Consider the following 102,554-nt stretch of genomic DNA (forward strand, 5'->3'; position numbering starts at 1 on the left):
GGTGTTACAGTCAGAATCAGTGGTTTGGAGACGACACTCATCTCTTTATGGGAAGAACTACAAAGTCACATGGCAGAGGGCAGAGATATAGGGAGGGATGGAGATAGGGGGCATTAATACAATCTACCAGCTCTCAAATATCAAGCCATCCTAGGTTAGGTAATTTTTCTTCACACCTCCAAGCACAGGCCAATGCTCTAAAGCATGGTCTCTCCTTCTCATAGGTATCAGAGCACATGCGTGTAGCACGAACGGGTTCTGACGGCACTTCCTTTGCTGCTAACTTCAGCACAAGGCCACACTTTGGCCTGCTGCAGCAGGGTAAACAGAGAATGAGGGTGACAAGCCGGCACTGGCTCCAACCTCCTGGCTCTGTATCTAGCTGCGCCCGCCCTAATGGCTTCTTAGAATGTGATTCACTGCTCTAGGAAGAGAAAAGTCATTGACAGTGCAATTTAGATTGGGAAAATTGCTCTGAGAAAAAAATTAGAGAGCAACAGACCAAACACTCTGGCTTGAAGGGAGTTTTATACCAAAAATCCAGGGAAAGTGAACAAAGCAGGAAAAGTGATGTGGCGAAACGGAAGGGTAGGTGGGCACCCTACGGAGGCAGAAGCGAGAGGCGGGGGAGTGATCTAAAACCAGGAAGAACAATGAACAATACAAAGAAAGTCCGAACTAATTACAGAGGAGAAATATGGAAAAGCAACCAGCCTCACAGTTTCTGTGATTTGTTTTGATTTCTGGAAGGGCTCAAGAAGTAAGACTTCCACATGTAATACCAAGTTTTTAAGGAAAACGTCTCCAAGAGATTTCTTGCACACCCTACTCTTTCCATTGCCAGAATAAATACACTAGGAAGCTGATCACCTATGACATGAAATCCAAGCAAACTGAACAAACTCAGGGAAACCTGAGAAGATCCAATTTCCCACTCAGATAACTTTGTGATCATCAGTTCTCTGTCTGGTTTAGATTAGAAGCTCACTATACAGAGACCTTCATAATTACACAAATAACAATATTCACATGTGAATATGCTACGAATGTTAAATTAAATAATAATAGTAATGTCACTAGCCACAAAGTTGTACTAACTAAGGCCACACACGTGTGCATCTGTGGGTTAGGAGAATAGCTCAGTGCCCTTAGCTGCTCAATGAAAGCCTTACCTAGCCTCTCCCCCAGGAGTGTTTGGACTTTCTCTAATTTTCTCTCATTCAGCTTGTTAAACCATCCTAAATCTTTTTTTCTTGGCCCATTTCCTCACCTGGGAAAGAAGGAAATAAAAATACATGACTATCAGGCTTCCCTGGTGGCGCAGTGGTTGAGAGTCCGCCTGCCGATGCAGGGGACACGGGTTCGTGCCCCGGTCCGGGAAGATCCCACATGCCGCGAAGTGGCTGCGCCCGTGAGCCATGGCCGCTGAGCCTGCACGTCCGGAGCCTGTGCTCCGCAACGGGAGAGGCCGCAACAGTGAGAGGCCCGCGTACCGCAAAAACAACAAAAATACATGACCGTCAAGGTCCACTTCAGCACACATAGGTAATGCTGTGATTTTTCTCCACCGCCATCCCAGCTCATTCCACTGTACATTGAAAGAATGAAATCAGTGTGGCATTAATCTTTGTCCAGGTATTTAGTAGCAGAAGTCAGTTGACACACATATCTAAAATAAAAACCATGATTGACATAAAAAAAATAATAAAATTAAATTAAAACCTCCATGGTGTGGTACAGCATGAAAAATCTCTTCAGCTTAAGCTGTCCCAGTTACAAACTGTGTACCCTTGGGCAAGTTACCACATCTCTTTATGCCTAGCTTTCCTCGTCTGCAACATGGAAGAAAGAAGAAAACCTACTAGTATTGGGTGTTATGAGGTGTGAAGACTGAATGAGGTCATACACAAGGCATTAATGAGGGACTTGATCCGTAGACAGCACTCCATACATTTTTTTATTATTATTGGTAAATGTGATTTTGGCACCCCTTGGGATGGCTGATGTTCTTTCACTAAGGTGTGAATGCTGAGAAAAGTTGTTTATAAATGAAAGATCTTGTTTAAAAAAACAAAATTTTTTCATCCTTGTTGACTTGCTAACGTGAAATAAGACTTACGCATGCAACACAGGAAGTAGCAGCCTGGGTTGAGGCATAAATGTAGCCTGGGTTTCTTCTTATTTTCTTTCATTTTGGTTTATCTGTTTCTATGCATTTAGTTTGGTTCATCCTACTTCTCTACTTTCTACCAGTGAGACAGTGGTTCTCAATGGTGACTGCACTCTAGAATCATTTGGGAGCTTTGAAAATCTCTGTACCCGAATTATCTACGCTGTTAGAAGTCAGGATGGTGGCTGGGGTGTGGGAGGAAAGGGGAGCGGCTAAAAGGAAGCATGATGCCAACTTCTAGGGTGCTCGTGAAGCTCTGATTCTTGAGCTGGGTGGTGGTTACACAGCTACCTTCAGTTTTTAAAAATTAATTGTGATGTATACTTAGGTATGTTCACGTTTCTATGTGTATGATATACTTCAGTAAAAAGTTAAACACAAATCCCTATGCTGAAGTCGCACTGAAGAACAATTAAATCAAAATCTTTATGGGTGGGACCCTGGTGTCATCATTTTTGTAAAGCTTCCCTGGTGATTGCAACTTGTAGCCAAGGTTGAGAGCTGCTACAGAGGTTCTTCTGACCACAGTGGGCCCAGATCTCAGAAGTGGCATTCAAGCCAATTGCAGCAAGCCCTTTGGAGCAGCCAGGAGTCAGTGGGACTGACCTGGTATTTGTTTAGGCAGGTCCCAAATCCAGGTGGTATTACTGGGGCAAGAGCTTTGGACCTGGATAGAAATCTAGGTTTAATATCCAGCTGTCATTCTGGACATTGAGAGACTTTGGGCTAGTCACATAGATAACATCACAGAATTGCTGCTTCCTCATCTGTTAACTGGAGCTCACGCTAGGACTCCTCCTTACCTTGGGTGGCTGTTCCTTCCCATACATCAAGGGCTCCTTAAGTGAGCTATTATTATAAGATGTTGCGAATTTGCTAGCGACCCACAAGAAGCCACTTTGTCTTTGCCTCAGAGATCCTGTAGAGCTGCTCGGCAGTATTTTTACGTTGTCACTGTTATTGCTCCTACCACTCAAGAGGGTGAGTGCACCCTCTTGTACTGGACCAATAAGGAAGGAAGAGGTACTGGTTTAGGTTTTTGTTGTAATCAATGACTTGTTCATTGCACATTGATTTGCAACCGCACAGACTCAAGAGCACGTAGATGGGATAGCGGCTATTGCGTGGCTGCCTCTGCCCCTGCGTGGCTGCCTCTGGGTATTCCCTTTGGTGGGGCTTAACTAAGTCAACCCAGTGTTCCATCCCTTGAGAGAAGACCCTAATTTCTCTTGTCTGCACCTTCTTCTTACCTCACCAGAGAAAACATACAGATGGCAAATAAGCATATAAAAAGATGCTTCATGTCATATGTCACTAGGGAATTGCAAATTAAACCAACAATGAGCAATTGCAAATTAAAACGACAATTAAGACAAAATTAAAACTACATGCCTATTAGAATGGCCAAAATCCAAACACTGACAACACCAAATGTTGGCTAGGATGTAGATCAACAGAAACTCTCATTCATTGCTGGTGGGAATAGAAAATGGTACAGCTACTTTGGAAGACAGTCTGGAAGTTCCTTACAAAAGTAAACAGACTCTTACCATACATTCCAGCACTCCTTGGCATTTACCCAAAGGAGTTGAAAACTTTTGTCACACAAAACCCAAACACAGACATTTTTAGCAGCTTTATTCATAATCACCAAAACTTGGAAACCACCAAAATGTCCTTCAGTAGGTGAAGGGATAAATAAACTCTGGTATATCTAGACAATGGAATATTATTCAATGCTAAAAAGAAAAGAGATATCAAATCATGAACAGACATGGAGGAACCATAAAATGCATACTACTAAGGGAAAGAAGCCAATCTTAAAAGGCTACTTATTCTGTGATTCCAACGAAATGACAGCCTGGAAAAAGGCAAAACTGGGGATTAATGGTTGCTAGGGGTTGGGAGAAGGAAGGGATTAATAGGTGGAGCATAGAGGATTTTTAGGGCAGTGAAAAGATTTCTCATGATACTATAATGGTGGTTACATGTTATTATACACTTGTCAAAACTCATAGAATACAGTACCAACAGTGGACCCTAATACAATCCACGGTCATTGGTGATAATGATGTGTCAATGTAGGTCCATTTATTGTAACAAATGTACCACTCTGATGTGGGATGTTGATGATGGGGAAGGCTGTGCATGTGTGAGGGCAGGGGGAGTATATGAGAAGTCTCTGTACTTTCTACTCATTTTGCTAATGTTTTGTTATTTCTTCTAAAAAAAAAGAGGATATTAAAAAAAAAGAAATGAATTATCAAGCCATGAAAAGACACGAAGGAACCTTAAGTGCATATTGCTAAATAAAATAAGCCAATCTGAAAAGGCTACATACTGAATGACTCCAACTATATGACATTCTGGGCAAGAAAGTAAAAAGATGTGATAGTCAGGGGTCAAGTGTCAAGGCAGGGTGAGGAAGTGATGGTTAGGTGAAACACAGGAGATTTTTAAGGCAGTGAAACTATTCTGTAGGACACCGTATCGATGGATACATAACATTATTTGTCAAAACCTACAGAACTGTTTAACACAAAGAGCGAATCCTAATGCAAACTATGGACTTTAGTTAATAATGGTATATGAATATTGGTTCATCAATTGTAATAAATTGTAACCGCACTAAGGCAAGATGTTAATAATAGGAGAAACTGTGAGTGGGAAAAGGAGAGGATATATGGAAACTCTCTGTACTATCTGCTAAATTTTCTTTTTTCATTTTATTTTACTTTATTTCTGGCTGTGTTGGGTCTTCGCTGCAGCAGGCAGGCTTTCTCTAGCTGTGGTGAGCGGGCCCACTCTTCGTTGTGGCGTGCGGGTTTCTCACTGTGGTGGCTTCTCTTGTTCCGGAGCATGGGCTCTAGGCACGCAGGCTTCAGTAGCTGTGGCATGCGGGCTCAGTAGTTGTGGCTCACGGGCTGTAGAGCGCAAGCTCAGTAGTTGTGACACATGGGCTTAGTTGCTCTGTGGCACGTGGGATCTTCCCGGACCAGGGATCGAACCTGTGTCCCCTGCATTGGCAGGCGGGTTCTTAACCACTGTGCCACCAGGGAAGCCCTATCTGCTCAATTTTCTGTAAACCTAAAACTGCTTTAAAAAATTGTTTATTAATTTTTTAAGAAGTGCAACCGATGGCTTGACCAGTTCTGTATATACCACTTTCTTAGGCAGTAAATTATCTTTGCAGAGCGCCTTTGGGCAACAAGCAATGATGCAGCACAGCCCACATAGACAGAAGGGTTTTGAAGCCAACAAGCCTTCAAACTCATCCCCCCACTAGAGTGTGAGCAGGAATGACAGAAGCGGGAACAGAATGTGGTGTGTGGAACCCTGGGTCCCCCTTTTAGCTACAACCAAGAAGTCACTGAGCACAGGAAGGCAACCTTGCAGGGGTAGCACTGCTCTAAGAAACAAGCGACACTTCTGACTTGTTTTACCCAAATAACTTAAATAAGCAAATAATAACCAAGTGATTCATCCTACATGATCTTCGGTTTTCCCATTGATACAACTGACGGTATTATGCATTACAGATGCTGCTGTGTTGTTTTCAAGTCTTCCCTGAAAGCCTTAACAAAAACGTCAAAACATACTCGCATATGATACTGATGATAAGGAAGTGGATATGTATGATCACATATGAGATATCTTATTAAGGAAAGTGTGGGAGGGTTCTTCTTTAGAATATTTTCAAAAAGCTCTTCTAAACACTAGATACGTTTTTTATTACTTTTACTGCTGTTAGTCTCCTACCTGTTAACCTGAAGTTTTGTCTAAGGACCGCAGGGGTTTTCTTAACCTTACAAGTAAGTTTCTGTTAAATAGAACCTTGTCACGCCACTTGTCACTACTGATAGAATTTGTTAACCCAGCAGTGAAAGCAATCTCTCCTCTCAATGCATGGTAGCACCTCAATAGTGGAGATTCTGTAATGAATTTTAAAATCAGAGATGAGAAGCATTTCCCCCACCCACCTGGCATTGGAAAGAGAAAATTCAGTAAGACAAAACAGGATGCAGAGATTAAGAAGTGGGTTAGAGTCTACGAAGTTCTAAGAATCACAACTGTTGAAGAAATATTAAGCAGACCAGACAATAAGTGAAATGAGTCCAGGTTGAGTGAGACTGAATGCTTTCCCCAAGTCCCACATGGTAACTGCTTTTTTTCTTCTGTATAGAGATAAAGAATTGGGAAGAGATTTCAGATTTCTAGAGATTCACTTGAATAGTTCCTACTGCATTGCTCACTGGGACAATATTCTTTCTCTTCCCCAAGGTGGCCATATGCAGCAGCAGTTCACCCCATCCATTCACTCGCATCACTTAGAATGGAGTTGTCCCCATTCAAACATCGAGCAATGGCACCGTGAGAATTGATAGGCCCATGAAAGCAAGGCTGATGGGAGCCCTGGGGTGCACCCCCAAACTAAAAGGACTCAGGTTGCAAGATCTGTCACTTAAGAGTCACAGCAGGATATATTTTTGGTAATTGAAACCTAATTTGGATTGTGTTTTTGGAAAATGATAACATTTGTTTCCTAAAAACTAGAAAATTTTTTAGCAGGGAGTGGTGGTTCTCTCCAACTCCACTTTGAAGCTAAAATGGCAAACTGTTTAGAGTACAAACTTTTTCTTCCCATGGATTTATGTAGTAGATGTTTCAAAATGACTGGCAAATACATAGAATTCATACAAAGTTAGAGGCAAAAGGGTGCTCCAGAACCCTCTGGTTGAATCTCCTCACTCCATAGTTGAGGAAAATGCAGTCCAGAGAGGATAAGTGCTATGCTCAAGGGCACATAGCTGGCTCACAAGATGAGACTTGAATCTGGATTGCCCATGTACTGGCCAATGCTCTTCCCTCTCTACTGTGCTCTACTTCCCAGCACCACAAGAGGACACCTATTGCGTCTTGCAGAATCTAGACTATTTTTTGAAAGCTTGGAACTAAACTTGTGACTAATTAGAATACAGTGTTCCACCACCTTTAAGTCACCAGCTAAAATCCACTGTTCCCCGTCGCAGCACGCCCGAGGCCTTCTGGGTAACCAAAGAAAGATTATTGTCTCAACTCAGTTCTCTGTGTCTAGGTACCCACAAAATGGAAATCACTTTACTTGAAGAAGAGCAAGAGGACAAGATGAGATGAAAAGGAAGCATGTTTAAAATGGATAAAAGGAGGCACTTTTTTCCCACTACATACAATTGAACTGGGGAACTCACTGCAGCAGGATATTAAGATCAATGGTGAAGATTTGTGTTTTAAAAGATTAGACATTTCACATGCATATCATCAACAGCGACACTCAATAGGATGAAAGTAAGATGGATGAAAGTTCTCAAGCTTCAGTGCATAAGTTGATCACCAACTGGGTCAGGTGAAAAGAAAAAAAGTTGTCTACCGGGTTAAAATTTCACAGAAAGGCAGATCTGGGGGGTTCCAGTCATTGCTGCTGTGTGACAAATCACTCCAAAGTAGTGGTGTGAACCAACAGGCATTTTATTATTCACATGGATACTGTGCATTGGAATCTGGAGAGGGCACAGCAGGGATGGCTTGCCTATGATTCATGACAGCTGGGGTAGACCTGAACAACTAGGGGTGACTTGAGGTTGGGGGCTGGAATCATCTGGAAGCTTCTTTACCTAACCTGGGATGACTTGAAGGCTCACTCAGCTGGGACTGTCAAGTGGAGCATCTATATGTAGGTGTCCCAAGAAAAAGCACTTCCAAAAAAACAAGTGTCCCAAGAGACCCAGGTAGAAACTACATGGCCTTTTATGACCTATCCATGGAAGTTTTAAAGCATCACTTCCAACACAGTCTATGGGTAAAAACCATCACAAGCCCACTGAGATTCAAGAGGAGGAGACTTAGGACCTCCTACATCCCTCCCCTATGGGGAATGGCAAGATCACGTTGCAGAAAAACCTGTGGGATAGGAGAGGTTTTTGCAGCCGTCTTTGGAAAATGCAATCCCCCAGGGAAGGGGTGGGTGATGTGAGGTTACAAGAACACACAATCTAGTGGAAAAAACGGACATATGAACAGAGAATCACAGTACAATAAAATAAATTTCAAAGTAGTTGTTTCCCCCTCTTTTACAAGAATTCTTTTTTTTTCCCTTTGATAAGAGTCATCACATTAAAATTTTTTCATTCATTTTCTGTCTTCCACTAGTTTGGAATCTCCATGCATTTAGTTTCCTACTGTAACCCCTGTGCCTAAAACACTACCAAGCCCAAAATAGGTACTCAATAAATATTTGCTGAAAGAGTATATGAGTAAAGTGCTGTAATAGAGAAGTAGTGGGAGGGCTGTGGGAGTACAGGCAATAACAAAGCACTCAGCTTGATGGAAATGACATTTGAGTGGGTCTTGAATGCTCTTGAAGGATAAATAACAATTTTTCTGGTGGAAAAAAGAGGGAATAAATTTTTCTCCTTAAATCTCCTCCAGAGACTTCATTAGCCAAGTTTAAGTGGGCAGATCCTCATCCTAAGTGTACAGACTGTATGTAGTAGTTACAATGCTCTTGGTTGCAAGTGAAAGAAAACAGGGACTCAAATGTATTTAAAAATAAGCAGTGTATTGTATCATATAACAAGAAGTCTGGAGGCCAACAGTTCAGGCAGCCTCAATGCCATCCTTCTTCACTGGGTCAGTTTAGCTCTTTTGTGGCTGCAAGATGGTGCCCACAGTGGTAGGCATCACAGGCAGACGAAACAATACCCAGCAGGGGAGAGGACTATTTCTCCTTTGGAGTAAGATCTTTCCCATAAGCCCCTGACAGACTTACCTCACATTGGCCCCCACACCACGCCTTATTGGCCAGAACTGTGCCCCATGCATGTATGTAACCTAAACGCTGATCAGAAGAAGGGGAGAAACACGAGCAGTTGGACTAATCACGTGTTACTCCTTGGGGCTTGATCTGAAGCTCCTGCCTCTCCTGAAGCACAGGGCTATGCAGAAAAGGGTGGATTCCCCAAGAAAACAGAACAAAACAAAACAAATAACAGGGGTTTTGTTAGGAAGGAAAAAGGGGAGATGACTCTTCGGCACGTAATCAACAGTGTTTGCAACATTAGGCTTGGAGAAGGTTAATGTTCTGTTTTCTTTGTGGATGAATATTACCTAACACTTTTACTTATTCTTTTTCATGGTTTTTGCTCCTTTCCTTTCTCCTCTGCACTAGTAGTCAGCTGAATAAATCCAGAGCTGTATCAGTAGGAAAGAGTGTCATGTGTGCAGTGTACATACGAATCTAATTAATCAAAAATATGTTGATTAGACGTGAGTGCACTTTCAGGTAAAAACCTTGATTCAGATGCTTCTGATAGCATAGCCATGCCCACCTGTTCACCACTTGAATCATGCTCTTTCATGGCCTTGTACCTGTTACTTGTGCTGATTCCTCTGTCTAGGAAGTCCTTCTCAATTTCCTTACCTATAGTGGATACTAGGGATTGCCTCTCCAGCCTCCATTCTATCCTCCTAGTAATTTGCTTGAAGAGATTGAGAGCTGCAAAACTACTTTTTTCAGACTCCCTTGCAGCTAGGGTCTTGATCTGAAGTAAGTTCAGTCAATCAGGTGCACTTGTGTAAGATTTGGAGGCTGATGCAAGGAGAAGGCATTATTCTGTTGCTGTTGCTGTTGGCCAGCAAGGTTTGAGCAATAGTGTTAAGAGGCATTTAATGCTGTTGGACTCAATGTCCTGTTTCAGTGGCTAGTCACCAGTTTCATGGGTGTGAAGAGCCCTTGCTGCAGCACCATCCCTACTTCTGGAACATAGCTACTGTGGTAGGCCCTTGAACTCAGTAGCCCAGGGGTACCCCCCTGACTTCTACCCCTCCAGCTCATCAATTTTGTAAGCCTCTGTTTGATTCTCAGTATTAAATATTTCTCTATTTGAAACACCTAGAGTGGTTTCTATTTCCTGTACTAAACCTTGACTCATAGATCACTTAATTCATATTCAGCCTTCCAGGCACAGCCTGGGTCTTCCCTGAGCCACCAGGTTGGGCCAGGTGCTTCCTCGGTTCTCCCACCATGTCCTGCCTGGTAAGCCCATGCCTCTTCATCTTTGCACCCCTGGCACCAGCGTTTGGCTCACAGCATGTGCAGCATCAACATTTACCGAACTGAAGCTCCCTCTGCCAAGATACCAGAAAGGTCCTGAAATCTAGTCTAAAGGGTGCCCACCTCATGCCTGGTCTGCAAAGCCCAAGGAACAAGTGGCTCTAGACTTATACTGGATTCTAGATGAACCCAGAGCCCTCCGCTTTTCCGTACTTTAGTCCTCCACACAAGAGGCCACACCAGAATTGAAAATTTGACCCGGTGCCCAGGAAAGGGATGATAAGGAACAAGGGAAGTTGCTTATCTCAAGAGTTACTATCTGGTGGTTTTCAGGACCCTCTACTGCTGGGTCTACAATGAGGCCTGCAATCAATGGCAGCAAAGCCTTTGGAGCGAGGAAAACCTCGGAAGGCTGTGCCGTTGTGTAGCAAAAGCTACTTTCCGAACCTCAGATTCTTCATCTATAAAATGGGGTTGATAACATCAACCTCACGGGATTCTTGGGGATAAAAGAGATTATATACGTAAACTGCTCAGCACGGTGCATACGCATTGGAAATGCCAAATACCCATCAGTTACTCTTATGGCCACCATTGTTGTTGACTGTGCCATTACTGGACCACAATTCTGTTACATATTTTTTACTTCGTATACATATACTTTCCTTCAGCCCAAACAGACTCACATGCAATTAGACTAGAATGTGCTTCTCTATACTTTCTCCCGAGGTGTTCCACTTTACATCATGATGTGATTAACCCTTTTCTGCAGAAGATCCAGCTAGGCCCAAGTTTGGGGCTGTGCTGAGGAAATAACAAAACCATCTATGTCAGTGGCTCTCGACCCTAGCTGAAAATCAGGATCACCTGGAGAGTTAAAAACAAAACGGCAACAAAAATAAACAAATAAAATGAAACCAAGAAACAATGTCTGGGTCCGTCAACCAGAGATTCTGATTCAGTAGGGCCCAAGCATCAGGATACCAGAGATTCTGATTCAGTAGGGCCCAAGCATCAGGATACCAGAGATTCTGATTCAGTAGGGCCCAAGCATCAGGATACCGTAAGGCTCCCCAGGTGATCGTAATGTACAGCTGAGAGCCATTGTCGAGAGTGGGAAAGATCAGCACTTCCATCGGCTCTGGGAAAGGAGAAGGAAGCTCTTACTTTTCTATAATCTCCACCACAGTGGAGGAGGGGAGAGGACTAAAGATTATAGTTGAATGATTCCACTTATAATGTGAACAAGGCATTCTTATTATGAACCTGGATAAATGACTCATCATGTTAACCCTCTGATGAGTGTCTGGGTTTCTCATCTAGAGGTGTCTGATCTGATGAGAAGAGGTGTTATCAGGAATGCTCTAGAACATGGAAAAAGCTAGTCTGGAAATACCTGTGAGGGATTTCAAGTTGGTCTGTGGGCGTCTGTCCTGTGCCAGTCCTGTGCACAGTCGCACGCTTGCGGGCTGGGGCTGATGTCAGGTGTATGCACTTTGATCCAGGGCAAGTGAAATGATCCCTGCTTTGGCATAAAATCTAGCTAATATCTAAATGCTAGAGATAGCTGGTGACAGCTGGGAGTGTGCTCAGACGTAAAGTACAGGGATTCCTCATTTGATTGCGCTTTGCAGAATTTGCTTTTTCACAAATTGAAGGTTTGTGACAACCCTGAGTTGTCAGATGATGGTTAGCATTTTTTAGAAATAAAGTATTTTAAAATTAAGCATGTACTTTTTTTTAGACAGAATGTTATTGCACACTTAATAGACTGAAGAATAGTGTAAACATAAGTTTTACAGACATTACTGGAAAACCAAAAAATCCATGTGACTCACTTTATTGTGATATTTCCTTTATTGCAGTGGTCTGGAAGCCAACCCACAATATCTCTGAGGTATGCCTGTACATCTAAAAAATGTAACTTTTTTCCCATTATTAAAGTGATACACAAAAGAAAATAGAGTGGGAAAACAGAAAAATAGCATGAACCCAGTAGAAACTAATAAGACTTAAATAGAGTTACGAGGTGCTAGACATGGTTTTAAGCTCTTTACCATATAAATTCATTTACCCCTCACTACAACTCTATGAGGGGTAACTCCACTTTACAGATGAGGAAAGAGGACCTGGAGCTGTTGTGTGATTTGTCCAAAGTGGCAGCTAGTAAAGGAAGAGCCAAGGTTTGGACTCATGCTGCATTTAACAGGGTATGGTCAACCTCAGAGATATATATAGCTCATAAGGTAAGCTTTATCCAAGGATTCAATGCCACTTGCTAAAGTTTAAAAAGTTAATCTCAGTTGCCATTTATTCATCCATTTATTTCACAAATATTTACCAAAGGCATCTATGGGCAGCATACTGTTCCAGGCTTGATTATCAAGATATTGAAGAGTATACAGAGGCTACCTGTCCAGTCATTCCTATAGCATTGAACTCTCAAGTGTCTCAACAGACTATACATGCATAATAAATACAAGTCTACTAAGATTAGAAATGCGATAACTATTCTCTGATTACAAAATCCAAAACCAATACTTCAAAACTTTCGAAATGTCACAGTCTTACTAGGTGGAATGTTTAGCATGATCCTCTGTATTTTCATCAATTAATAAGTACACCTTGGACAACAATTTAAGTTGAACCTCATGAATTCCACCTTGTAGCAACATGTTTAATATAGCAGTAGTGTCTTCAAGTCAGAAATTTGGTGTTTTTGGATGGATGGATGGATGGATGGATGGCCAGATGGAAGGATAGATGAGTGAATTAATAGCTAAGAATGCCTGGCAATGTTCTAGTTGCTTAAATATTGCATCTTTAAAAATAATTCAGTGTTTTCCAGTTTGTTAAACAATAACTATGACTCAGAAGAAAATTGTGATTTCTGTCCTTTCCATGGACTAAATATGTAACTTCAAGGAAGCCATTATGATGCCAGTTCCATCTGATGTGAGGATCAAATGAGCTAACTGAAATGAATTATGTAGCACCCTGCCTAATACATGTTAAACAGCATATTTTAAACACTTTAAGCCTTTAAAGTGAAATACTATATGTAGAAAAGCAAAAATTCAAATGATACAAAAAGCTATACAATGCAAAATACATTTCTTCTGGCCAGGTTTTCCTGCTATTATTACTACTATTATTAGAGATCTCCAAGCAAAAATAACGTCTCCCTGTTGATTAAGAAGGGAGAGGTTTACAGACTAGGAGATAACATCCTTTGAGCCAGAACCAAGTGAAATAACACGTGTATTCTGGCTAAATTCCAGCATGAGTGATTAACATTCTCCAACTTCAAATAATTTTTATTATTAGCCAACACTTGTCCATCCCCAATAATACACATGTTGCATACAGGCCACAGAATGAGGCAGCCTCTCTTGGCATGTTCACAATCTGTGCATACTTTCCACTGAGGGTTTCCCTTTCTTCTTGATTGCTATTCCATAGCTTTTCAACTCCCACTACTTTCAACCCTGGGATGTTTGCCGACACTGAGTGCCAAGTAGTTCCAAAGAAACAAAAAAAAAATGAGCACCTGTAGAATACCAGGGAATGAAAGAGGTAAAGTACATTTTAAACATATTTATTAACAGTTTTGATGTTTGTGAAGCGATTTATATTTATTTCTTTGAATTTTGAGGCTGGGATTAATACACATAATCCTCATTATTTTTCACAAAGTCTTGCTGATAAGCAGGAAGAAGAGGGTTATTCTGCAATTTTGTCTCCCCGTCTGTATAAGTGGGATCCAGGACACAAGAACGACTCAGCCCTAAAGTGCAGTCCTGAGTCCCTCAAGAACTCAGGCCCTCCTGCCTTTTTTCCGCCTTCTTCCCAGTAGAAGGGAGGGGTGGGGGGAGCGGGAAACAATTCAAACCCTCTTTGTAAGCGTGTGAATGAATCTCAAGAATGCTAAACACCTCAGTCTTCCAACCTAATTAGAACATGTAGAAAAGAGACATTTTTAGGACATTTAAAACTTGCAGCATAATAAGCCATCTGGAGAGCGCCACAGTGCGTCCCAGTGGTCGAGGCGCCCAGCAGGTCTTCGCGCGGGCTACCCGCTGCTCCGTGCGCCCCGGATCCCCGGCGGCGGGCGGGTGCGCGGCTCAGCAGCGGGTAGCCCCGGGGTGGGGGGCAGCCCCTGCCCATCACAGAGCCCGGAGCCAGTGTTGCTTTTCTCTGCGGGCGACTTCGAACTGCCTGGATTTTTAACCCGATAAACTGATAAAGGACTAACACGTCTGGAGTCTTCCAAAGACGGAAAGAAAATCACTTTCTTGTCGCAACAGTGAGATTTTGTTACGAAATGCGAAAGTAAAGGTTAAAGCCTGGGAGATAACCGGTCGCATATGGGGGGACGGGGGAGGAGGTGGTAAAAATTGTGGATGTCGCGTCCCAACTATCTCGGTTCGAATCCCAGGTTTGCCATTTGAGAGCCTACTCTGTGTTAGGCGCTCGGAATACCGCGCTGAACGAGATTATCTAGGTTGTGGCTTTCTTGGGGGAACTATCATTAGCTCGGTTGCCTTGTTATGCTTCTAAACTCTTGTTTCTTCACCTATAAGGAGTGCCTGACTCCTAGAATTGTCGTAAGTTTCTGAGACATCCTGTATTAAGATGAGAACGATTAACGCGCTGTCTGACACACAGTAGGGGCTCAGTAAGCATTTGTACTTCTCTCAATTTGAGCTCACCTGGTGAGGGCAGCGCAGAGAGGAGACAGGTGCCACGGTTAAGAATGATTCTTTGAGCAGTTCTTTTAAACAAGCGCTGGACTCTAAGGATGCTTACCTGCAGATAGGAGACCTGGTAGGTGCCCTGGAAGCTAGGGTTCATAAGCGAGAACATTACGGGAAAATGAGCCCCGCACCAGTGGGAGCCAGCAGAGAACTCAGGAGGGACTTCTAGCTAGGGTTTCCCGCTCCGGGTCTCAAGAAGGCGTGATTAGCATTCGCCCCGCCCCCCATAGCTTCCCGGCCGGCGATTGGCCCACGCTCCTCGGCTGCCAGCTCCAGGCGGGGCCGGAGGGCGCCTGGGGAGAGGCCGAGCCCGCGGGGCAGTGGGCGGGGACGCGCGGAGAGCGTGGCGGGGCGGCCCACCAACCGAGCCCCAGCGCGAAGGGGCGGGGCCAGGGCGGAGCCTCCCGGCGGGCATTAGAAGCAGGTGACCCAGGCTGGGCGGGAGAGGCCAGTCAGCTCAAGGCAGTGACTCCGCTGCGGCCAGCGCCGCCGCCGCCGCCGCCGCCGCGCGCAGTTCAATACCCGCCGGAGGTGGGCCAAAGGGTGCTAGAGCGCGGGGGAGGAGCGGAGCCCAGCGCGTCCCGGGAGAACCGCCACCGCCCCCAGGAGTCCGCTGGAGCGCGGATCCCCCTGCAGGGGAGGAGGAGAGCGGCGGGCGGGACGCGGCGGCGGGCGCGCACCATGCAGTCCCGGCGGGGCCAGCGCTGGCTGCTCGCCGTGCTGTGAGGCGGCGGGATCCCCCGGTCGCCGCCGCACACCGCCTTCCTCTTGCCCAGGTGCTGCCAGGCGCGCTCGCCCTTCGTCCGGCTCCCGGACCCTGGTGGAACGCACGGCCTGCCCCGCGTCCTGCCCCGCCCGGATCATGCGGGGGGGCCCGCAGGAGGTGGGGGCGAATGACCGGTCTGCGGCGACCTCGTTCAGGGGTCGATCCCCTCTCTGAGACGCCCCCACCTGCTGCCATGTGCTGCCTCCTCGGGTGCCCAGCCTATCGCCAAACTTTCCCGATGCCAGCCTGTCTCTGAGTCGCGTTTCTGAGCGAAGTGTCCCAGAGACGGAGGGCCCAGGCTGGCTACGGACTATCTGCTTCTCTCGGGATCCTCAGAGGTGAGAGCCCGCGCCTTCCCCTTCTCCCCGTTCTTTCCCCGACCCTCTGCCCTTTTCCCGGGGGCTGAGCGCTCTGACCTTGGGGTGCAGGCTGGCAGGCCCTGCGAGAAGGGAGGCGGGGTGAGGGGCGGGGAGTCTGTAGTTTGGTTCCAGGAGGTGGGAGGGGAGGGGAGGGAGAGAGGTTAACTTAGAGTTTTAGAGACCGCTTGCGGGGATTGCGCCGTTGACGCCTCTCTATTTGGGAGTGGTTGCAATTTTTCTTCTCCTCCACCTTCTTTTTTAAAGAGTACTTTCCTTGGAATCGGAGCCCTAACCGTCCCTCCCCAGCCCTCTCCAGCGAAGAGCTGAGCGCTCCCTGCGGAGGCAGCGCCCTCACGAAACAGTTTATCTTTGGACGGATTTCTTTAAAAGAAAAAGAAACCAACAGGTTGCCAGTCCCGGCGCCACACAAGTCGGCGGAGAGGGAAGCCCGGATCCCGGTTTCCCCTGCCTGAGCTGGCCCCGCGCTGGCTGCGGGAGACGAGGGGAGGGAGGGGGCTATGGCTCGGCCAGACCCGTCCGCGCCGCCTTCGCTGCTGCTGCTGCTCCTAGCGCAGCTGGCGGGCCGGGCGGCGGCCGCCTCCAAGGCCCCAGTGTGCCAGGAAATCACAGTGCCCATGTGCCGCGGCATCGGCTACAACCTGACGCACATGCCCAACCAGTTCAACCACGACACGCAGGACGAGGCGGGTCTGGAGGTGCACCAGTTCTGGCCGCTGGTGGAAATCCACTGCTCGCCGGACCTGCGTTTCTTCCTGTGCTCCATGTACACGCCCATCTGCCTGCCCGACTACCATAAGCCGCTGCCGCCCTGCCGCTCGGTGTGCGAGCGCGCCAAGGCCGGCTGCTCGCCGCTCATGCGCCAGTATGGCTTTGCCTGGCCGGAACGCATGAGCTGCGACCGCCTCCCGGTGCTGGGCCGCGACGCCGAGGTCCTGTGCATGGATTACAACCGCAGCGAGGCCACCACGGCGCCCCCCAGGCCCTTCCCGGCCAAGCCCACCCACTCAGGCCTGCCGGGGTCGCCGGCCTCGGGGAGCGACTGCGCCGCCGGGGGCCCATCGGTGTGCAAGTGCCGCGAGCCCTTCGTGCCCATTCTCAAGGAGTCGCACCCGCTTTACAACAAGGTGAGGACGGGCCAGGTACCCAACTGCGCGGTGCCCTGCTACCAGCCGTCCTTCAGCCCCGACGAGCGCACGTTCGCCACCTTCTGGATCGGCCTGTGGTCTGTACTGTGCTTCATCTCCACCTCCACCACGGTGGCCACCTTCTTAATAGACATGGAACGCTTCCGCTACCCTGAGCGCCCCATCATCTTCCTGTCAGCCTGCTACCTGTGCGTGTCTCTGGGCTTCCTGGTGCGCCTGGTCGTGGGCCATGCCAGCGTCGCCTGCAGCCGCGAGCACAGCCACATCCACTACGAGACAACGGGCCCTGCGCTGTGCACTGTCGTCTTCCTGCTGGTCTACTTCTTTGGCATGGCCAGTTCCATCTGGTGGGTCATCCTGTCGCTCACCTGGTTCTTGGCGGCTGGCATGAAGTGGGGCAACGAGGCCATTGCGGGCTATGCGCAGTACTTCCACCTGGCCGCGTGGCTCATCCCCAGTGTCAAGTCCATCACTGCGCTGGCACTGAGCTCCGTGGACGGGGACCCGGTGGCCGGCATCTGCTACGTGGGGAACCAGAACCTGAACTCGCTGCGCGGCTTCGTGCTGGGCCCGCTGGTGCTCTACCTGCTGGTGGGCACGCTCTTCCTCCTGGCGGGCTTCGTGTCGCTCTTCCGCATCCGCAGCGTCATCAAGCAGGGCGGCACCAAGACGGACAAGCTGGAGAAGCTCATGATCCGCATCGGCATCTTCACGCTGCTCTACACTGTGCCAGCCAGCATCGTGGTAGCATGCTACCTGTACGAACAGCACTATCGCGAGAGCTGGGAGGCTGCGCTCACCTGCGCGTGCCCCGGCCCGGACTCTGGCCAGCCGCGCGCCAAGCCCGAGTACTGGGTGCTCATGCTCAAGTACTTCATGTGCCTTGTGGTGGGCATCACGTCGGGCGTTTGGATTTGGTCCGGCAAGACTGTGGAGTCGTGGCGGCGCTTCACCAGCCGCTGCTGCTGCCGCCCGCGGCGGGGCCACAAGAGCGGCGGCGCCACGGCCGCCGGGGACTACGCCGAGGCGAGCGCAGCGCTCACGGGCAGGACCGCGCCGCCGGGCCCCGCCGCCGCCGCCTATCACAAGCAGGTGTCCCTGTCGCACGTGTAGGAGGAGGCCGAGGCCGAGGGACCGGGACCGGGGCCGGGAGTTGAGGGAGGGAGGTTGTTTTGTTTGGTAGCTTTGCCAAGGTCACTTCCGTTTACCTTCTTGGTGCTGATGCCCCCGCCCGGGGCAGCTTGGAGAAAGGGGAGAGGGACGGTTTCAAGGGGAGTACCTGTCCCAGGACTTCTCAAAGGGGCTCAGCTCACGTCTGTTCTATCTTACTGCCTTTTCAAGAGGAACCCTGTTTTTAATTTATATGTAGTTTTCTTAATTTTTAACTTTGTTGCATTTTGGCAACAAAATTTACCTTTGCTTTGGGGGCTTTACAATCCTAAAGTTGGCATTATAATGAAGTTCCACTTGGTTCAGGTTTCTTTGAACTGGGTGGTCTAAATTGGGAAAATATATTTCCTATACTTCTGTCTTTAAAAATAATGTGAACAGTGAAAGTTGCTGTGACTGGGAAGTTGTTCCGTGTGCTTTTCCAGGTTGTTTCTCCTTCCACTGCTTAAAGTGTCCAAGATGCTTTAAGGTGAGCTGCTTGTCCCTGTTTATAGTTCCTAAGTTAGGGGACACCCTAAGTCATACCAAGGAGGGGTAGCATAGTGTGGTTAGGGCCTCCGGAAAGTGACAAGGTTAGGCAATGTTTAGAGATTCTAATGTGTCCGTCCTAGCTTCGTTTAGCAAGCTTCGGTTTCTTTTTTATAGTACTTGTAAATCATTCTCGTTCTTAACAATGCCAGCTTTGCTTGAATAAGTTAGAGGTAGCATTGCAGTGTCCGGAATAAATATTTGGAAGAATGCGAACCTAAGGGATGGTGATTGGTTGAACTTGAATTCTAGACTGTTAAGATGGCAGCTTTGTGCCCGAGGAGTGGGTGGTTCTTTTTTTTTTTTTTTAACATCTATAGTGAGTGGTTCTTAATAGGCTTTGGTGATGCCACTTTTTTAAACTTGTGTTAAAACTTTGGTAAAAATAAACCCACTTCCTTCTCTTCTGGAAGGACTTAGTGATAGTGCTGAAGGGGGTTCCTTTTTACATTTAAGGACTAAAATGGATATAACTCCTGTAATTAAGTAAATTTCCAACACCTGTCTTATCTGCTCCACCCCCCCCCCCCCATCCCACCTCCTTTATCATGTTAAACAGTCTTTTTGCTTTTCTTATTCCTCCTCTCCTGGAGGGCTGTGATTAGAAACCACACCCACCCTTGAATGAGGTGCTTGAACGGGGGGAGGGAGGCTGGCTACCTGTGAACAAACGCTGGCAGCGATGAGGGAAAATAAGTGTCCCTGGACTTTGGACTAGATTACAGCCAGATATTCCAAAAGCATGGAGACACTGCTCTCTGCGGCCTCTGGAAACAAATGAAACCCATAACACCCTTGCATAAGCTTTTAAAACATGGATCAGTGTAGCAAAAGGAAAGCTGTTCCCCCCGCCCCCCTCGCCTCAATATATTTTTCTCTTCCTCCTCTTCTGAGAAAGCCTATATAGTGATGAGCACACACTTTACTGTTAGAGAATTCTGTTTGCTTTTCTAACCTGTTGAACCATTCCCTCACTTATATATGAAAGCCTATGTATTGATGAATACACACGTACACACACCACGCACACATACTTTACTGTTGAAAATTCTGTTTGCTTTCCTAATCTATCTAACCATTCATTCAAGAAGAGTGTGAGGCCATTACTGGGGAAGGGGGTGACAGTGCATTGGCAAGCAGAATACCAGTGACCAGGACTGAGTGGGAACTAAATTTAAGAAGCTAAAATGGCAAAAACAATTAAAATTTGGGGATGTCTCCCTAGAGAAACAAGTGTAGGGATTTGCGCTTCATTTATACCAAAGTTGGAAAAGTCAGAAAAGTCAGATTTAAGCCCAGGCCAATTTTTTCATTATGGATATTAAGTAAACAAGTGTATACTTTCCATAGTGGATTTAAGCACTTTGCTGGTGGAAAGAAGCCTGTTGTTATAGTTTTCATGGACTTTCAAAAGCTATTCACGTTTATAAAAATGCACTGCTCTTACACACTCATCCTCTGAATCAAAATGTCAGTATATTGGACAAAACCTTGTACACAGAGCTACAGAACTTTTTGCACATCTAATTCCTCTACTTGTTCAGAAGAAGCTTCTTAGAACCTTGAAATAGATCCTCTGCCTGAGGGCCAATTCCTCTCTTGTTTTTCAAATGAGGAACTTTTCTGATCACCTTGACCTCTTCCCTCAGTTAACATGTCTTCCCGGAAAGTACATAGATTATTCTGCTGCCTTAGGTCATTGTGACTAATTTGGGTTTTTCCTCTTCCTTTTTTTTTTTTTTTGTGGAGGAGTGTAAAGATGACACAGAATGTATCTAAAAGTTGTGGGATGATGTGGTTGAAGTGATTTAATTCTTCCTTTTAAAACAACTATTTTCCATTTTGGCAACATACCAAACCTAAAAAAAAGAACAACCAATTTACTTAAAAAAAAAGACAGTTAAGACACAGGATACTAAGCCAAGGAGAGGCAATACAGGTAACGCATTTGGAGATCTAGGTCCAGGCCAACTCTCAGAGCTGCCTCTGTTTTCAGCCTCTGTTTTCACCGCTGCTCTCCCCCTCCCTTACCTCAAAGATGAAGCCCACCTGCTTCCCTCAAGTTTTACCTCAGCCACCCCTCCTGCTACCCAGGGCGGAGAAGCCCATCTATTTATGGTCGCCCCCTATTTCCATCTCATATGCTGTTTTCTTCTGATTTTTATTTTTATTAGGCAAACAATCCGTACTCATGAAAACAATTACAAAATGAAAGGTTGTGGGTTGGTTTAGCAACTTCTTCACAGCCAGCTCTGTGATTTTAGGAAGGATTTAAGGCCCAGTTTAGTTTCACAGGTACAGCTTTTGGGCTGTCCCCTTCATGGTTCAATTGTAAGCAACGTCCCCCGTCATAGATTTCAGGGGGTAAAGATTTAGAAGGAACTAATATGTGACCTCTCAGTAAATCAGTTGCCAAGACTTAGGAAGTCGTTTTAATTTATATTCTTAACCTCACACTTTGAAGTTGTCTAAATTGGCTGAAAATAAGTATTCTTGGTGCCTTATTGGTTTATCCTTGCAAACCTTTGTCATGTTTTCTCGTAGTCATTTCCAGTGATAAGCCTGTGTGTGTGTTGTGTGTAATTGTGAGCAATGTACAAGCTTAAATAATGTGCTGACAGCACTGTTTCCAAGTTGGTATTCATTAGGCCGTTTCCTCCTGGGCTAGGGCTGCACTAATCCTGACACCGGCTGCCAGGAGAAAACCTCATGGATCCCACACCGCACCTTAATAACAGCATCCGTGACCTGCAGTCTCAAGTACAGAATGGGAACCCCAGAGCTAGGAAATGTAGTTGTATATTTTAATGAACTGCTATCCCTGCTAAAGAGGCTTCTTTCACTTTTGTGCTCTACAGAAAGACCAAGGGGGGTAGGAGGGACAAAGCTTTGAATAACTGCTTTCTAACACCGAATGTGGCCAACAGGATAGAGAGCATCACAAATCTAGGCAGGTGTGAGGTACAGTGGCTGAGGATTTCCTGCTCCCCCTGCGTGCCCTTTCTTGCCTCCAAAGTCCAATCAAGTGATCCTGGGAAAGAAATACACCTAGGTTGAGGAGGGTGGTTTTGAAAGCAAAAGCTACCAAGACATTAAAGCAGGGTGAATGAAGGGTAGGCAGGATGAAAGTAAGTAACCTGGCTCAGAACTCTCAAAAGCTTCTAGCAGCTTGATGACAATTACAGGATTTATTTCAGTCTGTGGTACATCATTTGAAGACGATATTACTTCATGTTGTTACAAACTGTATGTATAGTATGTATGTGTTGTGGGTGTGTATATAAATAATATATATTATATATATGAGAGATTTAGTGACTTTTGATACGGGTTTGGTGCAGGTGAATTTATTACTGAGCCAAATGAGGCACATACTGAGTCAGTAGTTCGAGTCCAGGGCATTCAGTACTTTTTCTGATTTCCGTGTATGTGTAGTGCCTGTCCATGCGGTATTGTCAGTGTCATGTCAAATCCAGAACTCAAAGCAGAGCCAGCGGTATTTTATTTGTAGACAATCAACTAGAATCTATAAAATGATTACTGGCAGATGATTATAATTCCAGGGTCCCTAACACTAGCAAAAGGAAACCCAGAGCATCTTGATAAGAAGTTTTCTGTTTTTGTTTTGTTCCTGGAAGTCAGTAGAAAAGCAGTTGTATGTGGTTATATTAGTGTCAAGATACTTAATTTGCTGATCTTATTATTTCAGAAAAAAAAAATTGTATGTATTATATTTGTGGGAAGTTAAAATAATGCTTTGAGATTTTTATCAAATATGGAGAGTAGTTATTTATGAAAAACAAAGAAATGTCTATTTTTGTTTCTTTGTTCCCAATTCATGTAGATAAATTTTAAAGTGCATTAAAGCAATGGTAAAGCAAATAAGATGCTGTACAAGTATTTTTCTCATGCTTTTATGGAGAGACACTGTTTTCTAAGAGTATCTGAAGGAGGTATGTGCATTCAAATTTCATGATCAGATTTCTCAGATGTACTTTGAATATAAGTGGCAATGTTTTTATTGATAATAAAGTCAAGGAAATTCCAATCACCAGAAGGAGAACTAATGAAAACATGTTTTACCTGAATATACTTCATAGGTTTCTCCTGCTGATCCTGTGATTGTTTCATGATTCACTTGAAGAAATGAAGGAAAATACACGTAAGGACAGAGACATTGCCTGAGATTGTGTTCTATTTTATCAACCCTCCATCTATACTCTGTACTGAAGCAATTTGGATAGAAGTGCTGCTCTTGTGTGTGTCTGGTTTGCAGTCAGAAACCCCCAAAACTTTATCGTTCAGCAGTTAGATCCACAACTTTGTATTAAGGTCTAAATACAAGTCAGGGAACCCAGATAAGATAAGAAGATATATGGTTCTCCCTCTGTATTTGTGGGTCATTGGTTCCAGTAGCCTCCCTCCCCCCGTGCTGCCCCACACCAAAATCCATGGATGCTCAAGTCCCTTATATAAGACGGTGCAGTATTTGCATATAACCTATGCACAACCCTCCCATCTTCCCCTGCACCCTCCTTTATACTTTAAGTCATGTCTAGATTACTTATAATACCAACTACAAATCCTAAGTAGTTGTAAATATAATGCAAATGGTTGGTGGTGTGCAGCCAATTCAAATTTTGCTTTCTGTAACTTTCTGAAATTTTTTTCCCTAAATATTTTCAATCCATGGTTGGTTGAATCCACTGATGCAGAACCTGTGGATACGGAGGGCCAACTGTAAATTGATTTAGAGTCGGCACTTCCCTGACAATCTGGACAGATGCTTAGTAAACCTGAGATAATTAATTTAGCATCAAAGTGAGTACTATGAGCATTATTAGATTGGTACATGTTAGGGCATTTGGGAGAACAGAAAATACAGCAGTTGAGCTGGATCCTGGTGCAAGAGCCACTGTGCCTTACCCATACAGGTCTCTAGTTGGCACATCTTCCCAATGCTTTCTCATTGTTCATTCCCCCCAGTGGGAAAGGGGGGCACTGTTGGACTTAGGAAGTTGGAGAAATAGGTAATAATGCTTCTTTTAGTGAGTTAGTTACAGAGCTCTTACGTGCAACAGAATGAGCGGAAGTAGAATGGTTCTGTGCATAGACTTGGGAGCTAGACCGATTAGGGATTCAACCCCCAGCTCCATCATTCATGGGCTGTTGATCCCGAACAAATTACTTAAGCTCTTAGTACTTCATTTGTGTACTTCATCTTAGTACTTTCTCATCTGTGAAAGGGGGATAATGATAGTACTTATATTTTAGGGTTGAGAGGATCTAAAAGATTAAATCAGGTTAAGGTAAGTAAAACGAGGAGGAAGCAGCCATTCAGGCATGGCATGGAAAGGGAATTGAAAGACTAGGTTTCAAATTTGTGTCTGCATAAGAATCATTTGGGGTTCCTATTAGAAATGTAGATTCCCAGGCTTCAGCTCCAGGAATTGAGATTAATTTGGGATCCGAGAATTAGGTCTTTTTCTTCTGTTTTAGTAAACTTGTAGAATTATTTTAGGCTTACAGAAAAGTGGCAAAGATATATCCATTTTGCCCTAATATTAACGTATTATCATAGCACATTTGTTAAACTAAGAAGTCAACATTAACGCTCTCCTGTTAACTCCAGACTTCATTTGGATTTCACCAGATTTTCCACTGATGTTCTTTATCTGTTCTAGGATTCCACATTGCATTTAGAGAAGCTTCATTTCTTACAGGGACTTTCAGCCCATGAGAGGCAGGTGTGGTCTGGAGACCACATCTTGAGAAACACTAGGATATGTCAAGGGCTGAGGAAGGTCAAATTGCCCCATCCTCACCACCATCCTGGTGGTGGTGGTGTTGGATATAGAAATTTGACTTGAAGAGTCAGGATTGAATCCTCTCCCTTAGATGAGAGAGGGGTTACCTTAAGAAGTGAGGCATCTATTCCTAATGCCAGATGAAATGAGTTTTGGAGTTCGGAAGGTGGGGTTGCTGCCTAGCCTGAGGAGATACATCTAGGGTTGTGGGCAGATCAGGGGAGTGAGTGCAGCAAATTGGGAACAACTACTTTGTGGGAACACAGGAGGGCTCAAGTAGTTGATTAAAGGGGATTACCAGGGGCCAGTTAGCCTGTGAGACATATAAATCCTGTATTTCCTGGAACCTGGTGATAATGTTTTAGAAATGGGTCATAGTAGTAACCAACATCAAGCACTGCCACATTGGACACGAGCAGAAAGTCAAAGGGTGAAGCTGAGATGACCTCCTTGAGAGAGTGCAGCGGGAGGTGGACGAAACACTGACGCCCTGTGTTTGGAAGAGTCGGTTCCCCCAGTGAGGAGATAAAGGGCCACCATCTGGGGAGCTAGAAGTAAAGGTCAGTAGAATTGAGAATGGTAAGATGAAGGAATAGATGTTGTAAGAAAAAGCTAGCAGAGTAATTTGAGGTCTTGAAGTAGAGGTCGACATATTCTTGAGGACCTTAGATTCTGAGGCTGTCTCTAATCACATTCAAATTACTTAGCTGCCCTCACAGCAGTTAGTCATCACCTAACCTGTTCCCTTTTTTTTTTTTTTAAAGAACATTAACCTCTTTCCATTTGACTCTGGATTTCTAATTTCTGTGCTACTTCACTTTCCTGGTTCTTTCTGCATGTTAGAGACCCTAAACCATAAACTGGTATTCATAACATTTGTTTCACATGAAGTGCATGTTATCTCATCTGCCAAACCCATTTAAAATGGACTAGTGGAAATTGCCTCAGAGGCCAAACAGGTTGCACCTGTGTACAAGGGACCAGGTGTCTCTGAAGGGCTCCTAGATCTTTTGTATTCTTGCTGGCAAGGTATCAGGCTGGCCAGGTTGGTAAGTGGCTAACAGTTAAGATTTTAGGTGATCTAATCCTTAACTTGATTGATAGATGCTGGGTGTAATCTACAGATTCTGCATAGAAATTAGCACTTACCTCTGGGAGAGCCCCTACCAGCTGTCCAGTGCTTTACCAAATAGCTCTATACTCAAGAATGCGGCTTCTGGGTGAGGGAACAGTCGTAGTCATTTTACATGTGGTTAGAGAGAAGGCTTGGGTGATGAAACATTTTAGCTAACCTACACGCTATAGGTAAACATTTTCGAAAACATTGCATAACCTGAATACAGAGTGAATTGTTTTCCAGTAAATACTGGCTTCAGCATTTTTCAAAAATCAAGGAATGGTATATTTTATAGAATGGGAAAACTAAGAAATGAAACTTGACCCGTTGTAAAACTAGGATTTAGTGCTGTTGAATTTCCATAATGGGCATACAGGGTACATTAGGAGTAAATGTCAAAGAATAGGGTCATGATGGGATCTGACACAGGGTGGAAAAAATTTCTCTTAACCAGAAACACTGGGCCCTAAGAAGTTGTCTTGGGGTCAACCATATGAATTTAACATACAAAAACGGCAATTTAATTTGGTTCAAACATACATTTCAAACATCTTGTCTTTTCCTTGTAAAGAATAAAGTTCAGTTCACGATATACCAGAGTTAAAATTGCACAGGTGTCAGTATTCCACTAGAGAAAAAAAAATTTTTTTAAAAAGGGAAAAAATAAAATTTGAGTTCAGGTAGTCAGATATTCTTTTATAGTCTTACTACTTTAGGGAACAAACCCTTCCTAGGTATAAAATCCTGGGAAAAAATGCCATAGTTGCCACCCTATTAGTAACTAGTTTCCATGCCCCATATTTGTCAGAGAACCTACTTTCAGTGATGTTTAAATTTTTACCTTAATTTGCCTCAATTTCCCATTTATTAAAATGACTGTATTGCCTCTAGAATTAAAGCTGGAAGGGAAAAAGCAATTTTTAGTGATTCTCCTTATTCTACCAACTTGTTCTTGAAGCTACAGTCATGTCCAATGTTCCTACCCCCAATTTTTTTTGTTTTAAACCTTCGACCACTCGAGATACGTCAGCATTTCTGCTTAGTAACTGGCATATTATTACACGGTGCAAACTATTGATATAAACAGTGACTTGTGATAGATTTTTTTTCCCTTCTGTACTAAATAAGATTTCTCCTAGTCAGCAACTTAACAAGAACAAAGTTAAAGATCTGACCTTAGGAAGGTAATTAAGGTGGATGAAAACATGGCAATACTATCAGGACTGATGGAACATTGCTCAAGTGCAGTGGCTAGGGTCTAAAAGAAACTTTAGAAATCTGGTATGTTTCCAACTGAATGTAAGTGAAATAGCATGTTAAAGTCAAATTACGTGGCTTGTTTAAAAGTCACCCTCTTAGGGGCTTCCCTGGTGGCACAGTGGTTGAGAGTCCGCCTGCCGATGCAGGGGACACGGGTTCGTGCCCCAGTCCGGGAGGATCCCTACATGCCACGGAGCGGCTGGGCCCATGAGCCATGGCCGCTGGGCCTGCGCATCTGCAGTCTGCGCATCCGCAGCCTGTGCTCCGCAACGGGAGAGGCCACAACAGGGAGAGGCCCGCGTACCGCAAAAAAAAAAAGTCACCCTCTTAACAGCAACCGCAATTCTACTGCTTCCTGTTCTTCCATTTTCTTTCCTGTTCAATTGCTTGAAGCCCTCAAACAACTGAAGTTCTGATTCTACAGTAGCCCTGTAATTCCTTTCTCTGTGTATTTACCTACTTTTATCTTTCAGTGTGCATTTCCATCTTGGCACCATAACAATTAAAAAATGCCATCTAATGCATTATGCCACCGAGCACTGTAGCCAGTGATTTTAAGTGTACTAGATTATCTTCAGGTTGAAAAGAGCATAAGCTGAAGAAATAAGTGACTACATCTTAACTAAAGGCAGGGGTCAAAACAACTTATGGTTAGTTTGAAAATGCTTTAAGGCCCGACTGTCAGAGCTGATTGAAAACACTTGAGTTAGACAGAGTTGTTATGTGAATAGTGAGAAGTGTTACAAACACAGTAGCCATATATTTTAATTAAAATAGAGTTTATTAGCTTTTCTTTTAATATAAACATGAGGAAGAAAAACCACATAAGTTGTAGCATTCTTTTCAAAATAAAACTGCAATCAGTACTTGAAGCTCCAAACTCCATAAACAATATTTTTTGAGGTGGTAGATTGTAACATTTTATATACCGTAATTTATCATTTATGTCTCTGTCCTTTAAAAATGATGGAACCTGCAGCACTCAATATAATGTGAAGCCTTGCTATAAAGAGAGAAAGTATTTCTGGCCCAGAAATGCTTTGTTTACAGGCAAAATTCCTAGGATTACATTTGAGAAGGTAGGAGGAGAAAGATTTCACATAGTTGAGAACACTAACTTTTTTTTTTTTTAATATTTCAAGTTTAGGTGACATCGTTACCAATCTCCTAAAAGACTGATTACTGGACCTCCCTGCCTTTTAAAGCCTGAGGTAAGGGTTCCTAAGGTTTACATGTTTCCTCTTAAGTAGCAGAACTTGAAGTGAGACACCTACAGCCAGGTTAACACATAGGATAGAAAAGCTATCTCGTATCACTTACTCTATCACTACTATTAGGGTCCAGTTCCTTTCAATTTATTACATGTGAATTAACACTGTTGTTCATAATTCCTTTACCAAATCTAGAAAAAAGAAACTTAGGTGATCAAGCAGGTAAGCAGCCCAGCCTTGCAAAGGACTACTTTAGAAAGAGGAGGGCAGGTCTATGAAGATACAAGGTATCCCCTTAAGTCTTAGTGCAATTTTAAGCTTTGAAACTTGTAGAAGTATAAATGCCACAAACTTACAAAACATCATTTGAAAGTTTAATTGAATTTCTTCTAAACTCATTTTTTTTAACATCTTTATTGGAGTATAATATTGCTTTACAGTGGTGTGTTAGTTTCTGCTTTGTAACAAAGTGAATCAGCTGTACGTATACATATATCCCCATATTTCCTCCCTCTTGCATCTCCCTCCCACCCTCCCTATTCCACCCCTCTAGGTGGTCACAAAGCGCCCAGCTGATCTCCCTGTGCTATGCGGCTGCTTCCCACTAGCTATCTGTTTTACATTTGGTAGTGTATATGTGTCCATGCCACTCTCTCACTCCGTCCCAGCTTACCCTTCCCCCTCCCCGCGTTCTCAAGTCCATTCTCTATGTCTGTGTCTTTATTCCTGTCCTGCCCCTAGGTTTTTCACAACCTTTTTTTCTTTTTTAGATTCCATATGTATGTGTTAGCATACGGTATTTGTTTTTCTCTGACTTACTTCACTCTGTATGACCTCACTACAACTAACTCAATTTCGTTTCTTTTTCATGGCTGAGTAATATTCCATTGTATATGTGTGCCACATCTTCTTTATCCATTCATCTGTCAATGGACACTTAGGTTGCTTCCGTGTCCTGGCTATTGTAAATAGAGCTGCAGTGAACATTGCGGTACATGACTCTTTTCGAATTATGGTTTTCTCAGGGTATATGCCCAGTAGTGGGACTGCTGGGTCGTAGGGTAGTTCTTAGTTTTTTAAGGAACCTCCATAACTGTTCTCCATAGTGGCTGTATCAATTTACATTCCCACCAACAGTGCAAGAGGGTTCCCTTTTCTCCACACCCTCTCCATTTATAGTTTGTAGATTTTAATTTTTTTAATATGGAATGCTTCACGAATTTGCGTGTCATCCTTGCACATGGGCCGTGCTAAGCTTCTCTGTATCTTTCCAATTTTAGTATATGTGCTGCCGAAGCAAGCACGTTTCTGGATTTTTTTGATGATGGCCATTCTGACCTTAAGCTCTTAATTTTTTATTTCAGCCCATTGTTTGCTATCCTCAAGAGGGGCTGAAACAAAATATTAATATTAAAAGCTTAATGCTTGTTTAAAATTTACAAACCTAAATGAGTTTAGAAGAAATTCGATTGAACTTGCAAGTGACGTTTTGCCAGTCTGTAGCATTTATACTTCTGCAACAGTGTTCTGGAGTATCCAAGCACACTATATTCAGCCTTGCAATTGCACTGAGACTTCTGGGACACCTTCTAGTTCACTGCCGGCTTGTTAATTACTGGACCACCATGTTGGCTGGAATTATGAAAATATCCTTTAATACAAGTATGTAACAAAGAGAAAAATCATCACAAAATCAGAAGCACCATCATAGTTAACAAGAAATGCAGCACGGACCCAATAGAAGTAAATAACCTACTTTCTCTGTTTATGATCCCACACATGCTAATATGCTAATAAAAGTACTGCCTGCAAAGAATGTGGATGACAAGTGTTATTCAGCAGCTTTTTGGTTTAAACTGATTGCCAATAATGACTAGCAGCTTCAGTGATATAGTAGGGAGGAAGAACCCTTCAAAACCTAACGATGCTACAACAGTCTGTTCCTAAGTTTGGCTTTATGAGTTGTTAGGAGTCGCATTTTTTAATGGTAATACTGCACTGATTCTAAAGGAATATGCAGCAGTATGGGACAGTGAGATAAGAAAAACAGGAAAAATTATATAGTTAGTGTCTTTAAAGTCTAAAAATTTAAACTATTAATTAAAAAACCTCACATAGTTCACAGCTATCGGCCTACATAGTAAGCAGATATTTGTGCGTGGACTGGGAGCTTTTAGCTTTGGAGTGGTTTTTGTAACTCTGTTTACATTAAAAAGGACAGAAGAGTGTGTTACGTTGACGAGGTCCCGTTCTTTCCTACAGCATAATCTTCGCTTGTCCATGAGTCTCTTGAATTCAATGTCTTTCTTTAAGGTGAAAATACTAACTTTGCTGGTTTCTGAGCAGGAGAGGTGATATTTCTCCAGTCCTTGTTACGAGGGGTTTATGATGTTACAACCCCTCGCTTCTCCCTTAAGAGAGGATGGCATTGGAGCGCTGAATACCAATGAAATTATCAGCGCTGAAAGACCTTCTCATAGCAGCTCTACACAAGTCTTTGTATTTGTCTTCACACAATCTGGAAATGGCCTAGGAAAGTCAATCAGGTAGAACATAGGTACAATTAGGGGGAAAAAAAATGTTCGGACCTTAAAAAAACAAAAAAGCATCATTGATAAGGCACACATCTACATTCATTTAGATAGTTCACAGTTACTGCTACTTTGGATAGCTGATATCTACACTAACTGACAATTCCCTAAGGTAGTAACCTTTAAAGGCTATGATTAGATTGCTGGGGCAAGGGATAACTTGCCCTAATAACTTGGAGTTACTTAAAAATTGGGTTCCTAATGATGGGCTCCTAATAGCAATATCATGTTACCTACACACTTGATCCTTAAACGTAATGGACATACACTTGGGCAAAATCAGTGTTTACTCAGCTATTCAACTTCTATTCAATTTTCATTAGTTATTACATACTCTAAGAAAATTTTAATGAGGTAGGTATGTGCTGAAGGTAGGAGAGGTCTAATGGCTGAAGCGCTGAAAGGTGCTATTTCACTTGCACATAAATTATGGTAGAAAAACATCTTATTCTAAAGTACCACCAAGGTACCACAGAAAGTATCAATTTTAAATGTGTTCATTTCAGTTGTGAATTTTGCTGTATACCCACCAAAGATCATAAGCCATAAATATTACTTTGTTCCATGTACGTTACCATTTGCATTAAAAACTCATGTACTTTCTACATCCAGTATCTGAACCCACATTATACCTTCCAAGTATAGGTCTCTCAGGTTAGCCACCGATGCTTTGTCTAATAAACTCATGGGACTGAACTGTGATACACACACACACACACACACACACACACGAACTGCAAGCTGAGTAAAAAACAGTTAAGAGGGACTTCCCTGGTAGCGCAGTGGTTAAGAATCCGCCTGCCAATGCGGGGGACACGGGTTTGTGCCCTGGTCCGGGAAGATCCCACATGCCGAGGAGCAACTAAGCCCGTGCGCCACAACTACTGAGCCTGGGCTCTAGAGCCCGTGCTCTGCAACAAGGGCAGCCATTGCAATGAGAAGCCCGTGCACCGCAATGAAGAGTAGACCCCGCTCGCCGCAGCTAGAGAAAGCCCGCGTGCAGCAGCGAAGACCCAATGCAGCCATAAATAAATAAATTTATTTATTTAAAAAATCATGACAGTAGAAATAGTCCAAAACATCAATTATATATTAAAAAAAAAGACAGTTAAGAGTGGTAAGTAGATTATGTAGGTACATATGATTAGGGATACAATTTTAAGAAATTATTCATGTATGGTTATGTTAAGTGTAGAGGTTCAAATGGAAAACCATTAAGAACAGATTAAATATGATTTAAAGTATTCTGAATTATGGTTACAGAAGAGAATTTTTTTTTTTATAATGCGAGATCCCTGTATAAACCATAAAAGACACAGGAAATATGATGCCAACGGGTTAATAAGCTCTTCAAACTGTTAACAGCTTTCCATTTTCCTAATCACTGCTTAATATAATTTAGCTACAGATGTGGCTTCGGTGGCTGACAGAAAACCCCAGGTAGTGATTTCACAGCCTTACCTCTAAGTTCTGTGCTCTTTCTTTGCTAAGAGGAGTGAATAGAAAATTCAGGTTGTTGTCATCTGCTAAGGAGCGAAGGTCAAAGTAGTATTTGGCATACACACTGGCGGGAACATTAATATTAAACTGAAGTAGCTCCAGGAAGTGCCTTTCCATCTCATTCCTGGGGGAGGAGAAGACAAAACCAACACAGGACAATTTTAGTCAACTGGGCTATCTTCAAAAATACCATTCTGAGCTACTAGGATGGCTCTAAATACTGTTTTGAAACAAATAATGGCTACCCAGCTGGATTAATACCCTAATGTTCAAACAAGGTACAGCTATTTGTGGTCCTTTCTGTGTCCCAGCACTTTGAGTTTGGGACAAGGGGGAAGAGGTTATGGCCCTCTTATGTACTCATGCTGCTGACTCAGGGGCTCATTCTTCAGAGTTCCATTAGTGCAGCTGTACGATTCATGCTCCACACTCACTCACAAGGCCCCGCTATAGTGATCAGATGAAAGGAATGATGTATGCTGTTTATTAGCTCTGAAGAACTTGCAGACATTTTCACCGGGCTGATGACAGGAAGGGGCTTATTGAAGTAGAGGCGAGCCAACAAAAGGAGTGGGCACATCACCACGGCAACAAATGGATCCATCGGGAGCCACTGCTATTATCTCTGAGGGGGGAAAACTCTTGAGGCAACAAGGATTCATCTCAAGTAAATAAAAAAATAAGCTACATTCGATGGGAAAGGGAATCCCCCCCCCACCCCCGCCACAATGCATGGGGCTGTGTCAAAGGACATAATGCAAGTTTCTGTTCACCTTAACCTTACTAGGGTGAGTTGTTGTCACCATGACAGGACAGGATGCACTTTTTAAGCTTAGGAAGGCAGTAAGATTATGTCTCAGCTAGACTAAACCCACTTTACGATATGACCTCTGATAGAGCAGTTGTTTTCCCCCAGTGTTAGGAGAGCAGCCCAGGATGTTCAGACCTACCGCCCCCCCCCCCAGGTGCCAGGACAGACTGCACACGCCCACAGGGGGCGAATTCAATGAAGTGGGAAAGCAGAGTGTTGGGAGCAGGCTTCTGCTATATGACCATATCCAGCCATTTGCTTGCCAAATGTTTAACAACTATAAAATTAGAGTACATCTTACCACTTTTCACAGCAATCACTTTAGAGAGCTGATTATATAAATAAAAATGATTATATAAATAAAAATGATAAATACCCAAACAAACATGCGAGTGGCTTATTTTACAATACATTTGGTTTCTTGGTTTTAAAGTGTTAATATTTTATCCATTGGATAAATCAACAAATGCTCCATGTCCTCCTGTATGGAGAGCAGAGTATGAGCAGAAATGAGGTTTCTCATTTGTTGAACTTTAAACCTAACTGAACCTACTTCCAAAATTAATTTCCTGTTCATACGGCCAGAAGTCTATAGAAATGTAAATCAGATAATGTTTTGATAATCAGCTAATCAGGACTTAATTTACTACAGGAATAAATGCACTTCACTATCCCTTTTATATTTTCTCCACTAATACATTTTAACTGTGTGGAAATACAGTACTTCATAGGATTAACATGTCTATTAATAGAGCTTTAATCACTGAAGAAAAGCATTATGCCTATAGAAATGCATCTTCTGTGTTTCTTGTTGTTTTTTAAATGGCTAGATGGCTGAAGAGCATACCATCTACAGGCGCAGCAAATTTTCTGAACAGCAGCTGCTCAGTTTAACTTACTCTTTTCAAGGGAAATATATATTTAACAAGACACATAGGTGTTAGAAAGTTTTAAGGAAAAGCAGATAGGCAGCAATTTTTCAATTCAGACTCAAAATGAGACCATTACAAATAGTGGTCAACAGCAGAGGGATGAAACAAATGTGTATTAAACACTTTGCTGTAATGCTTTCTGACTTCCAAAGATCATAAACAAAAGCAGCCTATTATAAACATAACTCCTGGTGATTCTCTGTTCTACATGGAAAAGCGTTGTTTAGAATTAGTTTCTTCATAGCTGGACACTGCCGCCAATGCTCCTGGGCTCACATCTATGAACACCCCACACATTTCCCTGCATGTTCTCTGATGTTGTACCTGGAACCAGAGCCCCAGTCAGCTCAGTTGCAGATTCTGAGAAAATTTCAGCTGCCATCATGGCAGGGATGGTGTTCGCGATTACAAATTTTCCTTCCTTCAAGGGACCAGTTTAAAGACTGATGATAGTGTTGGTCAACGTCACTTTAGTTTCTGCAACTTCCCAAAGTACTTCTATTCATTTCAAATTCATTATCTGCTGTTACACTGTTTGCTAAGATTGCTACCAGCAATATCACCATGACCACCCGGTTTACATTATCACCGAAGTGGACATTTTCACCAAAAGCCACTTTGACAGCTACTGACAGTCACTGGTCCCATCTCTTAGTCACAACTTTCCTCGCTTCAGCTGTAAATATGCACTGTGGTAATTGTGAATTATCTAGAGTAAGAGGCAAAGGTAACAAAAACAAACTCTTGCTCCTGCCTGCCACCTTGATCGGCCTCTGCTGTCCAATATAATCAACAGGTGTCCTTTCACATTTTCCTGCATGTCACCCACAAAGACATTTGCACTGTCAAGCGGGCACTTCGAGAGTCTGCTGGAATTACCTCTCTGGCTCATCCTGCTTCCCACCCTTGGGGCCCTTCACCAGAGCCAGATTGGAAGCCTGGTGTTTCATGCCAATGTGAGCGTGCCATCTGTGAGGAGAACCTGCCTAGTTAACTCAAGGCCCCACAAAGTGCTGCTGCTGTGTTTGCTGAGTGCCCTGGGTGAGGCCCCAGTGATGCTTCCCGGCCTACCTGAGAGGTAGGTGTTTCCTAACTCAGCAGACTTTAGGGGAGGAGACAGGAACACAGGGATCTGAAACCTTTATATGTGGCTGCCTGTACATCATAGTTTCTGTAACAACAGAACCTCAGATAAAAAGGAGAAAAAGACCAGCAAAAGCAAATACACAATGTGTGACTCAGGTTGAAATTATAACCTGTCAGTAGTCTAGAGGCCCTAAGACCTTAACAGTGGCCACTTGCTTCAAAGTCCAGGCATGTGCCCCTTAAAAATGGACTGGACCTGGTAGACAGCTTTAAGAAAGCTGTGAAGTTACTTGCTGTACCATGTTGTTCTGGTAGTGAGCTTGTAAAATGTTTGGCAAAAACCACCAGAAAAACAATTTCAATTTATCAAGCAGAATATTACAACAATAACACATCAAGACCTACCAATTAATGAGGGGAAATACAAATTGTTATACTACAGCTAGATAGAAAGAAGTCTGCAATTTTATGTCTATTTCAGCTCTCTGCACAATGTAACATTTCTTAAAATGTAAACTTTATGGGAGCAAATGAGGCATTGGAAAATGGTTACAAAGTTCAGCGTAACCTTACAAACTCACATGTCCTCAACTGTAATGTCCTTGAGGATCTGGCAGTAGTCCACATTCCATACAGCCTGATCGTCCCAAACCTTGGAGGCAAGAAGAATGGCTCCCAAAACAATTCTTTTCCAGTTAGTGGGGCAAATGTCGATCTCAGCATAAGTTAAAAGCCTTTCTAAGTAAACCTGCAAAAGTAGAGCACTGATCTTTGATTTTAGTTCAGTTTAAGTGCTGTGATAAGAATTGTTAGGAATGACAGATTTCATCTCTTTTTGACATGCCTTTTATTCCTAGGTTCTACAAAGACTTTGCTCAGCCAAGCCAAGGCCAGAGGCCAGGTCACGGTTGTAAGTCAGATATTTCTGTTAGTCTGATATTTCTACTCTGCCCGTGTGAATTTCCAACCCAATTTTGGTCACAGGACTGAAAGGACATCTCGGCAAAGGGCATTCCAAAGACACGCATTGTATTATTACCTACCCACTTGTAAAGGGCAGCACATACAGCCCAGGGTCGATTTCAACTGTTCAGTAAATGCTTGAGTGCCTACCACGTGCAATGTACCTACCAGACTGGTGGTGGTTGCATGGCGATTTTACATAATGCTTGAGTGTGTAAAATTCTGGTAAGACTGAGCACATCTTTATCTTCTCTTCAGAGTAACCAGTCCTTTTGTGGCATGAACTTGAAGATAAAAACTGGTGGTCAAGAGAGCCTCCCAGTGGCTGCTGTGTGGCACAGCAGGACAGGCAGTACAAAGGGGCTTTACAACTGTCAAGTATTCCCATATTTTAGTGCCTTTTTAAGGAACACACATGCATACAAAGGGTAGTCCTTTTCATATCCCCTATTTTTCACATCTCCATTATCATTTCATTATTCATTTCTGTCTTCCATAATCTGCAGCTTAGTCAATTCTTTTGGTTTTAAGGTGGGAAGAGCTGCCTGTGTCTGTATCCCTGGGGCTCCTCTAAACCTGCTGGTTTGTGAGATGATTTCATGGTTTCTTTTACACGTATCAAATGTCTATCCCACAAAGAACTGGATGGAGTTAACAGCTGAGTAAAGATTATAGAGGTAAGCTGTGATTTGTTGTTACCTCTGCAGAAGAGTATATATGCCATTTGACAAAAAGAAAAATGTCCAGTTTTAAAGAGTATGTTTACTCTCTGAAGGGTTATCAGATTGACAGCTCAGATTCGCCAACGCTCCCCAAACTCTACTGTGTTTTCAAACACGGGTATTGAGATTATATGTTCTTAGTGAAATTCTGCTCCCATTCCCCAGAGAACTCAGCACTCTCTAGTACCCTAAGAACGACTCTCCCTGCAAGGTTCAACTCTCTACTTTATGGGACTAATCAGAGGCACTGAAACGACACTGGCAATCTCTCAACTTCCTCTCACCTTTATACTGGCAAACTTGGTACACGTGCCGATATTCATTTATCCCACTTGCCCTCCTGTCTCGGAGAAAGCGAGATTTCTTTCTTTTCACTGAAGCTAACTCTTCTCTGAATGAAGTTGATCCCATCTCACTTCTGCAGAACACTGTTCGCACAGTTAGTCTCTTTTTGAACAACTTCTCCCTCTCTGTCAGAGGCTTCCTCCAGTGTGAATGCTTACATGTCCCCAGCCTGTCCCCCAGACGGCGTCCTCATCTCCCATCCTCTCCTTAACCCACTTCAGTCAGCCTCCTGCCGCTACCACTCTACAGAGGCTACTCTTGCCACGCTCACCGGTGCCTTCACACAAACAACCCAGAGCTCTTCATCCCAGAGCTCCACTCCCCAGGCCTTCCCTCATACTGAAAGAGCACTGCCACACGCCCAGTCGCTGGGACCAAAAGCCTGCACTTGAGTCATCCTGCTCCAATCTGTTAGAACTTCTCGTTATCTCTACCTTCACTGGTACCCTGACCGCTTTTCTGTCTGTCACTTCTGACTTGTATCGCTGCCACTGCCTAGCTTCTCTGCCTGCACTCTGCCTCCCAACAGAGTACAGTCTGTTCTCCCCAAAGCAGCCAGGAGAGCCTCTTAAATTAAGAGTACTTTATGCGGCTGCTCCAGATCTGCCAGAGGTTTCCCATCAAACAAATACCTTCTTCCCGTGGCCTGCAAGTTACGAGGCCCTGTGCGGTACGGCATTGTCCTTCTGTGACCTCATCACCTATGTTCTTTCCCTCGTTCCTCACTCTGATCACAATGGCCACCTTGCTTTTCCTTGAACACACAGCATGTTCCTATCTCAGAGCCTTGCCCTCGTCCCCTCTGCCCGTAATGCCAGCGTTCCTGCTCTTCCTCAGTTCAGCCAGGTGCTGGGTTCAAACATCACCTCTTCAGAGAGGCTCTTCCTGATCTTTTTAGGAAGCCCCTCTAATCACTTTATCCCTTTACCTTGCTTTCTCTTTTACCTTGCTTTCTCTTGAAATAGTCATCTTTTAAAAAATACTCATTGGGGCTTCCCTGGTGGCACAGTGGTTGAGAGTCCACCTGCCGATGCAGGGGACACGGGTTCGTGCCCCGGTGCGGGAGGATCCCACATGCCGCAGAGCGGCTGGGCCCGTGAGCCATGGCCGCTGAGCCTGCGCGTCCGGAGCCTGTGCTCCGCAACGGGAGAGGCCACAACAGTGAGAGGCCCGCGTACCACAAAAAATAAATAAATAAAAATAAATAAAAATTCAAAACACTCATTTAAAAAAAACATAGTTTGCTATACACCTGAAACTAACACAACACTGTAAATCAACTGTACTCCAATTAAAAAAAAAAACATTTACGTCTTCCACAGTTGCTCCATAAAGGCAAGAACTTTATTTATCCAACCTATTCTGTCCTCCACCCCCCACATGTAGAAAAGTGACACAGAGTACGTATTCGGTGGGTATTTATGACATGAGCAACTTCTTGGTAGCATTTAGCGTTTGGACCACATTATTCTCGAACCTCTCCTGGTGTCTCTTATGATTTTCTGCTGGGTTTCCTACCACTGTAGCGGCTCCTCTGGGGATTTGTCCCTTAAGTGCTGATAGTCCCTACAGATCTACCTTCTACCCACTTTTTTTTTTTTTTTTTTTTTTTTGCGGTACGCGGGCCTCTCGCTGCCGTGGCCTCTCCTGTTGCAGAGCACAGGCTCCGGACGCGCAGGCTCAGCGGCCATGGCTCACGGGCCCAGCCGCTCCGCGGCATGTGGGATCTTCCTGGACCGGGGCATGAACCCGTGTCCCCTGCATCGGCAGGCAGACTCCCAACCACTGAGCCACCAGGGAAACCCACCCACTTTTCATTTTACATACTTCCTCTGCATTTGAACAGCTACACTTAATTCCCTCCCTCTAGCTCAGATTCATGCTCCAATCCTATATATTCAAATGATTACTAGACACTGCCATTCTGCTGTCTCGCAGGTACATCAAGCTTAACTTGGCTACAAAGAAATGCCCCTCTTCCAACCCAAATGCTCTCCTTCCTGCATTTCCTAGCTCTCCACATGCAAGCACCATTCCTGCCTCTCTCAAGCATGTGCTAAGCACTCCAAGTGGCCTGTAGCGCCAAGAAAAGGCCTGTGTCAGATCCAGTACCCACTGAGGGGTCTCTTTTCAAAAGGACAAGCCTCCTCTCCTAAATTCTGCCTTGATAGGAGCAGGCAGTGAATGGCCTAAGTATTCCTTCCCTGCAGGCCATGCAGCTGACTTTCCCCCCTACAGGTTTGCTATAGGGAGGAGTAAAACAATCCCAACTACCTCTCACTTGAAAATGATTTATTATTCAAATGATAAAATCTTACCATAGGAATTCAGAATGGATGACAAAAAGGTCCTTACAGCTGTAGCTTAGCAGGCTAACTAGAGTAAAGCCTTTTGAAGCACTACTGGCACCCTAATCCTGGGCAACTTCACATGCAGGCAATAGGAGGACAGCAGGGATGGTTAACACCATTATCCGAGGATCAGGACACACATCAGAACTGCCTAGGCAGTACAGTCTGGGACTCAGCTTCAAGCTACACGGAACCTGTCTCTGCCTGTGGACCAGATAGTTCAGTTATCGCCCCACCCTACCACCACAGCATGCGTCGTCTGTGTGTGCGTGTGTGCACTGCACGTGCATGTGTGTCCTCAGGTGTGGAAGGAGAAGCCAGAAATCTCTCCTGCTGCCTTTAATAGCAATTGTTTTGTGATGAGAAAAGCAATGGCAACATTTAAAATCATAATGATTATTAAAGCTCAAATGTGTATACTTTACTTTCTTTTGATAGGTTTCTCTTAATAAAGTTCTAATGATCATTTCAGGAACCTACTTTCATTTGGGAAAAACAGGACCATACCATGTGTACAAGACAGAAGTTTCTACAGACGCTTTAGGAACGAAAAGATCTTACCAGAGTTACTATTGCACATTCAGCCGTTAGTTGTGCGGCACTAAAAAGAGTGCGAACAAATCTGTAAATGAATTTGTGTTCAGGATCATGCTTAAAGTATTCCTCTGGAACCTTTTCTCGCTGAAAGGAGAAAACATGCAATATAAGTATCCCTCGAAGAAAAATACTTAAAAGTACCCTTAAGATAGCAGTCTTCACACTTGGGCCCACGTGCCCCTCAAAAGAATTTTGATTGGGTGATATGTCTTGTAGTCTTTTAAACATAAACAATGGGATCCTAAAATACCACAGAGATCCAATACTCGCCACCATTCATTAAAGAAAAATACAGGCACAACCTCAGAAAACTTATGTATTTCCACCTTCCTCCCCACAGAATTCTAACCAAATGTAAACTACTGCGTTGGCCAAAAAGTTCAATTGGTTTTAAGTAAAAATAAAAGACACAGTTTTCATTTTCACCAAGAATTTTATTGGACAATATATTCACTAAACGAACAAATTTTTTGGCCAACCCAATATTTTTAGGCTCAGAAGTCTTGCTGATCACCATATATCACATTTTCTGTCACACATTTCCAGTGTCCTGTAACCATAAGGCTCTAAGAATGTGCTGTCCTATACAGCAGTCACCAGACACATGTGGCCACAGAGCACCCGAAGAAGTGAATTTTAAAATTTTGTCATTTTAATTGGTTTAAAATTTAAACAGTTTTCTAATTTTCTTCTTAAAGGTCTTACCATATTAGGTTTATTTACAAATATTTATATTGTTTGATGCTATGGAAAATCATCCTTTCAAAAGATACATTTTCTGTTACTTGGGTATGTTTACTTACCTGCTCACTATTCATACAAAGTGCAACTCGGTTCTTATCCATCAACCCCTTATACAACATGCCTTCGGTAAAATGACTAGACACAACATGGCGGGGGGAAGAAGACTTACAGGAAGATGAATTTGACTTCGAGCTGGAGGAAGTAATTTTCTTCTAGTAATTAATTTCAAAGCAAATCAGCATGAAATAAACACAACTGTATAAGAGAAAAGTACAACTTCAATAAAACTGACACTTACTGTGAGTGGATGTGATCTCTCATCAAAAATATCCAAGGATCTATCTGCATCTCTATAAAATAAGAATGTGCATTTAAAAAATTAATTCAGGAGTTACTATCTTAGTAAAATATCTGCTAGGAGTAGAGAGAGGGGTAGAGGAAGCTTAACCTTCAACAAAGCAAACAGTTGTATAAACTCTTCTCCTGGATTCCGCCCTTAGAAAGGTTTCCTGACCTATTTTTACTCAGCACATCAAGTTCTGTGAAATCTTTTCTACAACAACCAGCCAGAGTTGCCTTTATAAGCACTGACCCTCCCTAACAGGCAATGCTTGTAAGCCAATATATTTTCACTCCTCTAACCTCACACTGGAATATGCAAGAACATCTTATAAAGCAGTGGTGGTGGGCAATAAATTCTTCTAACTTCAATGAATGTGAATATGACATTCATGGTTTTTTCCCGTTTTTTTTCTCTTTAGTTCTTTAAATTCTTATTGTGTATTTCTTCCTGTCTCTTTTAAATAGTTTGAGTTAAAAATGTAATTGTCTTTTTATTTTAAAAGAAACCAGGCTTTTTATTTAAAATTTCACCACACTAATACATTGTGCTCATCTAAACAGCAGTTCTCTAAATGTGGTCTGCAGGCCTCTGGGATTCTCCCCTATCCCCTCTTCGGGAGGCCCAAGAGGTCAAAACTGCTTTTATAAGAAGACTAAGACACTACCTGCCCTTCGCACTGTGTGACATCTGCTATGGATGTATAAAAGCAAAAGTGGGTAAAACTGCTGGTTTCTGAGCGTGAATCAAGGCAGTGGTACCAAACTGAATTAGAAGTCATTCAATTATTCACTGCCACTTGCAGTTAAAATTCTGCTTTAAGAACATCCTTGATAAAAGAGTAAAAATTAATAGTGTTCTTAAACCTTGGTCCTTCTTTTTAATATTCTGAATAAGTGGAAAGTATGCATTAAGCACTTTTACATACTGAAATATGGCTGTTAAGGAAAAGCACTTGTGACTTAGTGGTAAGTCATTTTTTTCATAGAACATCATCTTTATTTGAAACACTTTTTTCATCGAACGCCATCGTTATTTGAATGTACAACTGACAGTCATTCTTTCAAATATGAACAAAGTGAGCCTGTCACTTCAAGGAAAATAACTCTAAAGTTACTTGTTGCCAATGATAAAATTCAAGCCATCAAGCTAAGAATATCAGGATTTTTGGAAAACTTGTACCTTCTATTGTGAACTTGACAACTTCTCAACACTTAAAAGACTTTTCTGGTAAGATTGGTGGTGATACTAACAAAAGTGAGTTTTTGACACTGTCTAAAGAAATGTGAACCAATACTTTCCAAATGACCAACGTATAATATTATAAAGTCACGTACAGGTAAAAAGATCTACTCAATATGCATGACAGATCAATGGGTATTAATTTAACATAGTATTTACTACAAGTTCATTGATATGATTTAGAATTCCATTTTAACTAATTTAAGAAACTAGCACATGCAGACTTTTGGTACAGTATCAAAGAATATACCAAATTATCTGAAGGCTTTAAAAATACACCTTTTTCCAACTATATATCTGCACATGACTGGATCTTCTTCATATTGTTTCTTCAAAACAAATGACTGAAGACAGAATAGATATGAGAATCAGCTGTCTTCTATTAAGGAGATACTTTTCTCTCAACATTTTTTGTTGTGGAAAATAGTTATTTTTCATTAAAAAAAAATGACTTATGTTAAACACTGGGGTTCCCAATCAGGGGTGATTTCGTCCTTCTGGCCATGGCTGGAGACAGTTTTGGTTTTCGTAATGTGGAGGGAAGAAGGTGCTACTGGCAACTAGTGAGCAGAGGCCAAGGGTGCTGCTATGTATCCTATAACACACAGGACAACACCCCAAACAAAGCATTATCTAGCTCAAAATTTCCATAGTGCTAAGGAAAACCCTGTTTTAACATACAATGGATTTAATTTTTTAAATTCTCAATTTCAATTTCTAATACAGTAAATTATCAATATAACCCATATAAACAAACACTCTTTGGGATGCTCGGTAACTTAAGAATTAAGAGTCCTAAGATAAAAATGATTCATTTCAATATTGTAATAAAAGCACTCTAATAATAAAAGCTTATGCCAGTAACATCTATAGTTATTACCTAACACTAAACTTGTTACCTTGTAAGTTAATTAGCTGGAATAACAAGATAGGTTTTAAAAGAGCTCACCTGTTCTTTATGTGGTAATATATTGCTAAGGTCACACTGTGGAGGGAAAAAAATACATTGTAATAACTGATTTTTATCATATCAGGCCTGAAGACATTTTAAAAAAGGGGTTAGCAAGGAGGGAAGACCTTCCAGAGGCCCAGTGGCCCTGAAATCCTCTAATTCAGAACAGTACCACATGGGTGCTTTCCCCCTTGTTTTAGGTTCTTCGGCTTTTAGCAAAATTAGGAGACCCAAAATGCTAGATATGCTGTTAGAAGGCATGTTTTGGTTGATTATTATAATATATAAATTATTACATATTTCCCCTGTCATTTGTCCTTCTACCCACAAAACCTTCTGTCATGTACAAGTTATATCTATCTAGACACATGCTTAAATTTAAGCCATATAGTAGTTTGTATGTGTGTGTGTGTGTGGGGGGGGTTTTGTTAGCCCCTGCATTTCAGTTGATTTAGTTCGCTATCCACCTACCCATCCGTTTTCCATTATTTCCCTAAAAGTAAATAATAAAAGTACTCTATACCAAAATGACTTAAAATCACTTTTATATAATTATTAGAAAATTTAATAGCAAAATTTTATAGCCACAAAACTGATGATAGGTCTAGCTATCCTGAAATAAGCAGTGCTAATAATACAGCATAATACTACACAGTATACTATTAATGACAGGTATTTCCAAATTATTTTAAATAAAGTATTAACGAACAGATAGATACAAGTCCTTAGGTACTCTTTTTTTTTTTTTTTTTTTTTTTGCAGTACGCGGGCCTCTCACTGTCGTGGCCTCTCCCATTGCGGACCACAGGCTCCGGACGTGCAGGCTCAGCGGCCATGGCTCACGGGCCCAGCCGCTCTGCGGCATGTGGGATCTTCCCGGACCAGGTCACGAACCCGTGTCCCCTGCATCGGCAGGCGGACTCTCAACCACTGCACCACCAGGGAAGCCCCTTAAGTACTCTTTTTTAAGTTACTATATTCCTAAGTTATTCACAGATGTTGTATATTAGGCAACAAAGGGGTTCTCTGGTTAAGTTTTATGCTCCCCTTTGTTCTCGTGTCTAAAATGAAACTCAAAATAATTGAGGGAAGGCAAATCTGAATTTTATAATAGGTCTATAGAATCTTAGCACTTGTATTAAGGCCTGTAACACTGTTAGCATCAAAGATGGATACTTCTATAGTGCTTCAAAGTTTCATCTTCAAATTGATTTTAAAATCACAGAAGTTTTATGATGGAAAGGACCACTGAACCGTAGATGATATTTAATTAAACAACCCATAAGGGAACCAAGGCTTAATACTGACTTACCCAAGGTCCCACCAATTATCAGAAGCAGTTCTCTTTCTCCTGCCCTCTAACCAAATAGTGGCTCCCAAGCTCGGCTGCACACCGGGATCATCTGAGAAGCTTTAAAAACTGCCTGGCTTCTGCTTCAAGATGTTCTGATTTAACCGGCACTGGGTATGACTTGGGCAGCAGGATTGTTTTTAAAGATCCCCAGATGACTGCAGTGTGCAGCAAAGTTCAGGAACGAATGAGTTAGGGTTAAGATCAGAGAATCCCTCGGGATGCTTCTGTCCATATGATCATGCTTCCCATCATTCCCCATCCTGTCAAAAGGGGTGTGTGCGTGGGTGAGAGAGAGACAGACAGACAGACAGACAGGCAGACACTGTGTCTTGGAGGCAGGCGGATGGACTCTGTGCATCCTGAAACATGTATCTTGAGAAGTTGCATAAGTGATTCTAATAAGGCTCACCTACCCCACTGAGAACAACTACCCCACTGAAAACTAACCCCATGATAAACATTTTCAAAATCATTCCTAAAAGCCAACTGGCCCTATTTATTTTCTCAGTAAACCTTTATTTCACCAATAATGTATGTGATGATCATTTTAAAAACTTAATGAGAGCAAATTAAAATTTACTATACTTCCAAAAATTAGACTAGGTTGGAAAAAAAAGGATGAAACCTACTTGTCTGAGCAAGGTTAATCTTTTTTTTTTTTTTAAATTTTATTTATTTTTGGCTGCGTGGGGTCTTTGTTGCTGCGCACAGGCTTTCTCTAGTTGCCGCAAGCGGGGGCTGCTCTTCATTGTGCTGCATGGGCTTCTCATTGTGGTTGCTTCTCTTGTTGCGGAGCATGGGCTCTAGGCGCATGGGCTTCAGTAGTTGTGGTTCGCGGGCTCAGTAGTTGTGGCTCGCGGGCTCTATGGCGCAGGCTCAGTAGTTGTGGCGCACGGGTTCAATTGCTCTGCGGCATGTGGGATCTTCCCAGACCAGGGCTCGAACCCGTGTCCCACGTTGGCAGGTGGATTCTTAGCCACTACACCACCCGGGAAGTCCCTGAGCAAGGTTAATCTTCAAAGTACTTTTGAATTATATACTGGACATCAGACTCTTTTGAATTCAAAAGAAGCTGTGACTCTAGCCAAAGTAGGGTGGTTTTTGTACCCACAGATTCAGTGTCTTGGCTGAATAAAAACATTCAGTGATTATGTGATAAGTGCCCAAACTCAGGACTTTAGAGAGAGATGGGGCTCAGTTTTTGCTGAAACATGATTTGACTGCAACTATTATTGTAAGCAAGAGAGGAAAGTTACATTATTATAACTGTGAACTTGCTGTCTTTAATTAAAGTAGAAGTTACTGATAATTTAAATAGCTAAAAAAAAGCTGGTACATTAAAAACCAATTAAAAATATAATTAGCATATAAACTTAAGATGAAAAATAAAATTAAGGATAAGGATATTAATATTTTCAAATAGCATTTCCCAAACTGTGTCCTGGAAAATCAACGTTCATATCCTAAGGAGATGTTAATGTTTCGTGGACAACCGCGAGGGAGGAGGCAAGAAGCTCTGCATCCCGTTTGGTTTTTTTCTCTTAAATAAACTTGAAAGGTTCATCATTAGGGTGTTTTGAAAGTGCGTCTCCAATTGTGGACTATGAGGTGCTCCCAGAAATTAAGGAATAGTTTTCGTCATCATGACACTGTTCGTGTCTTCTTAAGTATAAGCCTGACCACAGCCATGTTTCTGAAACCTCATCTCTTTTATTGTTCTCTGCTGTGATTGATACAGTTGTGTGTTGGAGATATATTTATATATATAAACAAAAATTAAATCTATAGTTGAACAAATTTCTTCTACAAAGAAATTAAGCTTGAGTGTGTATTTCTTAAGACTGGTTTGATATATTTTCCCCCGCTTTGGGGGACAGGAAGGAGAAGTAAAATTTCATACAGAAATAGTGCAGGAAAAAAAATGCACAGTGGGATAAATCTGACAAAATCCAATTAAATTTCAATGCAGATTCACTTTGGTGCCAGTAGGGGACAATCTGTTCCTTCTTCTAAGAGTAGCTTCCAAAGTAGTATATGTTGTTTTAGGACTACAGCTCATAAAGAAATAATTTTTTCTAGAAATAGCCAATAAAAAGTACCTCTCTTTCTCATTATGTTCAACAATGTCTTAACAACAGAAATGCGTCAAATAAAGATTTATACTTTTTCTGGGATTTCTTATTTGCTAACTGGCTTTCCCTTCTATCATGCACTCTAAGATTACAATGGAAACTGAAAATTCATATTTAGGTCCTTGAAATCAATATATAGTTGACACCAGTTTTTTAACCTGATCACTGAAAAGGACAATTCAAATGAATGAAATTATGTATGGCTAGGATGCTTTTAGCGATAAGGGGGTCTGTCACTCAGCCCTTGGCAACCTAGTTGTACTCACCATTTTATTGTGGTTCTAAGATTAGGCTGGCTGACTGTGCTGTCATCTAGAAATATTGTTGAGCATGAGCTATACTTTTTAGTAAGCTGCCCTGGAGATACCTGAAGGGGAAGGGAAATAGAAGAAAATGTCACAGTAAGTTAAACCTATAAAAGTGTGTTTTTTTCCTTGGTTAAAATGTCAAACGATAAAGCATTAAGATTTTTCTTACACTCCATGAACTCCCTGAGTGTGATATCATGTGCAGCTCTATGGGAAACCTCTATACTCTGACTTCCACAGACGAGCTTTGAGAAATGAGTTATAAAATGCTGCTTTGATATAGTACCTATAATCAAACCTGGCAAGCACCTATTACAAATTACCTTTATAATCATGTAAAAAGTTTAGAATAAGATTTCAGGGTTTTTTCCTTAAGCAATGAAATGCAGCTGAGATTTCCTATTTCTATTCATTTACTACAATAAAACGTAATGCTTTATATAATACCGACATAGGAGTATTTCACTGCAGTAAATGAACACCAGTAATAAATGTATTACTTCAGGAGACAGTGTGACGAAACAAACGTTTTTGAATCAGAGGCTGGGCATGCCAGAGCTGCTCTATCACTAAAAAGCTGGGGGCCGTAAGTCTCTCTGGGCCTCAATTCCCTTATCGGGAGGACAAAAAGGTATTGCTTAAAGATCCTCTCGCATCCAAAAAAACGGATAAAACAACTCGGAGAATTTAACTTCTCACTTCATGTTTAAGTAAGACTGCCATTACATTACTCAAGTGAGAACCTCAGAGAATACTTTCCATTCATTTCAAAATTGTACTAATTCTGTTCTGTGTGATATCTGACACTCCTGCCTCACCCATGCTGCTCTCTGCCTGCAATGCCTTTTTCTTCCTCCTGTCCCAGCAAGCTTGACCCCGTCTTCCTCTAGGATCCCTTTGCCAGCAGGCATACCACAAAACTTCTCACTTTCTGCACACTCACACATCTAGTTTACCAACTGTTCCATGGTCTCAGCTGCTTGCATAGTACTACTCTCTTAAGTAAACAAGCTTCTCCAGGTTAGGAAGATTCTTCTCCTACCTCCAGCTACTGAGCACAGAATCTGGAACAAATTAGGATTCAACAAGGGTTTGAGAAATTATTTAAGATCAGTTACAACTAGAAGGTAAATCTTACTAAAGATACAAATTCGTGAGAGTTTATCTACAGTGGTATTGGATAGGTGACAAAGAATTTTTTGAGACCCTCTAGAGAATGAACTCTCTTTAAAACACTTTAGAAGTATCCATTTATTTGTGAAGAGCCCATGAACACGGCAATAGTCAAATACTAAAATGGCCTAAACTATGTTAGGACAATTCTCTTCCTTAAAGTAAGGCCAATAACCAAATCCCAATCACTGAAAGCAACTGGAAGGAACAGTAGCATTCTTTAATACCACAGAATACAAACAATTTTAAAGCTGGGTTTTGTTTTTGGTTTTCGTTTGTTTACTAATTCAGATGAGCCTTCCTTCCTCCTACTAATATAAAACAGTCTTCACCATGCTGTCACACTCTCCCATCGGCGTCCTCCACAAATACATGAAAGGTGAGGCAGGGAGAAAATCTAGTTGATGCTTTTTAAAATACAGAGCATTTAAATAAAAATTGCCAGTATCCAATAACCAGAAATATCCAAATGGTATATAAAACACCATTTTGCTTGTTTCAGATGCTTTATGCAAAGCCACTTATTCCTTATTAACAAAAAGTTCTAGATGTAACATATTTGAAAAGTACCACTATTTGGAAGACTAATTTCTCCTTCAAGCTAGAAATGTTTTAAACTAAAACTCTGATATGGCCCTTAAGCTATTTGGTTAATGTGTAATTTTAGAATCTCGAAAAACATATACAGCATGAAAAATGAAAATTCACTCATTCAAATACTTTGATTCTAAACGAAGCAGGTTACCTTTTTTTTTTTTTCAGGTTACCTTTTAAGGTCACTACTATTAGGGTATAATATGACATACACTACACGTAATAAAAGTCAATTCTGACCAAAAATCTATATATATGAGGGGAATAAAAATAGTAAGGAAATGTACCAAAATATAGACTAGTTGGTAGAGCTCCGGGTGCTATTTATCCTGTTTTCCTCTATTAAAAAAAGTTTTTTCTACTATGAAAGTATATTTATTTGTCTTTGGAAATATTAGTGCTAAAACATTTAAAATTTTTAATTAGATGTGGTCTATAGTCCTATGGGGGCTCATTTAATGTATCAGCAACTTACAGTCTACTGGCTCGATCCTACAAAAGAAACACTTCCACAGGCCTACTCCTGAAACTATTCAAACTTTCCAGCATCTAGTATTCACTAAAGGATGGCAGAATTGAAGCCTCTGAGCAAAGCCTAGATATGTTAGCTGCCAGCAGATTACTTGCCTCTCATCTTGCTTGAAAATTTAAGATAACTGTCCTTTATGATTAAAGCCTTACCATTGCTGGCTCACAACCTCAATAAACTACACTGACACACATAAGGGTATAAAATGCAAATACAAAAAAAATCAAGTAGCAAAAAACACTACTGACAGTTTAATGTTCATAGGTATTATTTCAATTGGTCACTGAAGAAGAGTATTTATCTTCATTCAGCACTAAGGACAGAATAGATGGACTTTTACAATCTTTACAAGGGGAAAGGCTGCTTAGTAGACTTCAGGTTTAGTGGTGAAGACTAGAAAATAATCATACCTAGGAGGCTAGTGACTAACAACCCCCAAAACTTATCATTGTTGAAATCCTGCCCCCACCCAATGAATCTTCCCATTGTGCCTACTGCCTCTGATTTTAACCCATTGAAAGAATAAAATTGAAGTTCACTTTTTTCCTCCCCCTTTTCACAAGTTTTGGATATGTTTATTAAGAATCAATGACTTTAACTGAAAAATTTGTAATACTCTATCTGTGTTGCACATTAATGGACAATATGGTAGGGTGAGTGGTTTGAACAGAATTCATACTCAAGGCCTTAGTAGAAAAGTATAATATTCTAATTATAGGTATAACCAAATATATTGTCTGAATTAATATCGTTAATTATATTGAATTAAAACTTCAAACTTAGAACCTGTATTCAAAGAATAAATCTAAGTTTGAGTAGACTGACCACAAATCTATTTCCTCTTCCCCTTCTTTCAGAGATATCATCTCATTAGAATTAAAGGCATTTTTTTAAAAGGCTATACATAAGACAGGATAAACAGCAGATGATTTTTAATGTTTGAAAGGTGAAAAGACTAGATAAAGGAGTGGTAACTGACATGGCAGAACAGAGGAAGCACAACCTTGGTACCTACAGAGAGTGACTAAGACAGGAACAAGAAAACCAGTTTGTCTTACAGAACCCAAGGCAGGCTCAGAGTTCAGAGGCGTGGTCCCCAAATCCTTGCAGTGAGGCCCATCAGTTAACGAGTTGTCCAAGTGATGCTTCCAATTAGATCTTAACAGCCAGCCAGGGACCATCACACGTTTGAGGGAAGCCCCCAACAAGTAAGAGATCAAAACAGGAAGAAGGAATGGGACTTCCCTGGTGGTGCAGTGGTTAAGAATCCACCTGCCAATGCAGGGGACACGGGTTCGAGCCCTGGCCCAGGAAGATCCCACATACCACAGAGCAACTAAGCCCGTGTGCCACAACTACTGAGCCTGCGCTCTAGAGCCCATGAGCCACAGCTACTGAAGCCCACACACCCTAGAGCCCGTGCTCCACAACAAGAGAAGCCACCGCAGTGAGAAGCCCACACACGGCAACAAAGAGTAGCCCCAGCTCACTGAAACTAGAGAAAGCCCGCGCGCAGAAACCAAGACCCAATGCAGCCACAAAATAAATAAATAAAATAAAATAAAAGGATGCTTTAAAAAAAAACAAAACAAAACAGGAAGAAGGAATTGATGGGAGTGATAAAACTCAGGAGCAAATGAAAACTTGAAATTGAATCAGTGAAAAAAGGAATGACAGGATATAAGAGAACTCTATAAATTGAAAATAAGGTAGACAAAACAATATATTCAACAGGATTAGAGCAGAGTCAAGGAAATCTCCAGGAAGCAGGACAAAAAAAAAATGCAAAGCAGGAGGGGAAAAAAGTTAGCGATCTGGTAAGTCTAAGACTTCCAACATCTGAATAATAGGAACCTGGAAGAAAAAACAGAATATCAAAGAAACACACAAAAAAGGTCTATACCAAACCAAATTATGAAATTTCAAAATCCCAGGGAGACAGAAGGTACTAAAAGGTTCCAGAGAAGGAAGGGATGGGGGAAAATGACTAAAATCGGTAATGTACAATGTATCATACAATGTCAACAGGTTTAAGAGCAACATTGTAAATGAGAAGATGAGAGGGAAATGTCTTTAGAACTGCAAAAATTAGTTTCAATCTAGGATTCTATACTTTATCAAATAGAAGGAGTTTCAGAGAGGCTAGATCTCTATAAACTTTCTGCCCATGTGCCCTTTTCTCAGGAAAATGTGCTCCAGTAAAACAAGGAAGTATAACGAGGGAAACAGAATCTAGGACATAAGGGATCCAACACAAGAGAGCAGAGTTATGTGAGATCCCAGATGACTTCACACAGATATCCCAGGAAAAGAGGCACAGAGCAGGCCTAGGAGAACACCAGTCTATATGGGAGTAGGAAGATAAAAGATTGGGGAAAAGTGTCTCCAAGAAAAAAATGGAACAGATGTGGCTTAGTAGATGGAAAATATTTTTGATAGGCATGTGACAAATGGTAAAACATTTGGGGAAAAAAATAGCTGTTAGAAAACAGGCAAGTGAATATAGTCAGGAAATTAATTCCACAGAAAAAATGAAGAATGTGAAAGCAGGGAGACCGGGCAGGGAGCTACTTACTGCATCTGGCTGTGTGAGATCACGTTGGCTAGGAAAAGGGGGATTGGATTATCCTAGAGAAGTGCAAAAGTGCTCCAATGTCATTAATATTTAAGAAAAAGAATGAAGGGTGTACAAGGAGGAGGCACAGTCAGAGAACTATATGGCTCAGCAATGCACACACAAATTTGCAGAGTCGTCGTAATGTAAACATTGATTCTGATTTAATAAAAACTGATACATGTTGAGGGAACACAAGGAGGGAAATAACGTCATGGTGGAGTGAAGAAGCTAAGCTTTCACCTGCTATGACAAGAAGTCAATGTTAAAAATTAACTTACCTATTGTACTTTTATTACTTTGGTTAGAAAATAAGATCAAAAAAATAAGGCAAAAGAATTTAAGGCAGATCTTTATACTACAACCATATTATTGAAATTTAACTTAAATGTCAGAACCCTTAAAAAATGGGCACTACTAAGTCAAAGACTTTCCTGAATACATTTGATAATTAGGAAAATAGAGATTTAGAAAATCTACAAAAAAGATTCTACAGTATTGGATCCATCATATTTTTTAGGAATCATGGCAGACATATTTTTAATGCAAACTATTAATTTCTTAACTTTTCAACTGTTTACTTACATGGTTTAAATGGTTGCTCTTCCTCTTTTCTCGCACTAAGAATAAAAAAAATTAACTGATGAATTCTGATACAAATGCCATAGAAAAATAAAAGTAGTCGCTAATTATTTGATGGGTTACCAATAACACAATGAGATAAAATTCCATTCTATTTTTTAAAATAATTTCCAACAAAATATATAATTTAAATCACCCAGCAAGATGAGTCCTATAAATAAAATCTAAAAACTTAGTTTTACCTTTTTGACCTAATAGATATTCTGTATTAGGTACAAATGAAGGACTCCCCATTTACAAAAGAAAAGGACAAAGCAAATTAGGCCAGGTGAGAAACTTAGCTAATAAAACAATTTACCTGCTGCCTAGCTGAACTACTAGCCAGTAGTATTTTCTAATTCTTCATTCACACACAGCTTACTTTAATTACCACAATCTACAGATGACGACCCTAAGAACTAGTTTCTGGCCAGGCACTCGTCTCTAAACGCACCAGTATCTCTGGAAGCATCCTGAACCACTTAATGGTAACCTACTCAAATACCTTACTGAAAAAATACACAACTGGAAAGTAACCTATGTTAAAGGTAATTTTAAAATGAGTGTGCCAACCTAAATGAATACATCTACAGCACACAAAACTGTTTTGCTCCAACAAAGGCCAGAAAAATAAAAGCTTGAAGAGGGTCTCAGGCCACACTCTTGCTCACACTGCCTCCTTTAACTCCAGACGGGCATCAAAGGCACGGATTCCTTAAGGCTGAAGAGAGAGACAGGCATGGGGCAGCTTTTCTTTTACTGTCTCCAGAGCCCCTCTACATGTGAGCAGCTCATGGCTCTGGAAGAAACTGAGAAACAGAGCAATCCTAACCAGAAATGAGTGGCTCAAGTACAAACACTAGAAAAATGCAAGTTAGAAACCCTGGGAGCTTCCAGGTTGGTGAACATGTAGTACCCTTGCAGAAGGCATCAAAGCTCTGTGCCCTGTCTCCATGCCTGGCCCTTTGCATCTCTTCCATCTGGCTGTTCCTGAGTTATATCCTTTTATAAAAACCAGTGATCTAATGGAAAAAAACAAAACGACAACAACAAAAAAACAAACCTCCGTTTTTTATTGTGCTGCATCACTTTAAATATTGTGGAATGTTCACTTCTTGTATTCCTGCTCTCGTTATCAACTGAAAAACTTGGTCATGTATGGCTTTTTAGCAAATAAACTAGGATTTAACATAACATTAAGGAAGACAAGCAGGCAAGCAGGAGTGCAAAAAATTCTACAGTTCTGATTCCCATCTTAAAACAAGGAGGACACAGGAAATTTATATGAGTTTCACATGCTGAGGATAATCTTCTGGGAAACCCCATAAGGCATGTTGCTCTCATTACCCTGGCACAGCACTATATTAGGATGAGAAAGTTTTGAATAGCTTAAAAGTTCTGAGTAGCATAAATCTGGATGTGAGATAGGCTCGTCTGGTTGAACACTGGGTAAAACAGGGCCCAAATCACAAGGCTCAATTCCCATATATAACAACTAATTTTTCTGATTTGATCAAATGAAAACCTAACTGTGACCTAAACCCTATCATTCATCTTTAACATATGTGCTCTTTGGAGCAAGCTGAAAAGGACAAAGTAGCACGGAGAAACAGACCACATCTAAATCATGTGGCCAGTTGACTATGTTGATAAAGAGGTGACAAAATGTATAAACAGACAGTCTAAGTGTTCTCCTCATTAAAACACTGACAACTAAAGGAAAGTGTATCATCAACATATTAAAATAAGACAAGTGAATACATGAAAAAGTGAAACATTTAAACCACTGTAAGAGTTTTTCTAAATACTTCCTATAATACACAAAACAAAAACAGTTTTCACTCTTTTTCTCAGGGGAAAAAAAAAAACTGTCTTACCATCCGTTTGAGATTTGCTCAGGAAAATTGTGCTTGCCCTTGGGTGGTCAGAAGGGTTTGATTCCAAAGCTAAGTCTGTACAGGAAGAAGAGAAAAAGGTGTGGTGATTTAGTTGAGTAGAAAAATAAGTGATTTTAAAGATAGCAACACATTGATATAAACCAGTTTTAATAGCCTTGAGAAGAGCTTTTAGTAATGACAAAAAGGCAATTTTAGTAAAGGCACAATATAAAAATTCTATTGGGAAACAGCAAAATTGTAGAAACTCTCCATGCATGTGGAATAAAACCATGGCTATGTCTTAGACTTCTTTCACTTGCACCTAAATAATCGATGCCATTTTTAGATGAATCATATATGTGACTCCCCTCCTACTTATCAATTAAAAATTCAGTCACCCTCCTTTAAAGCTGATATTACTAGCACATTCCAGGAACAGTCTCAAGAAGCAAGTTATGCTGTGGCCAACTACTGTCAGATACCAGCTCAATGTATCAAATATGCCAAAACCAAGTGAGTTGCTTTTGGCAAATGTTCTTCAGACAATCAAATGGCTAATTCTAACTCCATTCAACAAATGATCTCATTTAACTGGCTGTGGTTTATCTGGGGGCTATTCATCATGGCAGATTTAAGAGGACTACAAAAAAGTTCAATGTTCTAATCTATAGGACCACTTCCGTGATAGTGATTTTTAACTTTGCCCTCTATTTCCAAAGCTGAACTCTCACTTCTTCATTCCATGCTGCATGATTAATTTGGGGCTTCAATAAGAGTACTTCCTGGAGCAGATCATAGGGCTACTTGAAAAAAACTTCTGGCCACACCTACATAAAAAGGTGGGTCTGCCTGTAGTCCACCTTGCACCAAGGTGGTACAGTGTCTTCTGTTTAGGCAGAAATACAAAACAAGCACAAGCTACCACATAGGATAATAAGGTTGTTGTTTAAAACAAACATAGAAGCCCTATGACACTTCCTCAAAAAAGTCCATCTCAAACCAATTAACCAATCTTTTAAGAAACTGGACCACGATTCAGATTACGAGTAATGGTGAAGGCAATTATTTCCCAGACCACATAATAATTGATCTGTTTTTGAACGAGGGGTTTGATGGTCAAAGTGAAATACAAATATATCCCTGCCTCTTAGAGAATCAAAAGAATACACACATTGATATATTAAAAACTAATTCGTCTAGTAGTGAATTCTGTCTAACCCAGCATTTCACAAATGTATCTACCTAGAATCCCCTTTTCCCGCCCAGAAAGAATTTTGCACGAAGTAATTTTGGACTTCCCATTTTAACAGGAATCTGAGCCATCCATTTTAATGTTACTGCCAGCACTAGTAATTTACATAGCTAAACCAACTGCTCTGTTCTTCATGAAAATTCCTTCACTGAATTTGAAGTTTATCAAGCTGCTTTTGGAGAAAATATTCTATTCAACATTTTTATGTAAAAGACCCATACAATTATTTTAAAGTTTTTTTCCCCTACATATTTGAAAAATTAGATAATGGGAAAATAAATTATTTCAGCTGTACACAAAATGACAGGCAGAGACTTTCACAGCTGCCTCTAACCTATGGCTTCCGAAAGGATTCATGACTACTTACCTATACCAAAAAAGAAAGTAAATAGACTACATTTGAATCTAAAAAATAAGCAGAAATGTTTGCAAAGTAGCTATATTATTTACCACTGTCTATGGCATGGTAAAACTTAACAATTTTCAATTGAAGTCCAGGAAAAGTAAGTGCCAGAATCAAAGAGAAGCAAGCTTTAACACACACACACACACACACACACACACACACACACACACACACACACACACGTGCGCGCGCGCCAAACCAAGATGTGCCACTACAGCTCTAAATACAAAAATCAAGAAGGCTGGGAGAAAAGAAATGACAACACGCAAAAAAAAGTAAACTTAGCCCAAGTGACCAGAAAAAAGCTGGCACTCTCCCTACTCTGTCCTAGGGGGTTCAAAGGTGGGCACAGGACCCAGGACTGGCCAATCAATCACTGCTGTCCTGGGACTTCCCAAGAAAAGAGAAAGGCAGAACTGTGCTCTAGGATCCTTAGCTTGTCTTGAGCTGCTGGACACTCCCCTTGCTATCATGAGGGGAAAGGCTTCTCAGGAGACATCAACAGAGGAGAGCAGAACTGAGGAGATCATTTAACTCCTGGGTCAAGTAGTGCTTAACTCTGTGAATTTCTTTTAACTTGCAACTGAAGGAGACCTGGTTAATCAGCAGTACTGATGATCACACTGAAGGTGGGGAAAGGTAAAAGTCACTTGCTCATTCCTTTAACAAATATCATGAACAAAAATCTGCATGAGCCAAAACAATGCTGTTTAAAAATTAAACACAACCATTCACAATCATTAACACAGTGATTCACAACCATTACTTTTAGTTGCTTTTCTTATACGTTAAAAAAAGCTCTAATTAGTGTACAATTTATGTCTTCTTGTTACTAACAAGTGCTCTCCACCCCACTGTTGCATATTTATTGTTTAATGAATACACACTGGCCCATCAAGTGTTATTCCTATACTGGACTTAGCCAATCCCCTATTGCTGGGGATTGGTGCTTACAAAGTTCTATTCTTAAAATATTATGAGGAAAATCTTCATGTATATAGTTTTTTAAAATAATGGTTTTATCTCCTTAGCAAAGATCTTTGGAAGTGGGATGACCAAGCCAAAAGGTTAGATCACTTTCACGGCTCCATGTACAATGCTAAATTGCTTCCTAAGAAGGTGGGGGGCACATTAGGGTATAATGCTACCAATCATGACATTCTGAGTTCCTACCCTTGCTTTGGATACTTGAAAAAAAAAAATTCCTACTGATATGAATGAGGAACCTCACCGTAGATCTAATTTGTATTTCTTTTCATTACACAGTTTGACTATTTTCCCACAGTTATCAGTGTTATTTCCACTTTGGTGAGTTGGCCTATCATTTGAATGTACTGTAAACACCAGGGCCCTACTGCTGTCAGTTTGCATGAGGTTTTCAGAAAATATTAATCTTCTGTTTATAGCCTATATAACTAACAATTTTCTATATAACTTGCACTTTTTGCTAATGAAAAATACCACATCACTATTTTATAGAATGGACTTGTGAGCCATTAGACAGTAAACTCATACATACACACAGTATTTCTGCACTTTCCATTAACTATCTTCCCAAGAGCCTAAGGAGACTATGTTAAAACCTACCACACTCTTCACCATCACAAAGGTAAGACTGCCAACTATTCAGCAAAGCTTTACCGCCCACCATCCCTCTCATCCCTCTCCCCACCACATGGACACACACAGTAATTTAGAGACTTCAGGAAATTACTGTGCATTCAGGAAATCACATGGATTCTTCCTAAAGTTATTTCTTTAGAAACCTCTGAGAATGTTTTACCCAGGAGAAATATTCTTGAGCTCATGATTAGGGGTTATGATTAAAATTGTATTTTAAGACCCATCACTTTAGTATTATCAATTTAAATTGCAACTTATTTGACAGCATGATAGGTCGATGTAGAAAAAGTATGATTAAAAAGAAATTAAACTCGGGTCTTAATGTAAACATTCCTCAGAGGAAACCTGTAAAACACCACCGACACTGAATACTGTTTTTCCTCCAATCTAAGATTCTACCAGTTGTTAAGATCCATCTCAATTGCAGTTGTTAAAAATGTGAAAATACAGGCAACTTAGAACAAATGAAATGCATTACTGAAGGCTAAAAGTGTTAAAACTATGCTATCAAACTGTCAATAAATGATTTTTCCTTGTTAAAATATTAGAGGGAGAGGGAAGTGACCAAGAAAGCATCTGACAGAAGCAGCATATTTCAGAAAGATTAATATCAACATATTGATTTCGATATATTCCAAATAAACAGGAGATGTCAGCAGTTTCTGCGCTAACTGCTGAGCACCAGTTTACTTAAAGGTAACCACTGCATTTACTGAACTGCCCTAGCATCCCTATACTGTACAGTGTATTAGTTTTATGGCTCATAATACAAATATTACAATTCTTACAATTACCATGTAAACTGATGATTTCATCTCCTTGAGTCCACACTTTCCACCCCAGTCAGGGAGTCCCTGCCAGCCAGCCCTGAGCTGGGCTGCCTCACCAGAGGGTACACAGCAGCCTCTGCGCCTGCCAGTCTACTGCTCACCCAAGCCTTGATCCTGCTTTCCTAGCTTCTGACAATCCTGGCTTCCAAACTTCCCAACTCTGGTTTCCAACTGCTTCTGTACCTGCCTCTACCTTGGTTCTCAGTTTTGCCTTATTTTAATCCTTAATCAGTTTTACAGTGATCATGACTGAGAGGTGACATATAGGTAGGTACACCTGGCTTTATATATTGCTAAAGAGTACTTTACTCAGTTTCTTGGACTTTTAAGAACCTTTCTGGGTTGCAAGTTACCTTCATTTCATTTCACATTATGCAGTGTTACTGTTTTAACTCTAAAGTTTTATTACTTTAATACGCTAAAATAACAACAAAAGCGTATTGTTATTTTAATACGCTAAAATAACAACAATACGCTAAATAATAACAACAAGAAAAAAGGCAGTATTGGGCTTCCCTGGTGGCGCAGTGGTTGAGAGTCCGCCTGCCGATGCAGGGGACATGGGTTCGTGCCCCGGTCCGGGAAGATCCCACATGCCGCGGAGCGGCTGGGCCCATGAGCCATGGCCGCTGAGCCTGCGCGACCGGAGCCTGTGCTCCGCAATGGGAGAGGCCACAACAGTGAGAGGCCCGCATACAGTTAAAAAAAAAAAAAAAAAAAAAAAAGTAGTATTCTAAAGAAGCTCACATAATGTCATCAATAAATTCTGTTCCTATATGCCATGCATTTGGAATTTACAGTCCTACTAACAATATTCATTTTTAAAACCTTGGACAACTCAATTTATACCTAAGAGAAAAATTACTACACTACCTAACTCAGAACATGGTGAGAATCAAATGAAATGCAAGAGCAATCTATATACTACAGCCTATTTTAGGCCCTTATTAATATCTCTTTTTTGTTCAAGCCACTGTTGGCTCTCACCTGAGCTACTGCACCAGCCTCCTAACTGGTCTCCCTCCCTGCTTCCTTCTGCCCTTACAGTCTATTCTCACACAGTAGCTGGTCTCATCTCCCTCCACCCTCTCTAGCCCCCTTCCCTTTTTCTAAGAATTAACATCATTCCCCTGCATATAATCCTTCAATGGTTTCCCATTACAATTAGACTAAAATTCATATTTTTTTGTCAAGGCCCACTAGGCATACAAGGTCTTAATCCCCTATATTCCTCCTGGCATTCATTCACTCAGCTGCAGCCACCCGTCTTTTCTGTCCTTTGCACGCATCAAGCATAGTCCCTTCTTAGGAACTGCACAGAAGCCTCTTCTCCCACATCCTCACACGGCTCTCTCAGGACTGCTCATGGGTCGCTTAAGGAGAGAAGCTGTTTTTAACCATCCCTTGTAAAACTGTCCTCCCCCCCAGCCCATTACCTTCATCTTCTTTCTTCTCAGTGTCTCACTACCTGACATTATTCTTGTGTTGTCAGCCCCCACGCACCTCTAGAAAGTAAGGACCTGAGTTAGGGTACAGGCTTTGTCTTGTCTAACCACTGTCTGTCCTGCCTCTGGAATGGTGCCTAATAATGTTTCAGTGTACCCAAAACCAGTTAAGTTTCTCCCAATTTTCCCACATCATCTAAGATTTCTTCTAATGCTGTCTTTTGATGTGTCTGTCACCTAAGACCAGAGTTAATTTCAGATCTCTTAGAGTAGTAGTTTAGTTACTCAGAATCAAAGACACAAGACAGGTTACCAAGAACCACGAAAACCTAAAAGAGGAAATCTAATGTTCAGTGAAAAACCAATGGTAACTTTAATTTGGGAAAAGAACATTTAATGTTAAAATACTTTAACTACAAAATGACTCACCCTATGAATTTAATTAAGTCGTAAGACAAAGTGTACAATCAGAATGCTATAGGGAAGTATCAATACAATGCGTCAGTTTTTATCTGTGTCCCCTGAATAAAGCATTATAATGGGATTATAAAAGATGCTCAACCATAAAGGCTGGGTAAATGAATTATGCTCCAACCATTCGATGGCACAGTAAACAGGTGGTAAAAGGCAGGCTGTAGAGCTATGTGCAGTTGCATGGAAATACATCATCCTGGAGCACTCTCTAGGTGTCAGCACAGTTCCAGGAGCTTCACGTCATTACTTTTCATTACAAAGGGGCACATAAAGAACAATCTCATCTTTGTAAAATAAACACAGTGTTATGTTTATATGCATACAAAAGGTTCAGGAAGAATCAACACCAAAATATTCATAAAAATTCTGGACATTCTGAGTGTGAGTGAAGGACTTTTCTGTGTTTTCTAAATCTTTTACATCAAATGTTTATTAATACCGTCACCAAAAAAAGTAAAAAAAAAAAAAAGTGTTTAAAATAGCTACTGGAGAGAGGAAAGATCTGTTGCTCAGAGGTTTTTCCACATCATATTGCCAATTCCTTCCCTACCCACTCTTCAGGGGAATGGGAGGGAGGGGTCACTTGAGAGAGCACCTTTCACCAGAAAATTAGCAAAGCTCCTAAGGTCACAACATAAAGGTTGTATGAAAAGTTGATGAATAAAAATAAAATCAGATAATACAACCTTAGCATCTTATTTTCTATTATGACACTACCATCAGTTATATTAGATATACTGTTAAAGACAAAGAAGTGAAAAAAATTCTTTTGAGTCTATCTGAAATCTATACTACGTTCTTAGGAGTTACTTTTTTGAAATGGCTTGAAGAAATGATGTTCTTCTCCAATGTTTCTGAAGAACAAGACAGAGCATCATTTATGTACGATTTTCTCTAAGTAACCAAATAATTCTTCACTATAGAAAAGCCAAAATGTTTCATATCTGAGTAGGTATTTCTCAGTTTCCAGGGAAACTGATATAAAATTGTCTGAAATAAAGACATTAAGAGCAAACTTCCAATGTGCCTGTACTTTATATTTGGCGTTCTGACCTTGTTTCTATGGAAACTTAATTAATAGGCAAATGCTGAAATTGAGGTTTCTCTTATCACTTTATTGAATGCCCCCCCCAAAAAAGACAAATTGAAATGAAATTTTAACAATCATGTTAAACATAAAAAGGTAAATTCTGTACTCATGAACTCTATTTTTCCAGTTCCTGATTTAACACTCCTTCCTTATCATACATAGTCGTATGCTAAATGCTTAGTACCTTACCTGCCCGCTTACCAGCTTCCCCTTATGTCCCTCTGTCCAGGGCATTCTCGGCTTCAATTGGATTTCACCAGAACAAACTCTTTAAAATATATCAAGGTGTTTACCTGACTGGTAAATTTAGACTATTTCATGACTTCTACTTTTATTCATATCCATTGCAATGAACGTACAGACATAGAATGGAGAGGTAAATGTTGCTTCTGAGTTGTGTACAATAAACTGGAATGGCAATAATCAAAACTGGAGTATGCTGAGATAGGCCTAACTTATGGATAAATTATAAAATATAAGGTGCGCTCTAAACAGTTTCTTAAGCATCCCAAGAACTGAATTTGGCATATCTACCACCTCCCAAGTCTGTCTCTTTTGTTCAGTAGCTGTGTTACACAGTCATTTCAGATCTCTAAGTCTTGGCTTCTTCATCGGGAATAGAGGGAGAATATACACGGGCCTTATTTGTAGATGGAAGGGCCAAGTGAAATACACATGAAAATGCATTGTAAATCTTAAAAGAATTCTATAAAGGTCCAATTTTCATCTCTCATCCTACACTAGCCAACTACTCACTGCTTTTTAAAATCTTTTAGAGGCTTACCTTATAGCAACAAGCAGAGCAGTTTTCACAAGTACTTACATGCTTTGTGTTTAAAGCTACAATTAATTCACATAATTTGTTCATTTTTTCACAATATCTAACTATTCTGAAAAGGGAGTAGTTTCCACTTACAAAGCCACGTCCATCATAAGGGTGAATCCACAGGCTTAATTATTCTAACTTTTAAGGAAATTAAGTAAACCCAACTAAAATTTAAACAGAAGAGCTGTAAGACATTTCGTCTATGAAATAATGAAATAATCTCTGGCATTTAAATGAAACAAATGGGCCTGTGGGGCTTTAACATCTTTATGGTACAATGTTTTATACTTCAAAGAACACAGTCTTTATTAAAGTGCCACTATGCTACCCAGAAATTTTTTTTAACCTAGAACCATCCCTTTCCGAAATTCTAGAGGCAAAAATCAAACATTTCCTCTCTTCTTTCTCTCCTCTCCTCCCCGACAACACCCACCCCCCCAGCCATTTAGTCTTCAGAATTTTACCTGAATATTCTTAAAGTTGAATAGGATTCTACTGGTGGGTGGGTGGGGGGCGCGGGGGAGGGAGCCATGGAGACACTTTTCTGCTTAATGGATGTGGCATGTTAACTCCCAAACCTGTACATTACAAATTACAATCTGAATGTTTTTTCTCCTTTGAAACTTTTGTCCAGCAGTCTCAGGAACCACGTCGCCCCCCGCCCCTTAGAACAGGCAACGGGTGAATGAAGTCGGTTAAGGTTGTGCAGCTGAAGACATACTTGTGTCAAAGTGGGAATTTTAAAGTAATCAGAACTCCATGCGGTCTCCTTTGGTAAAGAAAAAAAAACAAAACTATTCTCTGCAGCTGTGGCGTTAACGTTTCACACAGTTCACAGTTATTTTAAGCCCCCTCCCACCATTTTCTTTCCTATCGTGTTCAAATTATAGTTAGAAGGGATAAAGTAGCTTCTATCAGGGCGACTGAAAACATTAAAATCCAAAGAATTTTACTTAAGAACACCACATTGACTCTGCCCACATCTATTTTGAATTTAAATGACAAATCCTATAATGTTTGTCTTAATTGTCTCGAGTATCAACTACCTTAACGAATGAAATCTATCATCAGGCCCTTACCTAGTTCCTTCGGTTAGGTGCCATCTGGATAGGGAGACGGGATGGATACGCCGAAGTTAGAGTATTTAAGTTTTCATTAAGAAAAGAGAGAATACACCAGAAAGTCTTTGCTAAGTCCCACGAGATGTTAAATAGAACCACGAACAGGAAGGGCCGCGGACTGGAGGGTCTCAGGCCGGGCTGGGAAATGGGAACGGGGGAAAGAATTGGGCATTCGGGTAGGGAAGAGGAAAGGAGACTGGCCGGACGCGACGGGTAAAGAATAAGGGGTGGGGACGCCAGGCAGAGCCAGCCTTCGTCCCCGGTGCCCAGCCCTGGGAGAGCCAACTCCGGGCAAGAAGGAGCCCTAGGCGGCGGCTCCCTCCCGGGGGACCCTGGGGGCGGCGGAGGCCAAAGGTAAGCCCGAGAGCAGACGGCGCCGACCCCGCGAGGAGCGAGGCGCGCCCGCCGCTTCTTACCTTCGGGCATCTCCCGGTCGCTGATGTGCTGCAGGTGGTGGCCTTCGCCACCTCCGAAATCCAACTCGGCGGGTTCCACGGCAGCCGGCGCCGGAGCTACTGCCACCGCGTCCCCGGCCGCCGCCTCGTAGACCTCAGACTCGTAGTCCGGCTCCGCTGACCCCGTGCGCCGGCCCAACTTGGGGCTGGCATTGGGGGACACGCAACAAGACAGCGAGTTCCCCATGGGGCGCCTCCACTCCTCGCCGCCTCCGCCTCCGCTCGCCCCCCGACTCCGCCGCGCTCAGCAGCCGCCCCCTCCCCCAACAATGGCGCGGCGGGCACTGGCAGCCCCGGGCTATGCCGGGGCTGCGCCACGCATGCAGGCGCGACCTCGCCCACCGCTCGCCCGTCCACCCAGCCGCCGGGCCCCGGGCAGGGCTCCGGCCCCGGCCGCACCCCCGCCGCCCCCGCCTCCCCGCAGCCAACTAGTCTGTGAGGGCGGCGACCAGACCGGCTTATTTAAAGGGGGTGGGGACCAGACAAGCGCTGAGACGCACAGCCACTGCCGGGAGAGAGCGCAGCCGGAGCTCCTCCTCCTTCCGCCGCCGCCTCCCGACTGAAAGTAGCTAGCCTGGCCGGCCCTTGCCTACCGGAACGTGTCCTTCGGTCACCTGGTTACGACGGACCAATCACGACCAGAGTTCCCTCCACGCGCCCTCCTCAGCGCGCAGGCATGTGACTCACAATGCCCCGCCCCCTCCCGCGGCTGCTCCGCCCCCCGAGCGGCGCGCCCCGGACTCCGGTTTCCATTCATCTCTCGCGCTCCGAGCTTTCCGATCCTGCGGGAAGTGCCGCGGGAGTTTGTTAATCGAAGTCGTCCTGAGTCAGTGAGTGGGCTCTGTAGAAAGCCCCTGTTCGTAAAATGCCAGTTCAGTTAGCAACTCGGTTTCACCGGGTCGACAATTGACTCATTTGATGTATTGCTCAACGAACTTAGTTACACCCCAATTTTTGACCGTTTTTTGTAACTGAATGCTCCTCCTGTCTTGCCTTCCGAAGAGTGTTAGTTTCCGCCTGCAGTTTAACCATAGCAACCACCGGGGCCCTGGTCCTACTCTCAATAAAGAGCTGTGGCTGTGTCTTGAATGAGACTCGAGGACACGTCACCCCTCCACTTCCTCATCGGTAAATTAGGTACCGAACTCCTCCCTCCCACCTCTGAGACGCTGGGATTCAGCAATTCGCTTTTCTCGCCCGTTTCTCTCTTCCACGGCAGGAGTTTCCAGGTTTCCCTACTTTAGCCAACAACAACGCATTAAAGCACGATTTTCTCATACAAACCTGAGAGTCACAAAGTGGAGTACCACGGTCTTGATTTGATGAAGATTATAACGATAGTTAACGTTTGGCAAACACTATGCGCCCGACCCCGTTCCAAGTGAGGTACTCATTTAATCCTCGGGAACAAAATCCTCAGAAACCTTCATTTTACAGATTTTACAGAAACTAAGTAACGTTCCCAAGGGCACACGATTGATCAGGGGTGTGGCCAGGATTTGATCCCTGATTGTGTGGATCCCCAAAGGCACCTTATTGTGATTATCAGAAAATAAAGGTAGAAGTCAAATTTGGTTGGAAGTGGCATAGTGTATCAGGATTTTCTTTTTTTAAGGAGGAACAATTTTTTGATGTGGATTTTAAAATACTTTCCCTCCATTCAACGTTGATTAGTCCCTCCTACATGCCAGGCCTACATGCCTACCGTCTGTGGGAAATAGTCCTGCCCTCAGGCACGGTGAGAAGACAAAGGCTTAGAAAGCCCAATTGTCTGAGGTCACACTGCTGCAAAGTACTTAAACCTGAAATTCAAACCTAGGTCTATTAACCCCAAGTAGATGCTGGGGTGAAGAGCTTGGTTTTTTTCCCAGAAACATGAGAACCATTGAATGTTGTGAAGTTAAGGAGTCACTATCAGGTGGTTTGTAGTGAGGTCACTCGACAATAAGTAGGACTGATGGAAGCAACAAGACCCAATAAGAGACTATATTCATCTAAGAGAGGAGTGAGGGTTCAAACTAAAGGCAGTGGCAGGGATTGGAGTGGAGGGAAAGGATCTGAGGTCATTTGGGAGGTAGAATAGAAGGGCTTAGTGGCTAGATACGGAGCGAGAAAGGGAAAAGAGAAGCAAAAATGGCTGCTACGATTCTGGCTTAGGGAACTACGTAGAGTGTGGTTACTTTTTCTTAGATAGTGCAGGAAAAGGAAGAGGTTTGGGAAGGAAGATCATTTTAGGTTCTGTTAAGTGGAGCATGGAAATGGAGCTCTCTGGTTGAAAGTAAACCTCTGCAGGCTAAGTCCATTTTGTGATATCCCAACTTATGTTTTCAAAAATAACACATTAAATCAATTAAAAAATGTGATTGGGGAAATTCCCTAATGTTGACAGCTAAGAATATCACATTTTTCATGGAGCAACTTGGAATCTATGGTTTTAGTAAATGAGGCATCCTATGTAAAATAAAACTGGTAAATGAAAACAACATTTAAAATTGTGTTGTCATTAGAGTATACACAAAGTAATTGAAGCTGTAGGTATAGAAGTGATTGCCTTGAGAAGACATGTATAATAAGGAAAGGAAGGAAAGCAAGAAGGAAGGAAGAGAAGGAAGGGAAGGAAAGAAGGGGTACAACGACCTTTAACATCCAGGATGGACCAGACTTTCAAGACTGAGTTGTCAACAATAAGACACCAGTGGTTGTGGATTTCCATGCACAGTGGTGTAGTACCTGCAAGATCCTGGGGCCAAGGTTAGAGAAGGTGGTGGCCAAGCAGCATGGAAAGGTGGTGATGGCCAAGCCGGATACTGATGACCACACAGACCTTGCCATGGAGTATGAGGTGTCAGCTGTGCCCACCATGCCGGCCATCAAGAATGGGGATGTGGGGCTTCCCTGGTGGCGCAGTGGTTGAGAGTCCGCCTGCCGATGCAGGGGATACGGGTTCGTGCCCCGGTCCGGGAAGATCCCACATGCCGCGGAGCGGCTGGGTCCGTGAGCCATGGCCGCTGAGCCTGCGCGTCCGGAGCCTGTGCTCCGCAACGGGAGAGGCCGCAGCAGTGAGAGGGCGGCGTACCGCAAAAAAAAAAAAAAAGAATGGGAATGTGGTGGACAAGTTTGTGGGCATCAAGGATGAGGACCAGCTGGAGGCCTTCCTGAAGAAGCTGACTGTCTGACAAGCAGGGAAGCGTCCTGACTGCCCCCGCCCACCTGGGCCCCGTGGTCCCCGGGGACCCAGATAGAACCCACAGCCCTTCTGTCCTGGCCCTTTCCACCTCCTCCCTCTGCCTGGCACCTGTGGGTCCGTGCTTTGGAGACCAGGCCTCCAAACACAGGAGCCTCAAGTGCTCCCAACCTGGCTGACTGCCAGGGTGGCCGCCCAAGGAGTGGTGCCACCTCCGAGCTGGGACAGCCGTCTCCCCACCCACTCTCTGCTCCCTCTAGGGCTTGTCGCCGTGCTCCCAGGATGCTGGGACAGAGTCCTGGGGCCAGCCTGCAGTAACAGCTTGGTCTCCCTGCTCCCTTGTGATCTGAACCCCAGTGCCTGGCTCATCTGCCTCCTCATTTTTCTTTCCTGCTGCTTTTTTGTAAAAAAAAAAAAAAAAAAGAAGAAGAAGGAAAAACGAAACCCAAACAAGTGAGAGTAATATACATAATTCCCTCATTTTTTGTAGGTCTGTAATAAAGAACTTTATGTTATCCCCTCTAAAAAAAAAAAGGAGAAATGAATAGGAGGTGAGAAAATGGAGACAAGGATTCTCTTCCCAAACATTTGGTTGAGAAGAGAGATGTGGTAGTCATTAGAAGGAGATGTACCGTTAAGAATGCTTTTTTTTTTAAGATGGAAAAAAAAGTGAGTATATTTATGTTATGTTAAAGGGTGAGAGCTGATAGAGCAAAAAGGAGTTTGAGGTTAGAGGAGACGGCAGAATTGACAGAGCGAGGTCCCCAAGAAGGCAGAACTGGATGCGTTCCAGGGCAGGCATAGATTAGCTTTGGACTGAGAGAAAAGTAAGGAGAGAGGACCTGGGTGACAGACCTCCATTCTGGGTCTGTCAGAATTGAGACATTTCTGATAGAGGACAGGTTTAGGAAGAGCTCATCTGACGACCCCTACTTTTCTCTATTATAATAGGCTTCTGTTTGGAAAGCTACACTGGGAAAGAGAGGATAATGTGTAGAGAAGTTTACACATCAGAAGAGCTCAATATACCTAACAAAAAAAGAAACAGTATCTTCCCTCAAAGTTGGATAAATTGAAAAGAAATTTGAGCAAAAACCAAGGAGCTCAGGTATAAATAGGTATGTCACAAAAGTGGAAGATGTGAACTATTTGTTCCTCCAAATAGTTAAAAGACATAGCAACAACTTTGGGGGGAAGAGTTTAAAAAATTAAGAAGAAAATGACATGTAATTGCAAAAAGTGGGAACTTTACAAACGCTTTAATCACATAAGAGACCAAAAAAAGACCACAGGGCATACTCTTCTTTATTAAAAGGATACCAGGAGGAAAAGGTCACCTCGAATATCAGGGAAGCAAGGATGATTAATATTTAATTTAGTTGTTTAAAAGATTGTAAGTAAGGTTTGGGGACAAAAACAGGCAACAGATTGAAATGCGGGAAACCACGGTGGAATGGGAAAGGATTCAATGAAGTTCAGTTTCAGTAAACAACATCTTGTTAAATCCTTAGGACCTAGTGACTACATTCCATGACAATAATAATATTGTCTGAAGTCCTAGGAATGTCATTAGATACCATTTTGGATGATTCTTGTAGACTTGAGACAACGCCTAAGATCGTTTCAAAATAGTGCCTGCATTTAACAGCAGACGCATACAAAAATAGGTAGGTGTGACCTTGAAAATTAAAGAATTTTTAACTTGCTAAGCAGAAAAAAATACTAGGAAGCATCGTTATGAAAATAGATTTGAAAATATTTTGTTTTAAGAGAACATTGGAGGGCAGTAAGAAAAAACTGTATCCTTTTATGACAGTGGCAAGTCTGGGAGAGCAAAAGGAAGCAAAGAGAAGTAATGTGGTTTGAATTAAGCAAGAGTTTGATTCTGTGATAGAATCTGACACCTTGCATATGCCTACTGATGGCTGAACATTCCCTGGGAGAACTTTATGATTAGTGTTTTACATGGATCTGGAGTAAGCTCCTTCATTCGTTCATCTTATTCATTCAGTAGCTGTTCAATACCCGAGCCCTTACCAGAGGCCACACTTTTCAGGTTCAGAGAATGTTGCTTTGACCAAGAAAAACAAGGTCCCTGTTCTCATGAAATTTATCTTCTAATAGGGGAGTCAACAGACAGTCTTCTCCATCACATCTCAAACTCATGGCCCAGGATGGCTATTGGTCTCCAGCTATTGTGACTTCATTCCAGACAGTAGGCTGAAGGAGGAGAAGGGAGATTTTTCAGAAGATCCACATAGTAGAGTGCTTACATATCATTGGTTTAAAGCTTAGTCACATGGCCACACAGAGCTGCAAGGGAGGCTCAGAAAATGTAATCATATAGCTGAGTGACTAATGCAGAAGGAAGAACTAGATATTGAAACTGGATATTGAAAGCACTCTCTGTAACGAACAATCTGTAAGAAAAGATTAGAGAAGTTTCAACTTCAAGAGTGATCATGATAAAATTTCATAGCCCTTTGCAAGCACGTATGAAAATTTTATACAAGGAGTTCTGTAATGATCTTGTCTTAAGCTAAGAGGACAGAAAAAGTGGAGAGAGGCTTAAACTCTAGAATGAAACTAGGTTAGATGCAAGAAAGTCTATGATGGTCAAGTGAACAGGATTATATATTTGTGTGTTGTAACTAATTGGATTCTATCTTGAGTATTACGACGAGTTCTTATAGAAGAGGATTCTGTGTGTAAGTAATATGTACATTTTTTCTGGACATAGAGTTCCCTTATCATCATATTCTCAATGATGTATGTAAACAAAAAAAGTTAAGAATAACTATTATACCTGATTTGATGTGGAACAACTTGACTTCTCTCATTCCCAACTTCAGAACACTGTAATCCGGATTTTTTAGTAAGTAGAGCATTCAATGGTACTGGTATAGTCAGTACCATTGTAGTAAGCTACCCAGTGTCTCTTCTGTGTGTCTTTTTCTACTCCTTCTGAGCTCTTCTCCCACCTTCTCTCTTCTCACAACATCTAGGTTTCTTTCTGCCAAGTAAGTCCGTTGAGATGAGAATGCGAGTTTAGTTGAAATAATGCTCTAAAAAAACCCTGAAAAGGTGTTAGTTTACCATACCATCAGGGCAATTAATGCTCACTGGACAGGTCAGTTCTGGCCCCAAACGTCCCCTGTGGCTACAATTCCAAAGCAAATATCAGAGACAAACTTTCTGAGACAAGTTCTAGGAAAAAAGGCTGCAGTTTTAAGAGAGACTAGGGGTTTCCTTTTGCCTTCTTGGGATGGTTATTTTTCTCTGCCATTTAATGGTTTATTTACTTCCATTTGTCTAAGTGTTACAGGAAATCTAAAATCTTTCTCAGCCCACTGTTAGTGCTTCCTTCAATCACCTCCAAGTGCGGGTGGAAGTGCCTTTCTCTCCTGGTTTTCTAAAGCAGATGCCAGCTCTACTCCCACCTCCAAAGACTGTAAAAGCATGTGGTCTGCACTTAACTAGTTTCACAAGAGAGCTCCCCTCTACACTTGCCCAGGAAATAACTCACTGCCAAATCCACTTAGAACAAGGCAGAGTGCTTAAAAAAAAACACATTAGATGCTTTCAATTGTATTTTTCTTAATCATGCCAATGTGCCTTTCCTCCCAGCATTTCCATATTTCCATTTGTTTCCCTTGTGTGACATCTTGGTACATTTAAGATATTTCAGTTTTTTTCTCTTAAAGTTGCCTTACTGAAGTTAGAACCATTTTCTTGCAATGATTTAACGTGTTCCCCTCAGTATCTCTTAGTAGCCTTTTTGACAACAGCTTCCTCAAATGAAGTTGATATTAGAAGGAGGAGTTTCATTAAACTTGACAGCATGGAAAAGTTTGAAGATGTCTTTTTAACCAGGTTTGCCTCCTAGAAACAAAGATCATAGACTTTAGGACATGAACTTTTTCTCATGATGGCCCTATTGTCCTGTTCTGGAGACAAATCAATTTTTATACTCATAGCATGGCATCCACCCCGAAGTACCTCTAGAACTTTTCTATCAGAAGGGATTAGGACAGCAAACTGGATGGAGGTAGGGGCCAGGGAACTTGCCTTAAGAGTTATATTTGAATAGAAAGAACACTTGGAGAAAAACCCAATGACTTAGGTTACATTTGGGGGGCGGGTAAGGCCTTGTCCCTTCTAGCGACTAGACCTGGCCTCTGTAGGGTGCTCATTTGATGAGCCTAGGTTGAGTAATGCCATACACCCCATGAGTTGTTTCATTCCAGTTGTACTTACTACGTAGATAAAATCAAATACTCCTCTGAAAATAATACTTTGTTTATGCAATCAATGCTTTGCCCAGGAGAGGCAAAGAAAAGCTGAGACCACAGAAGCAGCTGAAGCCAATGTCCAAAATGAGTCTACCCTGTTCTTTGCAACTGGTTTGCTCTGTCCCACCTTGGCCATCTGGTAAACCTCTACTCATTCTTTGAGGCTTAACTCAAGCATGTCCTCCTGGGCACTGATTCTCTGACTCCCTCAAGGCTGTGAGATTCTACATCTTCAGTGCATGAGTTCCTTCTGTAAAGCAGCCTTGTATCACATTGTGTGGCAATTGTTTGACACCCTCATTAAGCTAGCCACTCCCCTGAGGACAGAGCTATTTTATTCAGCTTTTTGGTATCCCTGGCACTAAGTATATAATACCTAGCTTGCGGCAGTCGATACATTTTTCTTGAATGAACAGATAAATGAATGAAAAAGTTGAATTGAGAGCACCAACAATCACAATTTGAAAACTGTTATAATTATTTTTTATTTTTCAGTCTTCTCTATTCTCTTTTATGCCTCTGCTTCTAGTTTCTGTTCCCCTGCAGCATTTTTAAACAACAACAGTCATTTTCTAACACTCACAATTTTATGGGTGAGGCAGGGCACAGTGGGGACTGCTCATCCCTTTTCCAGGACAGCTGGGGCCTCAGCGGGAGTGGATCTAACAACTGGACATGGCCAAGATGGCTCACACAGGGCCACACAGCTGGAGTGTCTGTCCTGGCTGTTGGCTGGGCTCCTCGGTTCCTCTCCATGTCACGTCTCCTGAGGCTGGAATGTCCACAGTGGCTTCTTCACTCCTATGTCAGGTGCCTGGTCTGCGAAGGCTGGAACATCTGGGTCTGGCTAGACATCCCTCACCACATGGTGGTCTCGGAGTAGTCAGACTTCTGACTAGACAAGGATATGTAACCCCAGTGTGTTTTACTTCTCTGGTAAAGACATTAATCTAAAAATATGGGGGAGTGACTTCCCTGGTGGTCCAGGTTAAGACTCTGTGCTTCCAATGCAGGGGGCGCAGGTTCGATCCCTGGATGGGGAACTAAGATCCCACGTGCCGCACGGTGAGGCCAAAAAATTAAAAATTAAAATAAATAAATAAATAACAATATGGGAGAGGTGTAGTGAGCAGCATTCTTTCAATTAGAGAAAAAAACCCTCAAAGCTAACTTCTCACTGTTACGAAGTTCGTCCAGACCATCACCTTACAATGGATTATGCTAAATTACTGCAACCATATCTAAGTCTTATGCACTATCTACCATTCAAATAATTCCTTTCCCCCCTTGGTCTCTTGAGTTTTTTGGTAACTAGAAAGAACACAGATTTCTGCAGAAACAAATTTGCCATAGGTTCAGTTTATTTCGTGATGTCCTAACTTATATGTTGAAAGTAACATATAGTCCATTAAATCAAATGGAGAAGAGTAATAGAGGAAATTTCCTAAAGTTTACATGCTAAGAATATCTTATTTTTCCAGTGATAACTTTGACAGAGCAAATCAGAATCTATGGTTTCAGCAAAGGAGGTGTCCTATGTAAAATGAAACCATTGATGAAAACAGCACTCTAAATGTTATTATCACTGCTACTTTTAATTAGTAATTTCCATGTGAATGTGTACTGTGAAGTGCTTGACATGCAGAAACGAATACCCACAAAACCCCCATGATACAGTAATATAAAAGTCCCTCAGGGAGACTCTCCACATGGGACCAAAGGCCCATCTGACCCGTTACATAAGGATCTTCCCTTCTGGGAAGTAGGTGGAATGAACACGCTGTTTGCTATTGCCTGTTTTTGAAGCAAGGTATGCCAAGGTCTGTGTGCCCTTCTCCCCTGAAGTATCAGGGGAGAGGCCTGAAACATCTGCAAGCTCTGTTTAGCGCTCTTTTGGGTAGAAATCATGCTTTGCTGGCATTTTATGTTTCTATAAAAGAATAGGGAGAAACTTGCCTCTCAGAGTCCTCAATGAGATAAGAAGGTCGTGGTTAGGTAGCAATTGTGATTAGGTGTCTATTGAGGAGAAAGACATAAACCGGATCAGAAAAATATACATTCCCTACAGGTATCCTTATAGGGCCTTGACTGAGGGCCAAATCATCACAGAGAGAGCAATGCCACTTCTGAGGCTCAGGATAATTTGGATAATTAATTATAATTAAGTAGCTATTAATAATGATTTGAATAATTGAAGGTTCCCCACCTTCAGTCTGTGGGCTGGGAGCAGTGCCACGCTGAGCCATAATGGAGCCTGAAACAAAGGAGAAATTAGTAATACTTATCTGGCTCTATTAAAATTGTTGATATTTTGTTCACTATAGATTTTTAAACACATTTTCATTAAAAACATTCCATTAAAATATTGTTTATCTTGATCATTGTTTTGATATCCCCTTAAAAACTTGGCACTGGCAGCAAGTGCCCCATTATTCCCCCCATCCCAGGCCCTGTACCCAGAAGCAATGTGAGGGGTACTTTTTTTTTTTTTTTTGCGGTACGCGGGCCTCTCACTGCTGCGGCCTCTCCCGTTGCGGAGCACAGGCTCCTGACGCGCAGGCTCAGCGGCCATGGCTCACGGGCCCAGCCGCTCTGCGGGATGTGGGATCCTCCCGGACCGGGGCACGAACCCGTGTCTCCTGCATCGGCAGGCGGACTCTCAACCACTGTGCCACGAGGGAAGCCCGAGGGGTACTTTTGATATTGCTTGGTCTGCCCTTGACAGAGAATAAAGAGTCAAACCCTTGGATTGGTCCCTGACTTTCTGTGTCCTAAAATTTCTAAATCATTGAGCTCAAAAGAATCAAATTCCAGTCTGGGCCAGAGATGGAAGGCAGCCCCAAGTCTTGAGTGTACCACTATTACCCCATTTTATAGATGAGAAACTGAGACTCAGTACAATTGACAGGTATACCTAGATGACAAATCTAGAAGGTGGAACATGAAGACTTGAATCCAGGCTACGTGGATTCCGTGGGCTGTGCTCTCTGCTGCTGGGCTCCAAGGGACTGCCCATGTACTGTTTCCTACCGTTCCCCAGTGAAAAAGACAAATAATGTATTTTTTCTCTCTTAACATAACAGCCAGTTACGAGTTATGAGTAAATATCTTCTATTAACTTTTAATAAATTTATTGTCTTTTTACTCTTACAGAAGTAATATATACTCACTAAAGAGAAATTAGAAAATACACATAAATGAGAAATCAAAATCCCACCCCCAGAGCCACCCACTATTACCATTTGTTTGCATATCTCTCCAAGCTTTATTTTATTTTTTTGTTTTTTGTTTTGTTCTCTAAGTCTTATTTTAATAAAGATAAATTATATGTATATGATTTTAAAATGAAACTATGCTACACATGCGGTTTTTTAAAATGTGCTTTCTTCACCTAACAGTATACCTTGAACATCTTTCTCTGTCATTGCTTTTTGCAGAGTAATTTGTAATGGTTTCATAATATGTAGTCACCCTTTCACGAATATTTATTGAGCGCCTGCTACTTTCCAGGCATCAGCTAGGCACTAGAGATACATCGGTTAACAAAACAAAGAATTTGGCCCTCTAGGGTTGACAGTGAAGTAGGAGACCTTCAAAAATGAATAAATGTGTTCAGTTAATAGGGACACTACTTTGGATGTGTCAGGGAGTCTTCTTTGATAAGAGGCTAACACGGGCTTAACTGTCCCATAAAACTGTCCCCCTTAAAATTTATATGTTGAAGTCCTAACCCCCAGTACCTCAAAATGTGACCATATTTGGAGATAGGGTCTTTAAAGTGGTAATAAGCTACAGTGAGATCATTAGGATAACCCCTAATCTATTATGACTGGGATCCTTTTAAGAAGAGGAAATTTGGACATAGACACATAGAAGGAAGACCATGTGAAGACACAGGGAGAAGTCGGCCACCTGTAACCCAAGGAGAGAGACCTGGAACTGATCCTTCCCTCACACCTCTCAGAGGAAACCAACCCTACTAGCACCTTGATCTTAGGCTTTCAGCATCCAGAGCGGTGAGAAAATTAATTTCCATTGTTTAAGCCTACCCAGTCTATAGGACTTTGTTATGGCTGCCCCAGGAAACTAATAAATTCAGAGAAAGAGGTCTGAATGAAGTGAGAAGGTACCAGCTCTATGGAGTCTGGGGACCAGGGAGGGCCAAGGCTTGGTAGTTTGCATCAGAGGAAAGCAAAGGGGTCTGGGGCCTGGAAGGGTGGCTGAGGGAAGAAAGGAAGCAGAGAAGTCAGAAGAGGCAGCAGGGCACCGCTGGGTCCTCAAGCACCCTGCAGGCCTTGGAAAGAACTTCAGATTATACTCTGGGGAGACAGGAAACCACTGGAGAACAGTTGGACCTGACATACTTTAACAAAGGCCCTCAGCTTCTGCATGGAAGCCAGATAAGAGGTATCAAAAAGTTTGTAACTCTTTTATTCATCAATTAAATTATGTAGCAGTGCATCTTAGTGAAAGGAACGAGAAGCAGGGAGAGGGGTTTCTGGGACACTGGCCCCAAGCCTTAAGCCTTCTTTGTATCCCCACCATCCCAACTGGCCATCCCACTCCCCGATCTGACAAACTGCATAAACTGTCATTTTCAATCAGCTTCAGACTTTTTCATGAGTCCTTCTCCACAGGGTCATACAGTGGGACCTCTCCTCCCCCAGGCTGAGGCCAGCTGGTTGTTATCCCTCCCTTCGCTTATGTCTGTTCCCTCTCCCTGGGACTCACACCAAGGTTCCCAATCCTCAGGTTCCCTCCACCCAGCTCAAGCCTTCTTAACTCACTGGCACCAACTGCTATCTGCCAAGATTCCATCTTACTCTTCTCTCTCCCTCTGTCCCTCCTCTTTTCCCTCATTCCTAGCTTTTCCTAGGAAATGGAGACATGGAAGCCTCCTCTGATATCTGAAAATGACATTTCACAGAAGTGGACAATCCCCGTGTGAACTCACGGTTACTCAGCCCAGTTGGAAACCTCATGCCTTCCTAACAAGTCAGAGAGAATGGCTGCGTGGGCAATAACAGCCCAGGGCTGGACCAAGCTTTGACCAGCGTGCTCCTGTTAGGAGACTTTCATTAGTTTCCAGGCTCCTCTTAGGCTACTGAGAGGTCCTCTCTTGTAGAAAGAGCCCTCATCAGTAGCTTCCTTTAAGAATGTGTGCACTTATTTTTGTCTCCTGCTCAAAATCTATGTCTTCCATTGCCTCCCACCCAAGGCCTATTGATTCTATCACTGTACACTTGTCATTCTATTCTAGGCTGCACTTTTATTTTTGTTTGGTTTTGGTTTTTGTTTCTTTTTGCGGTACGCGGGACTCTCACTGCTGTGGCCTCTCCCGTTGCGGAGCGCAGGCTCAGCAGCCATGGCTCACGGGCCCAGCCGCTCCACGGCATGTGGAATCTTCCCGGACCGGGGCATGAGCCCGTGTCCCCTGCATCGGCAGGCGGACTCTCAATCACTGCGCCACCAGGGAAGCCCCCAGCCTGCACTTTGACTGTTATTCACTGAAAACAAGGGATCAAACTGATCTTCTTTCTCAAAGAGCAATAAACACATAAAAGTGGAAAAAAAACAAATGGATTCCATTAGTAAGTGTGCCAGTTCAGCCCAGACTAACAGGCTAATCCACTCTTTGACCGCAGGAGAGAGTTGACGTTAAAAAAAACAGGCACTGGTACCTATATAAGCTGGATATTCCCAAGTGCAGATGCCCTGGGCCTACAAAGGGGAACACCACGAGGGCCACTGGCCCCGGTCCTCTGTCACAAAGGGCCTCAAGGCCACCAGGTTATACCTATAATTACAGAGAAGCATTGGCAGGTTTGAAGAAAGAAGATATCACCACCCAACTTAATTCTGGGTCTCATTACTGGGCCACATCTGTTGTGTATGATGTATCAATATTTTTAATAAATCCCCTAATGACTCCTTTAATCATTTTGGGAATGGCATAATTATATTGAACTGGATAAATACACATGTACATGTGTAGGTTGAAACAGTTTACTCCTTAGATATTGACATTGAAAATATACCACAAATTTTGTAACTTTCATTTCTATTTTGCACTTCTTTTCCTTCTTTTTCTTTCTTTTTTATTTTGTTTTGGTTTAATATAGGACTGGCCTGGGCCTCTCTTGACCTCTGACAGGCCCCATGAAAACCTGAAACCGAGGCAAGGTGACAACGTCTGGTCCTTCAGCACTAAGGGCCTCCTCATGTTACTTCTTTACTTAGAAAAATAAAATGTCGTTGCAGAAGACCCAGAGCCACAAATGTTCTTCCCAGGTGAATCAGTTTCCAGAATTCTTAGATTTTTAGTTTAATTTAGCCATCAGGGAATTGTGTAGACTGGAAATATCTAGGCAAGACCAAAACAAAATCTCAAGTGGGCATCTGTCTCTTCCAGGTGAGTTAGAATCAGATATGCCTCTGCGAGGAAGTGAGTGAGGGAACTGTTCTCACCCCACACAATCACTGCAAAATCAGATACAGGGTGAGTTAAATAGCTACACATCTTGCTGCATATCTTACCAGATTCCCATTTCTATTTTTTTTTTTTGAGCAAAATAGCAAAGCACCTAATATAGGTCATTAAGTATGTTTGCAATACTATAATTTAATCTTTGTAACTGCCATTGCTAACCAGACACTAACATGCCCATATGCTCAGTATAGAAATGACGGCATGAAACTTTTTAGCAACTCCTTGTACTTCATAATAATACTGGGTCATCTTGAGTGCGAGGGATCATGACGCTGTCTGTATGTAGTTTTAAATTCCCTAGTGATGCCAAATGTATTTGTGTCAACAGATACTGTTCCAAAATACCGGAGTTCAATTTAGCTGAATACCAGGGGACTGACTCAAATGACTTCAGGAGAAATAAATATATCTTTAACTAACTCAGATGGCAAAATGTTGAAAACTCAGAAAATCTGTATTACAAAGAGCTGGAAAGTAGTAAAGTAAGACATTTCCAGAAAGGCTAATCAATTTAGTGTTTTCTTTAATTATATTATTGGAACCCTTTTTAATTCACATCTTTTCTCAGCCATATGTGAAAAACTGTTTTTTACCAACTTATGATAGCATCTAATTAATTATGAATAATAAATCGTTAGAAATGTAGAAATCTGTTTTATACTACAGAACTATTCAATATAGTAAAATACCAATAATCATAGTAATAATAATCACCAAAGTAATATGTAACTCTGATTGAGTACTTAATATGAGCTAGAAGCTTCACTAAGTACCTTTATGGATTGTTTTATATGAACCTCCCAACAACCTTGTGAGATAGGTAAAATAATTTGCTATTTCCTATTCTAATGAATGGCTAAGGTTTTTATTGAGAATTTTCTGTGTGTCAGGCACTGTACATGTATTAACTCATTCATTCCTCACAACTCTCCACAAAGCAGGTGCTCTCGTTATTCCCATTTTAGGCATGAGGAAACTGAGGTACAGAGTTGAAGTGACCCGCCCAGGGCTACTAAGCTGTAAGTGACATAGCCAACACCCAAACTCCATCTGTCTGGCTCCAAGCTCAATCTTTCCTTACTAAACAGCTGCTCAACACCTGCTATATTCTCTTTGAAACTTCTGTGTGCCAGGCACTGTAGCAAATGGTCTTCATATGTTAATTATCCCTCCTTGAGGAGCTCATTGTTTTCCCATTTTTCAGATGAGAAAAGGAAGGCACAGGCCACTTGCTCTGGGTTCTAAACCCAGTCTTACCTGACTCCCGAGGAAAGTGCTGGCCACAGAGACAGAAAGTAAAGAAGCTGCCATCTTCAAAAGCCAGCTCTAGACAGCACCCATCATCAGTCTTGTGGCAAGCCTGACTTTTCATGAGCTTGCTCAGGCTGGGAGAGTCAGAATCTATCTGCCTGGGTCCACCCGTTTCTTAGATTTTTGAGTCATTTGTTTAGGCCAGTGGTTTGAAAAAGTCACAGACGGGGAGTACAAGCACAAGAGAAACTATTCTTGCAGAGGGAAAACCAGCTTGTAGTTTTTCCTGTTATTCATTTTGAGCTTCCTCTTCCTTACCACTGAACATTGTTTGAGGAATTATTTCAGTACTAAATTACAGTAATTTCTATGTCCTTAAATTTCTATTTTCTTAAATTTCTTTCTGACATACACTTGTAGCCTCAGCTTTTTATTTTAAATCTTGTATTTCTCTACCGTATGTATTCTTACATGCTTATATTCCAAATTAAGTCCAAGCTACATGAAGTCAAGGTCTATATCTTACTCATCTTTTTAATCCTTATAGGACCTCACATCTTATATTGCATAACGTGGGTGTTTGCGAAATATTTGGTAAATTAATCAACTTCATAGGCAGTATATTTGGCACTTAATGATAGCACCTAAAACTATCCTAAAGGGCAAGTAACTACAATCCCAGTACACAAAATCACATACATAGATACAAAATCCATATTTTGATACATAGCTTCAGGTTTTGACGGCCACCTTTCAAAAGTTTGGTGATGGTGCCATCCCAGCCTGGTGCCCTGTGCAAAAGACATTTCCTCTGCAAAATGGTGTTTCATTTTCCTGAACTGTGTACAGGATTGTCACTTTTCTTTGTTTCTTCAGAAATGAGTCCCTTCATACAATAAATCGTCATTTCTTCTTTCTGAAGTCATCTCAGTCTATCTTATTTTATATATAAATAAATAAATAAATATATATATATATATATATATATATATATATATATATATATATATTCACAAACTGACTTACAAAGCTTGAGTCCTCAACCAGGGCTCACTGCGAATGGCACCCTCTAGGACTAGTCAGTGTATAAACGCGTAACCACACACAGTGCCCTTGAAGTTAAGAGCTCTGTGCTAGAAGAATCCAGCACTTAGAGCAGAGAATTCAACAGGAATTTGCTGTCCTTTGATTTTTTTTCCCCCCTGCTGTATATTATTTCCAGATTTTAGCATTATGACTTTTAAATTCTTTTCTCTGCAATGCAGAACCTAAATAGACAAGCAAAACAATATATCTAGTGTGTAAGACGGAAAATCAGTTGTTGGCCTACTTGAAATAGGTTAAACTTAATTTTTTTTAATTTGGATTTTTTAGGAAGTTGTTATTGTGGGGTAAATTTGATACAGTTGATCACATCGGGTTAGTGTTACTTCTCTTAGCTGAAACAAAATGAAGAGCTAGAGTTTATAAACGTGGCTCCAATGGGTACAAGCTCTAGTTGAATGGACATTTTGGTAAGCTAACACCATTTTTTTTTTTTTACATCTTTATTAGAGTATAATTGCTTTACAATGGTGTGTTACTTACTGCTTTATAACAAAGTGAATCAGTTATACATATACATATGTTCCCATATCTCTTCCCTCTTGCATCTCCTTCCCTCCCACCCTCCCTATTAACACCATTTTTGAATGTAGCTACAAAAGTTGTCATCAAATCCTAGAATTATAATGGAAGAAAGTCTGGGAAGGAAGTAATCTAATTCACCTGTTTTAGTGCAGATATATTCTAAAGATCAAATGAAATAAACTCGAGTTTTCTCTTTACTGACTTAGATCCTATACAAAGAAGGTAAGTGAATTCCCTCATGCTTCTTCTTTCCTACTTTTTCCTTTTACACACACACACACACACACACACACACACACACACACACTTGCACATGTGTGTATGGTTGCCAAATTTTCTACAGTGCATGTGATTTTGACAATCAGAGGGAAAAAACACACAATAACAAGTGTATATAGCACATAGTACACACTCAATAAATTTTGTTGAATGGGAAAAATATACATTTGAAAACATGAATTATAAAATCAAGTCTTGTCCCTTGATTAAAAAAAAATTGTATGGGCTTCCCTGGTGGCGCAGTGGTTGAGAATCTGCCTACCAATGCAGGGGACATGGGTTTGAGCCCTGGTTCAGGAAGATCCCACATGCCGTGGAGCAACTAGGCCTGTGCACCACAACTAAGGAAGCCCGTAAGCCACAACTACGGAAGGCTGCGAGCCACAACTACTGAAGCCCACGCACCTAGGGCCCGTGCTCTGCAACAAGAGAAGCCACCACAATGAGAAGCCTTCACACCGTAATGAAGAGTAGCCCCCGCTTACCGCAACTAAGAAAGCCCATGAACAGCAATGAAGGCCCAACACAGCCAAAAAATAAATAAATAAATTTATTTTAAAAATCACAGATACAGTCTCAGGGCATAATCAACCCTGTGAACAAAGATTTATGCACAAATATTTATTTCAGAGTTATAGAAATGAAAAAAATGGAAGCAATCTGAATAGGCAATAATAAAAGAATTATGAGATAAATGCTATATCTATGAGGAAATATTATGCAACCCTTTAAGCTATATTTATAACAACTTTAAAGGACATGGGTAAATACTCATGACATAATGTTAAATTTATAAAATCACGGGCCTACTAAGTTGCATTTCAGTACAAGTTTAGCTCTGTAAGGACACAGTGCACAGAAAGAAGAACTGGAAGGGAATATACTAAAATGTTAATAGCGTTTAAGGGTAGTGAGACTATTGAGTTTTTTTTGCCTCTTTACCATATTTCGGAATTTGTCTCAAATAATAAAGATACATTATTTTGATGATGATAAAAGAGTTAAAAACTAGAAAAATGTTTCTATGGAAGAGAATTTATTCATGTAGCAGCTCAAAATCAATGAAAAAATTATGCATTTATAATATAAACTAAACCCATCAGGTGGTTTTAATTATAATGCTATGAGAGTCACATAATTGAGTTTCCATTATCCCCGCAGGTAATCTGTTCCAAAGTATAACAATCAAAAAATGTCAACTTTACCTTCAATTCTTTCGTTTCTATTTGGATCCATTATGACTCAGTGACTTTGTGGGAATATGTGCGCTTATATCACATTCTAACATCTTTCTTTTACTAAATAATCTATTCGTTTCATCTTCTCTTCCTTGCATTTTCTTATTTTATTGTCTCTTAATTGTTTTATTTTATTCTGTATTATCTCAAGTTCCTGGGGTGCTAATTCTCTCATTTATTGTCTCCCGACTCTCCCTCATGGTGGATCATTTCCTCATGTAGTCTGTAAGTTTTAATTGTGAGCATATCTTTAGCAGGTACATTGTTTCTTTAGATATTTCAGGTGCTTTGCATTATAAAAGTGTCCTCAAAAAAAGATTTTGTGTTTGCTTCCAGCCCAGCTCTCGGGGATTCCACCCTGTTCAGGACCCATTTTCATACTAATTTCTGGGTTTGGGATTCTCATACCATGTGGATGGTATTAATTCAGATCTTATACCTCTGCATAGGTTTTTATTTTTAGAAATTTATTTATTTATTTTTGGCTGTGTTGGGTCTTCATTGCTGCGCGTGGGCTTTCTCTAGTTGTGGCGAGTGGGGGCTACTCTTTGTTGCAGTGTGTGGGCTTCTCATTGCGGTGGCTTCCCTTGTTGTGGAGCATGGGCTCTAGAGCACAGGCTCAGTAGTTGTGGCACACGGGCTTAGGTGCTCCACGGCATGTGGGATCTTCCCGGACCAGGGATCGAACCCGTGTCCCCTGCATTGGCAGGTGGATTCTCAACCACTGCATCATCAGGGAAACCCCTGCATGGAGTTTTAATTTCTCAGAGGAGACTCCTTCTTATGCACAAAGTGCCAAGGGCACAAGCTTCCTTTATGCAACCAGTGTGGTGTGTCTGATGCTCTCTTCACAGTAGGCCAGACCTCCAGGACTCTGCTCTTAAGCAGAGGTCTTGGTTCTAGTTCCCCACCTGGTATGAGCCCTCAGTCATGGCCTTCATCCCTATATGGATACACAGCCATACACAGCCTGTGACTGGGCCCAGTGTCCCCAGGACTTTGATGTCATCTCATACACATATTGCTCTAGTTCTGAGTTCCATCTTCTGTTCTGGTGCCTAGGTATTTCCTTTCAAGCTATACATATATTTTAAAAGTTTTTGCATCTTATCCAGAAATCCTATGGTTTGGAGTGAGAGGAGTTCTGTGGAATTCTTGGAACTCTGGAGTGGGAAGAGTTGTCTCAGCTGGATCTCGAGTCCTCAAGAGGGTTTCTGGACAAGAGCATCTCAGACTATATTATTAGCACACCTCGGGTGTTGCCATCCATTTTGAGGGAGTCACAAGAGATTAGTCACTAACAACAGTTAGAGCATCTAACTCTTTCAATTTTTCACCTTTTAAAACAAATTCAAGACTCTTCCTGTATGATAACAATGACCTTCATTTCCTTAAATTCTTTAGTAGGTAGAAATGCTCTAAGAATGTCACCTTTTGTGTATGTTGAGGTGGGCAAAAAAGCTAAGAAGTTACTCTGGACTGTGTTCACCACCCTTTTAGGCATCATCTGAAGACATCCTCAACACCAAACCATGATCAAATTAATTCTTTAAAAATAAACAGAACGACAAGAAGAAAACTAGATTTACTTTCTGCATCTTTCCCAAGATTTTTCTTATGACAAATTCCAAAGTGAAGTTTCACCCAAATGAAACATAATTGATAAAGTATGTGCTGTAGTTGCTCAGTTACCATAACAGGGAAATGATGTGGGCTTTTCCCCTCACAGCAAGTCCAGTCCTGAACTTAGGCAAAGAGCTCAATAGAGGAAAAATGAAAGCTACCTTAATGGGGCACCTCTCACCTTTTGCCTCTTGTCCATGCCAGTGGCCACTCTTGCTCCTGAGATCTCTGCCGTTTGCACCCACTTTCTCCTTACTGTTGATGAAAAATTTAAGGAGAGGTCTGGATACAGATAAGCACAACCCAAAGGCAATTGATTGGTAGGTTCTGATTTTTAGCTACACCACTAAAATGAGTTTTCCTTAATTATATGATACATCAAAAGAGAGTAATTATCTTTTTTAAAAAGACATAACATCGGGCTTCCCTGGTGGCGCAGTGGTTGGGAGTCCGCCTGCCGATGCAGGGGACGCGGGTTCGTGCCCTGGTCCGGGAGGATCCCACATGCCGCGGAGCGACATTTGTTTTCAGTTATGTAGGACATCACCAAGATTTTTGTAAGCTTTTTTGTCACCCGTCATCTCATTGGCTTTAAGAGAGTCCTCTAAGAAAAGGAGAGGGAATTATTACTCATCTCACAGCAGAAGCTGTCAGTGCTAAAGGCTCTCAGGTGTCCCCTGGGCAAACCTGGGGCATCTGGGTTAGCATTGACCTGAAACCTTCCTTGAGTCAAGTTTCCCTTTGCAGCCATGATCTTGATTCAGTGGTTCTTTCTAAACTTTGCTTCTCTTAGCTCAATAGTTGTGTCTCACCCTCTCATTCTGATCCCTCTGTATCTCAGCTCCACCACTTACTGAAATTCCCACACATATCACTGCCCTCCCACCATAAATCTTCCCCCGGGGCTTTCACAGGAGCCAACTGCACATTTATCACTTCAATTGTATTGACCATTGGCCACAATCTTCTAAGTCGTAACAGATGAGGCCGGATGATTCACCCAGGAATGGTAGGAATGACTGTGACAAATCTTTGGAAAGACAAACACGACTTGGTACGTCATTTGTGATGGGAAAATACTCTAGCATGTAAAAGGCATCTGAATTTATTAGCTTGGTGTAGCTATAATGTAACCACTAATGTATGGGATTTTTTTTTTTCTCACAGTCTGATAACAGCTTTATTGCATGCAAGCCTTTGTCGTTTATTGCTTCCTATGACTGTAAAAAGAGAAAAGAGCATGTTATGCCTTGACCGGCTGACTTAGATTTGTGATTTATTTGATCAGAAATGTGCTCTCTAACCACAGCACTTCAATTTATGGTTGCAGTTGGTTGGACAGTAGATGAAAAAACATAATTAGAGAGCACTTAGGAAATCGAGCTGCTTCCCTAAATTACAGTTTCTAATTTGGTCATTATTTTAGGCCCCAACGCTGCTTGAGTTCTGATTTTTGCCCCGTAAATTTATAAAACTGATATGGATAAGTCAGAAGGGCTAACTAGGTGATGACAAGGCCGTGAAGTCTCCTTACGTTGCTTCAGCCTGAAGAGGGAGATCTGTCTGTCCAGTGTCACACTTTTGTATGTGAGGAGCAGGAAACAGCAGGGAGATGAAAGGGAAGTGCTGGGAGCTACAAGTCTGTGGTGCAAAGATGAAAACACCTGTGGCAGGAACAGAACGTGGACAGAGAGGAGAGAGGCCTGGTGCTCGGCTCTGCCCCGTGCCTGGGCACAGAAACAGTGGTGCAGCATTAGTGTGCAGAGGACGTAAGAAAAACAGATCTCCCAGAAACACACTCGCAGACACAGAGAACAGACTTGTGGTTGCCACAGGGGAGGGGGAGTGGGGAAGAAATGGATTGGGAGTTTGGGATTAGCAGATGCAAACTATTATATAAAGAATGGATAAACAACAAGGTCCTACTGTAGAGCCCAGGGAACTATAGTCAATATCCTGTGATAAACCATAATTATGGAAAGGAATATATACATGTATAACTGAATCACTTTGCTGTACAGCAGAAATTAGCACAGCATTATAAATCAACTATACTTCAATAAAATAAACTTTTTGTTTATTTTTTTTGTTACTCGTTTTCAAATATCTTTATTCACAAACCTGTTATTATCGGTCAGTTCAAATGCCATATGTATGATAAAATAGATTATAAGAAGTATCATATTTACAATGAAATCATTACTTTATATAGCTGAATCAACTGATAGGCTACCTCCTACAATAATAACTTAATGGGTCCAATTCTACCTTTTGAATGGACCAATTTTATGATTCTCCTAGAAAATTTTGAGTTGGGTATAGTTTCTTGGTGCTTCTTTCTGTGATCCAAGGCTTAAGAGAAAATCCCTGGAAACCAGCAACTGGAACCAGGCCTCTCCAGGACTGAGGAGAGACAGGAGTGAGAAAAAAAGACATCCTGTCACATCTTAAAGTCCCACAACTGCTATGCTTTGCAAGAGGAGGAAAGAATCAGTCCCAAGAATTATACTGAACATTTCTCAAACATCAAAATCAAGGATTAACCTCTAAAACAAGTTTGCAGATAGAAGCTCTCCAGCTAGTCATTATAAAATGCATATGCAATACAGTCAAGGATGCTGTGCTTACAAAACCACATGCATCTTATTTATCTCTAATTTTATTTATTTATTTATTTATTTTGCGGTACGCGGGCCTATCACTGTTGTGGCCTCTCCCGTTGCTCACGGGCCTAGCTGCTCCGCGGCATGTGGGATCTTCGCGGACCGGGGCACGAACCCGTGTCCCCTGCATCGGCAAGCGGACTCTCAACCACTGCGCCCCCAGGGAAGCCCTATCTCTATTTTTAAAATAATTCATTGCCTTATTGGGTACGCAAGTGAGCATTGGAGAAAGTTGTGCATCTGTGATACCGGCTGGTGCTAAGGATTTCAGTGCTTCCAGAAGATGGGGGCTAGAGAACTTAACCAGGCACCGGAGGGGTTCTTCTCTCTCAGCCAGGATGCCCCCAGTTAGGTCACTTTTGAATTTCGTTTCAAGCTTGTATTGTGCAAATTCTAGTCTTGGTTGTGGATGGTCTCCAAACATTTTTTGAGTCACTCTCTGGACTCTCTCTTTTTCTATTTTGTTTTCATGAATGATCCTTGAATCCATATTTATATCTAGCTCAAGGCTTCTTTCTTGTAGAGGTGTAGTCGAGTTGAGTTTCAAAGGTCTGATTATACTGTTTAAAAACATTAGCCTTAAAAGTGTCCAGATACTGGCTTCTGAGGTCCATTTTCACAGTCGGATGGTGTTTGCTAGCAATTGTCAGTGCCTGACCCAGAAGGGGTAGATTGCTTTTCAGTTGGGAGGAAGAAGTGAAGGCATATGGAGTTTGGGAATAATACACCACGTAAGCAGGTTTGTACTGGTTTGGCTTTCCATACTGTGTTCCCCAGGCAATTTGAATCCATACTGCATTCTCCTCGGCACCTCTGAAGCTGACTGTCACATTTTTTAATGCTCTCTTCTCTAAAGAATTTTTCTTAAGAATTTTGAATTGTTCCATATCAAAAAGGTCAATGTCTTCATCTGGTCCTTTACTCATCTGAAAAACATCCCAAACTTTCTGATGCCGATGAAATTGAGTATAAATGATGTCTAAAAGGGCTGCATCATTGAGACTTGCACGGTTCTCCTCACAAGGCAGAACCAAGTCCTGAACAAGAGATTCCTTTCTCTGCCGGAAGGTTTCAGTCTGCAGCTGATTTTCAGACAAAAAATTCCAGGTTTTAGTATTGTCATCATTTCAGTCATTGGGGTTTTCAAGATGGTCCTCCTGAAAAACTCGGAAACAGTTTCATCCATCTCTTTGGCATTTGGGACTTGCGGCAGTCACCAAAGAGTCGCTTCAGAGGCGGGGGACCAGGCTTCTTCAAGGCTCCCGCCACACTTGGGGGCCTGATGCCATGCCCCCAGGGGTTCTCTTACCGTCCCACATCGCCGGCCGGCTCTCTCCTCATCAGCTGCTCCCCACTAAAATAAATTTTAAAAAAAGAATAGAAAAGCAGATCTCCAAGGTCATGACTCTGATGAGTGGCTGGCATATAATGTTGATAAGGATGGTCTGGGGTAGACTAAAGAAGAGAACACCTGAAGTTGGCAGAAAGAATAACTGTGGGTGGGATTATTGATTTATTTTCAGTATTTAGCAGATATACTGAATCTCTTTTATCTTTTAATTTTTAACATCTTTATTGGAGTATAATTGCTTTACAATGGTGTGTTAGTTTCTGCTTTATAACAAACTGAATCAGCTATACATATACATATATCCCCATATCTCCTCCCTCTTGCGTCTCCCTCCCACCCTCCCTATCCCACCCCTCTAGGTGGTCACAAAGCACTGAGCTGATCTCCCTGTGCTATGTGGCTGCTTCCCACTAGCAATCTATTTTATGTTTGGTAGTGTATATATGTCCATGCCACTCTCTCACTTCGTCCCAGTTTACCCTTCCCCCCTCCGTGTCCTCAAGTCAATTCTCTACGTCTGCGTCTTTATACCTGTCCTGCCCCTAGGTTCTTCAGAACGATTTTGGTTTTTTTTAGATTCCATATATATGTGTTAGCATACAGTATTTGTTTTCTCTTTCTGACTTACTTCACTCTGTATGACAGACTCTAGTTTCATCCACCTCACTACAAATAATTCAATTTCATTTCTTTTTATGGCTGAGTAATATTCCGTTGTATATATGTTCCACATCTTCTTTATCCATTCATCTGTCGATGGACACTTAGGTTGCTTCCATGTCCTGGCTATTGTAAAGAGAGCTGCAGTGAACATTGTGGTACATGACTCTTTTTGAATTATGGTTTTCTCAGGGTATATGCCCAGTAGTGGGATTGCTGGGTCATATGGTAGTTCTATTTTTAGTTTTTTAAGGAACCCCCATACTGTTCTCCATAGTGGCTGTATCAATTTACATTCCCACCAACAGTGCAAGAGGGTTCCCTTTTCTCCACACCCTCTCCAGCATTTATTGTTTGTAGATTTTTTGATGATGGCCATTCTGACTGGTGTGAGGTGATACCTCATTGTAGTTTTGATTTGCATTTCTCTAATGATTAGTGATGTTGAGCATCTTTTCATGTGTTTGTTGGCAATCTGTATTTCTTCTTGTGAGAAATGTCTATTTAGGTCTTCTGCTCACTTTGGGATTGGGTTGTCTGCTTTTTCGATATTGACCTGCATGAGCTGCTTGTAAATTTTGGAGATTAATCCTTTGTCGGTTGCTTCATTTGCAAATACTTTCTCCCATTCTGAGGGTTGTCTTTTCGTCTTGTTTATAGTTTCCTTTGCTGTGCAAAAGCTTTTAAGTTTCACTAGGTCCCATTTGTTTATTTTTGTTTTTATTTCCCTTTCTCTAGGAAGTGGGTCAAAAGGATCTTGCTGTGATGTATGTCATAGAGTGTTCTGCCTATGTTTTCCTCTAAGAGTTTTTAATGTCTGGCCTTACATTTGGGTCTTTAATCCATTTTGAGTTTATTTTTGTGTATGGTGTTAGGGAATGTTCTAATTTCATTCTTTTACATGTAGCTGTCCAGTTTTCCCAGCACCACTTATTGAAGAGGCTGTCTTTTCTCCATTGTATATTCTTGCCTCCTTTATCAAAAATAAGGTGACCATATGTGCGTGGGTTTACCTCTGCGTTTATCTCTGGGCTTTCTACCCTGTTCCGTTGATCTCTATTTCTGTTTATGTGCCCGTACCATACTGTCTCGATTACTGTAGCTTTTGTAGTATAGTCTGAAGTCTGGGAGCCTGATTCCTCCAGCTCTGTTTCTCTTTCTCAAGATTGCTTTGGCTATTCAGGGTCTTTTGTGTTTCCATACAAATTGTGAAATTTTTTGTTCTAGTTCTGTGAAAAATGCCATTGTTAGTTTGATAGGGATTGCATTGAATGTGTAGATTGCTTTGGGTAGTATAGTCATTTTCACAATGTTGATTCTTCCAATCCAAGAACATGGTATATTTCTCCATCTGTTTGTATCATCTTTAATTTCTTTCATCAGTGTCTTATAGTTTTCTACATACAGGTCTTTTGTCTCCTTAGGTAGGTTTATTCCTAGATATTTTATTCTTTTTGTTGCAGTGGTAAATGGGAGTGTTTCCTTAATTTCTCTTTCAGATTTTTCATCATTAGTGTATAGGAATGCAAGAGATTTCTGTGCATTAATTTTGTATCCTGCTACTTTACCAAATTCATTGATTAGCTCTAGTAGTTTTCTGGTAGCATCTTTAGGATTTTCTATGTATAGTATCATGTCATCTGCAAACAGTGACAGCTTTACTTCTTTTCCGATTTGTATTCCTATTTTTTCTTTCTCTTCTCTGACTGCTGTGGCTAAAACTTCCAAAACAGTGTTGATTAATAGTGGTGAGAGTGGACAACCTTGTCTTGTTCCTGATCTTAGACGAAATTGTTTCAGTTTTTCACCATTGAGAACAATGTTGGCTGTGGGTTTGTCATATATGGCCTTTATTATGTTGAGGTAAGTTCCCTCTATGCCTACTTTCTGGAGAGTTTTTTCATAAATGGGTGTTGAATTTTGTCAAAAGCTTTTTCTGCATCTATTGAGATGATCATATGGTTTTTATTCTTCAATTTGTTAATACGGTGTATCACATTGATTGATTTGCGTATATTGAAGAATCCTTGCATTCCTGGGATAAACCCCACTTGATCATGGTGTATGATCCTTTTAATGTGTTGTTGGATTTTGTTTGCTAGTGTTTTGTTGAGGATTTTTGCATCTATGTTCATCAGTGATATTGGCCTGTAGTTTTCTTTCTTTGTGACATCTTTGTCTGCTTTTGGTATCAGGGTGATGGTGGCCTCGTAGAATGAGTTTGGGAGTTTTCCTCCCTCTGCTATATTTTGGAAGAGTTTGAGGAGGATAGGTGTTAGCTCTTCTCTAAATGTTTGATAGAATTTGCTTGTGAAGCCATCTGGTCCTGGGCTTTTGTCTGTTGGAAGATTTTTAATCACAGTTTCAATTTCATATTGGTCTATTTATATTTTCTATTTCTTCCTGGTTCAGTCTCAGAAGGCTGTGCTTTTCTAAGAATTTGTCCATTTCTTCCAGCTTGTCCATTTTATTGGCATATAGTTGCTTGTAGTAATCTCTCATGATCCTTTGTATTTCTGCAGTGTCAGTTGTTACTTCTCGTTTTTCATTTCTTATTCTATTGATGTGAGTCTTCTCCCCTTTTTTCTTGATGACTCTGGCTAATTAATGGTTTATCAATTTTGTTTATCTTCTCAAAGAACCACCTTTAGTTTTATTGATCTTTGCTATTTCTTTTCCTTCATTTCTTTTTCATTTATTTCTGATCTGATCTTTATGATTTCTTTCCTTCTGCTAACTTTGGGGGTTTTTTGTTCTTCTTTATCTAATTGCTTTAGGTGTAAGGTTAGGTTGTTTATTTGAGATGTTTCTTGTTTCTTGAGGTAGGATTGTATTGCTATATACTTCCCTCTTAGAACTGCTTTTGCCTCATCCCATAAGTTTTGGGTTGTCTTGTTTTCATTGTAATTTGTTTCTAGGTATTTTTTGATTTCCTTTTTGATTTCTTCAGTGATCTCTTGGTTATTTAGTAGTGTATTGTTTAGCCTCCATGTGTTTGTATTTTTAAAATTTATTTATTTATTTTTGCGGTACGCAGGCCTCTCACTGTTGTGGCCTCTCCTGTTGTGGAGCACAGGCTCTGGACACGCAGCCTCAGTGGCCATGGCTCATGGGCCCAGCAGCTCCACGGCATGTGGGTTCTTCCCAGACTGGGGCACGAACCCGTGTCCCCTGCATCGGCAGGCTGACTCTCAACCACTGCGCCACCAGGGAAGCCCGTGTTTGTATTTTTTACAGATTTTTTCCTGTAATTGACATCTAGTCTCATAGTGTTGTGGTCGGAAAAGATACTTGGTACGATTGCAATTTTCTTAAATTTAGCAAGGCTTGATTTGTGACCCAAGATATGATCTATCCTGGAGAATGTTCCATGAGCACTTGAGAAGACAGTGTATTCTGTTGTTTTTGGATGGAATGTCCTACAAATATCAATTAAGTCCATCTTGTTTAATGTATCATTTAAAGCTTGTGTTTCCTTATTTATTTTTATTTTGCTTGCTAGAACTCTTTTAAATCTTCCCCACTTTTTGTTTAAAATCAAAGGATTGGTTGAGGCTGAGACAATGACAGTTGTGAGAAAAAGTGGGAACTTTAGAGTTTGGTGCTTATGGGTTCTTATTCAGAAATCTCATAAAAATCCAGAGTAGACACAATATAAAGAGATGAGAGGCATCAACAAAGACAGCATCTGAAAAATGATGAGGAGATCAAAAGATAAGACACTGGACACCCTTCAAATGCTATTTCTCCTAGCATTTGAGTCTTTTTAAATCTCACTATCCTCAAGTAATCCTTAAAAAACACAATTCATTTTCCATTTAGTGACTGACAAAGGGCTATCAATTCTTCACGTAGGCAATGTGATGATTAATTTTATGTTAGATCATAAAATGTTAGACTGGGCTAATGTGTCTGTGAGAATGTCTCCGAAAGAGATTAGCATTTGGTTGAGTAGACTGAGTAAAGATCTGCCCTCACCATTGTGGGTGGGCATCATCCAATCCACTGAGGGTCCGAACAGGATAAAAAAGGCAAAGGAAGGGCAAAATCTCAGCTTTCTCTTTTTGAGCTTGAATACCCGTCTTCTCCTGACCCCAGACATTAAAGCTCCTGCTTCTTGGGCCTTCACATTCCAGGACTTACAGCAGTGCCCACTCCTACCCTTCCATCCCACCCACAGCCCCTTCCACTTTGCAGGCCTTTGTACTCAAACTGAATTATTCCACCAGCTTTCCTGGTTCTCCAGCTTGCAGAGGACAGATTGCGGGACTTCTCAGCCACCGAAACTGTGTGAGCCAATTCATATAATAAATACCTTCAGTATATCTATCATCTATCTATCTATCTAACCATCCATCTATCAATCCATCCATCCATCCTATTGGTTCTCTCTCTTTGGAGAACCCTAATACAGCCCATTTCTTCACATAAAAAGTATTCTGTTATAGGGAGAATATGAAGCAGACTGAAAAGTATAATCAGACTTCTCTTCCTCTTCTATTCCATTCCCTTCCCTTCCTTTCTCTTCTTTTCCTAAACAATTCAGTCCTAAAGCTATTAGATGGGACAAAGCAAGGCATGTGTCTGTGGTAGTAGGGGTGGAGTGTGGGGAGCCATGATGGCCCGGCAAGGGGCACCAGAGTCGGAGCAGAGAGGAAAGGGTGCCCATCAGAGAGGCAGCCCTGTGCAAATCCACAGCCCCAGTGGAATACAGAGGCCATTCCATGGAGGTGGAGGTCTTAGGGTAAGGAGGTAGGGTTGCCAGATTTAGCCAAGGGAAAAAAAAGCCAATAAAACAAAACTTGACACCCTATTAAATTTGAATTTCAGATAAACAATGAATAATTTTTTAGTATAAATATGTCTCAAATCTTGCATGAATTGTTTGTAGTTTATCTGAAATTCAAATTTAGCTGGACATCCTGTATTTTATCTGACAACATTACGAGGAGGGCTTCCACACAGAGGGTGGCCTGCTGTTGGGTGTGGAGTTCCAGTGGGTGAGAAGGGCATCCATGAAGGTGGGAAGTGGCTTGAGCTGGGTAGTCAGAGCTGAAGCAGAGAAAGAGGGCACTAGCACGGGAGATGGGGCACCAGAGGAGGCGTGAGGTTCTTAGAAAATCAGGGTGTCTGCAGGGTGGTGCTAGCTCCAAAGGCTCTAGGGGAGAATCCTTCCAGTGTCAGATGGCTTGTGGCTGCAGAAGTCCAATCTCTGCCTCTGTCCTTGTATGGCCTTCCCCTCTTCTCCCTGTGTGTCTCTCTTCTCTGTGTGTATTTTTCATAAAGACACCTGCCATTGGATTTAAGTTCCATCCAGATAATCCAAGATGATCCCACCTTAAGATCTTAATTACATCTGCAAAGACCCCTTTTTCAAGTAAGGTCACATTCATAGGTTCCAGGGGCTAGGATGTGGACATATAATTTTGGGGACCACCATTCAATCCACTTATAGTTATATATAGAAAATTGATCAAATAAGCAAATGTTTTAAAGATAATAGAAGCCTGGTTTTTCCTAATGGAGAACAATATAAAAAGATATTGGATTGGAATTAGGTGTGTCAGTGTGAACTTATACTTTTTAATATATAACTAGAGAAATAATTCTAGATGGAAACGTCTGCCTGTGTGTATACCTGTATGCTGTCTACTGGCCAGCCACATCCCAATAGCAATGAATACATCTAGTACCCAGGTCTTGGCTTCTAAATACCATTTTCCACTAAAGGGAATCAAGTTTCCTTGGAGAAGTGGCTGATTCCAGGGCCGGTGCAAGAAAAGTACAAGGCAATCCTAGAATATTTTGTTGTACCAGAAAACAAAGAGGTTTTCAAAAAATAAAGAAGACATGTCAAAAGGACACAGAAGCCAACTTGAACAGGCTCCCAGTTGCCAAATCGGGGACAAACTGAACGTGGACATAAATAATGATAACAATGGATCATAATCCATGGATAAAACATGAATCTATGAGTCCATACTGATCTAAATGAATGAGTGAGTAAATTCAAAGTTTGATGAGAAACAGAATATTTTCATAGTTCCAAAGTACCTCCCCACAAAGTATTTATTAATTACAAAGGGGAAAAGAATAATTTTACAGTGAAGAAGCCTGGCAGACACCACCTTGATCAAATGGTCAAAGTGAACATCATCAGTAATGGGACAAATGTAAATCACATATGACCTGGTAGACTGCAAAGAGGAAAACTCAGCATTAGTTCTGTTTTTCTTGCCAAATATTCATAATAAATTTCGGCTTAATCATGAGGAAATATAAATTAAACCCAAATTGATAAAATAAAAAAATAACAGGCCTGTACTCTTCCAGAGTGTCAAGACCATGAGATCAAGAAAAGACTGAACCAATGTTCCAATATATAGGAAAACTATACAGAGACATGACAACTGCATATAATACCTGACTCTGAATTGGATGCTTTTGCTATAAAGGAATTATTGGAACAATTGGCCAAACTTGAATGGAGACTATAAATTATTAGATGGTAGTAGTGTATCAATGTTAAGTTCTGGATTCGGGTTGTTATTCTATGGTTAAGTGGGAGAGTGTTATTTGTAGGAAAGCACACAGAGAAATATTCAGGGGTGATGTGGCATTGATAACTTACTCTCAAATGACTAAAGAAAATAAAATTCTTTGAATTGTACTTTCAACTTTTCTGTAATTGTTTCAAAATTTAAACCTGTTCTTTCAAAATTTTAAAAAATGAACAAGTACAGTCAGAAAGGCCAAGAAGTGTGTTCATATATGTCCACTGCAGCAATAGCTATAATATCAGGAAACTAAAAACATTGAAAATGTGTAACAATTTGTACATGATGATCTCAAGTGCGTTTTAAAATATGGAAAAATGATTATAAAGAAATATATTAAAATGTTAAGGTTATGTATATCTATGTGGAAGAACTATGATTTTGTGTTTTTGCAGGGGCATGTATTATGTACAGAAGGAATGTTATGGTTCACTAGGACTAGATAGTAGAATTTAATTATAAAGTAAATAGAAGTGAGGAAAGGGATTAGATGAAATCGTATGAAGTAGATAGTAGAATTGAATCATACAGAGAAATTTCACATATATGTCTTTAATTTCTGCCAAGTCATCTGTGCACATTCAAATTGTATTTTTCCTACAACCTAGAGCTGAAATGCAAGCCCAACAACCTCATCTGTTGCCTAACAATAGAAACGGTGATGGACTCCAATGCTGTAGGAAGAACTGGCTGCACTGAATTCACTGAGAAAGGGTGAAGACTAGACTAATCCTGATTATTGCTGTACTCTGGGCAATTCAACACCTTTTCCAGGATAATTTTCACTTGACATGCTGTGTAGGAGGTAGCCTTCGGTTAAAAAGTGACTCTAGGGGCTTCCCTGGTGGCGCAGTGGTTGAGAATCTGCCTGCCAATGCAGGGGACATGGGTTCGGGCCCTGGTCCGGGAGGATCCCACATGCCGCGGAGCAACTAGCCCCGTGAGCCACAATTACTGAGCCTGCGTGTCTGGAGCCTGTGCTCTGCAACGAGGCCGCGATAGTGAGAGGCCCGCGCACCGCGATGAAGAGTGGCCCCTGCTTGCCACAGCTGGAGAAAGCCCTCGCACAGAAACGAAGACCCAACACAGCCATAAATAAATAAATTAAAAAAAAAAAAAAAAAAAAAAAGTGACTCTAGCTTTGACCTTAGGTTAAATTTTAACATTTACTTTAATTTCTTCTAGGGATCTTAACTACATAGTCTAAATTTTTTAAAAATTGAGATATAAGTCACATAGCATAAAATTTTTGTTTTAATGATCCATTTTTAACATGGTGCAGGATATCCACAGTGAAAAAAGAATTTTCGTTTTAAATTATTCTACAGATTTATTTAAAAGAAATGGAAATTCAAATTTTAACATTTGGAAAGAAAAGTGATTAGATCAAATCAATGGGAAAAACGTTTGACTGGCCCCTTCATTAAAAACAACCAAGGTGGGGACTCAACTGAGCCCGGACATCGTAGCCGAAGTATTGATAGAAGTAAACAAAGTTTATCTTTATTGACACCCTCGCAACACACACACACACACACACACACACACATACACACACTTTTCTTTGTCCTTCTCTCTCTCTTTGGCACTTTTCCCCCCTCACTTCTTTTTGCCCTACCTCTGGACAAACTCCCTTTCCCCACTCAGGATCCACTACAGGGAGAAGTTACAGTTTACTATTTGTGAGGCCATGGGCAATTTCACAACCTCTCCAAGCCTCACTTTCTTCCTGGTAAAATGGCTGTAAGAGTAGTTCCAGCTTTGTTATGATATTGTGAATTTTTTCTTTTTCTTTTTTTTTTTGCGGTACGCGGGCCTCTCACTCTTGTGGCCTCTCTCGTTGCGGAGCACAGGTTCCGGACGCTCAGGCTCAGCGGCCATGTCTCACGGGCCCAGCCGCTCCGCGGCATGTGGGACCCCAGGAACCCCCCCCCCGACCGCCCCCCCCGCCCCCGCCCCTGACCGGGGCTCGAACCTTTGTCCCCTGCATCGGCAGGCGGACTCCCAACCACTGCGCCACCAGGGAAGCCCCTGTGAATATATATATATATTTTTTTGCGGTACACGGGCCTCTCACCGCTGTGGCCTCTCCCGTTGCGGAGCACAGGCTCACGGACGTGCAGGCTCAGCGGTCATGGCTCACGGGCCCAGCCGCTCCACGGTATGTGGGATCTTCCCAGACCGGGGCACGAACCCGTGTCCCCTGCATCGGCAGGTGGACTCCCAACCACTGCGCCACCAGGGAAGCCCCTGTGAATATTTTTTAAAGGATTAATATGAAGTGCTTTACATTAATTCTTTAACGTTACTTTTCTTTTGTATTAGTTTCCTGTCATTGCTGTAACAAATTACCACACACAGTGGTCTGAAACAACACACTGTGATAGCTTACAGTTGTGAAGGTTAGGAGTCTAACATGGGTCTCACTGGGCTAAGATCAAGGTGTTGGCAGGACTGTATTCCCTCTGGAGGCTCCAGGGGAGAATCAATTTCCATGCCTTTTCAGCTTCTGGAGGCTACCTGCCGTCCACGGCTCGTGGCCCCCTTCTTTCCATCCCTCCAAGCTCTGCTTCCGTGGTCACATCTCCTTCTTTGACCCTCTTGCCTTCCTCTCATATCTAAGGACCCTTGTGATTCCATTGTGCCCACCCACATAATCCAGGATAAACTCCCCATCTCAAGTTCCGTAACTCACATCTGCAAAGTCCCTTTTGCCATGTAAGTTGACATATTTGGTCATAGATATCTCTGGGTCAGCATGCATTATTCTGCCTACCACACTTTCCCTTTCCTCCCATATTTCTTAACTCCCAGGTATTCCCAACCTGGCCTAAACCTCACTTCCTTGCTTGAGTTCTCTCAGGTCTCCTACTCATGCCTCCACACTTCCAGCTATAACTTTCTCCTTCTCTTCCAGTTCAAACCCTACCCATTCCACAAGTCCCAGTCAAATCATGAGTCCTTTGGTAAAGCCTTCCCAGGCCATCGGCTTATAAAGATAGCTTCCTAAATCCCATTGCATATAGTAGCTGCACCTCTCATTTGGCAAACACTCTGCCTTCTGGTCATATATTCATGGCACACAGGTGCTGCATATACATTGAATGAATAAATGAATCTCCACAAGACCATAAGAAATTGACAGCCATGTCATTTTTTTTAGCTTTATTGAGATATAATTAACATATAACATTGTGTTAGTTTGTGTACAATATGATGATATGATATACATATATATATACATTGCAAAATGATTACCATAATAAGGTTAATTAACACATCCATCGCCTAACATGATTACCATTTATTTGGTGTGCAAACATTTAAGATCTACTCTCTTAGCAATTTTCAAGTACACAATACAATATTGCTAACTGGGACATTAGCTCCCCAGAACTTATTCACCTATAACTGGAAGTTTGTATCCTTTGACCAACATCTCCCCATTTCCCCCACCCCCCAGCCCCTGGCAATCACCAATCTACTTTAAGAACTGTGTCTTAAGCTACTTTCTAATCCAGCACTGAACAATGGTTGAGGCAAGATATGTGGCAATGATGAAAAGATAAAGCATGTCCAGGAGCTCCAGGGAGGAAATGTTCCAGAGTCCCATCTGTTTCTTTAGTTTAGAGCAATACCAACTTACTTCCTACAAACACATCTAGGGCAAGGGGTCTTTACGTATTCTATTTGGGCTGGTGTCAATGATAACTTTAGCAACATTTTTCCTGGACTCTTTCTGCCCAGCTTCTCATGCTCTCTTGATTTGGTACCTGTGTGTATGGACAATAGAAGCTCTTCCAGAAACACAAACGGCACCTCTGAGGAGTGCTCCAGAGGCCACAGTGGTCTACAGAGGGTAGGGTAGAAGTGAGAAGTGGGAAAACCCTCTCATTCTACCTCAGGATATTCTTCAGAATCTGTGGTCTGCCTTAGTTTGCACACCACTAGTGCATTATTTACTACCTGACATTTTTCATTCTTTTAAGAGTTTTGGAGAGGGGGCTTCTGTTATTCTATCTTATGCCCAAAGATGGATATCACTATTTCATGTGTAATTCTGTCTTTTTAGTTTATGATGACCACTTTCTGTAAGTAAGTGTTTTTACTTTCTATTACTATTTTGACAAAAATATCTTTATCAGAACTTTCTTCATTGGCTAATAGCATTCACTGGGCAGTACTTCCCAGTCAAGGAAAAGGGATAAGAAAACTTCTTGGTTACTTTTGTACTTATGATTCTAACTACCAGCCTAAAGTTCACATCAAAATACACATCCACACAATGCTATTTGTTGTCTCACATTTTTGACAGATGAGTTGAAATCTTTTTATATAATTCAGCAAACTATTAATATATGAACACTTTGCTGGTTTTTGTGAAATAAATAGGTGAACAATAAACAGTTCTGGCCATCCAAGGGAGATCAGACATGAACGTAAAAAGCTGCACATGGACTATTTCAGGCATTCCTTCTGACTCACCACTAGTGATAGAGAGGGCCTTAGACCAAGAAAAATTAAACCCCAGATTAAAAACAAAAAAAGTCCTTTCAATTTACTGGGCAAACAGCCAAAACTGCAGACCTCTCAGGTTTCAGATAACAGTACAAAGAATCTTTACTGATTAGAAATTTGCTCTCCCAGCAATATACTACTTTTTCTGACTTCATAGTTATTGTGCCATTTCTGTGATTGTGCTTTACACTTGGGCACACAGGTGGAGTTTTGCTTGTGTTCAATCGTTGAGGATGAATTTGTAACTTTCCCCCTTCCCTTTGGGGAAAAAAATCAGGAAGGAACTTAAATACAAGGCTTTTCCTCCCATTTTACATTCAAACATGTCTTGCAGGAAATGAACAAATAGTGATTCTCAAATATAACATTGTACTTCTATGTGCTGTAGTACAAAAAGAGCTTTACAGGAATTCTGTGTTCTGGAAGTTGAGATTTTTTAAGGACAAAGGTGGGACTTGGATTTTTTTCACTTCCTGCAGAATATAAATGCCAAATTCCTTAGCCTAACATTCAAGATCTCCAAAATCTCATTCCAGCTCACCTCCAGTCTTATCTATGTCCATCCTTACTCCATGAACCCAGCAATGTCCTGTGAGCCATGCTGAAGATTTTTATCTCCAAACCATTTTTGCCCTCTAGACTGCCCTTCTATCTTTCCTTTTCCCCCAGTCCCACTGTCAAATTATCTATTTTTCAAGGTACATCTTCAAAGAAAAGGCATCTATATAGCAACCTGTACATAATCTCCAAGTTGAAATTTCCCCCTCTCTTGGGTTTTCATAATTTCCTGTAATTAAGGGTTACCGCTTTTGTAATGAGGAATAAAAACTTAAAAACGACTTAACTAAAAACTATTAACAGCTTATCAAATAAAACTTGAACATAGTTTTTTGAAAAGGGCAAGGAACTCTTTCAGAATCAGTTACATTCATGCCTGTAAATGTGTTCACTAGTAAGAAAAAAGAGATAGAAATGCCAGCCAACATAGGAAGCAGCAACAAGATAGAGTTGTCCTATGGACCACAAATTACTATTTTTAAAAATAATGGAAAAGGGAGAGAAAGCAATTAAAACACTAGAATTACCTTAAAAAATGAATATGACATGAAAAGAAAAAAACATTTTAATGGGAGATTTTAAAAATGATAAATTAATGCATGCATACTTCTGCAAAATTTCTTCAAATTAATATGTGGGTTTAATGCAAATACTAATAAAAATTCCAATGTGATTTTTTTTTTTTTTTTGCGGTACGCGGGCCTCTCACTGTTGTGGCCTCTCCCGTTGCGGAGCACAGGCTCCGGACGCGCAGGCTCAGCGGCCATGGCTCACGGGCCCGGCCGCTCCGCGGCATATGGGATCCTCCCGGACCGGGGCACAAACCCGTGTGCCCTGCATCGGCAGGCGGACTCTCAACCACTGCGCCACCAGGGAAGCCCCTCCAATGTGATTTTTTTAATTAAAAAAGGAAGTAGGGCTTCCCTGGTGCCGCAGAGCAGCTGGGCCCATGGGCCGTGGCTGCTGGGCCTGCGCGTCCGGAGCCTGTGCTCCACGACTCGGGGGCCGCAGCGGTGAGAGGCTCACGTACTGCAAAAAAAAAAAAAAAAAAAAAAAAAAAAAAGGGAGTAAAGTTTATTGAGACATGAATTAAAACATATTTTGTAAAAAGAAAGAATAATGCAGTGGGATTAGGTCTGTCTGATATACTAAAACATATAAAAGCTGCAATAATTAAATCAATGCTATTGGAAGATGATTAGAGAGGTAAATTAATGGAACAGAAAAGATAGTTTAGAAATAAATCTTACATATAATACTTTAGGAAATGATCATGAGAAAAGAAGCGACTTTCCAATAAATGGTTTTGAGAAGATTTTAGCTCTTTAAGAAGTTTCTCATTCCATACTTTATAATAAAATGTGTTCTAAGTAGAATTTTAAAACAAATGATTAAAATAAAATAGTAAAATCTTCAAAGTAGAATATTTATTCAATGTCTGGAGGAGAGAGTTCTTTGACGTTTGAAGTATGAAGAGGAATCAAAAGAGGAATGAAGTAATATTTGATCACATAAGTCCCAAAGAAGTAAACGACTGATGTCTGGTCAAGTGGTGAAGCAGCTTCAGGCTCTGATAAAACCATCCCATCTTTAGCGCCCACACCTGTCCCAAACACAGTAATAATAAATAGGATATGAAAACGGAAAATCAAAATGATATAATTGAGTTCAAAAAAGGAAACAAAAGCAAAAAATAAACAAATGGGACCTAATTAAACTCAAAATCTTTTTTGCACAGCAAAGAAAACTTTTGAAAAAATTAAAAAAGGCAATCTACTGAATGGGAGAAAATATTTGCAAATGATATGACTGATAAGGAGTTAACAGCCAAAATATATAAACAGCTCATACAACTCAATATAAAAAAAAACAAACAACCCAATTTTAAAAAGGGCAGAAGACCTGACTAGACATTTTTCCAAAGAAGACATACAGATGGTCAACAGGCATGTGAAAAGATG

At 41.6% G+C, this 102,554-nt stretch overlaps 3 protein-coding genes and 1 non-coding gene across 6 annotated transcripts; 1 reads left to right on the forward strand and 3 right to left on the reverse strand.

Moving 5' to 3' along the window:
- Nucleotides 1-15,982: 15,982 nt before the first annotated feature.
- FZD5 (frizzled class receptor 5) lies at nucleotides 15,983-20,900 on the forward strand. The gene is made up of 2 exons (XM_032636859.1): nucleotides 15,983-16,120; nucleotides 16,406-20,900. The coding sequence occupies exon 2, from the start codon at nucleotides 16,660-16,662 to the stop codon at nucleotides 18,418-18,420; it is 1,761 nt and encodes a 586-aa protein (XP_032492750.1). The 5' UTR covers nucleotides 15,983-16,120; nucleotides 16,406-16,659; the 3' UTR covers nucleotides 18,421-20,900.
- Nucleotides 20,901-29,175: 8,275 nt separating this feature from the next.
- On the reverse strand, nucleotides 29,176-64,829 carry CCNYL1 (cyclin Y like 1). 3 transcript variants are annotated; one of them, XM_032636861.1, is made up of 10 exons: nucleotides 64,262-64,829; nucleotides 54,779-54,853; nucleotides 52,866-52,900; nucleotides 47,329-47,429; nucleotides 43,574-43,609; nucleotides 41,341-41,392; nucleotides 40,263-40,382; nucleotides 35,902-35,972; nucleotides 32,453-32,615; nucleotides 29,176-30,929 (listed from the first exon to the last, which is right to left on the reverse strand). In XM_032636861.1, the coding sequence occupies exons 1-10, from the start codon at nucleotides 64,485-64,487 to the stop codon at nucleotides 30,813-30,815; spliced, it is 996 nt and encodes a 331-aa protein (XP_032492752.1). In that variant the 5' UTR covers nucleotides 64,488-64,829; the 3' UTR covers nucleotides 29,176-30,812. The 3 variants fall into 3 exon arrangements, with proteins under 3 accessions (XP_032492752.1, XP_032492751.1, XP_032492753.1); XM_032636860.1 differs by having other exon boundaries at nucleotides 35,902-36,068; nucleotides 64,262-64,825; XM_032636862.1 differs by lacking the exons at nucleotides 41,341-41,392; nucleotides 47,329-47,429 and having other exon boundaries at nucleotides 35,902-36,068; nucleotides 64,262-64,828.
- On the reverse strand, nucleotides 29,598-29,704 carry LOC116757257. The gene has a single exon (XR_004350904.1). It is a non-coding gene; the product is annotated as a U6 spliceosomal RNA (small nuclear RNA).
- A 22,295-nt stretch (nucleotides 64,830-87,124) lies between the features above and the next one.
- On the reverse strand, nucleotides 87,125-88,135 carry LOC116757086 (centromere protein N-like; the record flags this gene model as incomplete). The annotated part of the gene is given in 3 exon segments (XM_032638433.1): nucleotides 87,125-87,488; nucleotides 87,490-88,063; nucleotides 88,066-88,135. Coding segments are annotated over 3 exon segments (1,008 nt in total), but the record flags the coding sequence as incomplete, so codon positions are not given.
- Between the last annotated feature and the right edge of the window lie 14,419 nt (nucleotides 88,136-102,554).

Source organism: Phocoena sinus, chromosome 7 (assembly GCF_008692025.1).
Source record: "Phocoena sinus isolate mPhoSin1 chromosome 7, mPhoSin1.pri, whole genome shotgun sequence".
NCBI lineage: Eukaryota > Metazoa > Chordata > Mammalia > Artiodactyla > Phocoenidae > Phocoena > Phocoena sinus.

Bases quoted from the DNA above. Each gene is read 5' to 3' on its own strand.
- FZD5 (XM_032636859.1), top strand. From the start codon at position 16,660: ATGGCTCGGCCAGACCCGTCCGCGCCGCCTTCGCTGCTGCTGCTGCTC.
- CCNYL1 (XM_032636860.1), bottom strand. From the start codon at position 64,487: ATGGGGAACTCGCTGTCTTGTTGCGTGTCCCCCAATGCCAGCCCCAAG. The intron at 36,069-40,262 runs GTAAGATCTTTT...CTACTTTTGCAG, and splicing joins AATGTGCAATAGTAACTCTG to GTTTACTTAGAAAGGCTTTT. The intron at 30,930-32,452 runs GTAAGGCTGTGA...TGACTTTCCTAG, and splicing joins AAAGAGCACAGAACTTAGAG to GCCATTTCCAGATTGTGTGA.